Source organism: Halichoerus grypus, chromosome 13, assembly GCF_964656455.1.
Source record: "Halichoerus grypus chromosome 13, mHalGry1.hap1.1, whole genome shotgun sequence".
Taxonomy (NCBI): domain Eukaryota; kingdom Metazoa; phylum Chordata; class Mammalia; order Carnivora; family Phocidae; genus Halichoerus; species Halichoerus grypus.
The window spans coordinates 77,098,362-77,238,028 of NC_135724.1; the positions used below are offsets into that span (position 1 = coordinate 77,098,362).

Here is a 139,667-nt window from a genome sequence, read left to right on the forward strand (position 1 = left end):
GGCAACAGCAGGGAATTGGTTAAAATATTAAGTGGTAAGGGCCTAAGTTTCTGGAACTCCAAGTGCACATGTTTCCTAAAGTCACCTGGCAGGTTAATCCAGGGATGGTTGATGGGTGAGGTAAGGTGGGGCAAGAGAGCAGGCAGAATCGCCCACTTCCATCCCACTGAAATTCAGAACACCTGTAAACCTACCAGGTGAACATCAAGGTTGGCCTCATTCGGGGCAGGATGGAGGCGGTGCCGGAAGGGGTTGGGCCAGCAGGGTTGAAATTGAAATGAGGGTGGGTACTGGGCAGGCATCAGTCTTGCTGATTGCGGGAGCATCCTGCAAGGCAGCTAGGCTGGTCCTACATCCACTTGGTGACCACAGCAGGGTACAGAGCCAGTCTTGGAAAAGGCTAACGCTTTCGGAGAGAAAAGGCTTTAGCCCCTCTGACCCCACGGATGTCAGTACTCAGACGCTGTGGGGCTGGAGGAGAGGAACCCCAGGCCACAGGGACTGGGTACGTCACCCGCAGAGGAGCCTAATTCTTGAGGAGGAAGGTGAGTTGTGTCAGCGGAGTCCGGAAGACCCGTTCGGGTTGCAGTAGCTCCAGGGTGTGTGTGCCTGTGTGTGTGTGGTGGGGCGAGTGTCCAGGGGACACCTGGGCTCCTCACTGTGCCATGGGGATACATCGTAGGTGAGAATTCTGTGCACACCTGAATCCTACAAGCAAGCACCGTAACCCATGGTGTCCTGTCACTTTGTGTGGGGAAAAGAATCCTAGTCAACAGTTTTTCTTAAGTTTTTAAGAATATTTTACCAGGTTCCTGTCTTTTACTACAGGACGCTTCTCTGACAACTTCAGAGTTATCAGTCTTGTTGGTGTGAGCGGAAAACCTGCGTCATGAATACCTGACGCTTTCTTTAAAGCCCTAGTTTGTAGAAAGTTACCAGGCAACTAGTTTCACAAAGATGTCTAATAGAACCGTGCTCTTCCAGGGCTTGTCCCCTTCAGGGTCCTCACCTTCAGGACAGCAATGTCGGGCCGAGCCAGGACCCGAGCCCGAGGCAGAGCCCATGGATGGGCGCCCTCCCAGCCCGCCCCACCTGGAGCCGCCGCGCCACCGGTGAGCTCAGTCCTGTTCAGTCTCCTTTATGCAGGATGCTTTGTTTTCCTCTACTGCTTGCCTCTCATGTGTTTTCACATATGCAAATGGACTTCCTTTCAACCTGAGTGGATGCAAATGTTTCTGAATATCTTGGCCCTAGCCAGTGACTCCTCTTTGGGAGTGACTTCAAAACAAGCAGCTGACGGCCCACAGATATCTCCACATTCCTGATGTGCTCTCCCAGACATGTCCCACTCACTTCATTGGAAGAAGCCCCATTCTTCCAGTTGCTGGGGCCAAGTCTTTGGATCCATCTTGGACTCCTCTCAAACCTTTCACATAAACAACCAGGGAATGCTGTTGTCTCCCAATTAAAAAAAAAAAAAAATCTGGTATCTGACAATGTCTCACCACCTCTGTTACCACTCTTTGGTCCAAACCACGAGCATCCCTTGCTGGACACGGCAAATGGCCTCCTAACTGGTCTTCTTGCTTTTGTCTTGGTCTTTCCCTCATGTTTCCCAGCACAGAGCCCAATAAATCGGCCAGTGCATCTCCTCTGCCCAACACCCTCCCCTCTACGGGTTCCTGTTTTCTTAGTCAGAGGCACATTGTTCAAAATGGCTTCCCTCCCACAACCTCTCTGACTTCTCTTGCTTCTCTTCCCCTTGCTCCAGCCACAGTGGCCATCTTGTTCTTCCTTGGATATTTCTGCTTTAGAAATTTTGCTCTTTTTTTCCTCTACCTGTGGCTTGTGTAACCTTGTGACTCTCCTTCAAGTCTTCGATTCAGTCTCAACTTGCTGAGGCTCTGCTTCATCCTCCATTAACTTAACCAGCCCCCTTCACACCCCACCTTCCCAATTACACCCAATTTTCTATACTTCTATTTTTCTTCATTTCCCTGGCAATTAACATGTGAAAGCTAAATAAGTCATTTTTTTTTCTATTACTGGCATGTGAGCCTTTACAAGGGAATATGCTTCATGCCCTGATAGTGCCTAGCACATGGCAGGCAAGTAATTTTTGGGTGATGAATAAATACCATTAACACCACTCTTTATGACTATTCCCCAAAACATGCAGACCCAGCAAACTGGCCAAATTCCACCTAGCTTCCAGCCACTGCAAGGGAAAAGCCAAGTGGTTCAGCCTGCACAACGAAGAAGACCAAGAAGAGCACCTCAGCCTCCAGGTATAAAAAGAGAGGGATATGGTGAGGGGCAGGGGAGGTTTAATCCGTGAGGGTGCACCACAGTGATAACACTCAGGCAGAGAACCTCAGGATTCCCATAGGGTTCGGCAGGGTGGGAAGAGTATACAGCCCGCAACTATTTTTCTTTTCTGCAACAAACTACTCGGTCAGCATTTTATTCCCCCTGTATTTTAAGGCTTATGGAAAAGAAATGGAGGTTGATGACAGTCGGTCTAGACAATTGTTTGATATAATTGCTTTTCAGATTTAGACAGGGTGTTTGTATATAATAACTCCAAGTTAACTAGGAATTCTAGGAAAATGATTGGGTTTGTAAATCACTGCACTGGGAGGTTGAGCAGCTCCTTGAGCACCTCAGCATTCCCCTGCATTGTATTATCCTCATAGGTGGAAGGCTATCATTTTACAGGTGAGCACAAAGGCTCCTATATTAGCCAAGGATTTGGCTAATACAGTTAGACCTCAGATCTGATTCTCTGATTTGCTCCTATTTATATAATTTTTAAGAGCATAAATGAGTGGAGGGGGAGAAGGAGAGAGAGAATCTTAAGCAGGCTCCATGCTGAGCATGGAGACTGACGTGGGGCTCGATCTCACAACGAGGAGATCCTGACCTGAGCCAAAATCAAGAATCAAACACTCAACGGACTGAGCCACCCAGGTGCCCCATTAAGTTTTAAATTTTTATCAATTATGGTGAGAATAGAGAACATGAGATCTATCGTTTAACATAGTTCTAAGTGTACGATACAGTACTGTTAACTATAGGCACAATGTTGAATAGCAGATCTCTAGAACTTATCTTGCGTAATGGAGACTTTACACCTGTTGATTAGCAACTCCCCATCCCTCCTTCAGCCCACCCCTGAGCACCACCATTCTACTCTCTGCTTCTAGGAGTTCGACTATTTTAGATGTCTCCTATCAGCAGAATTATGCAGTATTTGTCCTTCTAGGATTGGCTTATTTCACTTAGCATGATGTCCTCAAGGTCCTGTTGTTGCATATTGCAGGATTTCCCTCTTTTTTTTTTTTTTAAGGCTGAATAATATTCTATTGTGTGGATATACCACATTAACTTGACCCATTCATTCATTGGTGGGCATTTAGGTTGTTTACAGGGCTTGGCTATTTTTAATACTGCTGCAGTGAACATGGGAGTGCTAATACCTCTTCAAGATTCTGATTTCAATTCTTCTGAAAGAATCCCCCGGAAGTGGGATTGCTGGATTATATGGTGGTTCTACTTTTAAGTGTTTTGAGGAATCTCCATACTGTTTTCCATAGCAGCTGTGCCATTTTTACATTCTCAAAGGTTTAAATTTCTCCACATCTTCATCAGCACTTGCTGTCTTTTTGCTTTGTTTTTGGATTTTTTTCTTTTCATATATATAACAACCATACTTACAGATGGGAAGTGATAACTCATTGTGATTTTGATTTGCAATTTCCTGATGAATTCCTGATGACTTTGAACATCGTTTCATATACCTGTTGGCCATTTAGGTCTTTGGAGAAATGTCCACTCGGATCCTTTCTCAATTTATTTTATATATTTTTCAATTTAATTTCATTATGTTATGTTAGTCACCATACAATACATCATTAAGTTTTGATGTAATGTTCCATGATTCATTGTTTTTGTATAGTGGGAGGGGGAGACAAACCATGAGAGACTATGGACTCTGAGAAACAAACTAAGGGTTTTAGAGGGGAGGAGGTACGGGGATGGGTTAGCCTGGTGATGGGTATTAAGGATGGCATGTATTGCATGGAGAACTGGGTGTTATCCTTTCTCAATTAAAAAAAAAAATGGGATATTAGGTTTTTTTCACTCTTGAGTTGCAGGAGTTCCTTTATGTATTTTGGAAATTAACCCCTTATGAGATAATATGGTTTGCAAATATCTTCTCCCGTTCCGTAAGTGCTTTCATTCTGTTGACTGATTCATTTGTTGTACAGAAACTTTTTAGTTTGAATTCCCACTTGTCCATTTTTGCTTCTGTTGTCTCTGCTTTTGGTGTCTTATGTTGTAGATATTTTTATAATAAACTGATACAAAATCCAGACTCCATGAAATGAATTTATAAATGTGAATACACAATAGTAAAATACCTATTTTTATCATCTATATCCTGTCTGAAGAGTTATGATTAATGCTTCACGTAAAGTACATTATATGTAGCAAGTACTAATGAATGATGCCAACTGTTTTCTTTCACTGAAATTTGAATGTGGTAAGTTTGATTGCTGGCTGTGTCTGGAATTAGTTGAATTTGATAAAAAGCATTTTAAAAATTTACATAAAATTAGTTTTTCTATCATAGAAATTCAGACTTTGGTATCTTCTAAGATCTTCATAAACTAGGAATGATAGCTTCCAGAAGTAACATTTTGCAGAGAACCAGTTTTTGCCACCCAGAGCATGGACTGTATTAGCCATTTTCAGGGGTATAGGGTTTATGGATAATATAGGTTTCTTTCACAGTATTTGAAAGACTGCTTTGCACTGTCCTCCAAATATCGACCTATCAAATATTTAAACCTGTATGCATATTACAATGTGATAAAAATAGAGCTTTTCTCAGTTGCTGTTAATAACAAGAATAGATCAGTTGTTTTGTATCAAGAGCATTTCATAGATTTTTTTTTTTTTTTTAACAGCCTGTTCAGTCAGTCAGCATTTTCTGATGCCTACGAGAGGGCAGTGTGGTGCCAGGTGATTGGCCGATAAAGCCGGTAGAGAAGGGACAAAGCTTCTGCTTTGAAGCTTGCACCCTGGACAAGTGCCTGATGAGGGCAAATGCCAGAGCACCGATGAATGTGGGGGCTCGGCCAGCCACTGATGGGGAGTGGGATCTTGTTGGGAGAGGCTTCCGGGTCACAGCCCCCCTTCCTGGTGACCCGTGACTGAAATACTGTTGTTTGGTTCCTTTGACAATCCTCTTTCGTACCTCCAGTGACCTTGACTTAGTTTTCCTTAATAGCTGGGATTTAATGTTGTCCTTTCTGTTTTACTTTTCCCCCTTTTTTATCCGATAAAACTCGTGGCTTTCACATTTGTTTCCATGTAGAGGAAGCTCACCTGGTAGCTACGCTGCAGGCAACGTCGGTGAAGGAGAGAAACCGTTTTGGGGGCATTTTTCGAGACCACGTGGTGGATACCCGACGGTACTTGGACCATGTGAGAGAGTCCACAGCAGGTATGCTGGCCATGAATGACCCAGTGTCAGGGAATTGTTCTCGTTAAATGTGTGCTGAGGTGCTGGTTTGTGTTTTTTTAATTTAATTTTATTTTTTTTATTATGTTATGTTAGTCACCATACAATATATCATTAGTTTTTGATGTGGTGATCCACGATCCATTGTGTTTGTGTAACATCCAGTGCTCCATGCAGTACGTGCCCTCCTTAATACCCATCACTGGGCTAACCAATCCCCCCTCCCCCTCCCCTCTAAAACCCTGTTTCTCAGAGTCCATAGTCTCTCATGGTTCATCTCTCCCTCTGATTCCCCCCTTCATTTTCCCCTTCCTTCTCCTAATGTCCTCCATGCTATTCCTTATATTCCACAAATAAGTGAAACCATATGATAATTGACTTTCTCTGCTTGACTTATTTCACTTAGCATAATCTCCTCCAGTCCCATCCATGTTGATGTAAAAGTTGGGTATTCATCCTTTCTGATGGCTGAATACTATTCCATTGTATATATGGACCACATCTTCTTTATCCATTCATCTCTTGAAGGGCATCTCAGCTCTTTCCACAGTTTGGCTATTGCGGACATTGCTGCTATGAACATTGGGGTGCATATGGCCCTTCTTTTCACTACATCTGTGTCTTTGGGGTAAATACCCAGGAGTGCAACTGCTGGGTCATAGGGTAGCTCTATTTTTCATTTTTTGAGGCATCTCCACACTGTTTTCCAAAGTGGCTGTACCAATTTGCATTCCCACCAACAGTGTAAGAGGGTTGCCCTTTCTCCACAACCTCTCCAACATTTGTTGTTTCTTTCCCTGTCCATTTTTGCCATTCTAACTGGTGTAAGGTGGTATCTCAATGTGGTTTTGATTTGAATTACCCTGATGGCTAATGATGAACATTTTTTCATGTATCTGTTAACCATTTGTATGTCTTCTTCAGAGAAGTGTCTTTTCATGTCTTCTGCCCATTTTTTGACTTGATTGTTTTTTGGGTGTTGAGTTTGAGAAGTTCTTTTTTTTTTTTTTTTTTTTTTAAAGATTCCATTTATTTATTTGACAGAGAGAGACACAGCGAGAGAGGGAACACAAGCAGGGGGAGTGGGAGAGGGAGAAGCAGGCCTCCCCATGGAGCGGGGAGCCCGATGCGGGGCTCGATCCCAGGACCCTGGGATCACGACCTGAGCCGAAGGCAGATGCCTAATGACTGAGCCACCCAGGCACCCCTGAGAAGCTCTTTATAGATCTTGGATACCAGCCCTTTATCTGTAGTGTCATTTGCAAATATCTTCTCCCATTCTGTGGGTTGCCTCTTTGTTTTGTTGACTATTTCCTTTGCTGTGCAGAAGCTTTTTATCTTGATGAAGTCCCACAAGTTCATTTTTGCTTTTGTTTCACTAGCTTTTGGAGATGTATCTTGAAAGAAGTTGCTGTGGCCGATGTCAATGAGGTTACTGCCTATGTTCTCTAGGATTTTGATGGATGCCTGTCTCACATTGAGGTCTTTCATCCATTTTGAGTTTATCTTTGTGTATGGTGTTAGAGAATGATTGAGTTTCATTCTTCTGCATGTGGCTGTTCAATTTTCCCAGCACCATTTATTGAAGAGACTGTCTTTTTTCCATTGCATATTTTTTCCTGCTTTGTCGAAGATTATTTGACCATAGAGTTGAGGGTCCATATCTGGGTTCTCTATTCTGTTCCATTGGTCTATATGTCTGTTTTTGTGCCAGTACCATGCTGTCTTGGTGATCACTGCTTTGTAATATAGCTTAAAATCGGGCAATGTGATGCCCCCAGCTTTGTTTTTCTTTTTCAACATTTCCTTGGCAATTCGGGGTCTTTTCTGATTCCATACAAATTTTAGGACTGTTAGTTCTAGCACTTTGAAAAATGTCATTGGAATTTTGATCAGGATGGCATTGAAGGTATAGATTGCTCTGGGTAGCATAGACATTTTAATGTTTATTCTTCCGACCCATGAGCATGGAATATTTTTCCATCTTTTTGTGTCTTCTTCAATTTCTTTCATGAGTGTTCTATAGTTCCTAGAGTATAGAGCCTTTACTTCTTTGGTTAGGTTTATTCTGAGGTAGCTTATGGTTTTTGGTGCTCTTGTAAGTGGAATCATTTCTCTAATTTCTCTTTCTACAGTTGCGTTGTTAGTGTATAAGAAAGCAACTGATTTCTGTGCATTACATTGATTTTTGTATCCTGCCACATTACAGAATTGCTGTTTGAGTTCTAGTAATTTGGGGGTGGAGTCTTTTGGGTTTTCCACATAAAGTATCATGTCGTCTGCGAAAAGAGAGAGTTTGACTTCTTCTTTGCCAATTTGAATACCTTTTATTTCTTTTTGTTGTCTGATTGCTGTTGCTAGGACTTCTAGTACTATGTTGAACAATAGTGGCGAGAGTGGGCATCCTTGACGTGTTCCTGATCTTAAGGGAAAGGCTCTCAGCTTTTCCCCATTGAGGATGATATTCGCTGTGGGTTTTTCATAGATGGATTTTATGAACTTGAGGAATATTCCCTCTATCCCTATACTTTGAAGAGTTTTAATTAGGAAGGGATGCTGTATTTTGTCAAATGCTTTTTCTGCATCAATTGAGAGGACAATATGGTTCTTCTCTCTCCTCTTTATTAATGTGTTCTACCACACTGATTTGCAAATGTTGAACCACCCTTGCATCCCAGGGATAAATCCCACTTGGTCATGGTTGATGATCCTTTTAATGTATTGTTGGATCCTATTAGCTAGGATTTTGTTGAGGATTTTGGAATCCATATTCATCAGGGATGTTGGTCTGAAATGCTCCTTTTTGATGGGGTCTTTGCCTGGTTTGGGGATTAAGGTAATGCTAGCCTCATAGAAGGAGTCTGGAAGCTTTCCTTCTGTTTCTATTTTTGAAGCAGCTTCAGTAGAATAGGTATTATTTCTTCTTTGAATGTTTGGTAGAATTCTCCAGGGAATCCATCAGGCCCTGGACTCTTGTTTTTTGGGAGGTTTTTGATCACTGCTTCAATCTTGTTACTGGTTATTGGCCTATTCAGGTTGTCAATTTCTTCCTGTTTCAGTCTTGGCAGCTTATAGGTTTCCAGGAAGGCCTCCATTTCATCCAGATTGCTCAGTTTATTGGCATATAGTTGTTGATAATTTCTAATAATTGTTTCTATTTCCTTGGTGTTAGTCATGATTTCTCCCCTTTCATTAATAATTTTATTAATTTGGGTCCTTTCTCTTTTCTTTTGGATAAGTCTGGCCAGTGGTTTATTGATCTTATTAATTCTTTCAAAGAACCAGCTTCTAGTTTCGTTGATCTGATCTACTGCGTTTCTGGTTTCTAATTCATTATCTCTGCTCTAATCTTAATTATTTCTCTTCTAATGTGTGGCTTAGGCATCGTTTGTTGCTTTTTCTCTAGTTCTTTAAGGTGTAGAGTTAGTTGGTGAATTTGGGATTTTTCTATTTTATTTGAGTGAGGCTTGGCTGGCTATGTATTTCCCCCCTTAGCCTTTGCAGTATCCCATAGGTTTTGGACCGATGTGTTTTCGTTCTCATTGGTTTCCATGAATTGTTTAAGTTCTTCTTTGATTTCCTGGTTGACTCAAACATTCTTGAGCAGAGTGGTCTTTAGCTTCCAAGTGTTTGAATTTCTGCCAATTTTTTTCTTGTGATTGAGTTCCAGTTTTAAAGCATTGTGATCTGAGAATATGCAGGGAATAATCTCAATCTTTTGGTATCGGTTGAGACCTGATTTGTGACCCAGTACATGGTCTATTCTGGAGAAAGTTCCATGTGTGCTCAAAGAATGAGTATTCTGTTTTAGGGTGGAATGTTCTGTATATATCTATGAGGTCCATCTGGTCCAGTGTGTCATTCAAAGCTCTTGTTTCTTTGTTGATTTTCTGCTTAGATGATCTGTCTGTTACTGAGAGTGGAGTATTGAGGTCTCCTACAATTAATGTATTGTTATCAATATGACTCTTTATTTTGGTTAACAGTTGGCTTATGTAGATGGCTGCTCCCTTGTTGGGGGCATAGGTATTTACAATTGTTAGATCTTCTTGTTGGATAGACCCTTTAAGAATGATATAGTGTCAGGGTGCCTGAGTGGCTCAGTTGTTTAAGCGTCTGCCTTCAGCTCAGGTCATGATCCCAGGGTCCTGGGATCAAGCTCTGCATCAGGCTCCCTGCTCAGCAGGGAGCCTGCTTCTCCCTCTCCCTCTGCCATTCCCCCTGCTTAATCTCCAGGCCTGTCTGTCAAATAAATAAATAAAATCTTAAAAAAAAAAAAAAGAATGATATAGTGTCCTTCTATGTCTCTAACTACAGTCTTTAGTTTAAAATCTAATTTGTCTGATATAAGAATTGCTACCCCAGCTTTTGAGGTCCGTTGGCATGGAAGATGGATATCCATCCCTTCACTTTCAGTCTGGATGTATCTTTAGGTTCAAAATGAGTCTCTTGTAGACAGCATATGGATGGGTCCTGTCTTTTTATCCAGTCTGCAACCCTGTGCCATTTTATGGGAGCGTTTAGGCCCTTCACGTTGAGAGTGATTATTGAAAGATATGAATTAATTGTCATGTTGCCTGTGAAGACCTTGTTTTTATAGATTGTCCCTGTAAATTTCTGTTGTATATCACTCTTGGGGTCTTTCTCTTTTTATAGAAACCCCCCCCCCCCCCCCCCCCCGCTTAATATTTCTTGCAAGGTCGGCTTAGTGGTCACATATTCTTTCAGTTTCTGCCAGTCTTGGAAGCTCTGCATCTCTCCATCCATTCTAAATGAAAGCCTTGCTGGATAAAGTATTCTTGGCTGCATGTTCTTCTCGTTTAGTACCCTGAATATGTCTGGCCAGGCCTTTCTGGTTTGCCAGGTCTCTGTGGATAGGTCTGACGTTATGCTGATGTTCCTCCCTTTGTACGTAAGGAATCTCTTCCCCCTAACTGCCCTTAAGATGGTTTCCTTGGTTCTAAGATTTGCGAGTTTTACTATTACATGCCGGGGCTTTGGCCTGTTTTCCTTGATCTTGGGAGGGGTCCTCTCTGCCTCTTGGACACGAATGTTTGTTTCATTCCCCAGATTAGGGAAGTTCTCAGCTACGATTTGCTCAAATATATCTTCTAGTCCTCTCTCTCTCTCCACTCCCTCCGGGATTCCAATTATTCTGACATTGGAACGCTTCATGGTGTCACTTATTTCTCTGATTCTGTTTTCATGGATTCTGAGTTGTTTTTCCCTGGCCTCCTCTTTTCCCTTTTTATCTATTAAATTGTCTTCCAGGTCACTAATTCATTCTTCTGCCTCACTTACCCTAGCTGTTAGATTATCTAGATTAGATTGGATCTCATTGATAGCATTTTTAAGTTCTGCCAATTCAGCTTTCATTTCTGCCCTTAGAGACTCTATGTTGCCATTAATTGATTTCTCCATTCTAGCCATTGTCTTCACAATTGCTAGCCTGAATTCCATCTCCGACATCTTGGTTATATCTGCATCCATTTGTAAATCTGCGGCATAAATCATAATCTCTGAGTCTTTCCTATTTTGGGGGTTCCTCTTCCTAGTCATTCTGTTGATGGGTGGTTGAAGGAATGTATAGAGTCCAAATTATTGACCACAACCCAAGGAAGATTTACCTGTTTTATAGGGATTTAAGGTTGTCAGCCTCTTGTTCTCCCAGACTGTCTTCTGGGGGAGGGGCCTGCCGTGCTGTTACTCAGGCAACCCTGTTTGGGCAGAGTTGCCCTGCCCCCCCCATGGCGGGTGATGGGCTCAGTGGGAACCGATTTTTGGGGGGCTTTTGTTCTCTGGCGGCTTTCCCTGACGGCCTTCCACGTCTCTTCTGGGAGAGCAGAAGAGACCATTTCCAACTGTCTGCCTCAGAGCAGAGAGATCTCAGTCTGTTCTTCAGTGAGCTCTCCAGGCCACACTATCTCCATTTCTGTCTGTGCTGCCATAAACTGCAGCGTCCTGGGTTGTGTGCCCCTCAGCAGCGCTCCCAGTCCTTCCTCCAGGTCAGGGCACATCCCTGCCCTTTGTGCTTCTAAAACCGCCAGCTGCTCCCAGTTTGCCTGTGTGACCCTGCTGCACCGGGTTTCCATCCCAGGGGCTGCCCTAAAGTCCTTGCCCTGCTGCTACCAATCTGCGAATCTGTGCCCCATCCCCAGCGTGGGAGGCTGTCGCTCACCGGTGGTGTAGGATCCCCTGCTGCTGTTCATCCTCTGATATCTGCCCACGGAATCATGGCTCCCTGCTTTGTACCTTGAAACCAATCGTCTGTGATATTCTCTGTGTAGAGATCTGGATCTTCTTACATCTCAGGCTGATTTCGTGGGTGTTCAGAGTGGTCTGGTAGATATCCAGCTCAATTCCGGGGACCAGTTGGAATAGGGTCTCCTACTCCTCCACCATCTTTTCCCCTCCTCGATCTGGTTTGTGTTTAAGAGTGGGTCTGAGGCTTCATCCTATTGCTGTGAGGGGAGGTACCCTCCTATCTGTTCTGGTTGTTGTGGTAGCACCCACTTCTGCAGAAACAAAGACCTATTTTAGAGTCCAGATGGACTCTTCATTTTTCTCTTTTCCTTTTAGAGCCACTAAGATAGAATGACCCAGGTCTTTGGACCCACTGAGATTTTTTTTTTTTTTTAAACTAAGCATTATTACAGTGTTTACATTATTACATTATGGCTCCCTGCTCACCCTCCCTCCCCCCCCCCCCCCAGAAGCCTTGTGTTAGAGATTTTGCTTTTGATCTCGTTATTGTTAAACATTTTAATCTTCTATTTTAACTCTCAATGTATGCTTACGTAGGACCCATCTAAATGGATGGTACGCAGTCTGGACACCAGGTGTATATAAATGTTTATGTTTGGTAGTTAATGTCCTGGTTTGGCCTAACTTTGGCTCTCAGTATCGGGATGTCCATGTTGTTTTGGGTGCGGTTGGTCAGCTTGTTTCATTATTAACACGTGACTCCATTTTTGCAGGCATGCAGGGTAGACCCGTAAAGCTATTCACAAACCATTTCCGAGTGACATCTCGCCCCCAGCAGGTCACATATAAGTACAACATTGACTACATGCCGGACATTGAGGATGGAAAAGTTCGTACAGAACTGCTTTTGCAGCATAAAGCATTAATTGGGAAGTGTCATATATTTGATGGAAGCTCTTTATTATTACCTCACAAACTACTATCACCAGTTAAGTACTGTTATTGGACATTTTCTTTTTCTTTTTTTTAAAGATTTTATTTATTTGAGGGGGGTGAGAGAGAGAGAGAGTGAGTGAGCAGGCGTGTGGAGTGGAGGGAGAGGGAGAAGCAGACTCCCCGCTGAGCAGTGAGCCCACTGTGGGGCTAGATCCCAGGACCCTGAGATCATGTCCTGAGCCAAAGGTGGACACTTAACCAACTGAGCCATCCAGGCACCCTGGATACTTTCTTGACATTTGTTCTTTCTCTCATATTTTCACTGTAGTAGAGCAAATATACCATTTTTGTACGATGTTTGAGGAGACCGCCTGAAGATCTTTTGCCCATAGGCCTTGTAACAAAACCCATATGCCATGTGTCGTTATCACTGATGTTCCTTCATGCCTCATTTCAGTGCTTACAATGAATTTGAGAGCAATATATACATGTAATTTTTTTTTACCTTTTCAATGGCAAATATGGCTCAAATGCTGAAGTACTGAATAATTTAGTCTTTATCTCTTGCTCTCTCTAAAACTTCAGCAAAAAAAAATTTTAGAAGAACTTAATATTTTCTTCAGTAAACTTCTATATTTACCAAATGAATAATTTGCAGGAGCTTGTTTAAGTAAAAAAAAAAAAAAAAAGTAGCTGTAAATGTTTAATTCTGACTCTTTACTTTGGTCTCATAAATCCTATCTTCTCCCTGCATGTGTCTCTGGGGCAAGATGGCTCCTGCCGTGCTCATGTGTTGGATACCCAAGTGACCTGTTGATTTGTGTCCAATGATGAGCTTACTATCCTTGGAAGGACTACTAGACCTTTTTGTTTGTTTTTCTTTATCTCAGAAAATGGAACTGGTCAGCCTGTTGAAAAAACAGGTTGTGAAGGTGACCATTGAATTCACCAGTGAACTCACGCCCACCTCGCCGGACTGTTTACGCTATTACAACATTCTCTTTAGAAGGTGTGTTTGTAAGATTTCATTTCCTTGAGATTTGCTTGTGTGTTGGTGTGTCATGGTATTGAACATAGACGTTTGCTCCTTCAATTTTGTGTTCTTCACACCTCCTCGTTCTGGGAAAGCAAAGGATCTTGGAGATGAAATGGCACTTGAACCTCACCTAGACATGTTTAAGTTCTGTGGCTTCTCCCCAGTGTTGTTCTCCCTGCCTACCTCCACATCCCATGCCTGGTTCCTGTCTAGAAGGAGGAACAGACATCAACTATGCACATCTGTGCATATTTCTCCCTGGAGCAAATTCACTTGTTTTCTACGTTCACAGCGATGGACAGATACTCAGAAGTAAAATTGGAGGCACATACTCTGCAAAAGCTGTTTTGGTTCATTTCTAGGAATGGAGGACATTCTAATGGCCTTTCCATGACAGTTTGTTGTATATTATGGAAAGTAGGGGAAAACAGAGGTTAAATGAACCTTAATATCTACCTCATAATGTAATTTACTTGTACCAGGCACTTCCTGTTAATTATTTGTAAGACAAAGTCGCTGGCATATAATTTTTGCCCCTAATGTATCTTCATGTGTGTTACTAAATGCTTAATAATATTTATGGTACTTTCAACAAAATCTATTTTTCCAATTTCTAGAATTTTGAAGATGATGGAACTGGAGCAAGTTGGTCGCAACTATTATAACAAGCGTGAGGCCACTGAGTTCAGCGATCATAAGTTGGTATAAAGTAGAAAGTTTCACATAATGTTTATAATTTATACACCTACATCCTATAGATTCTCACAGGTATACATACATACATATATATATGTATGTGTATAAATGTGTGTGATCCTGTGGGTGGTAATAAAAAAGGTTTAACAAAGATAATATAACTAGCACATCAGGTAAGTATCTATTGGAAAGGGTGTTCAAAAGAGCATTCTTACTCGACTTCTAAGCACCAATTTTAGACCCTGACTGCCAGCCCTGTGACACTTCTTTGTTCAGAGCTTGGAGTTTGATACTCACTTCTAATGTGTTCTATTTGCAGCCTGGTAATCTGGCCTGGATATGTTACTTCTATTCTTGAGTATGAAACCAGCATTACCCTCTGTGCTGATGTGAACCATAAACTGGTTCGAATGCAAACGGCTTATGATTTAATATCGGCTCTTCGGGATGGCTTCCCCGCAAAGCAAGATCTTCGGGAGCAAGTTTCTAAACAATTAGTTGGATCAATTGTTTCTACAATGTAAGTCTGCTTTAAAAAAAAAACAAACCTATCCCATCACTTTGATATCTTCTCCCCACCCCCCACCCCCCAATAAGAGGTGTTCCCATAGACTTCAAATCACTCAGTGTTAAAGTTCAGAAGCAGACCTAGCACAGCAATGGCCAGAACCAGTCCGTGCTTTTCTCATCTGGTTCTATAGCACGAGAGAGGGATACGGTTTGGTTGTAGACTTCACTGTTCTTGAATTCCTAATGCTGATCCAGTCATCTGCTCTGAACCCTCTCTTGCAGTAACAGAATATGTTCCTTCCAAATTTCTTTTGCTTTGTGTCTATTTTTAAAAAAATCAGGGCTTAATTATAATCCATGAGCAAATTTCCCCTTGAAAGAAGTTTTCTATTGTTACTCTCCCTTTAGACCAGATATTTTAAGTTGAGAAGAGTGTGGATTTAAAGTTGCTTAGCCAACATCATAAGAGTAAAGTTGAGGACTCCTGCTTCCCAATTTCAAAACTTGCTATAAAGCTCTAGTAATCAAGACAGTGGCATGAGGACAGACATAAAAATTGATGGAATAGAATTGAGAATCGCAGACTTAACCCTCACGTTTATAGTCAGTTGATTTTCAACAAGAGTGTCAAGACAGTTTAATTAGGGAGGGAATACTCTTTTCAGCAAATATTGCTGGGACCACTGGATATCCACCTGGGCCTTCCTGACACAATATACAAAATTAACTCCAATTTAACTCCAAAATTAACTAGAAATAGACCTAAAGGTGTAAGAGTTAAAAGTATAAAATTCTTAAAAGAAATTATAGGAGTAAATCTCGACTTTGGGTGAGGCAAAATCTTATAAGACACCAACAGAGAAGGGATGACAAAAATATAAATCAGATGTCATCAAATTAAAAATGTTCATTCTTCAAAGTCAGAAGTGAAAAACAATAGACAGAACGAGAGAAAACATTTGCAAATCACCTATCTCATAAACAACTTGCATCTATATATGTGGAGAACACGTACAAGTCAAAAGACAACCCAGCTTTTAAAAAATGGGCAAAGGATCTGAATAGACATTTCTCTGAAGAAAATATACAAATGACCAATAATCACATGAAACGATACTAACATTATTAGCTATCAGGGAAGTGCAAAGTAAAACCACAGTGAAATAACACTTCATACCCCCCTAGGATGGCTAAAATAAAAAAGGTGGATATTAAGTGTTGACAAGGATGTGGAAAAAAATCAGAACCAACCCTCAAACCCTGCTGGTATAAATGTGAAATGGTATGGTCTCTTTGGAAAACGGTATGGCACTTTCTCAACATGCTAAATATGATCCAGCAATTCTATTCCTGGTTATATACCTAAAAGAAATGAAAACCTATGTCTACCAAAATTGGTACATGAATATCCATAACATCCTTATTCATAATAGCTCAAAAGTGTAAACAACTTGAATGTTCATCAACTGATAGATGGATAAATAAATGTACTATATCTATAAAATGTATTATTTGGCAATAAAAATTAAGTGACAGAACATGCTACAGCAGGGATGAACCTTGGAAGACATTAGGCTAAGTGCAAGAGGGCAGTCAGGAAGGGCCATGTATTGTATGATTCAATTCATGTGAAATAGGATGGGTAGGCAAATGTGTAGGGATGGACACTAAACTGGTGGTTGCCTAAGGACTGGGGGAGTTTAGTGGAAATGAGAAGTGACTGCTCGTGGTTGTGGTATTACTCTGGGTTGTGTTGAAAGGTGAATATACTAAGAATAATAAATATAGGCTATACATATAATAAAGCAGATAGATCCTGTAATTACTTGTAGGATTTAAAGCCTCTTGTTTCTTGCATGATCCCATGCAATGAATACGTTAAGAATAATACCATATGTTGTGACTATTCCACAGATTTAACAACAAAACCTATAGGGTGGATGATATTAATTGGGAGGAGACTCCCAGAACTACATTTAAAACATCAGATGGTGCTGAAATCACCTTCGTAGAGTACTACAAGACAGTAAGAAATCTTTCAGTGTATCTAAATCTTTTTTTTTCTTATTCAAATATGTCTCGTAATAATATATGTATAACTTATATTCATGTGTTACAGAATGAGTCATAATCTTGTATATAATAAATACATATATTATAAAATTTCTCTTTGGGGTTATTATAACTTGACTTGTACCTATTTTCCATGTATTAGAGTGCCTTGTATAGAGGGTAATGTCATATAATTAGAATGGCTCCAATATGACCTCTCCAGTAAGTCTTAGAAGTGGCTATGGTAGTTTTATAATGCTGGATTATTGGCTAGAAAATAAAATGTCAAGACTTCAGATATGAACACTTTGCCTTACGTAGAAGTTTCAGCCCTATAGAACGTGGTTCAAAAAGAAGAAAAAGACCAATTACCATCTGAATTGATGTCACTTCTGTGCTAAATCTCCTAACTCCTGAATTCCTCAGTCTTGGTTCACAAAGAAATAAGTAAACTTAGCTTAGTGAACAAAGATACACAAATTGATGAGGTTGGTTTTCTAGCTTTGGCAGATAAGAGAAAGAATTCAAGGAATTACAGGTATTTGTAGCAAATGGAAAGAGCTTATAATTAAAAAGAACAGCTTGTATTTTTCTCTTAGGAATACAAAATCTAGTTACTTGGAAGCACTGAGGCTACAGAGTCCTGTGACATCCCTCCAAGGGGATGGTGCTAGTACGGCATCATCCCCACTTGTGCTCCATACTAGGTGCTTGTTCCTTCAATCCCAAGAGCATGTAATGAGGGCCCATGCCACATCTTGGGTATACATTAGTAAGACCACTGCGTTCTCTGTTCTTAAGGAACTTGCATCCTTGTGGCAGGAAGAGAGCTGGCAGACAAGAAGAAAACCTATATTGAGGGATATATGCAGATAATTAAGAGGTATTGTGGAGAATGTCTGGTGGCTCAGACTGCTGGTCCTAGAAGTCTCTGAGGAGCTGGTGTGTGAATGTCAGAAAGGAGCAAGCTGTGCGCAGACTGGGGAGGAGAGAAGAGACCCCACTTCCAGGATGGGGCTGCCGTGCCCAGATCCCAAATGAGGCTAGAGTGTTCTGTCAAGAAGTAAACATGGTTATGGACGGGACGTGTATGGGTTGTAGGATACGAAGTCAGAGGATGAGGTGGGGGCCACGTTGTATAAAGTCCTGTCTACCTGGACAAATCGGATTTTATTGTCAGATAGTATTATACAGATGGATGAAGCGATGTATCTTATTTTACAGATCTGTGTCTAATGTACAGGGAATGGGCTGTCTGTGGGTAAAAAGGGAGGCAGGGACACCAGTAGGGAGGTGGTTAAGTCCGTTTAGGTCCGTGATCATGGTAACCTGGATTAGAGTGGGAGAGGGTAGGTGCAAATGGGCAGGACGTACCGATAGCTCAGATGTAGTGAGAGACAGTAAGAGTAGACTCTGGCTTTATCTGAGGAAGTGAGTGGAGGCTGGCGTCATTTACTGCAATGGGAGAGTCTGTGTGAGGAGCTGGTTTGGGGATTGCTGGCTTGACATAGGCTCTGATGGAGTTGCAGACAGGGATATCAGGCTGATGTTTGTTCATTCTCCACATTTCACCTCAAAGGTCATTGACTGAGAAGAGCCATGTTGGGTATCCCAACATCATCTGCACCCCCCAGCCTCCTCACACCAGCCTTCAGCCTCAAGGCCTTTGTGGCCACCTCCCCCCCGTTCTGTTGTGCCCCTTGCATTTCAGAGCATCCACCCAAATTTGTAATTCTGTATCTGAGTGATTATGAATCTCTCCCGTTGCCAGTAGATGGAGTTCCACCGGGGCAGGACAATGTTGGTTTTGTTCCTTATAGTATCTCTTACATCTTACACCATGACTAGTACATAAAAGTTCATCTATATGTTGTATATTAGTTATATATAATATATATTTATATAATAATAGTTCGTATATTATATATGTAATATATAATAGTTCACACATGCTGGCATCACAGAGCAAGTAGATTTGGGAATAATTTGAAAGAGCATTTACATGAAAGCAAACTACCTTCTTGGCATGTGTTGATAGGAGGAGCCTTGGATGTAAAAGAAATATAAGGCCATGATTTCAGCAGGTTTACTTGAGCAAAACTGATGAGCTGAAATAATTGAAATGACTTGGGTAGTCTCGGGAGGCCCTGGTGAGAACCCAGTCTAATAATAGATGGCAACGTAGTTGTGTTGTCATGAGACCTAGAAGAGTCCCAGGATCCATAGATGAGCCCTTAGAAGGAAAGTACAATCCTGGCTTTCAAAGAAGTTTTCGTAATAATGCAAAGTGGGACAAGAGAACTCCTATTTAGATGCAGAAGTTAATGCTGCGGGAGAGCCTTCTAGGATGTCACAGGACAGCTGTGAGAAATAAGTAGTGTGCTTCCCGAAGTTCTCAACAGGAAGAATAGCTCGTACAAAGGCTTTGCTAGACTGGGTGGTAGGAGTGGTGGTTGCGGCCCTAAAATGACACTATGATTCTGCACACATGTATATACATCTACCCGTACAAGCTTCTGCCTTAAGACTCTAGAACCAGGATAATGGGGGTGAATCCCAGCTGCCTTTCAAATAACTACAGACCACTTTAAGGAAGAAAAATGTACATGGTCTGCAACAAGATCATGAGAATTAAAAAAAGTAGTAGTTCAGCTCAAGGGGAAAAGAGCCATGAACACTGGATTTGAAGTCTTCTTGTCTCAGGAACTCCTTTGACTTTCTTGAGGTGCTTAATAGACAGATCCTACCAGAATTCCCGTGGCTAACTGATTGCAGATGAGGACCTCACTGATCAGCATGAAAGGATCTATGACAAATCATCACTTTGTGTTGGAGAGTAAAGGCACTTTGTCGTACAGGAATTGGAGCCTAGGGATAGGACCTTCTGGATAGGATGTCTTGGCACATGCCTTTTCCTGCTGGAAGAGTTTAGGGGAAATGACAGAGGAGGCATGTTTGGCATAGCTGTGGTACTGCAGCTCCAAAAAGTGACCGGGTTTGTTGTCCCCCGTCAGTTTGGGAATCCCCCTGAAAGTTCTCAGTTATGAGTTAAGAATTTTTAAGACAGTACTGTAGTGAGAAATACGTATTCCAAGAGTTGGTCCCACATCTACCCATATGAAGTCAAAGAAGGCTAGTACAATGAGCCCAATATGTTTGTGGGCCCCGTTCTCCTCGGCCCCGTGTGTTATAGGAAAAAAAGAGGCCATCCCCGGGACATCTAAATTAAGAGAACATGAAGAATATCTTTAATGCGTTCTTAAACCTGGGGAAACAGTATCCCCGGCACATCCCCTGGGCCTCTGTTGGTGATCCAAAAATGCACTGTTGTACCTATTTATGTGACTTTACTAGGGCTTGGGTGATAGTCACGCCAGTGTTTCGTTCTTGCTTCTTTTGAGCAGCGATATGATCAAGCGGTCACTGAGCTGAATCAGCCACTCTTGATCAGCAAAGGCAAATGGAAAAAGAGCCAGCAGGACATGCCCCGTGAGCCTGTACTGCTGGTTCCTCAACTGTGCAACCTGACAGGTACAGCAGGTTCATGCATCCTTCATCGAAGACCACCCCCTTCATCCCCAGATGTTATGACGGAGAGGTACACGCTTTCCACGGTACTCCGTGTGACCCAGAGCCGCGTTCTCTCCATTGGCTCTTCCTCTTCCAGATAAAACCAAGGCCTCTCATGTATAAATCTATTCTTGCTTGTTGAGCAATATCTTTTTAATTTCTTTCAAAGGTCTAACAGATGATCTGCGCAAAAATTACAGGGTGATGAGAGACCTGGCTCTTCATATGAGGTTGGATCCAGAAAAAAGGCAGCATGAATTACAAAAATTTATGAATGCTATACAGTCGTAAGTGCTGTTGTGTGTGTGTGTGTGTGTGTGTGTGTGTGTGTGTGTGTGTGTGTGTGTCTCCTGAAGCTGAGACCTGTGCAGAACTCTTGGCATCTCAGATACTCCAACTAAAAAACGACAGGTTGGAAGAAAATGACCTCTTGGGGGAACAACTCTATTTGTTCTGTCGGTGCAAAGTTTGGGGAGGTCTGGAGGGGGAGAATGAACTAGAAAGATCCTAAGCGCAGATGTGAGAGCAAAGACGTGGTTTCAGAGTCCTAGGGACTTTCTCTGCAACATGTCAGCACAGAGGACCAACAACAAGGCATCTCAGGTTAGAGGGGAATTTTGCAAATGGATCATTACTTTTGCTTATTTCCTTGAAGGAGGTTTGATCCTGTGGAAATATTTTTCCTTTCAGAAATAAGGAGGTACAACAGGAACTTCAACTCTGGGATTTGAAATTTGATGCCAGCTTCTTGTCCTTCTCAGGAAGAATCTTGAAAGAAGTAAGAATTTTTCAAGGAAGACGAGAGGTAAGACGGTTTCAGAATGGTCCCATTTTAGTTATTCATTTAGTCATTTGGGGTCAAATGAATAACGTGGAGGAACTGACTCGGGTCAATACCTGTCACTGCTCTCTCTCTTCTGGGGCTACTTGTCCTTCATCTAGGAGAGAGCAAGCAGATGTTCCATTAAAATGCATAGAACATCCTTGGCATAGAGGATCCTTGGCATCTGTATTTTATCTCTGTTAGTGTTGTGGTCATCTCTCATGGCAAAACAATCTTCCAAATGTTTCCTTAAGAGTCAACTACCTAGAATCAAGACAATCCAGAATAACCCATGATAGAATTCCAGTATTACTCCCCTCTATCTTAAGGAAAAAATAAGTAATTCAGTCACGACTGAAGTTTAAAATGGTAACCTTTCAATAGGAAGTAGCACAGATTGGCAATGGGAAGGCTCCTCAATATATATATTGATCAGCAAAGGCATAATATATATATATGTATATATATAATACAAAGTTTTAAATGAAATCTTACCCTCTCTCTTCCAGTTTGACTCCCACCCACAATTTGCAGATTGGTCAAAAGAGACAAGAAGTGGACCCTTACTCAAGGTGAAGTCACTAGATCATTGGCTAATACTCTATCCCACAGGAAACTACAGGGCAGCCTCCTCTTTTCTGCAGAGTCTACGGAGAGTCACACCCACCATGGGCATCTCTATGAGAGAGGCAAAAATGTGAGTTGAGCCGCAATTACCTCCATTTAAAAACCGGTTGTTAGCTATCTGGAAGTGGAATCGGAAGATACTAAATTAGACGCATTGGTCGCTTTATCAAAACCCTGAAAGTTTGTAAACAAAGTTTAGTCTATCCAGTAACAGGTAGTAAAATAGGCTTTTGTGATGTATGGTGTGTGGCTATTGAGATACATGCTAAGGAAGCCAAAAATTGAACTTATTTTTGTTTAAAGAACAAACTTCTGGGGTGTCTGGGAGGCCGAGTCGGTTAAGCGTCCGATTCTTGGTTTCTGCTCAGGTCAGGCTCTAGCTCAGTGAGGAGTCTGCTTAAGATTCTCTCTCTCTCTGCTCCTGCCTCCATGTGCACATGGGCTCGCTCTCTCCCTCTCTTTAATGAATAAGTAAATCTTTAAAAAAAAGCCTTTCAGCTGAAGTAACTGTCTTAACATTGTATTTTGTTTTGTTTTATATCGTGAGTCATTGGCTGCATAAAATGTTTATTGTTCATTACCTTTTGAATATAGATGTTATATACTTACTTTCTAGACTTGAAGTAAGTGATACAGTCCAATCCTATACATCTGCCTTAGAAAATCACGTGTCCTCCAAAACACAGATGGTAAGTGTCTATTTGATAGTGACTTGATATGTCTTGATACATAGTGTTATAAATCACATCTGTTCAGTTTTGAGTGGTAGTCACTCAAAATCTATCTCAAGTACCCTGTCCTTGGCAGGGTCTTGTCTCCAATTCCTGTCCTTTTCTCTCTCGGAGGCTGTCAGTCTGTTCATGGTCTCCAACCTTTCAGACATGTTCAGTGGCGGGGTGGCCAGACCCTTTGGGAGAAAGTGGCCACAATTTCTGAGATCATTTCTCTGGTCCCTACTTCTCTCCTGTCTTAACCCTATAACTTTATGAACTTGTTAGACTGGCTGAGCCCCAAAGAGGCACAGTCTGGTATTTTCATCAGCTTGAACAGCTCTTCCTAGGAGGAGGCTGGCCCGTGCTATTCCAGAAACTGAATTTGTAGGAGACAACATTAGCTGACCGCTCTCAGAAAACTCAGAAATCATCACATAGAAATTTAGAATCTAGAAGATGTTGCACTTATATTTAAAAGCTTGACTTACTGACCTACTAAAATATATAAAAAGAGGGAGGGATGGGTGTATGTGTGTGTGTATGTGTATATAATCTGTGCCCAAAAGATGAGGTGCTTTAAAAAAAAAAAGCCTATCTCTAAGTTAGTTTAGCCCTCACCTTTAAAGGATCTCAACAGGCATGGAGAAATCCCAAACCAATAATGAAGGACTGGTATCCTACCTATCAAACACACACATTGACCACAGTCCGTTACAATTAGAAGTCATTAAACCACATACATTCAAAAACCAAAGAATTACTTGTAAGTAGCAACTGTATTAGAAAAATACCGATAGAAATTTTAAAAAGTAATTTAGACCTTATAAGTAGCATGGGTCAAACCCTGTATAAAACAGCAAACTAATAATGACGGGACTTCTGGCCCTTGATGAATGCATTAGGAATGAGGTCTGAATCTTAATGCACTAAGTGCAGAGTGAACCAAAATAGAGTAGAACAAAATAAATAACAAAAAGCAGAAACTAAGCAGAACAACAAATCTAAAGCCAAAAATATTAAAACTTGATGTTGTCAAGAGTACAGAAGAGAGTCCCCAGGAGGCTTGACAACATTAAGAACAAGGAGAGTTCATGATTAAGAGACATGCTGGAGAGTAAAGAAATATTAGGAGAACACCATGGGCCAGGGGTGCCAGTAAGTCTGAAAACTGGAAATCAAGTTTTTAGAAAAAGAAGGAATTAACTGGTTAGTGTGGTGAATTTTAGGAAAAATAATTGCAGATAAAATGTAAACAAAATGCATATAATGCATTTGATAGATTTCCACATTCCTTCATGTGAAAAGAAAAACTTCATCTAGAATGAGAAAGGAATGTCCCTAATCTGAGGATATCTGCCGCAGAAAGTCTTCCTAGAAGCATCATTGTTAAAAATGTATAAAATGTAAAAATATATAACGTATAATATATTATACATATAATAATACATACATGTTAAGAACAATACCTGGAGGATTTTCCCGTCCCAGTCCGAACCCCGCCACGCAGTAACTGCCCTTCCTCACGGCTCCGTGTCCTGCTGGAGGTCCGAGCGAGTGTTGGAAACTTTGCCTGCTGTCTGTACATCAGGCAGTTCCCAGAACTCCTGAGCTTGTTTGCTTGGGGGTAAAATGGGGACAGTATTGATCTCAGTAGCTTATTGAAGAATGAGCTGAGTCGGGTACAGCACTTGGCAAGTGCCCCTCGCATGGCGTCCAGCCTGTACGTGGTGACTGTCCTGGGAATGGTGCATTTCAGTCTGTGCTTTTTAACCCTCCCGTGTTAACTTCATGATAAACTCCCGGAAACAGAATAACCAGGACGTAAGGACTTTGCAAGTTCGAGGGATTCATGCATACTGCCTGTGCCTGGCTCCCAGACTTTCTTCTTCCACGTGGTCACCTTCACAATTATTTAATGGACTGGGATTCCAGACCCTTTGCCCTCATGGACCAGCTATGATTGAATGAATAGACTCTGCTTCATCAGTGCTCCACCTGCAGTTTCCTTGACGTGGCGTCCAGTTCTCCTAGCACTGTGGTGGCGTCCTGGACAGTCTCACTTTTGCTTTCTTTCAAGGTCGTTTGTGTGCTGTCCAGTGAAAAGAAAGATCTGTATGATAGCATAAAACAATACCTGTGTGTCAGTTGCCCGATCCCAAGCCAGTGTGTCATCGCACGGACCTTAGACAAACCCCAGACGCTGATGACCATTGCGACAAAGCTTGCCCAGCAGATGAACTGCAAGATGGGAGGTGCTCTCTGGAAGGTGGACACAGGAGTAGGTTGGATTTCGTTGCCTTCTCTTTATTTCAGTTGTGTTCAGTGGAATTCGTTAAGACTCTGTTTACCTATCTGGAAAACATAATTGCTTGATTTTGCTCCTATTGTGTTCTAACTCCATGTACTATCCTTTTTTTTTTTTTTACAAATTTCAGTTACAGAATGCGATGTTCATCGGTATCGACTGTTTCCACGATATTGTACATCGGCGGAAGTCGATTGCCGGCTTTGTGTCCAGCATCAATCAAGAATTGACACAGTGAGTGGACTTTGGCCGGCGTTGTATAGATCACAGCCAGATGTAGACCCACCAGGAGAGGTGGACCCAACTAGTGTTGGTTGACAAGGTCCACGGACAAGGTGTTCTCCTCTTCTGGCAAAGTTATGCTCCAAAAGCATTTGATGTGGAAGGCTCTGTATCATTTTTCTGTTGCTGCTTACCAGATGATGACAAATATGAAGGCTTAAGAGGACACTCAGGTGTCTGCACACAGGTCTGGTGGGCAGCCATCTGGCACCATGTGGCTCTCGGGTCGGGCACATGTTGGCCAAGCCACATTCTCCTCTGGAGGCGGGGGGTCCTCTTCTAAGTGCACATACTTGTGGCAGAATCCATTTTTTTGTTTGTTTGTTTGTTTTTGTAGCCAGAGGACAGAGATCCCCATTTCCTTGCTGGCTGCCAGCTACAGGCCCGTCTCAGCTCCTCGGGTTTCATCCACATTCCTTCTCGAATGCCCTGCTCCCCCAGGTCACACTGAGTTCTTGTTCTGCTTCAAATCTCTCTTCGTCTTCTGCCATCAAAGAAAACTGTCTGCTTTTCAAGGGGCTCATGAGATTAGATAAGGTCCATCTGGAAAACCTCCTTAGAAAGACAACCGTGCCATAGGACATAATCACAGGGCAATGTGATAGTCACAGGTTCCGAGCATTAGGACAGCTGGAATTCTGCCCACCAGAGGCTCTGATGATCAGTGAGTCTCTGCATGGGCACCATGAACACAGCGGGAAGAACTCAGGCCCCACATGAGGAAGACAGACCTAGGAATATAACCAGCAGCCTATAGGTACAGGATCTGGTCTTCATACATCTATATGTAATGGACCTGCCAAAGAAGACATGCTTTCATACCCCATGTTTCTCCTTTGCTTCAGGCACACTTTTGTTGTCTGTGCTTAGAGTAGAACCTGCCTTCAGATGAGTTTACACACTCTTCAGTTTATAGTTTCTTGAGCATTAGGACATGTATGACCGTCACAGATCACTGCTATGCTTACTGATGATCGTGGCCCACGAGGTATAATTCCAGAGTCTTCTTTAAGGAGGATCCATCTTTATTATCACAAATGGCATCATTTTTTTCCCAGTCATCTTCTATTTTGATATAGTAACATTGGTTTGCTTTTTGTTTGGGGGGGAGGTAGAAAAGAATGTTGCAACAACGGGAAGGAAATTAAGCTTTCATTCAGTTCATAGATATTTTTGATCCCTTGCTATATTCAAATGCTGAGAACAGAGCTGTGAAAATGTTGCACCAAAAAGCATGATCTCATCTCATGGAATGTACATTCTGGAAAAGAAGCAGGCAGACAAACACATTACATGTCAGGTCATCGTAATACTTTGAAGTAACTAAAATACAGGGGCTAGAAACTGGAGACAAATATTGCTCAGGTAGCTATTATTGTCCCAAAGCAGATGGCTCCCGCAAAGCAGATTATTATGGATGAGCCATTGTTTAAGACATGAGCCTGGAAGCAGGAATCCCCAGGAACACTGGCTGTTTATTCTGTGGTGTCCACCAGTGGGTGAGATGGCAGTAGTCCTGCACAGTGAAAGTGCGCATAATTTGGAGCAACGGTAACGAATGCTTCCATTCTGAATTCCCGTTTGTGTGCATTCACAATTTTAATAGATGCCTTGGGGTACAGGAAGAGACCAATGCTTCAATCTCTGCAGGCCATCAAAGAATGGATCCTTAATTGGATCCTCGGCTACCCAGAGTGATTTTTTTTTTCCCCCCCAGAGGTCCCAGATGAACTCAGAATCAAAATGATGATATTTTCAGTCTTGTTTCTGAAACCGATGGCTGAGTTTTCTCCCGACAGGTGGTTCTCTCAGTGCCTCTTCCAGGAATCGGGGCAGGAGCTTGTGAATGGGCTGAAAGCCTGCTTGGAAGGTCAGTGTCCCATCAAAGTTGGAGTGCCTGACTCTATACCAGTAGTTGTCCCCCAGGGGACATTTGGTAATGACTAAAGACACTCTCGGTTGTCACAGCTGGGCTGGAGGCGCTACTGGGGTCTAGTTAGCGGCTAGAGACGAGGCATGCTACAGAACACAGCAACGCCCCTACCACCACCACCACCACCATGGAGAATTAGCGGGCTCAAAATCTCAGTAGTGGTGCTGGTGGGAAATGCTGGGCTAGGCTGAAGACTTAAAAGCGGTGACAGTGTCCTGGAGGGCTACACGGTTGAAGTTGTTACAAATAGCAGTGGTCAGTTGGTTCTGAGTTATGGCTTATTTACCCAAGTTTCTGGTTTCCTTCCAGCCGCCCTGAAGCTCTGGTTGAAACATAACCTGTTTCTGCCACAGGCTATCATTGTGTACCGGGACGGAGTGGGGGACGGTCAGCTTCAAGCGTTGCTGGACCATGAAGTACCACAGATCGAGTCCTCCTTAAAATCTGTGTACCCTGAAGACTCTGGGTATATAAATTGTAAAGCGCAGATTTTGTAAACTCTACAGTTCAGTCTTTGAAACGGATCTGTAACAATTATGACATGTGAATTAAGAGAGAGCATGACACAGAGGGCGTCAGTCGCTGGGTGGGGAGAAGACGGGCGACCCTTCATTCTTGGACTTTGTGCTCCACACCCAAGTCAGAGGACAGAGCAGCACTGGAACATTCCAGATTGCATTCTCCCTGTGGAATCCCTAAGAACCTGTCCTTTTTTCTAGTAGGGGGTGCTTGTTAACCTCAGCTATTCATTAAAATCAACGAACACAGCCTGGCGGTGGTTTGTGTGTAGGCAGCTCATTTATTCTGGAGTTTTGTAGGTCCCAGGGCTGGGGATCCCTCTCAGCTGCCTCTTCTGGCCTCCTCTGTTTGTTGGTGGAGCCTGGTGCCCAGCATAGATATGAGCTGCCGTGACCTTGTGAGGAAGTTCCTCCCCCTAAGATGTGGGTGGCTGTGAATAGAAACGTCTTTTACTGCTTAAGTCGGGCACAGGGAGCTAGGCCATAAAGTTGGGGTGTGAGGGGAACTGCCTTCTGCAGATTCTTTTTTTTTTTTTCTTTTTAAGATTTTATTTATTTATTTGAGAGAGAGAATGAGTAGAGCGAGCATGAGAGGGGGGAGGGACAGAGGGAGAAGCAGACTCCCTGCTGAGCAGGGAGCCCGATGAGGGACTCGATCCCAGGACTCCAGGATCATGACCTGAGCTGAAGGCAGTCGCTTAACCAACTGAGCCACCCAGGCGCCCCCTTCTGCGGATTCTTAACGGATCCTGTGTTTGTGGTGTTTCAATACTCTGAATGCCCCTGGGACAAGAAAGTACAGCTGGTGACACCAGTCCTTATTTTCAAGGGTCAAACTAACTTTCATCGTGGTGAAGAAACGAATAAACACCAGATTTTTTGTGGAGTCTGAAGGAAGACTGCGAAACCCACTTCCAGGAACAGTTATTGATGTGGAGGTGACCAAGGGGCAATGGTAAGCCCCCCCTTTTATTTATTTAAATAAACATTCCCTTTTACTCAAATAGAAATAGAAGGTTTTTTAAAGGTTTGCATGGTTTGGAGTAGAATGGATTGACCTAAAGATGGTTAAAAATTACATGGACAGATACACATGGGGTTGTAGAGGTTTCTGTCTTCCTTTTTCTTCTAGAATTTAAAGTACATACCATAAACATACTGAGATTCTTGGGTTGTTAGGAAGAATCGTAGAACTTCCGGTTAGGCAGAGATTTGACGATTGGGCAAATGAGAGAATTATGTAGCACCCAGGATGGGAAATGAAACAGGACCTTCATACAAGCCGACAGGGAGAAATGAAGGAAAATAAAGGAAAGACAAACATCGATCAGTCTAGTAGAAGGCAGGAAAGGATTAAAGAAAAAAGCAAGTGGGAAAGGATGATCAATGTAAAGCATAACATAATAGGTATGAGAAGAAAACCTGTGCCTACAAGAAGCTGATGCACCTTGCCATGTCTATCGTTAGGGGGTTTGAATAGACTTCGGTGATTCTCGGGGAGAGGCCTAAAGCGTCCATCCCTGGAACTCTGAATTGCGTTTCCCTGTTGGACCGTACCCAGCGAGCCAATGTCAGGTTTCTGCCTGGAGGCATCAGGGCAGATGCTTCTGTAGAAATCCCGTGAGCGTTATGACTTGTGTCAGCGGCCACACAGCCCTTTATGGACTTGCTTTCCCAAATCATTGCCCTGCACTTCGGCGGGCTTCTGAATGTAAAGGAAACTCTGTACAATGGGTTCTGTCCGTTTGTGTCATGTCAGATACTAGGTTTGCTAAGTTCTTTTTTTTTTTATTTTTATTTTTATTTTATTTTTAATTTTTTTATTGTTATGTTAATCCCCATACATTACATCATTAGTTTTAGATATAGTGTTCCATGATTCATTGTTTGTGTCTTTTTTTTTTTTAAAGATTTTATTTATTTATTTGACAGAGACACAGCGAGAGCAGGAACGCAAGCAGGGGGAGTGGGAGAGAGAAGCAGGCTTCCCACGGAGCAGGGAGCCCGATGTGGGACTCGATCCCAGGACCCTGGGACCATGACCTGAGCTGAAGGCAGACGCTTAATGACTGAGCCACCCAGGTGCCCCGCTAAGTTCTTTTTCTTCTGAAAATAAGCTGTAGTCTAGAGTCATGTGTTCTGCAATTCCAGGTATGATTTCTTTATCGTGAGTCAGTCCGTGAAAGATGGTACTGTCACTCCCACTCATTATAATGTCATCCACGACACGGTTCGCTTCACTCCGGATAGGATCCAGTGTCTCACCTACAGATTATGCCACATGTATTATAATCTGCCAGTGAGTATTTTTTATATGCATTTTCCTTTAGATCTGTAAGATTGTTCAAAATTGAAGCTATACTTTTTGAACCTTCTGAAATGGTACCTCTGAAAGGTTAAATTTAGATAGAAAGTTTAGAAAAATTGTTGTTCTTCTTTCTGCTAAAGGGTGTCATTCGAGTTCCTGCTCCTTGTCACTATGCCCACAAACTGGCTTACCTTGTGGGCCAGAGTATTCACCAGGAACCACACCATTCCCTGGCAAACCGTCTCTTCTACCTGTGACTGACAGAAGACAGCCTGACGACGTGTTGAAAACCAGCATTTGTAAATTTATTTTTTTTCTTTTTAAGCTGCACTTCTGAAATACTCTTAGATGCATAGTTCGAATACACAGATATATATATTTGGGGGAGGAGAGAGAGAGAGAGAGAGAGAGAGAGAGAGAGAATGAGCTGGGAGGGGCAGAGAGAGTGAGAGGGAGAGAGAATCCCAAGCAGGCTCCACTCTCAGCACGGAGCCCGATATGGGCTCATGACCCCGTGATTCTGACCTGAGCCTAAATCAAATGTTGGACGCTCAACTGACTGAGCCACCCAGGTGCCCCAAGATGCATAGTTTTAAATTCTAATCATTCTGGACAGGACATGGAGGTTCCAAGTGGTGTGCCCTTTTGTCGGGACGACCACCGACTTAACATGCTGCTTCTGTTTTCCAGGCAGGAGAACAGACCATGAGGTTTGGGTCTTGCAACTCACCTTTGAAGTGGATTAGTGACTTTATGATTGGCCACGCCTGAACACTTGGCACTTCTGAGCAGGCGACGCTATGCATCGTCGAGATTGGGCATTAGTCTCATGAACAAGTAGACTCTGCTTGGAAAATGATATCTTTTTGAAACCTTTTATTTTTAAAGGACAGCAAAGCTCTCAAAATGTCAAAATTAAATGGAATTTCTTTGTGTTATTTAAAGTTTTATAGGAAAGAAATAACCTATGTATGTAGTATTGATGACTCTTCAGACGGGTGGAAATCACAACGTAACTTTGGAGCTGTAATAAGGAGAGCCTTGTGGTTTAGGAGTTGGCAGCTCTTGGAACATTGAAGTTGTTGTGTCCCTTTTTCCACAAAGAAGGAAAACATAGAGCTCGATGAGCGCTGCCTTTTCATGTGTTCTCTTGTGCGTGTTCCAAGGGGGAGGACACTGTTAGCGGGGCTGTAATCAGCAGAGTCTTGAGTAATTGGTTAAAATGAAACTATTATGTTTCTCCTGAAAACATTGTTTTCTCTCCCCTTGAAACTATCTTGAAATAGATTCAGGAAACAAGACGTAAAACTTTGTTTTCTTATACTCCTAAATAAAATAGTATTTTGGCGGGTGGTAGGGAGTAGATTAGCTTCAGGCATACCAAAAAGGGTATGGTTAAAACAATAGAATTGCTTTGGTTCTAAGTTAATCAGTTTAGGTTTACAACTTGAACCAGTCTTATAAGAAATAAAATTAAAACAAGTCACTTAAAAATGCCTTGTACTCCAGGTAACATCTTACCTAGCAGGACTGCCCATAATGATGAGTAGAATACAGAGGATGGTTCCATCATTAAAGGTAAATTAAGGCAACATGTTCTTTTCTGATGCTAATATTTGACTTATGATAATACATTTCTAGACATCTATTTAAAAAAAAAAAACAGGAAGGAACATATCCAAAGTAGTTATTAAAACTTTCTGAACATCTCCCATATATACAATCAAAATCATTTATAACACTATAGAAAAACTTCTAGACTTATAAATTTAAAATGATGTGATCCAATAAAGATATGCATATTAAAATCATTGAATCAGGTCTTGTTATTTTAGAAACATACTCTGGTCTTAAGTTTCTTAATCTACCGGCTAGAAAAAAATTGTTGGTTTTCTAAGATACATGGCAATGTTTTCGTGACTCAGGCACTATCTGAATTTATTAGCCTACCGGTGCTTCATAAATTCGGCGAAGGAGGCTGGTAGTCAACATTTCCAGGAGAAAGCCTTACCTTCCCAAAGGCTTGTAAACCACATTTCTACAAAGTATCACAGTGCCTAGTTTCACATTGCTGAGTAGGTGCTGAGGGACTAGTTAAAGGTCTTTCAGGAATGGATTTGGCCTAACTAGCAATGAAATATGTAAGAAAAATGAACTTCCCGACTCTGGGAATAGTGCGTATGTGTATCAACCTCCCCCCGAGCACAGCTCAGAGAGCAGGGCGGAAGGTCAGAAGAGGATACTGAGCAGCACTGAAGATGCGGCGAGGCCCAGAGGAACATAGCACGGTATGCCGCAGAAGGAAATCTAGAGAGATTGCTCTGTTAGGATCGGTACCAACTGCCGTTGGACATCATCTTGTCTTCCATCACTGTTAGGTTAACTGTAGATTCTTTGTAAGTGTCCTTCATTGTTGAAATGACGGTGATCCTTCTTCAGGCTGACGATGTGGGGGTTCCTGGATCCGTTCCCTATTGCTGCTGTAGCTGATTACCACAAACCTAGAGCCTTCAGGCCCCACAAATGCAGTATCGTCGTTTTGTAGGTTAGAGGTCTGGCGTGGGCTAAAACAGGTCAGCAGCGTGTTCCTTTCTGCGGGTGCTGCCAGAGAAGGCGTCTCCTTGCGTTTTCCGGCTTCCAGAGGTTGGCTATGCTCCTTGCCCCATGGCCCCTTTCTCCTTCAAAGCCAGCAATGGCTGATTAATTCCTGCTCCTATCCTTTCTAACGCTGGCCCTTCTTTGCCCGCTTCTACTAGTAATGACCCTTTTGATGATACTGGGACCACTTGGATAATCCAGGATCATCTCCCTATTTCGTTAGGGGATTGGCAAACTTAGTTCCCTCTGCAATTTTCTTTCATTTTTTTTCTTTTCCTCTTTTAGTCTTCCCTTTTTTAAATTTTTATTTTTTTTATTATGTTCAATTAGCCAACATATAAGACATCATTAGTTTTTGATGTAGTGTTCAACGATTCATTAATCTTCTCTTTCCTTCTCTATTCCTTTCTATTTTTATTTTTTTAAAGATTTTATTTATTTATTTGACAGAGACACAGCGAGAGAGGGAACACAAGTAGGGGGAGTGGGAGAGGGAGAAGCAGGCTTCCCGCTGAGCAGGGAGCCCGATGCGGGGCTCAATCCCAGGACCCCGGGATCATGACCTGAGCCGAAGGCAGACGCTTTCGACTGAGCCACCCGGGCGCCCCTCCTCTTCTCTTTTAATCTTCTCTTTTAGTCTTCTCTTCTCTTTCTGGAAAGGCAGACTGCCACATGAAGTGCCTCATTTGGCTGTGTCTGAAGCCTTGGAAGTTTGTCCTGTGTTCTCCTACAAATGGACCTTGAGATCTAGTTTGGAGATCCTAGCAGGGGAGCGCAGCTGCTCATGTACCCTTGACCTAAAAAAGCTCCTCCTCTATGGGGGAAGGTCATCCTCTTCCACCGAGCACGCAGGGTCAGGAGGGACCCACATGGAGCAGGGAGGGAGGAGGGGGACACCTGCCCAGCCCGCTAGATCAGTGGAATCAACCCTGCTGATCAGTGGGGTGATAGACGTCGCAGCCACATTGCTCACATCCCCATCTGCCCCTTTAATGACCCTTCCCCATATAAGGCAACATCTGGGCAGATGCCAAGGATTCGAACATGATCATCTTTGTGGGGGCTGAGGGAGGCATTATTCTGCCACAGAGACCTTGCCCAGGAGTGTCAGGGATCAAGGACAGATTTAAATGGAGAAATGCCTCCCTCCATAGGTCCTTAGGGAGAGAATAAGCACGACCCCGGAGAGCCCCTGCTGGAGTCTCAGAGGACAGAACTCAAGCACCTGCACTGTGTCCCGTGTGCCTCTCCCCATCGTCCTCCTCACTCTGTGCCCTGCTGACACCTGACCTGCCCGGGGTGGAAGATCCGTGGGGGACCCCTCAGCTCCCCTCAGCTCCCCTCCCTCACTCACCTGGCTCTCAGTGCTCCCTGTCCCGCCCCTGCCACGGTCTTTGGCCCCCGGCAGAGCTGCCTCAGCCTCCCCCGGTGTCCAAGAGCCTAGGACAGATGGCCACCATCGCCTGCCCTGAAAACAGCAGCCGTGTTGGCAACCAGGGAGCAGCTTGGCTGCAGCAAGCCCCGGGCCGTGTTCCCGAACTCCTGACCCACAGAACTACACAGACTCCTGGGGATCTCAGAGGGATTCCCGGGCTCCAGGTCAGGCAGCCTGGGCTGTCCCTCCCTGGGCTCTAGTCTGGAGATGAGGCTGATGGTGACCTGTCATCGTGGAACATCTGCTTGGTGCCTGTGTTGTGTGCAAAGCCCGCAGGGAAGTGGGAGAAAAGTCTGCGGACGGCCCGTGCCTACTCACTGCCCACAGCCTTTCTCATCCCTGTCGCTCGGTGGGCAAGCGGCTGCTGCTGAGTCCCGGGGAAGCGTCCTGGGGGTTCACGCACGGCCGTCCTTTCTCTCCTGGTCCTCTGGCGCTTGGTGTGTTGCTGCACCCCATTTTCTATGGTCCTGAGTATGGTCTGCTGACTCAGCTGTCCTCACCATCTGGGGCTCCCGCTCAGAAGATGACTCTGTCCAGCACTGGAAGCATCGGTGTGGATTATTATGTTAGTTCCTGGAACCACCTTCCCCCCGGGAAAAGCCTCAGGGCCCCCCCTCTGCCCAAAACTCTTGCTCACCCCCCAGTCTCCAGATTCTAGATGTGCACCCCCAAACTATAGGCTCGCTCAGCCCGTGGGTCCAACCTTAGGCTGAAGGTAACTGGCTTGTTCCAAGGAGGGCTCGGGTCCACCAGAGTGGAACACCCATGAGACGTGCTGAGTGCTCGCTCGCTGTCCCTGGGGACCTCCGTGTGCTATCTCCCCCCCCCCCCCCCCCCCCGTCCCAATCAGGGCTGACAGAGAGGGAGGAACCACAGGGTGAGGTGAAGGCCCACCCTCACCACTGCCACAGCGGGAAGCGGGTTGGTTTGGCGGGGCTGTCACTGGCCTTTGTCTTTCTGATGTTCTGAATCTGGAACAAGTGCTCTCTGAGCTCGGGTTGCCCCTGGGTCCCTCTACAGGGATCCACGTGGAGGAAGAAGCTGTCCCATGGAGACCACGTCCCTGGGTTCAGGGCTTCGCTGTGGAACAGAGGCTGCAGCCTGACGGGGAGGCTCGGGGGCAGTAACGAGCGCCCTGTCTGTGAGGAGGGAGCGTGGCGAGCAGTTGTCTCTCTCCAGGGTCCTCTTCCTGTAAGTGCCCCTGGTCCTCAGGCAGCAGGGGGCGCTGTGGGCCTGCCCTGCTGACACCCCTGGGGCGCAGCTGCGACTCATTCTCAGCCCTGGGCAGAGAGCACTGTCAGGGCTCAGGTGTGGGAAGAGATGGATCTGCAGGACTCCCCCGCTCTCCCACGGAGTGGAGCAAGTAGGAAGCAGAGCTCCGGGGGGCGTGTCCATCACAGCCTAGACCCCTCCCCTCCCCCTCGTCCCTCTCTGCCCCGGTGATCGGCTGCCGGCCATTTCCTTCTTATCTGAGGGGCATAACATGACAATGACTTCAGACTCACCATTCCTGTGTCTCTCCTTTTATTTCAGGGCCCTGGGCACAGTCAGCACTGTCTTGGGAATCTCAGTGTCGGGGTATCCTGGACAGAGAGTTACCTGCCTTGCACTGGGCAGGGCAGCATGTTTGGACACTGAGGTGCAGGCTGGTATCCACAGCTCCCTGGTGCTGCCCCCTAAACTGTGATGCCCGAAAGTTCTTGGCACTCACCTCATTCCGACACTATGGTTCTGCTTGCCACTTCCATCCGTTTTGGAGTGAACCATCTTATTTTCAGTGGAAAACTTTGAGCCTATTTAGAATGATCTGTTCGTTGAATAGGTGTAAGAAGTGACCTCCTAGGGTTCCTGTGTGAGTTCTATTCCTCGGGAAGTGGTCTTGATGACTCATCCCATGTCTTCAGTGACTAGAGGATTAGCCATGCTTTTCTGCCTGGCTTTGGACAAGCAACTTAACCTGTCTGCAAGCTCGCAGAGGAGACTAAGTTCCCTTTACAAGTTTGGACTAAGTGGGCAAAGGCCAGTTAAGTGCTTGGGACGTGTGGGGGAGCGTGGTGGGTGGGGGGTCTTTGGAAGGACCTGAGAGACTGTACAGTGAACAACGTGCCAGGAGGGAAGTGACATGGCAGCACCCCTGTGTCCTGCACATCCCCTAGATCCTGCTGGAGACATTGAGCCCCTAGACCTCTGTGATGTAAGAAATAATGGCAGGCACACAACATAGAACCGAGAAAGGAATGCCCACGACAGAGGTTGACTGGGGTTGGCTGTGACAATGGGGGCGGCAGCTGTGATGAGAGTGGCCACAGCAAGGACCTCAGAGCCGCACGGAGGCTCGTGCTTGCTGAGTGAGGAGGTTTGCACAGAGGACGTGACCCGGTGATGTGGGGCCAGGCCACCAGCAAGCCGCCACGCAATGATTAGTGACAGGTAAAATGACAAACACATTCCAAGGACCTTCTGTGAATAATACTTCTCTCTGGCCTCACAAAGTGCCCCTTGAGGATGGTACTGGAATTCCTGTCACTCCTGTTTCAGACACGAGGAAAGGGGCTCCTAGAGAGGTTCCTTGATCTGGCCTGGGTCACGTGGCGCAAAGGGCAGGATTGGGCACGGAGTAGACTGTGCAGATTCAGATCCCCAGTGTGGAGTGTTGTTCTTGTCCTGTCTCCAGAGAATCTCCGTCCTGCTCACCAGGTGCAACGGGGGGTGAGCAGTTCGCTCTGGTGAGTAAGAACCTCACATCCTCTGTCTCCATGGATCCTAATTATTCTGGGGAAGATACACATAAAATAACGACATAATAAATTCTCCCCTAATAGGAGATCCCTGAAACAGATCACCTGGGCACACTCTGGTCAGGAAGTTCTTGGAGGCTCAACTGTAGGATACTGCCGGTATTAGCCAGAGGCTCCGGGTCATATTATTCATTATACTGTTTTAAGAAAATTCCTTTGAGGGGCACCTGGGTGGCTCAGCTGGTTAAGCATTCTGCCCTCAGCTCAGGTCATGATCCCGGGGTCCTGAGATCCAGCCCTGCATCGGGCTCCCTGCAATGGAGAGCCTGCTTCCCCCCTCCCTCTGCCCCTCCCCTCTGCTCATGCTCTCTCTCTCTCTAATAAATATATAAAAAATCTTTATAAATAAATAAAATCTTTTTTTAAAAAAGAAAGTTCCTTCAAAAATGAGGCTAACTTCTGTGTTTAAGTTTATTTTTACGTATTTGACCTAACAGTACGCACATGACTGCAAGACAAGTTTTCACCTGAGATGCAGTTTACATTGAACTGTGTGTATTATAAATGCCCGAGGATAACCTGTCATGCACTGTGGCCTGAGGATATTCCAAAGTATATGATTTGGCGAATCACTGCAGTGGAGATGGCCGCTGACAGACCCCAAATTTCTCCCCTCCAAAAAAGCAATGAAAAACTATCGTAAATTGCCACCATCAACATTTTCAGAATTCTGGAGATGAACGGAAGCTTGCAGCAACAGAGGGAATGCGGATTCCAGAAAAACAGCAGCTGAATCTCGCTCAGAACCATGAGTTTTGTGCTGTTCTCACCTGCCTTGTCCCACGCCCTGCTCTGCGTTTCCACGGCAGTCCAGAAAGCTGAGAGCCCACATTCACGGTGAAAGTCGGCAGTGCGGCAGCCAGCCACCAGGGGGAGCAAGGGGGGGCGGGAGCCTCCTCACAGCTTCACTCTTAGGACAGAATCACTACTGGACCTACCTGGTGGGTCTCTGTCAGACCGCACTCGTTCAGCAGGCTGTCTTTGACCTGACTTGGAGCTTGTCCAGAACAAAGAGCCTTTTCCCTGGCATCACTGTCAAAATGAAACAAACAAACATATAGGCAATTGTTTAACTTGGGCTTGCTTAACGTGATGGATAATAGTTGGAGCCAAAAGTAGGCTAACAAAAAGCTTAAAAACTGAGAAAGAAAATTTCCATAGGGGCTTTGAAAAGCCCTGACTTAGTCCTAGAATGTGTGCAAGTGTAAAGTTGTATGCATGCTCAGGAAAGACTTGACAAGCCCCCACGTGGTCCCCTCGGGCTGACCTTGATGTTCTGCGCAAGCAGCAAGCGAAGGTCACAGCCGTTCTCAGTTGCCAGCTGAGTTTTGAAGACACGATTCAACAGGCCTGCAGGGCCCCTCGGCAAAGACGGAGTGACTTCTCAGTTCAGGCTGTTACTGAAATCTCTAGCCAGTCAATGGCTGGACCACCAAGTAGCCTAGCAGGGACTACAGTGGTCCCACATGACAAAGCGTACAGACTTTGGAGAATGAGTTCAGAAATGTCACTCACAAGAAAACAGCAATAACAACAACAATAAAAAGAGCAAAAATATGCAACCCTGGGGAGGGGCCAGATCTGATTCCCAGAGTTGCCATATTATTTTAAATGTCCAGTTGATGCCCCCCACCCTCAATAACAGTCATAATAAGAGACCTACAAGGAAATTAGAAAGTCGGGCTCTATGCAGAAAAGAGCTGGCCATAGCAGGGATGAGACTGCTTTCCTTAGAAAGGTCTGCTTCCTAGGTTGGCCGTTGGCTGAAGTCTGGGACAATGGAATCAGGAGTGTCCCCACCATCCTCTGCTAAGAGTGGCTTGCTGTGCCCAAACTGTGTGAACACTGGTTTATGCTGAGAATCTCTTCCCTGCTGGAACCCTGGCATTCAGGTTATGTGCTAAATGACTGGTCCCCACTAAAAAGCTCTGGGCACCCAACTCTCTAATGAGCTTCCCTGGAAGACCACATTTCACACATGTTGTCACAAGTTATTGCTGGAAGAATGAGATGCACCCGAGCGTCTCCACGGCAACGGGATTCTTGAAAGCCCGTGCTTGGTTTTCTCTGGACCTCCTCCCATGTGCCTTTCTCCTTTGCTTCTTTTGCTTAGTGTGCTTTCATGGTAATAAGTCATAGCCGTCAGCATGACTACATGCTGAGTTCAGTGAGTCTTCCCAGAGAGTCACAGATGGGGGGGTGCTCTTGGGCTGTCCCCCAACCCCCCAGTACACAAGAAGAAAAGCAACCAAAGAAGCTGGCCCTGAAAGAAGTCCGGACACTGGACAAATACTTTCTTTTTTAAGATTTTATTTATTTATTTATTTATTTATTTATTTATTTATTTGAGAGCAAAAGAGAGAGAGAGAAAGAACAAGCCGGGGGGGGGGGGGCAGGGGGAGCAGAGGGAGAGGGAGAAGCAGACTCTGGGCTGAGCTTGGAGCCCCACGTAAGGCTCCATCCCAGGATCCTGAAATCATGAACTGAGCCGAAATCAAGAGTCGGTCACTCAACTGACTGAGACACCCAGGCGCCCCCAGACAAATACTTTGTATCAGCTATTTTAAGTCCATTCAAAGACTTAACGGAGCTCCTAGTTTAAGAACTAAACCTTAGGACAAGAATTATGTCTCTCCAAGTATAGAATACCCATGAAAAAGATATAAAAGAGAACCAAATAGAACTTGCGCAGTTGAAAAGCCTAGTCACGGCTGAAAATGTCACTAGACGGGCTTGTATTGGTTTCCTGGGGCTGCTGTAAGAAATGACAACATGCTACATGGCTTCAGACAATGGAAGTTTCCTGTGATGTGCTTCCGTGGGAAAAGCTGGAAGTCTGAGTCAAGCTGTAGCCAAAGAAAGGGGCGGGGAAGGATGCCTCCTCGCCTCTTTCTCGCCTTTAGTATTCTTCTGGACACCCCCGGCCTTCCTTGGCTTGTAGCTGCAGGTACCCCCACCTCTGCCTCTGCCATCACATGGCCTTTGGCCCTGTGTCTGTGTGTCCAAGCCTCCTCCTCTTGTAAGGACAACAGCCTTTGCATTAGGGCCCGCCCTAATCCAGGGTAACCTTATTCTAACTTGATTATACCTGACAAGACCTTACTTCTGAAGAAGGACACTTTCACAGGTACTGGGGGTTAGAGCTTGAATATATATATGATTGAGCGGGAGAGGGACACAGTTAAACCCACGACAGGGCTGAACAGCAGATTGGAGTGGAAGGAAGACAGAACCAGCATATTTAAGGATAGAAAAATTGAGATCTGGTCTGACGGACAGTAAATTAAAAAATAAGGGTGGGAAGAAAAGATGAACAGAGCCCCAAAGACCACATCATACTATCAAGCATACAAATATATGCGCTGAGAGAGTCCAAGAGAGACCTAAAAGAGAAAGGGAACAGGGAGAATATATGAAGGACTAAGAGCCAAGCTCTCACCAAATTTGATGAAAAACAGTAACCAAAATATTCAATAACATCAAGCGGGATCAACTCACATCACATTCCAATAGTTGAAGGCCAAAGACAAAGGACTGTGAGAACAACAGAGAAGTGACTAATTGTGTACCAAGTCTCCTCAGTAAGTTTAACAGCAAATTTTCCTCAGAAACCATGGAGGCCAGAAGGCAGTGGGATGAAATACTTAAAGTGCTAGAAGATACAAACCTGCGACCCGAGAATTCTGTATCTAGCAGGGATGTCCTTCAGGAATATAGGAGACATGAAGACATTCCCAGATAAACAAAATCTGAGAGCATCCATTGCTATCACCAGCCTTGCGAGAAATAGTCCTCACCAGTCAGAATGGCTAAAATTAACAAGTCAGAAAAAGATAGATGTTGGCGAGGATGCGGAGAAAAGGGAACCCTCCTACACTGTTGGTGGGAATGCAAGCTGCTGCAGCCACTCTGGAAAACAGTACGGAGGTTCCTCAAAAAGTTGAAAATAGAGCTACCCTACACCCAGCAATTGCATTACTAGGTATTTACCCCAGAGATACAAATGTAGCGATCTGAAGGGGCACGTGCACCCCAGTGTTTATAGCAGCAATATCCACAATAGCCAAACTATGGAAAGAGCCAAGATGTCCATTCACAGATGAATGGATAAAGGAGATGTCGTATATAAACGCAATGGAATATTATGCAGCCATCAAAAACCCCCCAAAATCTTGCCCTTTGCAATGACGTGGATGGAACTAGAGGGTATTATGCTAAGCGAAGTAAGTCAATCAGAGAAAGACAAGTATCATATGATCTCACTGATATGAGGAATTTGAGAAACAAGACAGGATCATAGGGGAAGGGAGGGAAAAATGAAACAAGATGAAACCAGAGAGGGAGACAAACCGTAAGAGACTCTTAATCTCAGGAAACAAACTGAGGGTTGCTGGAGGGGAGGGGAGTGGAAGGGATGGGGTGGCTGGGTGGTGGACACTGGGGAGGGTATGTACAATGGTGAACGCTGTGAATTGTGTAAGACTGATGAATCACAGACCTGTACCCCTGAAACAAATAATACATTGTGTGTAAAAAAGAAAAAGAAGAAGACAGTAGGAAGGGAAAAATGAAAGGGGGCAATCGGAGAGGGAGATGAACCATGAGAAACTATGGACTCAGAGAAACAAACTGAAGGTTTTAGAGGGAAGGGGGGTGGGAGGATGGGTTAGCCTGGTGATGGCTATTAAGGAGGGCACATATTGCATGGAACACTGGGTGTTATACACAAACAATGAATCATGGAACACTACATCAAAAACTAATGATGTAATGTATGGTGACTAATATAACATAATAAAAAAAATTAAAAAAAAGAAATAGTGAGTCCTTCCAGGTGAAATGCACGGACAACAGAGGAACTTAATTCTACATGCAGAAGTAGTTACATAGGTAAATAGAAAAGAAAGTACAAATGTGTAAGTCCATAAACACAAATGGAGAAGTGCCTAAAATGTATATAACCTAAGCTTATAAACAATATATTTTCTTCTGATTTTGAAGATAAATGTATAGTAAATATTATAAACATATATAAATTATATATTATAAATAGAACATATATGTTAATGAGCACATGATGTATAAAGATGTGATTTGAGTAACAAAAATAGCAAAAAAGAGATGACATCGATCAGAGACATTAAAAGTCAAGTCTCTGTATGCCATTGGAATTAATCTGGTGTTCATTTGATTAGAACGTTAGAAATGAAGATGTTAGTTGTAATCTCCAGCGAAAGTACTAAGTATACCTGGAATATATAGTAAAAGAAACAACATGGGAATTTAGTTGGTACACTAGAAAACAACTAACACAAAAGAAAGCAGGAATGGAGGAATATTAGACCCAAAAGATATAACACATACAGAAAACAAACAGAAAAATGATACATCTCATGCTACCTGATAAGTAATTAAAGTAAATGTACATGAATTATACATCCAAGTAAGAGGCAGGTGTGAGCAGAATGGATACAAAACTACATTCTCTCTCTCTGCCATCTGCACGAGAGTCACGCTTTAAATCCAAGACAAGAAGAGATTGAAAGTAAAAGGACAGAAAAATATATACCAAGCAAATAGTCACCGAAAGAGAACTAGACTGGCTTTGTGACTATAAGGGAAATAAGCTTTTTGCGAATTTTTTCTAGAGACAAGTAAGAACATGCTATGGTGACAAAAGCATCCATCCTTCAAAGAGATCATGGTAAACATTTTGCACTTAACAAGAGAGCTCCAAAATACATGAAATTAAAAAGAGCAGCAGACTTGTCAACACTAAGAGTTGGAAACTTCAATACCGGACTGCTAAGAATAAAGAAGATCTGTTGCTTCTTGTGATGGTCACATCTGCACTGTGGGGTGGGCAGAGTAGGGGCTCTTTATTATTTTATGGTTCAGGGCACTGACGTTTAGAGAGATTAAGTGACTCACTCAGAGTGACAGCACTGATGAGCGGTGGTTCTGAGGCAGGGAATACAGGTGCCTCCCTGGGGATAGAGATCCCTGATCTCCAGGGCATGAGATCGTGCCCAAGCCCTTTCCCTCACTCCCTTGCCCACATCCTCCTGCCCCAAGGTTGCTGCGAGGAGACAGCTGGCCCCCTAAGGGGGTGTTGGCCCAAGAGAATGGCTCAAAACCCGACCCAACTCCTGGCTCTACGTTTCAATCCCTGACCCAAAATACAATGCCCCCAAGTGGTTCCCTGGGGACAGAGATCCCTGAATGCCTGGAGTCATCTAGATCATGTCCTGGACTCCAGATCAGGGGCTACCCTCCCTCCGTTCCATAAACTCTCCTCGTTCGGGACACGGGAGATGCCTGAGACAAAGAAGGGCACATGCCTGACTCAGCCTCCACCCATAGGTTTCAATCCCTGACCCAAAAGCTATGACATTTTCCTAAAAAGAAGTCCCTTGAAGGTCAGGGGGTATAATCTGTGTCCCTCCTCCCTCAGCATCTTCACACATCAGCTGCCCGATGTGAGCACCTGGGGGTCTGACCAGTGGTCTGCTTGGCTCCCACGTGGCTCAGATTCACTTGAGTCATTCACTGGATGTACTTGGTCCTCTCCCCAGATATGGGTTTTTCTGGCCTACTTTTGGAAGCTGAGAGCAGATCGACTAGACCTTTTTCTAATCTTCATCTTTATTTTCTTGATCACAGACCCTGGGAAATGCATTACAATAGAAAAGAGCGGTTGACATCTTGCTATCAGAAGACCACAGAAAAATGAGTGATAACTTTATCAGAGTTCAAACTTCTGATCCCATTGTTCATCATTTGCCTGGCAAAGCCACCTGAGTCAGAGTGGGCTTTAGGAAGGTCTTGGAGTTGGTATATCCTTAAAATACCCAACAGAGAATGTAAACTGATGCAGTTACTATGAAAAACAATATAGAACTTCCTCCAAAAATTTACAAAAGACCTACCACTGCTTCCAGAGATCCCACTTTTGGGGAATATATCCAAAAGAATTGAAATCTGGATTTCAGGGAGACATCTGCCCATGTTCTGCAGCACTATTCACAAAAGCCAAGCTATAGAAACAACTTCATGTCCACTGATGAACAAACGGATAGAGACAATGTGGTCTATCCATACAATGGGCTATGATTCTGCCTTAAAAGGAAGGAAATCTCAACATGACATCTCCCTGAAAGGAAGTCCCTTGAAGTGTCAGGGGGTCCAACCTGTGTCCCTCCTCCCTCAGCATCTTCACACATCTGCTGCCCGATGTGAGCTCCTGGGGAATCTGTGCACTGTTCTGCTTGGCCCCCAGGTGGCTCAGAGTCCAGGCATGTCCAAGCCAACTGCCCACATGACAGGTCTCTTGTGAATTAGCTTGGCCTTCACCCACCAAGCCTGGGTGAACTGTTGGTGCTGATTAATGAGGACAGTATCCTGCTGCGCTGGTGTTTGCTGGTTTGTTTCCTGTGAAAATTTATATTTTATAGGCCTGGTTTTTAACTGCTGCTCACTCCACATATTGTACAGGGCACGCATCTTAAGTGTACAGCTCTACGGTTTCTTATAAACCCGTCTGCGGCCAACCCCCAGGCCAGTATGCGGATCGGCTCCAGCCCCCTGACAGCCTCCGGTAGAAGGATGTCCATGTCATCACCAATTTTAGGATACAAGCATGAAATCAGCTACTCCATAAATATCCCAAGCACGACAATTATACATAATTGGCCCCAAAATATTTGTGGCACCGGCCTGGGATGGCAGTGGAGCCCCGGGAGAGCTGGGAGAAGGCAATTTCCACGACGGAAGCCTGGGGGCAGGGCAAGGAAGCTGGGAGAAGCTTCTCAGAAGCATTAGGGCTTTCACAGAGTCAACAGAGCGCGGTGCCCACACGAATTCAGCGACTGCTACCTTTGCTTGCAGTGCTGTTCTGTTTTTGTGTTTCATTTTACGTAAGAAGGTTTTAAAGATAAAACTCGCAGGAGATAAATTCTGCTTCATGTGAAAACCTCCCCCATTAACTGTAAAACGTCTCTCTGCACTGTTAGCTGGCTGGGACCGGAGGGGCCACAGCGGGGCAGACCTTGGTCCTTGGCCTCCTGTCCCATTAAACTTCCAGACACGTTGCAAGTCCAGATGCTCTGAGGCCCCAGCCCACACCTGCAGGGCGGTCCTTCCCACGTGTCTAACAAGCATCTGCGGCATAGACAGAGGTGAGCCGCCCTGCTGGCAGGAGACCTCTGTCCTCCTCACTTTTCCCAGCAGCCCGAACTGGGGGAAGTCAGGGCCCTGCTCCCATAGAAATATGGAGCAGGTATCAGTTTCCAGGAGAGATGATCCCAGGGCATCCTTCATTTACGTGCTCTGGTTCTTACCACCCTTCTGTTTCCCTTTGTGCGGTCACATGCAGAATGGCCATCAGGGGGCTCCCTTGGGTTTTGCGGCTTTCCTGGAAGTGCCAAAGACAAAGTTAGGGAAGCAACTTGTTGGCCTTCTGCTTTGCCTCCTATCCCCTCCACACTCCCATTTCCTCTTATTCTTCCCCTCTATCAGCTTTTACGTCCTTCACCCCCTCTCTTGAGCCCAGGACGAGAGAACTTGTGATAGCAGACTTCTGTGGGACCAGTCCTGACAGCTGGTGGGAAGAGAAGAATGGGGCATGTTCAGAACCCCCTCCCTCTACCCGGGGCAGAAGAGCACAAAGTTGGGGGGGGGCAGATCCAGGCTTCTGGAGACCCTCCAGCAGTGGGGGCCCAGCCCTTCTCACTGCACCCCCCTGGCTCCCTGCCCCGTACTCAGGGCTTCTCAGCACCATTTAGCAGGGCAGACCCACATCAGGAGCCAGGGTGATGCTAGGAGAGTGGGGGGGGAGTGACAGGATTTTATAGACATTGGAGATGCGAGGACCTCCTGCGCCTGGATGGGACCAGGTCCTTCAGGATGGCAATCATCCAATCAGGGAACAGGAAAGAGCCCCCGAGGGAGCTCATGGGTAGGGAAGCGAGAAAATGAAAAGGAATGACAGAGGAGATAAATTACATGCACAGTTTTGCTCCCTCTGTCCAATCTTCAAAATCTGCAAAGTAACCCTCTGCATGGACCTTGGCAGGAGTGGCCCAGGAGAAGGTGGCCTTGGGGAAGGACAGGGGACAGTCAGGGCAGAGGTGAGCACTCAGGCTCACTTCCCCCAGGGATTACATCTCTGACCCCAGAACTCAATTCTGTCCTCAGCTCTGCAGTTCTCCCTGCGGCCACGATGGCTTCCCCTCTGCCATGAAGGACTGTGTCTCTGATCACCGGACCTCTGTCCCACGGAGCCCAGTGCAGGGTTTATTCTGATCCCAGGTCCGGGGATTTGGGCGAGGAGAGGAGAGAAATGTGCTCCAGGGAGTGCCTCCCACCTCACTTCTGCAGCAGGACCCGGGAGCTCATGCAGGAGGCCAAGCCAGAACATTCTCTGTGCTGCCCACCCTGACAGCGCCCTGTCCCCCGGGGGCGGACCTGAGCGCGGCCCCTGCAGGTGCTGCTCTGTGACCCGAAGGTGCAGAGGGAGAGGGTCCCAGGCTCCCCCAGCACCCGGCTCCCAGGGAAGCACTGTCTGCAGTTCAAGTGTGCGGGACAGAGTGTGTCCCACCAGACCGCCTCTGTGTCGGGTCACACCAAACCGGACCCAGTAACCCCCCTGCTCAGTTCCCCACACACACGAATCAGACATAAGCAAGGCTTTGCTGCTTGGCAGGGGCAGAGCGGGAACGAGCAGGTCTGGGGGGAAGAATCGTAAATAGCAAAGCACAGCTGAAACCCATCCACATAATATCTCCTCCTATTATGTCTTTGATACGTGAAGAAAACAAGACAAGCTATCACACATATTTACTTCTCTCTGATTTCACAACCTCCTCCCCCACCTCAGTCTCCAAAGCAGCGAGTGAACCTGACTGCTCGTGGAGCCCTCCTCCATTGATTCCCACCTGAGTGGAGTTCCCTACCTGGAGAGTCTTCATCCTTGGTACTCCTCTCTATTAGGCTCCCGACAATCCACTCATTAGAGACACAAGCATGAGCAGCAGGTTATTAGAGAGAGGGGCTCCCCTGTTCCTGCTACTCGAGCTGAGGCCAGGCTGGCTCACCCAGTGTCACCTGCTCTTCCTCCAGGTTTTCAGACCTTCTCTGGCCTCTGTGAAGTCAGAGCCCTTCAACAAGACCTTGACACACTTATAAATCGTCAATGAGAGAAATGATCCCCCTTCAAATGGCACATCCCCACCCTACCAGATCCTGTTAGCTCTCACGTGCACAGGGATCAACCTGAGATCCCAACTGGGACGGACACACACCGGGGTAGATGGGGTCTGTGAGCAGCCCCTCTGCCAGGCCCACAGCAGCTGCCCAGGAGAGCTGTCTCTGAGGCTGGGAGTGTTCTGTGTTGTCAACATGCACTACTGGGCACCGGAAATGTGACAGGTGTGACGAGGGATGGGAATGTTCCACTTCATTTGCTTTAATTAACTAAACCGTGAGCAGGCATGTCTGACTAGCAGCTGCCCCCCTGGATAGTGCAGTTCTAGGATCCAAAGATGAGGAACATAGGACCTCCATGCCCTGGGGGTCCCCACAGAGGTGTTTGGTGGCCTGATCTGATCGCTCATTTGTAGGTTCTCCTTGGGCTCCAGGCAGTACATGAGGCCCTGGGGACACTCAATAGGAAGGTCAACACCCAGGTCCTAGAGGAATTCCAGCAGGGGCTCGCTTGTAAGCAGAGCTGAAGAGCATGACCTCGCACATCTGTGCTGGACGTAATCAGAGCAGCAGGGCAGAGGGGGGACACCTCACCATCCTCAGGAGCCCACACTTCTCTTCCTGATCCAGACAAGAGCCTGATCTAAACTCATCCCTCTCCTAGCATGAGGGAGAAGAGGTCTCGGGGTCTTCTGTCTCCAGCCAAACCCTGTGGTCTGTTCCTTCTAACCCATGTCAGGCCTGGTTCCTCTGCTCTGCCTCTCGTCGATTTCCAGGAAGGGAAGTGCCTGGGATGTCAGGGTAGATGGAATGACAACAGAACAGGAAGGAAGCTTCTCCCTGGAGATATTTGGGAAAATGTCCATGCCATTCTCAGTCTAGCGATCATGCCCGCATCGTGCTTCCTTCCCACTTAGAAGAAGCATAAATACAGTCCTGCCCTGTTTTACTGAGCTTCGGCTTCATCGCACTTCACAGATACTGCATTTATTACAAGTCGGAGATTTGTGACAACCCTGTGTGGAGCAAATCTATTGGCACCATTTTTTCCAACAGCATTTGCTCACTTTGTGTCTCTGTGCCACATTTTGGTAATTCTCACAATATTTCAAAACTTTTTACTCTTGTTATATTTATTGTACTGATCTGGGGTCAGGGAATGCAGCTTACTGAGAGCTCAGATAATGATGAGCATTTTGTAGCAACAGAGTGTTCTTTATTTAAAGTATGGAACTTGTCTTTTTTTTTTTTTAAGATAGAAAGCTATTGCGTACTTAGCAGACCACAGTATAGTATAAATGTGGCTCTTCTGTGCATGAGGAAACAAAAAAACTCATTGGGCCCACTTTATTGGGATTTTTGCTTTATGCCAGGGGTCTGGGGCTGAGCCGCACTCTCTCGGAGTTGGGCCTGTAGCATTGCCCAGACGGCCGTGGCTGGGCCCCAGCGAAGATGCTGTACTGACCCTAACACCTGGGAATTCGTCCCCTCTCTCTACCCTCATGTGGCCTGTGTGCTCTTTTTTTTTTTTCCCTTCTGCCCCCTCTGTGTCTTTTCCCTCTTAAAGTCCAGTCCACAGCTCTGGACCCCATGTTCTCCCAGGGAATCCACTGTTCAGCTCTTTCTGGATTCCTAGAGCCCTCGCTCTTGGTATCACTTATTTTTTTTTTTTTTTTTCCTTTTGCTGCATTCTTTTCTTTTTTTTTTTTTTAATTTTTTTTATTGTTATGTTAATCCCCATACATTACATCATTAGTTTTAGATATAGTGTTCCATGATTCATTGTTTGTGCATAACACCCAGTGCTCCATGCAGATTGGTATCACTTATTTTAACAATCACTTGCAGCCTGGGCCCCCTCAAGCACCCGGGGAAACTGTGTTGTAGAGATGAAGGATTCCTTGTGACAAGATGCTTGTTTATCGGGGAAATAAAAGTGTTGTTTTCCATCAAGCAGTCTTATTTTTTATTACATGCAGGAAATATTGACACCTGCAGGGCAATCGAGTTCAATTAAAGAGCATGTGTTTCCCACAGGAGTCATGATCCAAAGGCTCCAAGTCATAATTTGCCTCACTGTGTATTTGTGATTACTAAAACAACTACCTTGACTCATTTCCTTGCAGAGGTCTACAGAATAAGGCAAGAACCTGTTTCATCTGGTAGGTCCTGCAGGGACGTGAGCGGCAATCCTCCCATCACATACTGAGTTTCTCTGGGCCTTGCAACACACCACCTCCCCTTCGACCTCCTGGGTGGGAAGCCAAGTGCCCACCCTGAGGCTCAGTCCCTTAAGAAGACCTTGTGGCTCTCTCTTCGTCTGACAGTGTTTCTTGTCCCACCACCCAGAAACCATGGCTGGCACAAGTGATGGGAGACTGACTTTGCACATGGGAAGGCCATTTCCTACTTTTGGCAGCAGTTTCTAGGGCTAAATATTAGACCTTGGTGGGTGAAAGGTGAATGAATGGGGCCAACTCTGCCTGGAGGTTCCTTCTCCTCAGATTCCCTCTAGAACCGGGTGTGGCGTGGGGCTGAACCTGGAGCCAGCTACCCCAGCTCTCCAGCTAAGAGGGGGAGGATTCTTTCTCAGCCTCCTTTAATCAAAAGGGTATGGGAACGTGATGAGGGGCATGAGGGAATATCAGTGGAGGAAATATCCCTTTGGTCCTGAAGTATCTGATGGAGAAAAGACTCTGGGATGCCTGTAGTCTTGAGTCTGTCAAGTGCCCCACAGAAGGAGGATTGGGAACAAAGATTAAAATTATGACTGATGCCAAACCCAATGTAGAAAATTAGAGTCTCCCCCATCCCAGGAAGTAGAGACATGGGAGAAGGTGCATGGGATTTGGGGTTAAAGGACCTTGTCTCAATGCCTAGCTCCCCATCTGCTGGTCATGCAACTCTGCACGATTCACCCACGTTCTCAAGCCTGTCTTTTCTCATAAATCAAATAAATATAGCCCGAGAGACTTTTCTTGCTATATGATCAACCGAAATGCCACAAGGGGAACATAAAGGCCTACTCAGGGTTGAGATTTATTATGAAATGAAGTGGCTACTGACTCTGTAATAGAGCCAGCATCTGAATAAATTAAACCACACTTGAGATGGAATTGGTGGCCCAGAGGAGGGAGGTCTCCTTGCAGCCCTTTGCAGACCCCGCAGGAAGAGAAAGAAGCCCAGCAGCATGAAGGAAGATTTTCTCCTCCCCAGGCGACAGCCCAGCCAGTGAGACACAGTCACAACTGGGCCAATGAAAAGCTGCTACACTTGAAATCCCAGGTCACTGCGTTGGGCTTTTTTCTACAACAGCTTGCTTACCCCACCCACCCATTCCTCTATAGGGGAGCAAGTCCTCGTCTTTTTTCTCTGCAATTGCCCATGGTTGGCTGGAGCTTGCCTGTCCCTAGTTGCAATCCATCTGCTCTTCCCTGAATAAACCCATTTTGCTAGTAAAATAACCAGCTGTTCTATTTCCGAGGCTGATAAGGGATCGTGAGACACAGTTTTATCCACTCAGAACCCTGGGAACATTTTCCTGGGTGGTGATGGTATTTTCTTCCCTTGCTTATTGAAGTGTGCCTGGCATAGAGTATATTGCCCAAAATTAAGGTTTACAAATCGATAAAACGTGATGTACATGACTGTACTGTAATGGGGATTCTCTTCGGTCTCCATTTCTGGTCTCCATCTCTGGTTCCAGGCACAGAGCGTCAAAAGTCTGTGGAATTCCCTGAAGGGTAAGACTGCCTTTGTTAAACTAGTGAGGGGGCTCATCGTGGGCCCCTAGATAGCAAAAGACCAAGTGTCTGATCAGGTGGTTGTAACGCTGAGCCAAACTGACCTCCGGGGACCCTCTCAGGTCTCACCTAAGTGTGTACTTTATAATAAAACTGAAATTGGAAGTCTAGCACTTTCCTTAGTTCTATGGATTAGTTCCAGGGAATTAGTGAAACTGAGGGGCTATGGGAACCCCTGAATATATAGCCAGTCTGTCAGGAAAATGCAGGTGGCCTAGGGATCACCAAATTGCATCTGGTGCTTGATAGGAGGACAGTCTTCTGGGGGACGTTTCCCTTCTCTTGTGGGATCTCGTGCTAACTCAGTGATCAGCAAAAGAATCATATTGGAGTATGCCAAGTTGGGGGGCAACAGAATACTTGGTGTCAGAAATGGGGTATTCCCAAGAAGGACTGACTCACTGACACATGCGGTTTGGAAAGAGCAGGGATGAGAGTACGGGTATGAGCTTCCTTTGATTCCTGTGTGGTCAGAAGGTCACCCACAGTAGCGACCAACATCTGTGCCACAGTCATTTCCGTACATTAAAAGTTATAGAGAGGGGGCGGAGCAAGATGGCGGAGGAGTAGGAGACCTGGATTTCGTCTCCTCTCAGGAATTCAGCTGGATAGGGATCAGACCATTCTGAACACCTACAAACTCAACAGGAGATCGAAGAAAAGAATAGCAACAACTCTCTGAACAGAAAAGCGACCACTTTCTGGAAGGTAGGACGTGCGGAGAAGTGAATCCGAGGCGATATTCGGGAGGATAGACGGCGGGGGAGGGGCCTCCGACGGCCGCTTCTGGCAAGTGATAGAGCCACGGAGCACAAAATCGGAACTTTTAGAAGTCTGCTCCGCTGAGGGACGTCACTCTGGTGGCTAAGTGGGGGGTGGAACCCTCGCGGGACAGTGTGGTCTCAGGACCCTCGGGGTCACAGAAAGACCGGGGGTGCCTGAGTGCGGCAGAGCTCCCAGGTATCGGAGCAGGGAAGCCGGCTGCAGAGACGGAGCCCAGGCGCGGGCTCTCAGCTCGGGGTTGTCATAAACCGTGATCCGCGGCTCAGTCGGGCCACTGCTCCTCCAGCAGGGACCCAACAAGCGGCAGATCCGGGGAGACTCACCTTCTTCCCGGGGGAGGAGAGGTGCGGGAGCGCACCATGGGGATCTGCTGGGTTTGGAGACTCCACCCGGGTCGGGTGCCAGATAGAAAGGCGCGGTCACAGGCCGGGTGAGCACGGAGTGTGGCCGGAGACCGGGGAGACGGGAGTGACTGACGGCTTTTCTCTGGGGGCTCGCTGAGGAGCGGGACCCCGAGTTCTCGGCTCCGCCGGGGCGGAGACTGGGAGGCCGCCATTTTCACTCTCCGCCTCCAAAGCTGTACGGAAAGCTTGCAGGGAACAAAAGCTCCGGAGAGCAAACCCGAGCAGATTACTTAGCCCGGACCGGCAAGGGCGGGGCAATTCTGCCTCCGGCAAAGACATTTGGGAACCACGGCAACAGGCCCCTCCCCCAGAAGATCAGCGAGAACAGCCAGCCAAGACCAAGTTTACCGATCAATGAGAACGGCAAAACTCCAGCGCTAGGGGAACACTGCACATAGAATTCATGGCTTTTTTACGATTCTTTAGTCTTTCAAAGTTAATTATTTTTTTTAACTGTCTTTTTTTTCTTTTTTCCTTTTTTCTTTTTTTTTGAATTTTTCTTTTTCCCTTTTTCAACCAACATCTTATCAATCCCTTTTTTTAAAAAAAAACATTTTTATTTTTCATTTTTAAAGTCATATTCTATCCCTTCATAGTAGTTACCCATATTTTTGGCATATATATATAAGTTGTTCTCTCTTTAAAATCTTGAGATAGTTTCTTCTAACAGATCAAAATATACTCTAAATCTCTAGTGTATGGTTTTTTTCTACTCCCCTGCCTGATCACATTCTCTCCCTTTTTTCTTTCTTTCTTTCTTTTTTTTTAATCCTCTTCTTTCTTTTTTCAAACAACTTATCAAATCCTTTTTTAAAATTTTTTATAATTTCCATCTTTACAGTCATATTCCATCCCTTCATCATATCAACCCTTATTTTCGTACATATATAAGTTTTTCTTTCTTTAAAATTTTGGGAGGGACTTTCTTTTAACAGACCAAAATACACCCAAAATCTAGTGTGTGGCACTGATCTATAATCCAGCCTGATCATATTTGATCACATTCTGTTTTTGTTTTGTTTTGTTTTGTTCTGCTTTTGTTTGTTTTTATCTTTATCTTTATCTTTTTTCTTTTTTTCTTTCCTTTTCTTTTTTCTCTCTTTCCCTTTCTTTTCCCACTGCTTCAGGTCTTTTCTGATTTGTTTAGAGTATATTTTCTGGGGACGTTGTTACCCTGCTAGCATTTTGTTCTCTCATTCATCTATTCTCCTCTGCACAAAATGACAAGACGGAAAAAATCACCTCAACAAAAAGAACAAGAGGTAGTACCGACTGCCAGGGACCTACTCAATACGGACATTAGTACGATGTCAGATCTAGAGTTCAGAATCATCACTTTAAAGATACTAGCTGGGCTTGAAAAAAACATGGAAGTTATTAGAGAAACCCTTTCTGGAGAAGTAAAAGAACTAAAATCTAACCAAGTAGAAATCAAAAAGGCTATCAATGAGGTGCAATCAAATATGGGGGCGCTAACTGCTAGGATAAATGGGGCAGAAGAAAGAATCAGTGAGATAGAAGACCAAATGATGGAAAATAAAGAAGCTGAGAAAAAGAGAGATAAACAACTACTGGATCACGAGGGCAGAATTCGAGAGATAAACGATACCATAAGACGAAACAACATTAGAATAATTGGGATCCCGGAAGAAGAAGAAAGAGAGAGAGGGGCAGAAGGTATAATGGAGCAAATTATAGCAGAGAACTTCCCTAATTTGGGGAAGGAAACAGGCATCAAAATCCAGGAAGCACAGAGAACCCCTCTCAAAATCAATAAAAATAGGTCAACACCCCGACATCTAATAGTAAAACTTACGAGTCTCAGAGACAAAGAGAAAATCCTGAAAGCAGCTCGGGAGAAGAGATATGTAACTTACAATGGTAGAAACATTAGATTGGCAACAGACTTATCCACAGAGACCTGGCACGCCAGAAAGGACTGGCAGGACATATTCAGAGCACTAAATGAGAAAAATATGCAGCCAAGAATACTATATCCAGCTAGGCTGTCATTGAAAATTGAAGGAGAGATACAAAGCTTCCAGGACAAACAAAAACTAAAGGAATTTGCAAACACGAAACCAGCCCTACAACAAATATTGAAAGGGGTCCTCTAAGCAAAGAGAGAGCCTAAAAGCAACATAGACCAGAAAGGAACACAAACAATATACAGTAACAGTCACTTTACAGGCAGTACAATGGCACTGAATTCCTATCTTTCAATAGTTACCCTGAATGTAAATGGGCTAAATGCCCCAATCAAAAGACACAGGCTATCAGATTGGATTAAAAAACAAGACCCATCGATATGCTGTTTGCAAGAGACTCATTTTAGACCCAAAGACACCCCCAGATTGAAGGTGAGGGGGTGGAAAACCATTTACCATGCTAATGGACACCAAAAGAAAGCTGGGGTGGCAATCCTTATATCAGACAAATTAGATTTTAAACCAAAGACTGTAATAAGAGATGAGGAAGGACACTATATCCTACTTAAAGGGTCTATCCAACAAGAAGATCTAACAATTGTAAATATCTATGCCCCTAACATGGGAGCAGCCAATTATATAAGGCAATTAATAACAAAAGCAAAGAAACACATCGACAACAATACAATAATAGTGGGGGACTTTAACACCCCCCCTCACTGAAATGGACAGATCGTCTAAGCAAAAGATCAACAAGGAAATAAAGACTTTAAATGACACACTGGACCAAATGGACTTCACAGACATATTCAGAACATTCCATCCCAAAGCAACGGAATACACATTCTTTTCTAGTGCCCATGGAACATTCTCCAGAATAGATCACATCCTAGGTCATAAATCAGGTCTCAACCGGTACCAGAAGATTGGGATCATCCCCTGCCTATTTTCAGACCACAATGTTTTGAAACTAGAACTCAATCACAAGAGGAAAGTCGGAAAGAACTCAAATACATGGAGGCTAAAGAGCATCCTACTGAAGAATGAATGGGTCAACCAGGAAATTAAAGAAGAATTAAAAATATTCATGGAAACCAATGAAAATGAAAACACAACTATTCAAAATCTTTGGGATACAGCAAAGGCAGTCCTAAGAGGAAAGTATATAGCAATACAAGCCTTTCTCAAGAAACAAGAAAGGTCTCAAGTGCACAACCTAACCCTACACCCAAAGGAGCTGGAGAAAGAACAGCAAATAAAGCCTAAACCTAGCAGGAGAAGAGAAATAATAAAGATCAGAGCAGAAATCAATGAAATAGAAACTAAAAGAACAGTAGAACAGATCAGGAAGTCACTTCTAAAAAATAAAAGTGGACCTTCTGTTCTATAGCTCTTTATAAAAGTACAGGTGTATGTCTCGTCCAGAGAAAACTCTAAATGACTCTCCCAATGATAGTCTCAATCCCAAAACTGAACCTCTCTCTGTGACCGTCGACCACCATCAGGGCTATGGAGCGTGTCCGTCTGGACTTCTCGCTCACATCTGCTCCCGCCGGTGGCCATGGCCTGCCTGCCACATTGCCACATCCACCCTTCAAAATATGAGACCTAAAACAGATAAGATCTGCGGCTGCTTCACCTGCGTATATTGGTGTTGGAAAAGAACTCGTAAGGTTTCCAGAAGAACCTGAAGTTCTCTTCTGTTACATACTTTTTACTTCATTTAAATGTTTCGTTACAAATATGACTTCTTGCCTGACAGAGAAGTCGGAGTGAAATGGCTGGGAACCTGGGAATTAAGAGCTGTCATTAACTGATCTACAAGAAATAAAATTGGAACATCTATGAAAATTACTGTCAGTCAATTTGCCCTACAGAAGATTTTAGAGAAATACATCCATTTTGTAAAATACCAAGCTATCCCGACATTTGTCTCATCTTCTTCCTTAAAATAACAAGTTTAGACGAAGCAAGTTGAACCACATAAGGAAATGAGAAATAAATTATGGTAAATCTACTTACTAAAATTTTAGCCCTTTAAAGTGATGTTTTTAAAAAAACTAGTAATATGGACAGATATCAGCTCTAAGTGACAAAAGGAGGAGACAAAATTGTCTATATATTATCTTTACAGATGCTCGGGAGAAAAATCCCTATACACGGAGGAAAAAACTAGAAGGAAAATATCCAAAGCATTAACAGTAGTTGTGCTTAAGTGGGATTATAGGTGACTGTTTTTCCTTATTCTTTTCTATGCAATTCTTAGATTAAAAAAATATATATATATTCAGTTTTTATAAAGGAAAAATAAACTTATATTTAGGCTCAGTAAATTTGGAAACAAATAAATTACAAGCCCAGAGCCACTCACCCCAGCTGGTGAATTCCCATTTCATCTGCACATAGAAATCCGGAGCCTGAAGGACAAAGATTTAAAGTAAATGACCCTTAGCACTATTAACTGAACACAAACATGGTAAGGGTTAATGAGGTTTTAAAGGGGGAGGAGAAGGAAAGAACACAAAAAATAAGAAACATAAAATGCAAACCCATCAAAGTAAATGTTTATTTTATATGCAGGCTGTTATTTTATCTCGATATAAAATATGTCTAGACAGTTAATAAAGGTAACTGAGAGCAACAAGGTTAGAGAGGGATAAAATCAAATCTGATTTAGGACTCAGTCTGGTTCCTAACAGTAGCAGAAAGATTAGCCTGGAAGATGGGCCTAGGCACCACCATGCAATGTGGGTAATAGGCTATTCTGAACAAAAAGAAAGGAACATCAATTCCATCTATTCTATGGGGGAGCTCGACTGTAACAGGTTTTGTGTGCTGGAAGTGCTTCGTATTTACTGGACCTCGAAACCAGAAGAGGCTGCCAGACATCACCTCCCCAGGAAGTTGATGTTCCCTCCAGTTAACAGACTTTTGCCCTTATTTTCCTCTTCAACTTTTAGAATTTGACTTTATAAAAGTTTATACCACCAGAGCAGCCCTGTTTAGGACGACTTTCTGACCTGCCCCAAATTCTTACAGAAGGTTCTTGGAGAGCTACTTAAGAAATCCAACAGTTACCATCCAATAAGAGAAATACTAGGAATTCCAGGTGTTGTTCTGTTCCCTGCCTCCCCCACCCCCCGCCATGGCTTTCTCGTGGTTTTTACAGAAACACAGGAAAGGAAGACCAAGAATCTACCCAAGAATAAAACCAGGATTCCAGTGATGGACAAAAGGCTCTCCAAGGGGCAGCGGATAAGAAAGGGGGGCTTGTTTTTTTTTTTTAAAGATTTTATTTATTTATTTGACAGAGAGAGAGATAGCGAGAGCAGGAACACAAGCAGGGGGAGTGGGAGAGGGAGAAGCAGGCTTCCTGCCGAGCAGGGAGCCCGATGTGGGACTCGATCCCAGGACCCTGGGATCATGACCTGAGCCGAAGGAAGACGCTTAATGACTGAGCCACCCAGGCGCCCGGGGGGCTTGTTTTAAGGAGAAAATGTTGAAAGACAAAACGTCAGCAACAGCATCTGGTGCCACTGGGCACACAGGTCATTCATAGGCTGTGTCTTCAAGTGGACAACACAACCCAATGCAGTTTACTGCTATGGATCAATACAGGTAAAAAAAGGAAATCCTTTACATGGGATTTTTTAAAGAATGACCCCACGTTAATTCAGTTTCTGTTTTGCCAAGTGGGCAAATCTGTTTTCCTCCTCCAGTAAGTTAGATAAGAAAACAAGAAATCCACTTGATCTTTTGTACACATACAACACTGCTTAAAAGCAATGCATACAACTATTTCATATTTCATGGAAGGTTTCATGTAGTACATGAAAAATGAGTATCTCCAGGACTGATTTTGCTTGAGCGCCAGAGAAATACATTTTTTAAAAAGAGTGCTCAGATAATGAGCAGTGATTGTCTTACAGCAAAGTTGTTCCTTTTCTCAATAGAGCCGTTAATTTTTCTCAAGAAACATGTTGACTAAAGTGTAAAGCGGATTTATCTAGCAAGTATCTTTGGAGATATTTTGGGAAGCTCACTTATGTGCTTAAGAATAAATGACAAGAAAATTGAAGCATGGTACTTTCTTGTCTCCTGCAGCCCTGAGAACATTGCACGATTGGCTCATAAGATGGTTCTTGCAGGTAACAGAGACTTCTGGAGAATGGCAACCATCATGCAAAATAGTCCATGAGCCTACAAGTAAATTTTCTTTTTTTTCTTTTTCTTTTTTATAGATTTTATTTATTTTTTGACAGAGAGAGAGACAGCGAGAGAGGGAACACAAGCAGGTGGAGTGGGAGAGGGAGAAGCAGGCTTCCCGTGGAGCAGGGAGCCCGATGCGGGGCTCGATCCCAGAACCCCGGGATCATGACCTGAGCGGAAGGCAGATGCTTAACGACTGAGCCACCCAGGCGCCCCATAAGTAAATTTTCATAAAAATGACTCCAAGTGTCACAGAGTCCATACACTTTAATTCACAGATAGATAACTGTCTTCACTGGCCCAAAGCCAATGGCTGTAAATAAACTAAGCCAATGGATTAGAAGTCACGAAATGCTAACGGCTAGAGTCAACACAAGTGGCAAGGAGAAGGTGCATACACACTTCGGAGCCTCAGCAGGCCCTGGAAATCTCTGTACAGTAACCAATGCTCATCACAATTTCCTCAAGATGACCTATGCTCAGGGGCACCTGGGTGGCTCAGTCGGGTAAGTGTCTGACTCGTGATTTCGGCTCAGGTCATGATCTCCGGGTGAGATTGAGCCCTGTCTCAGGCTTCACACTGGGTGTGGAGCCTGCTGAAGATTCTCTCTCCCTCTGCCCCTCCGCCACCCCCCTGCCCTCACTTGCATGTGTGCACTGTCTCTCAAAAAAAAAGATGACCTACGGGGGCGCCTGGGTGGCTCAGTTGGTTAAGCGACTGCCTTCAGCTCGGGTCATGATCCCGGAGTTCCGGAATCAAGTCCCACATCGGGGTCCCTGCTCAGCGGGGAGTCTGCTTCTCCCTCTGACCCTCTCCCCTCTCATGCTCTCTCTCTCAAATAAATAAATAAAAATCTTTAACCAAAAAAAAGACCTATGTTCAGAAGGCCACTGTTAAGAAAACAGGCACCTAGACAAATCGTTTGATGTCCATTTGTCTTAAGTTATAATTTTTAAGCAGCACTTAAAAGGATAGGTCTAGTGACATAGAAACGTAATCGGTGAAAGACCTGATACGTCTAATAGATAAGGAATAATGCTCTTTGGTACTAAATGTATTGTATTTACAATTCATTAAACTCTTAGGAAGGTACAAGTGGATGTCTAACCATGTCTCCAGCTATGTTGTCAGCATTTAACTCAAATTATGGCATTGCCACATTTTTATGGATACCTCGAGAATCTTCTGGAGCAGCTCAGGAACTCCTTCAAGGGCCATGGATGTGTTGTGGTAGTCCCGATGTTGAAGAACGGTGTACACCATCTCGGGGTCACCGGTGCTCACAGCCTCATGTAAAACTGGAAACCAAGGAGGTGAAACTTCATCACCCAGTAGTCTCAGACTCTGACAAACTCCTAAGCTAGTTAAAAAAGAGTCTGTAGATCAAAGATCAACATTTTCTTCAAAGAGGGGGAGAGGCTACATCCCACCTTACTTTTATGACCATGACTGCTATCGCTAGCTCTTAACTGAGTGAAGAGAAAATACAGTGCTCGTAGCCTCTAGAGCAAACCAACTTCCATCCTCCCCCCACACCCCTTCTCTTACCACTGGTTCTGAAATCCTGACTGTCTTCAGAGAGCAGGCTTTACCTGTGTGATCACACAACCGTGGTTACATGTGGACCGGGCAGGTAGGGCTTGGGTATATCTTTGCTCAGCCAACAGAATTACTCTGACCAACAGTTCATTGCTTGCAAGCAAGTGAAATGCCCGGATTTCACCGGAAAAGGCTACTTGTAGCCATAATTTTGTTTTGATTTTGCCTATCCCGACAGATTCACTGGAGTTACCATCACACTCCTCAGGAGGAATCTGGCCTCCACACTCATATGTGGTGGAAGGGTTTGAACTGAGAGCTGCTTTCTGGATAGGAGTCGCCCTTCACTGAGGGCTTCTGGCCCAGGGCACAGTTCGCACCATTGTGCTGCAGGCCCGCGTCTCCTCGCCCCGGCCCCGACTCCCAGGACAGAAAGAGTCTTAAGATAAAGATAACTTGAGGACAACTATCATTGAGACTGACCTTTATTCAGAAAGAGATACCGAAACAAAAGGCCTTCAGATATTTTAAAAGCATACTTGCCTGTCCATCCCTCACGATTTTCTTTTGTAACATCTGCTTTATGTCGCAGCAAGACTCTAGCAGATTCCAAATGTCCCAAAGAAACAGCAAGGTGCAGTAAGGTTCGACCTCGTGGGTCCAGGGCCTCCACATTCTGTGAGGTAAACACTGGCGTTTGTAAGACTGTATATATTATATCAAAACATGGAAATGTGTGTGAGAGATCAAATTTAGTATAAAGTGGAAAATTACACATTAATTACAGCACTATATGGAAGAAAGAATGCTTGCATGTGGGAGTGGTTGAAATATTAATTTGAGGGCTATAATAAAGATGATCGCTACTGAGTTCCTTTTTCTATAAAGTGAAGTGCCCAATAAGTTAACGTGGACTGTAGGCCTCAGATCATCAGGCACGTCTTATGCCCGCAACAGCCCTCAGATGAAGTCTAAATAGGGCTAGGGGCTTTCATGAATGCAACCACCCTGTGACGCCGAACATGGGGGATTTCTCAAGCATATATCAGCACTCAGGTCTAGACCAGGAAGTGGAGGACTTTAAGCAAAACTGAAAGTACAGGGGCGCCTGGGTGGCTCAGTTGTTAAGCGTCTGCCTTCGGCTCAGGTCATGATCCCGGGGTCCTGGGATCGAGTCCCATATCGGGCTGCTCGGCGGGAAGCCTGCTTCTCCCTCTCTCTCTCCCATTCCCCCTGCTTATATTCCCTCTCTTGCTGTCTCTCTCTCTGTTGAAAAATAAAAAAAATCTTTAAAAAAAAAAAACAAAACTGAAAGTACAGAAGGTCATTTGGGTCAGAATAAAATCACATTCTCTAGCTGGGTTCCCCCCAGAATGCCACTCTCATTACTGTGTATGGAGTTCTGAGCACTGTGAAGTAGCAGCATCCACGGGTCCTGCAATGAGCGTGATCCACCAGACGTAGATGTGGACATGTTTCTAGGTAAATGTGAGAACAAACACATGCCACTGTGGTCTGTTTCCCCTCGAAGGTTTTCTTCCCCATGCTGGGCAGAGCCATTTGGCTTTTACTCTTCATTCGTATCCCGGCCCTCCTTCCGCCACCTGCACTGGGTGGAGAGCCAAGTGGCAGTCTCTCTGGTGGTATGAGCCCAGTCTGAATGACCGAATGCTGCCTTCCAAAGAGGATTCTGAACGTTCTTCCAAGGACGCAAGAAACTACCACGGGACTTCTGGGATGTAAAACGTTTTAAGTGCTCAAATACTTCTCAGGAAATGTGCTTTTATCTTGATTTGAGATGCTAGTTGTTGTGCAGGCTTTAACTGCAGCCTCCAAAGATACCCAGAATGTTCCACTTACTGGCCACAGGGGAGAAAGGTAAGCAGAGCTAAACAGCTACTGAACCTCCCTGTTTTGCAAAGTGCATCATGGCTGGCATGCAGTGAAGACAGGAACTGTTCTCGGGGAACGACAGCAGTGGCCGAAGACATTCTGCTAAGCGCGCACATGTCCTCCTGGACCAATCCCAGGCCTCAGCGTTCTCTCCAGCGCTGGAATATCAACACATCTCCTGGAATGGGGCCCACACCACCTCCCGGGATTCCCTGGCTTTCCCCAAGGGTATGGCTTTTGTCTGTCTCACCAGAGACACTGATGTTCTTCCAAAGGGCCGGATCCAAGTCTCACATTTCCTAGCTTCCACCACCCTGGTCTCTAATCTGCGGTAAACCATTGTTTTTAAAACAGTAATCCAACTAAAGATTGAAGTTTAGCAAGAGAGACATAATTAGCAAATTCATTGCCTCTTTACATATCTGTTATATAAACTGTTTCCTCACCTAACAAGTTCAGTTTACGGGAAAGGTGCTGGGTTTAGCACACTGCCTGATATAGAGGAGATGTTTAACAATACTTGTCACACAAAAAGGGGAAATTCTATTTAATGCAATTCACACCCCAAAACAAAACATCTCAGACCAAGGACTGACACTCAAGCTCCTGGGCAACCACTAGAAATGGTGTGTAAAATCAAAGCCAAATACATTAAGTAGTTGACTTTTTCCTAGTTTGGACCACAGGGGAAAAAAGTACGTATGAGCCAGACAGCAGCCCGTTTTGCAATGCTGACTGTAGCTCTTCAGAGCCTCCTGCACCTCTTTCTCATTTGAAAAGAGAGAAGGGAGGAAAAATACTATATTCTGGTGACTGGGATTAAAGACAGTGGATGATTAAAGTGGAAATTAGCAAAACAGAGAACAGCAAATCAATACAGAAAAATCAACAAAACCAAAAATTTGTTCTTGGTAAATATCAACAAAATTGATAAACTTTCAGCTAGATTGACCAGGCAAGAAAGAGAGAAGACTCCAGTTACCAAAAGCGGGAATGAAAGAAGGGATATCACTACCAACTCTACAGAAATACAGAGTGTTTAAGAGGAATCCTATGGGGCGCCTGGGTGGCTCAGTTGGTTAAGCGTCTGCCTTCGGGTCAGGTCATGATCCCAAGGTCCTGGGATCAAGTCCCGCATCAGGCTCCCTGCTCTGCAGGGAGTCTGCTTCTCCCTCTGACCCTCCTCCCACTGTTCTCTCAATCTCTCTCTTTCTCTCTCAAATAAATAAAATCTTAAAAAAAAAAAAAGGAATACTGTGAACTGTATGCCAACAGAGTAGAGACTTAAATGAAAGGCACATATTCCTAGACAGACATAAACTAGCAAAACTGACTTAAGAAAAAACAGAAAATCTGAATAAATTTGTAACAAGAGATTGAATCAGTAATTTTTAAACTTTAAAAAATGCTCAGGCCCAGATGGCTTCACTGGTGAATTCTGCCAAACATTCAAAGAATTAATATCAATTCTTCACAAACTCTTCCAAAAATAAAAAAAATAGAAGATAAAGGAAAACTTCCCAACTTGTTTTATGAGCCCAGTATTATCCTGATAACAAACACATTACCAAAGAAAGAAAACCACAGACCAATACCTCTAATGAATATAGATGCAAAATCCTCAACAATATTATAGCAAAACAAATTTAGCAACACATAAAAAGGGCTATTAAATTAAACACCAGGACCAAGTGAGATTTATCTCAAATGCAAAGGTGCTTTAACATCTGATAATTAATATAACACAGCATATTAATAGAATAAAATAAAATAAAATAACACATGATCATCTCAATAGATGTATGCTGTGATCTAACTGTAGTCTACATTCTTATGTTGAAATCCTAACTTTCAAAGATGATGGTATTAGAAGTGGGGCCTTTGCGGGGGGGCGGGGGGGTGCTTAGGTCATGAGTGTGGGGCCCTCATGAATGGAGTTAGTGTCTTAATAAAAGAGGCCCCAGAGAGCTTGCTAGACCCACTTTCACCATGTGAGGACACAGCTGGAAAGCTCCTGCTATGAACCAGGAAGAGAGCCCTCTCCAGCCACCACGCTAAATCTGCCAGCACCATTATCTTGGATTTAGAGCCTCCTGAACTGTAAGAAATAAATTTCTATTGTTTATAAACTACCCAGTCTATGGTATTTTGTTACAGAGGCCCAAACAAGGCTACGACAATGGAGAAAAAGCATTTGACAAAATCCAACACCCCTTCGTGATACAAAATAAAAATGAAAAAACAGGAAACACTCAACAAACTAGAAATAGAAGGGAATTTCCTCAAAGAGCACCCAATTATGAACACTCACAGCTAATATTATCTTAATGGTGAAAGACTGGATGCCTTCCCCCTAAGATAAAGAACAAGACAAGGATGTTTTCTTCTGTCTCTTCTATTCAGTACTGTACTAGACGTTCTAACCAGGGCAATACAGCAAGAAAAAGAAAGAAAAGGCATCCAGATTAGAAAGGAAGAAGTAAATCTCTATTCACAGATGACATGATCTTATATATAGAAAATCCTAAAGTATCCACTAAAGGGTTAGAACTAACAAAGGAGTTCAGCAAGATTGGAAGATACAAGATCAATACATAAAAATCGATTATATTTCTCAGAGAACAAACTGGTTGTTGCCAGAGGGGAGGTGAGTGGAGAGATGGGTAAAATAGATAAAGGGGACTAAGATATACAAAATTCCAGTTATAAAATAAGTAAGGCACAAAGATTTTGAAAAGTACAGCATATGGAATATAGTCAATAATATTGTAATAATGTTGTTTGGTGACAGATGGTGACTACACTTATTATGGTGAGCACTGAAAATGTATAGGACTGTTGAATCAATATGTTGTACACCTGAAATTAATACAAGATTGTATGTTAATTATACTTCAGCTTTAAAAAATGAAACAAAATCAATTGTCTCTCTATACACTAACAACTGAAAATGAAATTATGAAAACAATTCTATTTACAATAGCATCAAAAAGAATGAAACATTTAGGAATAAATAACAAAAGTACAAAACATAAACTCTGAAAACTGTAAAGCATTGTTGAAAGAAATTAAGACCTAAATAAATGGAAAAACATCACATGTTCATGGTTCAGAAGACTTAATACTTAAGATGTCAGTACTCTCCAAACTGAGGGCACCTGGGTGGCTCAGTTGGTTAGGCATCTGCTTTTGGCTTAGGTCATGATCCCAGGGTCCTGGGATCGAGTCCCACATCGGGCTCCCTGCTCAGCGGGGAGTTTGCATCTCCCTCTCCCTCTAACCCTCCCCTTTCTCTCAAATAAATAAAATCTTAAAACAAAATATTCCCCAAACTGAGCTACAGAGTCAATGCAATACCTATCAAAATTCCAGCTGGCTTTTTGTAGAGATTGACTAGCTGATCCTAAAATTCTTCAGGAAGTGCAAGGAGACCAGCATAGCCAAAACCATCTTGAAAAGAGCAAAGTTTGAAGATTCACAATTACCAATTTCAAAACTTAACTATGTATAAAGCTACAGCAATCAAGACAGTACGGTACTGCCATAAAGATAGAATCAATAGAATACAACTTAGGGGCGCCTGGGTGGTTCAGTAGTTGAGTGTCTGCCTTCAGCTCGGGTCATGATCCCGGGGTCTTGGGGCTGAGCCCCACATCGGGCTCCCTGCTCAGTGGGAAGCCTGCTTCTCCCTCTCCCACTCCTCCTGCTTGTGTTCCCTCTCACTGTCTCTCTGTCAAATAAATAAATAAAATCTTTAAAAAAAAATAAAAATAATCTTTTCAGCAAGTGGTGCTTGAACAACTGGATATCCACATGCAAAAGAATGAAGTTTTATATATGTGATACATGAAAATTAGCTCTAAATTGATCATAAACCCAAATGGAAGAACTAAAACAATAAAACTCTTAGAAGAAAACAGAGTTCATCTTTGTGACCCTGGGTTGGGCAAAACCTTCTTAGATACGACACCAAAAACATAAAAGAGACAAAAGAAAATACAGATAAATTGCACTTCATCAGAATTGAAAATTTTTGTACTTTGCATGATACCATAAAGTAAAAAGACATCCCACAGAAGGGGAAATAATATTTGCAAGTCATTTATCTGATAAGGGGCTAGTTAGTATCCAGAATATATGAAGAACTTGAACTTCTCAAGAATAAAAAGACAACCCAATTTTTAAACGGGCAAAGGATTTGGAATAGACATTTCTTCAAAGACGATATGCCAGTGCCAAGGAGGACATTAAGAGAGGCTCAATTTCACTCATCGCTAGGGAAATGTCAGTCAAAACCACAATGAGATACCACTTCACACCCACTAGGATGACTACAATCAAAAAGAATAACAAGTGTGGACAAGGATGTGGAGAAATGGAACCCTCACGCACGGCTGGTGGGAATGTAAAATGGTGCAGCCAATTTGAAAAACGGTTGGCAGGGCCTCGAAAAGTCAAACATAGAGTGACCGTATGACCCAGCAATTCCTCTCATGGGTATTTACCCAAGAGAAATAAAAACATACACCCATATGAAAACTTGTACACGAATATGCATACAGCATTACCCATATAACCAAAAAGTGCGGGGGGGGGGGGCGGAGACAAACATCCATCAACTGGTAAATGGATAAACAAAATGAGGTACACCCAGACAGGGGAATACTATTCGGCCATAAAAAGGAATGAAGGACTGATACGTGCCACAGCGTGGATGACCCTCACAAACATGGTAAGTAAAAGAAACCAGACACAAAAGGCCACATATCATAGGATTCCATTTATAGGAAATGTCCAGAATAGGCAAATCTAGAGAGACAGCAAGTAGATTAGCGGTCGCCTGGAGCTGAAGGGGTGGAGGGGAAATGGAGAGTGACTACGGGGTACGAGGTTTCTTTCTGGGGAGATGAAAATGTCTGGAATTTGATGGTGGTGATGGTTGCACAACTCAGTGAAGACGCTAAAAACCACTGAATGATATACTTTAATGGGTGAATTGTATAATTAGTGAATTATAGCTCAATAAAGATGTTTGAAAAAACCTATGTATGTATGTGCTTTATGTAATACATAAAACGAATCTATCATCTATATACTGTTTGATGAGTTGTTTAATTTCTCCAGAGCTTCAGTTTGCTCCCTTGTAAACTGGGAATAAAAAACACCGACCCTACAGAGTTCTTACAAGAGTAAAGGCATAATACTAACCCTGTTAAGAAGCACTAAGAAGAAATAGCTCTTATTATCATACACCCACATATAAGCGGTCAGTTTCTTCCTAAAAGGGATCTGTTCAGATTTCATTACAGTTTATAGTGGGGCTTAGGGTCTCTAACCAATGACATTAGTTCAGTGAGCAAGAGCGTTCAGAATTAAACTGGAATTCACATTGGAAGCTGATCATTTCAGTTTTTCCTTTATGTTTCTTCAGTCATGAACTATACCAAATTAAAAACACCCACCCCTTCAACTATGATAGTGCCCCCAAAGAAAAAAAGCAGTGAGATTTCTGCACGTCCCCATCCTAATTGCTAATTTAAGCCCACTGACTTTGCTTGCTCAAAGCCTTGTTTTCATCCTGCTGCCCTCCCGAGGCAGTAAAAGGCCAAGCTGTGAGTGCAGGCCGCAGAGCCAGACAAGAGGCCCACGTCCAGGCCCCTGACTAGCCTCAGGTGCATTAACCAACCCTTCTGTGCCTCCAAACCCAACACAATGTAAGTGCTTCATCAACCATCACTGTTACCTCTGGCGGGGGTGGGGTGGGGTGGGGGCTCCAGCAAGAGGCTGCTAACTGGCCTTCCATTCCCTCCAGAAGTCCACCCTCATTCCTGTGCATCTCAGGCTGCTCTGGTCCTCTGCAGCTGTGGCCCAAACTGACCACCCCCCCCCCCCCGCCCCTGCCAAGTCAGGCGGGAAATGGTATCCATAGGCATAGTTCCCTCAAGTGAGCCTGAGCCCCCGAGGGCCAAGAGGGAGCACGTGAGAGCAGGCTCTAGCTCTTCATCTTGGATGCTTGGCCCCTGGCTCCTGGAAGGCCTCCAGCCAATAGGCACCAACCTGAATGTGTGCCCAGTGCCCCACTTGGCCTGCTGCAGACTGGGGCGACAACCCCAGGGTAGCTCCCCGTCAAGCTCTGAGGACTGCTGCCGCCTAGAACATCCTCTTCCTCTTGCCCTGATGGTATACTTTCACCTGCTGGCTTCCTCACTGGGGCCCGGCCCTCGAGTCAGGCCTCATCTGCCACCCTCCACCCTACTCGGTCCTGGGTTTCCCCCCATCTAAGGTGCACTGACTGACCTTTGCATATGTCCCCTTAAGTGTTCACTCATTCTCCCAGCATCCATAAGAAGGCCAGGGATGTTTAACAGACCTCTCTAGCTAAATGACAAACAACATAACCGTGACACAAATCATTTCCACTGCACCGACTTCAAGGCCCCACTGAATATTAAAGACAGTAGAGCTAATGCGTTAAGAGGCACTTAATAAAGTGCCTCTGCTGAGCCAACATGGAAAGCTCGAAACAAATGCAGAGCTGGCAAACTCCACACTCCAGCTCTCAGCAAGACCTTGGGGTGGGGGCTGACTCACGCACACTCAGAAACGCGCCTACCCTCTTCCTCTGGATAAACTTGATTCCTTCTGTGCTGTTGTTCCTAGAACAAAATACAACCCTTACAGCTACCGATGTGGTGTGCCTGCTTCGAGTCTCACTCGTGGGATGGGAGGAAGGAAGGAACGGAGAGCAGAAGCTCACTGGCAAACAAAACACTAAGTGAAACAGCTGGTTGTATTGCTGGGGTGATAGGAATTTTTTGTTTTTAACTATGCAGCCAACACACGTTCCTTGCAGAAAAACTGGGGCATACATAAAAGAAACTGAATGCCCAGGAAGATTATCATAATCACAGCAGCAACGATGATAAATGGGATTACTCTCACTTACTATGTGCCGCGCTTCCACATCTGTTCTCTGCCTTATTTTCCACGATTCTGAACTGGAGGGACTCTTACGGAAAGAAGCAGAATGCAAGGGTTAAGAATACGACATTAGGACAGAGTCTGACGTTCTGGGTTCACACCCTGCTTCAGCCACAGGCTAAGCAGGCAACTGAGCCTCTCCACCTTATCTGGTTTCCTTATCTGTAAAATGGGAATCATGAAAGCATTCACTCCAGGGCAGTGTGAGAATTAAATCTAAAATTGCACAGAAAGCATTTCAGCACAATGCCTGACAAATGGGTAGGCTCTCAGTGCTACTCTCCCTATTTTTACAGATGATAAAACAATTCAGCAAGGGTAAATAACCTGCCCAAGCTCACAACGTTATCAGTATTAGTACTGGCCATTAACCCAACTGCCTCCAAGTCACAGAAGTCCGTAGTTGTTTCATAATCAAGAGAATCTTGACAAATATGAAAGCAACAAAATATTTCCTGCCACATATTTTAATGATATCAATGAATAACTTCTTAACCCTGAACCAGTTACATAATTTGCAGGGCGCGGTGAAAACTGAAAATGCAAGGCTCCTTGCTCGAAAAAAAATAATTAAGAATTTCAAGATGGTGGGGGCGCCTGGGTGGCTCAGTTGGTTAAGGCTCCAACTCTTGATTTCAGCTCAGGTCAGATCTCAGGGTTGTGAGATCGAGTCAGGCTCCATGCTCAGCAGGGAGTCTGCTCAAGATTCTCTCTCTCTCCCCCTCCGCCCCCCTCCCACGCTGTCTTGCTCTCATTCTCTTTCTCTCAAATAAATAATCTTAAAAAAAAAAAAAAGAATTTCAAGATGGTGACAGCAGAGCATTATACCAAGCATACCCCTTCTGAGCACAGGTAGCATGCCCTTGAAGCCAGCCCCACCTCTACCCCTTCAATGGCCAAGTTTCAGGATTGAGATTAGATTATGTGGTCATGACAGTCAAGCTTTCACGGTAAAGATGTTCTTTATGAATCGGCTTCAACTACCGAGTCCTCAGAGAGGACGGGTATACTATGAAATGATCTACGGGGATAAACAATAACAAAGTCAAAACCAAATAATTAGCAAGTATGAATATCCTTCCTTTGACCCCCTGCCTTGACAGTATAAAGTGTGAAGGATCTAATTTACTCTAGGAAAATCTGCTGCAGAATTATAATTCTCTGATCACGAATGTCCTTAACATTTTTCGAGGTAAGAGGCACAGAGAACTTTCAATGAATTACAGCCTACAGGAAAAGGAGAGAATTCAACTATGCCACATTTTAGATGGTAAACCCAAGACCGTGTTCTTATCAAACAAGTTTTTCTCCAAAGAAAAACTGCACTTCATTCAAGCTCTTTTCTTCACCTCCAATGAATAGAAAGCCTGCTGTTTTCAGAAATCAGTATTGAAAGAGTATGTGGCGGGGCGCCTGGGTGGCTCAGTCGTTAAACGTCTGCCTTCTGCTCAGGTCATGATCCCAGGGTCCTGGGATCGAGCCCCAGATCGGGCTCCCTGCACCGCGGGGAAGCCTGCTTCTCCCTCTCCTACTCCCCCTGCTTGTGTTCCCTCTCTCGCTATGTCTCTCTCTGTCAAATAAATAAATAAAATCTTTAAAAAAAAGAAAGAGTATGTGGCTTAATGATGGCGTTGAACTTCTCTATCAAAAGGGAGTTTAGTTCTGTGACTTTCTTTGTACTTTATCTTGGTATTTCACAAGAAGCTGGGGCAGCACCGATACTGAGGAAGTGCAGATGCACAACACAGCAGGATTGTCTGGTCGTTTTTCAAGTGTCCAAGGTGAGAACACTTAGAGCTGAGAGCAAAACGATGGAGGATTCCCTCTGCACCACATCTAGTAACAGAAAGGGAATGAAATCACCAGGTATACTGGGACACCTAATGGTGAATCATCATCTACTCTGGGGGCGTGATCTAATTAAGACCAATGACTCTCACAATAAAAGTTTATTCTGTCTGGACAGAGGATTTAAATGAAAAAAAGAGCAACTCTTGACTTCCAGCAAGTGCTCAACAGATTGAGCTCTGCGCTCAGCGGGGAGTCTGCTTGAGATTCTTTCCCTCTGACCCTCTGCCACGAACGCACATGTGCTCTCTCTCTCTCTCCAATCAATCAATCAATCTTTTAAAAAAGAGAGGGAGAAACCATATGTGATCAAATTTTTGTTTTAAGGAGGAGGCTTGAACAGAAACAGAAGGGAGGGTTCTAGAAGCAAAGCTGATATATTGTCCTGTGGACATTACAAAAAAAAGGTGCCTATCACCTGTAGGAAGAAAACACTTTGCACTCTTAAACAGATGAAGCAAGCAAATGAATCATTCTGTGGAGTTCTAGTTCTCCAAAGCCACAAAACCTCGCATCATTTTCTGTAAGTGATTGACTTACCAACAAAACCAGTTTTATTCTTGGCTTTGGCAAATACTGATGTCTGAAGATATATCACAAGCTCGGTTGATGTGATAATCGTGTAAGAAGAAATTGGCTCTTTTCCCCACCATAAACAGAGTAACTGTAAACTTATTAACCTTGGAAATTTTCTGATTTTGTTTTTTAAAGATTTATTTATTTATTTTAGAGAGAGAGACAGAGAGAGAGAGCGAGTGAGGGGGGAGGAGCAGAGGGAGAGTGAGAGAATCCTCTAGCAGACTCCCCACTGAGTGCGGGGCTCCACGCTGGGCTCGACCCCAGGACCCCGAGATCATGACCTGAGCCGAAATCAAGAGTTGGGCGTTTAACAGATTGAGCCACCCAGGTACCTCTCTTTTTTTTATATATATATATACATATATAAGAAAGCATCTTTTTCTCCCCCTTTCTAACTTTTGGGTTTGTTTCTGAGTCTTACATTCGTAAGTTTAGATGACTTCGTTCATGGGATATTTTGCACTGTACTTGGTACCATGCAAGCCATCACATGTGAAGTCTAAAAATTAGCTGTTACGGATATATTCACTCGGTAATGATCATGATAGGAACACAGCTATTTGTGGGCGAAACTGGTGTGGGTGCGATTAACGGAAACTTTGCCCTTGTCGGTCCTTAACCAGCCGACACTAACATCCGGAGAACTCAATGAAGTCGATGCTCACCAGTAGAGACCAAAACTGGGGTGTTACCAACACTTGTGTCCTGGGAAATATTGTCTATTCCTTACTTTTCTCCTTCCTTCTCTTTTCCTCTTCCTCCTCCTCCACCTTCTCCACTATCTCACTTTACAGTTTAAATGATTAGCATTTTCCGCCCCTCCCCCGCTACCATCTCCCCGCCTTGGTGCAGGTCCCTGGGACGGCAAATCAGGCCCAGCGCCCCCTCGTGCCCCCATCCTGGCAGCCCCCTCACCTGCAGGTACCAGTGCTTTACTAGGCGGAGGAGGCTCTTCAGCTTGGTTGGCCGATGTTTCACGAAATTTCTCTGCAGCTCGCTGAAGGATGGGGAGAAATTTCCAGGGTAACCGTGGGCCTCAATCACACTCACATAGACCTCAGGCTGTGGCTGAGAGTTGGAAACAGAAGGCTCTGGCGTGGGAGGGAGCAAAGGTAGAGAGTGGGGGATTTAGGAAGCTCCAGGTTGATAAGTGGGGGGGGGCGGGGCCTGCTAATTCACTGGACTGTCTCCCCACGGAAACCGGACACCTCACAGTTTAAGAGAATCAAGGTTTGCCTTACTTGGTTGTCCTTCTGGAGAACCGAAAGTGGGCTTGCCATTCCCCAGGCCACTCAAGGACTGTTGTCCTCTCTCAAGGTCCCCAACACCCCAGTTTCCCTTAATGTCTGTTTGGGATTTCTTTCTCAGTGAGTGATTCCAACCTCCTGACACCAGGAGCAGAGAAGCAGGTCTAGATAAGAGAGCTGGACCCCTCAAGTGCATTTGCTGAAGGGCGTGCCTCCAGGGCACGCATCACTAATGCATGCGGGCACTCTCTTTCTTACCCAAGTGGGATCCCAGTTCTGACACCTTCTCTACAAGGCCGATCCTGGCAGCCGCTCTAGGTACGAGAAGCTGGCACAAGATGAAACCTGATCCGTCTGGGGTTGTAGCTCATACTGTTTACTCCAAACACTGAGGGCTCTTTGCCTGAGGACGAACTCAGCCAAGGGTGATGGGAAATTGGGGAATAAACATCCCACTTGGGATTCGGTTGAGGGGTACTCTGCGCTGTCACCTAGAGTTCTCCAGGGGCACGAAGCCCAGCGACTCGTGATGGTGACCTTGTGACGCTTCCTCCCTTCCCTGTCCCTCTCCCCTACTTCCCTCTCAGCATTTCCTGAGACTGCTTATCCTCACACCCTTGTCTCAGGCTCTGCTTCTGGAAAAGCCCAAACAATGACAGGCCCCAGCACCCGTGATAAATGCCACAGAAGGGACCCCAGGTTCTGCTTCTAACACCTTCCCCTCTGCCGGTCTCATCTCCTCTTGCGATCATGTATTTATCCACGTGATTCTTTGATAAGTGTTTCCCAAATTGAGCGACACAATGGCCTGAGTTGGGCCAGTCTTGTGTCCTGTGGTCGCCAAGCCCCCAGCTCAGGACGTGGGTTGAACAGATGACTGCAGGAGTCTGCATGTGGCCGTGAACGAGAAGTGAGGGAGTTCAGGCCTGCCTGGGATGGCAAGTGTGTGAGTCCGATGGGCTTCCCCTCCCCTTACCCAGGGCCCTGTAGGCAGGCACAATGGTGACAGTGATGGGCTCCTCAGTCCCCCTGGTCTGGATGGTGAAGACGAGAGCATCGGGGACTCCCTGGACGATTTCCACATCCTCGAGCCCAAGGGCCAGCAGATCCTGGCAATACCACAGCTTTTTCCGCATCAGATTCAGAATGGCTCGGTGGTGCTTGGCCTCTTGCTGGAAGCTGTGGAAACAGCTCAGGAACACCACCAGGTCCACCTCCAAGCTATTCCTGAGCGCTGTGCCGTTCCCGAAGGAGCCTACCTGTGGAACACAGAGCCCCGTCACCTGCGCCTGCCTGTGCTAAGGAATCCCTGATGCTCTTTACGTGAATTATCCCATCCAGTGCTCCCCACAGCCCAGAAGGGTAGGTGGGTGGTACCAGCGTTCCCTCTTTACAGGCGAGAAAACTGAGGTTTCAAGAGAAGAAGTCACTCACCCAGGGTCACACACAGTGCGCAGCAGAGCCTGGGTTTGAACTCAGGCAGCCTGACTCCAAACCTAGGCAGCCTGACGCCAGAGCCCAAGCTCCTTATTTATGACATTGTATTGCTTCTGAGATGGGGTGTGCTCACCTGCAGGGTGATGCCTCCTCCGAGAGACTGCTGATGCCTACTCCACAGGGTATTCTGAGTATTCCGTGCATCTGAGTCATTTCATGACATTAAAACGTGGGGAGCAGGATTGCCTGGTGGATAAGGGCCATGGGGCAGCCTGACTTTGACCCTGATTCTTGCCCTTGTTTCTCAGCTGTGATCCTTAATTGTGAGCCCTAATTCCTCATCTGCGAGATGAGAGTAACCATGGAACACAAGTCATTAGGTTCTTGCGAGGGTTAGGTAAGAGAAGGTGTGCTGGGGGCTTGCCATGTGCCTGGCATGCAGGTAGTCAGCCATGTGTCTCTCGTCCTCTTCTTTGTCTCGTTGACTTAGATCATCCCTGCTCTGCCTGGGATTCAGTTTCCCCATCTGGATGGAGGGAGCCTGAGCTGGATTATTTGGAAGTGGTCTATTTGATGTTCTGAGAGTCTAGACCTGCTCTCCAGCCCCTCTTGCCTCTGGTATACAAAGCCCTACAGCTCTCTGGCCTCCTGTCTTTCTCACCTCAGGTTGGGAGATGGACTTGCTAGCGACGACCCAGACCTCAGGATGGCTACCTCTCCTGGCCGGTGGATTGATTATAATCCCACCATCACGGGTTGAACACTCACGGTGTCTGGCACTATTGAAGGCCCTTTATGCACACAATATCTTTTAACCCTAACACCCACTGACTGAGGTGGGGACTAGTGTAATTGTCCCCAGTGTACAGATGAGAAAGCGGAGGCAGTAGATTCATGGCCAGGAGTCATAGTCATAATCAGATAAAGGGTCGGAAGACAAGGTGTGGTTCTTCTACCTCTTTCTTTCCCAGGCCCCAAGTCCCTGAGCCAGGCCCTGGTTCTGAGGAGGAGAAGTCCGCCATCTTTTCTTTCCCCTTCCTTTTGCATTCTCTTTCTGCACCTTCATTGGGCCCCAGCATTTGGCAGGGCTGGGGATGGAACCCTGTGTGTGGACGAAGGGCACATCCCCCTGAAAGCTATGCCTAGACTTCCTGCCTTTTTCAATGAAGACCCAGGCGGAGAAGAAAGAACATTCTAGAATAAGTTTCATGACTTGCTCTAGCCCAAATCTATTTAAACCCAACTCATTCAAGGATAAGTACTCATACATGTGAACCAGCCCAGCTCACCGGGTTTTTGTGGGGGTGGGAAGAGGGTTTAGAACCTGAATAAAGCATTATTTCTCCTCTACCATTGCTTTGGGGGTATCTCTTTTATTTTATGGTTTTGGTGAAGGGGGGAGTGGCTATGGTCTGCAGGCAGAATTTGAGGGCTGGGTAAATACCACTTCCTGTCATCAAAACTGATTCTGTTGGTACCATCTTCCAGTCTCTGGACATCCCCCTTTTCATCCACTTCACCCTCAGGATTGTTACGGGTGGGATGGGCTGGGAGTATCTGCTGGACTCAGAGCAAGAATTTATAACAATGCTTTTGTTTGGCGCATTTACCATGTGCTAATCTTTTAGCCTACATTGACAAGGCTTTTGCTGGACAAGGAGGAAACGATGATGAGGAGGAGGAGGAGGATGAGACAGAAGGTTTGAGAGAGGAGTCTAAGATCACACAGCTGGGAAGGAAAGAAGTCAAGGTTCAAACCCTGGTCTAAATCCTATGGCCTCAGGCTCTAGGTGCTGGGGGTGGGTGTAAAGAAGGGCTGGGGACCTGAGATTTCTAAATCTTTCCCTGAGGTGGCTGGCCCTGCAAAGAGAACTAGAGCACTGGGCTGGGAGTCAGGCACCCTAATTCTAGTCCTGCCTTTGCCACTAGCTCACTGTGTGAACTTGGGACATCTCTCACCCCTTTTGTGCTTCAGTTTCCTTAACGTTTAAACGAAGGGATGGCTGAGACTGTCTGATTCTCTAGGGCCTTTCTAGCTTTGAACCCCTTGAATTTTGACTCTAGCTAGGACAAGCAGCAGCAGAAGGAAGGGTGTTGGGGAAAATCAGTGGGGGAAGCCTAGAGCACTGGCTGTGGAATAGATAGATCCTGGTTCAAATCCCAGCTCCACCACTAGCTGTGTGACCTTGGACAAGTCACCTTACCTCTCTGAGCTTCCATTAAAGAAACCTTCCTCTAATCAAAAACTTAAAACATAGAAAAATAGGAAAAGACTCCAATGAGCACTCATAAACCCAGCCAGTTAGATTCAACAAGTTTAAACTCCTTGCCACATTTGCTTCATCAAAACCACGTTACAGTAATTACAGATACCAAGGAACTTTGTCTCTGAATACTTTAGCATTTGTATCCAGCCAAAGAGAGCGTTTCCCCCGGCCATAACCACAAAATTATTACACCTAACAAAATCAACAATGACTGCCTTCTATCATCTAATATCCAGGCCATATTAAAATTTCCCTACTTGTCCCCAAACTGTATTTTGTGGATGGTCTATTCACACCAGGGTCGAATCAGAGACCTTGCACTGCATTTGGTCATTATGAATCTTAAGGCTCCGAACCTCCATTTTGCTCATCTGTAAAATGGGAAAAGGATGGTGCCTACCTCACAGGGTGCATGAATTAGAGCTAGTGTATGTTAAGGGGTTAGGCTAGTGCATCCCAGAAAAGTGAATTATTATCATGAGTTTCCTTACCAGTCTTGTTCTGCTTAAGGCAGCAGTAGGGTAGGGTGCAGGCAGCTAGGTGGGGTGCCCTGACATGTCAGCAGCATGGGCTAAGGATAATGAGGCAAGAGGTCCCCAGCATCCTCTGGGACGAGGACTCTCATGCTGCCTTTTGCCTGGCCCTGCTCTGGGGATGGAGGGGACCGATCTCACCTTGAGCACCTTGAGCACCCGCACCTTCTGGTCCAGTCCACAATCCCCCTCAAAGTGCTCTTCCCTCAGGAATTTTTGCACGGTCCACACAGCCTCCAGAAGCTCTTCTTTCTGCTCCCGGTGGGGCTGCAGCCACTGAGCCACGAAGGAGTCCAGCCTGGAGGCAGGGGTGCCATACAGCTCCATGGTCAGAGCCATCTCTGAGCCAGAGGACCACGGCAGCACAGATATATGGCCACACACCTACCCGGTTCCCTGCACGCCCACTTCTTTAAGGGCGCTCTTCCTCAGCTGACCGCCAGCACCCTGGGGGGCAAAGGGGCCACAGTGGAGAGGAAACCAGGAAGCGACTGGGCTGACCTGGGTTCCTCTTCTTGGAGACCCTTTGCTGCGGCAGGGGCACTGAGGGACACTGAGTCCAGCTGGGAGTTCTGGAGCCACCTTAACAAGCTTGGCTCCCAGCCTAATCTTTTTGGTATCAGTTTCCATTCTCAGCTTTAGTTTCCGTTTGATGACATCCGGAAACTGAAACTGGCTTGAGTTTGGCCCTAGAGGAGGCAACGCTCCCAGTAGGTCAGAGTGGGATGGTATTCATCAAACCAGTCACCCCACTTTGTCATATGAAACTGAGGCTCAGAAAGACGTGGACTTGCTCACGGTCTGGTAAGGTTGAGCAGGGGGAAGCCAAGAGTCCAGAGTCCCTTAGAACAGACTTTCAATTCCAGTCTGCCCTTTGCCACACTCTTAACTTCTCTGACCCTCCCATAATTTATCCATAAAAATGGGGTTAGTAATGATACCCTACCCCATAGGTTGTTGTCCAGATTAAGCATGAGAACACTGAGCACAGAAAGCACTCAGTAAATGCAAATACTATTATTCATTCATTAAATACCTATTGAGCACCTGCTAGGCACCAATGTGTTAAAAAGACAAAATAAGACGTGGTTCCTGTCCCAAGGGGCTCTCAGAACAGTAGAGGAGGTGGACAAGAGACTCTGAGAGCCCAGTGTGAGCCTTAAAAGACTGGGGATCTGGCCAGGAGGAAGAGGAGGGCAGACCACAGACAAAGTAGAAGTTTGAATGATCATGGTGGATGCCCAGGGATTCCGTTGTCAAATATGCATCGGCACAGAAGGTAAGGAGGAGAGAGGTGAGAGATGTGCCTGGACAGGTGGGCAGGGGTTGAATATTAGAGTGCCATCATTCATTCATGCAACAAGTATTTATTGAGTAGCTACTATGTGCCGGGCAGGTGCTGGGGATACAGCAGCAAATAGACAAAAATCCCTGCCTGCAGAGGGCTTACATTCTGATGGTGGAGACACACCATAAACAGGATAAGTCAAATTGTAGTAAATAAGATGGTGAGAAGTGCTAAGCAGAAAAAATAAAGCAGGGCAAGAGGTTAAGATATATGGTGTGTATGTGTGTGCGTGCGCGCACGTGTGTGTGTGTAGGATTGTTTAGATGTTCAGTCTCAAATAAGGTGGTTGGAAAGGCCTGAAAAGGAGATATTTGAGCAAAGACATGAAGGAGGCGAAGTGAGCCTTGTGTATGCCAGAGGGAAGACGATAATTCATGGCAGAAGGAGCAGCAAGTGCAAAGGTCCTGTGGCGTCAGTGTTGCCTGGTGGGTTTGAGGAATAACAGCATGGCTGGAATGGGATGACCAAAGGGAAAGAGTGTGAGGAGATGAGGTTTAAGTGGTAAAAGGTTGGGGGCCAAATAGTGTAGGATCTTGAAGACCATTAATTAAGACTGACTTTTACTCTGAATGAAATGGGGAGCCATTGGAGAGTTTCAAGCAGAGGAGTGAAATGGCCTGACTTTCATTTTAATGAGATCACACTGGCTGTGGGGTGGGGTGGGGGGGGGAGTTTAGATTAAAAGCAGAGGTTGGTGGTGGAGGTGAGAGGGGAGCAGGAGCTCAGTTAAGAAGCTACTGCAATAGTCCCAACAGGAGGGCGCCTGCGTGGCTCAGTTGGTTAAGCATCTGCCTTCAGCTCAGGTCATGATCTCGGAGTCCTGGGCTCGAGCCCCATGTCAGGCACCCTGTTTGGTGGGGACCCTGCTTCTCCCTCTCCCTCTGCCCCTCTCCCACCCCCTCCTCGTGCTCTCTCTCTCTCAAATAAATAAAATCTTAAAAAAAAAAAAAAAGTCCCAACAGGAGATCTGGCAGCTTGGATCAGGATGGTAGTGGTGCAGGTAGGGAGAAGTTGTATGATTTAATTTTTTTATTATGGAAAATTTCAAACATAAACAAAAGTGGAATAATAAAAGGAACCTCTGTGGACCATCACACAGCTTCCACAATTATCAAACTGAGTAAGGAAAGGGTTAAGGTCTAGGTAGGGAGAGACAGGGAGCCCCTGACTAGGCTCTGAGACTATTCCTAGCAGGCAGAAGCTCTAAGACAGGGTGAACCAGAGATAAGGGCACAGACCAGACCACCTGGCCCCGGATGTTAGTGAGTAAGTTTCTTTGGCCGCTACAGTGTAATCACAGAAAATGACCAGATCTCAAAGAAATAAGTCATGAAGGGTGTTATCAATAGTCCTTGCTCAACCCAAGACGGCCCAAGAATCTCAAGGCCACAAGCTTCCTGGTCAAGTTTTCAATAAAAGACCAGCCCTAAAAACCCTCAGTGGCAACCGGTGCGGGACCCCTCTCACTCCTGAGAACTTTTTCTTTCCGTTCCTGCTCTCACCTTCACTTAATAAACTTTCACTTCACTTCAACCTTTTGTGTCCATGAGATTCATCCTTCAACTCGGTGAGACAAGAACCCAGCAATCCTGCAACAAAACTGCAGACAATCTTTCAATTATACTCACATCCACATCTCCTCTCCCGTGTTATTTAAGCGGGAATCCTAGACGTCACATCATTTCGCTGCTTCTATTTTGAATATAAACAGGTCTTGCTAATGGATAGAATATGATGTGAGGACAAGACTGGACTCAAGGACCACTCCGAGGCTTTGGTCTTGACAACTGCAAGGATGGAATTGTCCTTAAGTGAGACAGGAAGGAAAGACTGGGAAGGGCGCAGCGTAGAATACCTCTAAGCCTCAGTATTCTCATCTGTAAAAAGGGAGAGAGGGCATCATTCCTACTCTTCCACCTAAGTTTCCGGGCAGCTGTGAGGATAGGAATCCAATGACATCGTGTCGATAGAGACTCTTGGTGTCAATGCCATGCAGATGCACGGAATTATTAATTTACTGAGGAATAGAAAAAAAAAATTTATTGAGTTGCAGAAGCAGATCTTAGTCAAGGCTTTTGGGGCAAAAAAAATACCCCACCTACTCACATTCACTCAATGAGTTGGTGTTCATTCAATTTAGGTTGATGAAATGATATAGGGGAATTTGATTTTTTAAAAAGCAGGCAGGTGTCACAGCACCCTGCAGTGTCTCTCTCTGGGGCTGTGTGAGCGCTTTTGATTCTCTCTTGCTTTGCGTGGCTCCATTCTCTGTGCGGGGGGAGGTATTTTTACTCATATGTAGACTTGAGCTTGGGCTGCTCTCTTCCCACCGCATTTCTGCTTAGACATTCACCCTCGTTTAACTATACCAGGAAGTGCTGTACTTGGTCCCACCCCCCAGGGCTCAAAATCTGAGAGGCTAAGTAAAACCAATAGATGGGAGTCTACGCTAGGTCAGCTGATCGCTCTTGGTCCAATTCGGTTTGGACAGATGAGTGAAGCTTTTGGGTCGGAGCATAGCCTGGTGTACCCACTACAGCATGGGGCGTATATGGGTGAGTGTGGGCAATCAAAGAATGAGACACAGCAGGGGTCATCCCAAACCATGTGGTCTCCAAAACAGGATTGGACTGAGACCCTCACAAAGATAATAGGGAAGAATTCAAAGTCATTCTTTGGTTCATTCGTTTCTTCAGCAAGCATGTGCTGAACATGTGCACCAGGCGGGTAGCATTCTAGACCACGGGGACAAAAGAATAAGGCACTTGTCAAGTCTCATTAGACCAGGGAGACCTATAATCCAACAAAGGAACACAGTGAGGGGCCCAAGTGCTTTCACGGAAGTTTGAATTGGGTGTAGGGGCAGGAAATGACGCGGTTGGCTGTATGGGGCTTCTAGCAATGGTTCTCAAACTTGAGCACGCACCAGAATTACTTGGATGGCTTGTTAAGACACAGATTGCTGAGCCCGACCACCAGAGAACCTGACTCAGGTAAATCTGGGATAGTTGTTGAGAATTTTCATTTCTAAGACATTCCCAGGTGATGTGCTGATTCTGCTGGTCTGGGGTCCATACTTGGAGAATAATGACTTAGAGCTTTGAGTGTTGACAGATGGAAACACGAGGGAAAGGGATAGTTGAGTAGGTCACAGTGTCACGATCCAGCCTTCAGTGCTCAGGAGCTGCAAGAGTTTGGGCACATCTGGTGTGTTTTGAGAGTGATGAGGAGAGATTGAGAAGTAAGCAAGGGCTCAATTGTCAAAGACCTTGAATGTCAAGCAAAAGAACTTGAACTTTATTCTACAGGTAATAGGAGCCATTGGAGGACTTCATGCAGGGATGGGTACATTCATATTTATGCTTCCGAAAATCACAGCGGTCTGGGTGGAAAGGGGTGGGTGGGGGAACAGAGCCATAGAAGTCTACATCATGTGCAGCCTGACCATGGGCACTCCTGGGGACCTGTGGCTTTGAAATGGGAGAGCTAGGTTCTTGTGTCACGGAGTTGAAGAATGAATCTCGCGGACAAAGGAGGGCGAGTAAAGTGATAGAGTTTTATTAAGCAAGCGTACAGAAAAAGCTCTCAGAGTGAGAGGGGTCCCGATGGGGTTGCCACTGAGGGCTTGTAGGCTGGTTTTTTTTTTTTTAAAGATTATATTTATTTATTTATTTATTTTTAATTTTAAAATTTTTATTGTTATGTTAATCACCATGTTAATCATCATTAGTTTTTGATGTAGTGTTCCATGATTCATTGTGGGCTGGTTTTTTATTGAGAACTGACTGGGAAACTTATGACCTTGAGTTTCTTGTGCCGTCTTGGTTTGAGCATGGACTATTGATAACACCCTTAATGACTCACTTCTTTGAGGTTTGGTCATTTTCTATGATACTGGAGCCGCCAAAGAAAAATACTGCCGACCATCCCAGGCCAGATGGTCTGTTCCCTTATCTCTTGTTCACTCTGTCTTAGTGCTTCTGCCTGCCAGGAATAGTCTCAGAGCCTAGCCAGGGACCCCCTATCTCTCCCTGCCTATACCTTAACCCTTTTCTTACTCAGTTTCTCTTCACGAGTATGATGGTGTCACAGTCTTTGATCTGCAGGTCTGAGAGGCTGCGGTGATTCCGTAGTATCCGATTCTGGAACTTTAGTACCTGATCCTCCACGTAAGGTCCTCCACCTTCCTCAATCTTTTCTTTCAAGTCACGGATGGAGTCCTCAGGGTGGATGGCATAAGGCTTGCTCTGACCACTAGAGTCCTTCACGAAGACCTGGATCTCAGGAGGGAAGGTCTCCAGCACCCGGACGCTCACCTTAGAGAAGATCCCATAATATGCTAATGTCTGCCGGCTGCTGAGCAGATGCCGCTCCCCTCCCGGCTCCTGGAAGGAGAGACGCTGTTGCCCACTGAAGCCCCACGTCCTCTTGATCTCGGCTTTCATCTTCCAGATGGGACTGTAGGGGTTCACTGAGAATATCCAGGCCTCCTCTCCTGCCTTTTTCACCATCACCTGGACATCCCTTGCTGGCTGGAAGGATAAGGATGTCTCATGGTCATGGCTGTTGTCTCCAAAGCCTCCCCTTTCTGCCTAGTGACGATATAATCTATTGCCTACCAAGATACTTAAGGTAGGAAAAGGTGCTATCGATAATTATCTCAGCCAACAGGCATAAACTGGAACTGTCCCAGGCAGAGCAGAACATTTGGTCATCTTAGGCTTACCATTGGGTCACCTGACTCACCTGACTTGCCTTCTGACTCACCCTGATTAGAGTAACAACCGGCAACAGTTCTTGAAATAACCACTCCTCCTATGTGAAACTATTTTAATGAGTCCCAATCTGTCACATGGGGATAACATTAGCACATATTCCATAGGTACATCATAGGGCTGTTCTAGGTTAAATCATTCAACAGATGGAGTCACAGGGACATATGGTCAAGGATATTCATGTAATAGCCAAAGTCTGGAAGCAGCCTAAAAATCTTTCAGTGGGGCAGGGATCCTAAAAGAGAAGGTGCTTTCCTCCATTGGATCATGATACAGCTGTTAATCCAGGGTGACTCGATATCTAGGGCAGTCCACATGTGTGTCCCTTGTCCTGGCATAATGAGCATCACCCCATTTCATGCTCAAAAATATCCTGGTTTGGACTTTATGTTATATGGTCACGCCCTTTTAGGTCTATAGGTGTGGATATGGAATTGTCTTTCTGATAATTTAATTGAGTAACACAAATAGCCTAATCATTTAAGTAAATAAAAGTAAAAAGGCAAAAGAGTCAGACAGGAATGTGCTAGTGTGTGGGTGGCATATCTATACACGGAAGGAGATGCAGGACATTGATAAGTGGATGTTGGGGAGAAGGTGGTACCGTGAGCCTGGGGATCAGGATTGGAGGGCAACCTACTTTAGTTGTGTGTTCTTTCCAACAGTTTGATTTTTTATTCTTTGCTGAACATGTGTGTTACTTTTTCACAAAACAATAATATTAAAAAAGGTGATGGGGAGGGTTCTTAGCAAGAGTTGGAAGACTGTTCAGTGAATCTTGCCTCGTGGGAGCCTCCCGATCCGCTGGACATGCCAGTCAAAGGGCCAGGGCTGGGTGGTGGGTCCTTCCCATGCATGAGTCATCCACCTTGCTGAAGCTGCTGCAGATCTGCCTTTGAGGCAAGCCTCAGGATTTCCCTGCGGGCTATGAAATGTGGGACTGGCAACAAGATTTCTCAGGGAGTAGCAGGTTAGGGAAATGAGATCCCTCTGTTGCTGATAGCAACATCCTGGTCTTTGAACCCTGGATTCCTACATAGTGTTCAGACCCAGAACTCCCGTGGTCGTGTCGGGGAAAGCCGTGCACAGTGGGGTCGCACAAGTGACGTTGCTGTCTGCAGTGGAATCCAGTGCTCCTTACTGATCATTTCTGGAGCATCTATTAAATCTCTCTCTCTCTCACTTTTTAAATAAACCTTACTTTTAAATTTTTTTAGTAATCTCTACACCCAACACAGGGCTCGAACCCACAACCCTGAGAGCAAGAGTCGCATGCTCTTTGACTGAGCCAGCTAGGTACCTCTTAAATCTCTTTTTTGGACAGCAAGAAGTTGAGCTTTCAACAACCCATAATAGGGAGAATGTTACCCCACAGGGTGTATGTATGTGATAAATTCTTTGATTACATCTCTCTAATGGTTACAGAGCAGGGCAGAAACTGACTGCCCATTTCACGGATGAAAGAACTGAGGCCCAGATTCTTAGAGCAGAAGGGGAAGACTTGCACGCCTGGTTGGCTGGGACATCTCCATGGAGGGGGATGTTAACCTGTCCTGGGGTCTTAGAGGTGCTGTGGCCAGAAGTTGAGGGGATTCACCGGTGTGTGTGTGTGTGTGTGTGTGTGTGTGTGTGTGTGTGTGAAGTAAGGTCAGCAGTGAGTTGACTGAGGGGTGGGGGTGATCGTACCTGTACATGCCAGCCCTGGCTGGGGTCTTCAGTCCAGCAGCAGGCCTGCCTCAGGCAGCGAACAGCCTCTCTGGCCACCAGGTCCCATCTCTTTTTACTTCCCAGGTTGTTGGTAGGATCAGCTGGGTCCAGGATAATGGCCTGGGAGAAAGAAAGGGAGTGGATCTCCAACACACTTAGGACTCTGGTCTCTGTCATTCAAGTCTATGGGACTGTGCATGCCTCTGTGTAGGGAGGCCTTCCTGCAACCAAACCTCTTGGTTCATGATTAGAGGTGTAACCCAAGTTGGCCCAATCAGAGTGAATCTCGGGGATTCTGCTTAGAAGGCTAGGGCAAAGGTGCTCTCCCTGTTGTAGTGGAAGGGATGAGTGCAGATGAGAAGACTGGAACTGATGTATTCATGTTAGCCTGAATTCAAAGGCAAAACCCAGGGAAGGGCAGGGCTGAGCGATTTCACAGAATGGGACCCTGATGAATTAGCGAACATCTGGATCACACCATACCTGAAGCTTCATTTATCCTTGGACTTCTCAGTTACAAAAGCCAGTAAATTCCCCTTGTTTAAAAAACTGTATGAGTTGGGTTTTCTGTTCCTTGCTGCTGAAAATAATGCCACCCAACACACTCACCTGCATTCCTTCAACTGCTGTTTGAGATAGATTCTGACAGTCTCATTTTGGAAATCATAGTACTTGGTCCAATATATGCAGATGTTTTCATAATCTATGAGGAGTTCCATCACAGCTCTAAACCCTTCACCCAGGTTGAAGTTGTCGCTTTTGTCTGTACCCATTTCCCAGGCATAGATGGTCAGTAGCTCCAGAGCATATTTTGGGGGCAATGCTGTGTTTCGATATTTAGGTTTCAAGTACTGCGGGGTTGGGGGGAAAGGGGGGAGAGAATAAATATGAGATGCTATCCTGGAAATTGAGAATTTCCAGGTTTCTCTGTTTCCAGATCCCAGTAATACTTTGTCAATTTAGGGAACGCCTGGCTGGCTCAATTGATAGAACATGGGACTCTTGACTTCAGGGTTGTGAGCTCAAGCCGCCTGTTAGGTGTAGCACTTGCTTAAAAATAAATAAATAAAAATCATAAAGAAAAGAACTACTTTGTCAACTTCATTTTACATCTGGATTATGCAGCATGTCCATGAAATTTGAAATGGGTCTAGCAGCTTGGTTTCTAGATGGATTACATCCTGCAGCCATCAAAATTTCAAATTGAAGCCTCTCATGGACCTTCTGGGCCTCATCAATCTATGTTTTTGAGTTGGAATGGGGGAGGCAATGCAATATAGTGAATATAGGATCTAATTAAAGAAAATAAAAACACACAGACACACTGAAAATATAACACAAAATCAGAATGAATGGAAAGATGGAGAAAGAGTAATGTGTGAAATTTTCAGTTCTCCAAAAATTAATTTAGAAATTTATTGCAATTACAGTTTGAATCCCACCAGTTTTTCAGTGGGAGAAAAATGATCTTAAGATTCAAATACAGTAATAAATGCTTAGGAAATCCAAGAAAATTGTGAGAAAGAAAAATAGAGAGGTTGGTATTTGTTTTCTCGGATATGTCTTATAAAGCAGTTGTCACAAAAACAGTATGTTTTTGGTGTCAGAATAAACAATAGCTAAGTGTAACAGAATGGCTAGCCCAGAACTAGTTCCCAGTAGATACAAAAACTTAACAAAGACTGACAAGGGTGATGCAAGATGGGAAAAAAATGCATAATCCAACAAATGATGCTGGCACAATTTGTCCACCATCTAGAAGAAAATAAGCGTGATCCTACTGTTGCACCAAATACCAAAATAGTTTACAAATGGAGTGAAAGGATATATGAAACATAGTAGAAAAAAATTAAAAGACCACCTACACACTGTGAGCAAGATAGAAAACCCACAACCTAGAAAAGTCAGACCTATTTGTGTGTGTGTGTTTTTAAGTAATCTCTACACCCAATGTGGGGTTTGAACACATGACCCCAAGATCAAGTCTCACATTCCTTCAACTGAGCCAGCCATCTGCCCCTCTTTGTGTATTTTATTTAAAGATTTATTTATTCATTTTAGACAGACACAGAGAGAAAGATCGAGTGAGCATGGGGAGGGGCAGAGGAAGAGGGAGAGAGAGAATCCTCCAGCAGACTCCCCGCTGAGCACGGAGCCTGACTGGGGGCTGGATCCCAGGACCCAAGACCTATGACCTGAGCTGAAGTCAGGAGGCTGCCCCTCAACTGACTAAGTTACCACCCCTTAGTGTATTTTAAACATTAGAAATAATTATATTGTCAGAGATACTATAATTAAGGTCCATAGAGGAGTGATCTATTGGTGAAAACATTTGCAACACATGAGAAATAATAGTAAATATCTACATAATTTACAAAAAGGCCTCAAAACTGGTAAGAAGACAAAAGACCCAATGGAAAAAGATGCAAAATACGTTAACAGGTTAACTCCCCAAAGTTCAACTCCAGAGGTCTCATTTTGGAAATCATAGTACTTGCATAGTACTTTACATTTTTGCAAAGGGGGGGCATGAGCGGTGTGAACAAAAAAAGAGGAATGAAGGCATAGTCTCCAAAAATGTTTTTGGTGTCATTTCAGGCGTTTCATGTGAATTTTACCTTCTTTTTTATACTTTTTTTTATTATTTGAATTTTTCACGAGCCCAATGTAATATTCAAATAACCAGAAAAAGTGATTATTATGAAAATTATTATTATTATGAAATAAATTATTATTCTAAAAACTAGCCTTGTTGATTAAGAGCACACAGCTGGGCACCTTTGTGTTCAAATCTCAGCCCAACTTTAGCCCTTGAGCCTCAGTTTTCTCATCCCCGAAAGGGGGCTAATGTATAATACCTACATTACAGAGCTGTTGGAAAGGGGGAGAAAAAATATGCAGAGCACTCAGTATAGATCACGGAAGACAATTAATGCTCAATAAACAGTAGCTTTCTTCTCATTGCTGTTATATGAAATGCCTGAGGTCTGAAGTCTGTGGAAAATCACACTGGTGGGTCGCCTGAGGTGGCTCAGTCCCTTACGCATCTGACTCGATCTTGGCTCAGGTCATGATCTCAGGGTTGTGAGATGGAGCCCTGCCTTGGACTCCTCACTCAGCTGGGTGTCTGCTTAAGATTCTCCCCGCCACCCACCCACCGCCCCAAGCAGGCACTTTCTTTCTCTATATATATAAAAAAGGAGGGGCGCCTGGGTGGCTCAGTTGGTTAAGCGTCTGCCTCCGGCTCAGGTCATGATCCCGGGGTCCTGGGATCCAGCCCCGCATCGGGCTCCCTGCTCAGCGGGGAGTCTGCTTCTCCCTTTGCCCCTCACACCGCTCAGGCTCTCTCTGTCCCTCTCTCTCTCTCAAATAAATAAATAAAATCTTAAAACAAAATGTTAGCAGGCGCCCGCCCTCTTTCTTGTCCCTGCACCTCCCAGCCCGGCACCTCCCAGCCCCGCAGCCCGCCGGCCCCGCAGCCTGCAGCCGGCCCCGCTCCCCCCAGCCCCGCTCCCCCCAGCCCGGCTCCCAGCCCCGCACCTGCAGATACCAGTGCTTCACCAGCCGCAGGAGGCCCTTTAGCTTAACAGGTCGACTTTTCACAAAGTGTCTCTGCAACTCTGTGAAGCTTGGCGAGAACTCTCCAGGCGTGCCACCACTGGTTATTAAGTCTTCATAGATTTCCGGTGAGGGTTTAGAGTCCGGGCAAAAATGTCCTGGGAGAGAAAAGGACCTGGTTCAAGAAAATCCACCCTCTGAGGAGAGGAAGTTGGGAAAAAACTGGTAGGTGTAGAGGGCTCATAAATTATCTCGGGCAGTCCTCACTACTGCATTCTTTTTCCCATTTTATATCAAAACAGGTGGAAGTTTATGGGGTTTGGTAGCCTCCTCAAAAGTCACAGAGATTTTAAATAACTGGCATTGGCCAAAGACGTACCATGTGTCAGGCACTGGGCGAAGCTCATGGAATCCTTAGAACAGCTCCATGAAGTAGGTAACATTACGTGGAACCATAAGGAGTGCCATTTTTGTGGATCAAACCTGGTCAAATATTGTCAATTTCCTATGGTTCAACCTGATATTATCCCATTTAACAGGTTGGTACATTGAGTCTTAGAGGTGTTAGATACCTTACCCAAGAACACAGTAAGTCTTTTTTTTTTTTTTTTTTTTTTAAGATTTTATTTATTTGACAGAGAGAGACAGCGAGAGAGGGAACACAAGCAGGGGCAGAGGGAGATGGAGAAGCAGGCTTCCCACTGAGCAGGGAGCCGGATGTGGGGCTCGATCCCAGAACCCTGGGATCATGACCTGAGGGGAAGGCAGACGCCTAACACCTGAGCCACCCAGGTGCCTCCATGGTAAGTCTTAAAGCCCAAATTAAAAGACATTAAGAGCCCTGTTTTTAAAATGACTCCAATCTAATGCTAACCCCAAAGATCTTGAAGTGCTTGCTTGCTCTGGTGTTTCCCAGAGGGTCAGAGAAGAGTCTCCTCCTTGGGCTGGGTGGGAATCCAGAAGTCCCCTATCTCCCCAACATGGGACATGGCAGCACATGAGTTTATGGAAGGACTTAACTTCAAGATACAGCTCTAGTTGCAGCCCTCCAGAGAAAAAAAGCAAACTACTCTTTCTCCCCTGGTTTCCACTTTCCTAAACCTCCCCCAAGGCCAGGTTGGTGAAGGGCCCCTGACTAGTTTCTCTGGTCCCAAACCCATCATTGTCTTTACTCAGAGCATCATAGGCCGGGAGCACATCCACTCCAATGGCTTCACTGTTCCTCCTGGGCTGGACCTGGAAGGACAGGGAGCGGGGGACCCTGCTCGTCTCTCTCCGCAGGACCATGGTGATGCTGTAGGCCAGGTTCCTGCTGTACTGAGTCAGTCTCTTCTCGATGAAGCTGATGATCAATCCGCGGTGCTCTGCCTGGTCTTGGAAGCTGGGGAAACAGCTCAAGAACAAGACCAAGTCCACATCGGAGCTGTAGTTCAACGTCGTTCCCTTCCCAGAGGAGCCACCCTGTGAAGGAAATTAATGTTGAAGCTTCACCTCCCTTGGAGCCTGAAGCTTTGAGGTCGGGGTGAAGCCAGAGGCACCCATATTAGGCTGTTTACGTAGGTGCCAAAAGGAGCCCTTGGTCTCCTCCATACGTGGTGGACTTTGCTGACCTCATCTTTTCATTGATTTAGACAAAATAAGTACATGATTAACTATTCAAAGGATATAAATGAAATGTAAAACTCCACTGCACCTGAGGCCTTAAGCTCCTTCTGCAGAGGCACCCATAGTTACCAGCTTGTTATAGATCATTCCAGAGACGTTTGATGCCTAAACCCATGGTGTCCAATATGGTAGCCAAGAGCTACATGTGGCTATTTACATTTGAATGAGATGAAATTTATAAATTCAGTTTCTCAGCCATACTAGCTTCAGTTCAAGTGCTCAACAGCCACCCACAGAGAGTGATGGGCAGCGCGTGTGTAGAACGTTTCCATCACTAGGAAATTCCTATTGGACAGCTCTGGCCTAGACAGACATACTTTTACATATATATTTTGTATATACATCTTGTGTGTGTATGCACAAATATATTTTTTGGACATTGTGTGTGTGTTCCTGTGTGTATATGCAAGGATGCTGGAAACATACTGCCTCGGTAGCATACGTGTTCATAGAATGAAGCCCAGCCGTAGCCTTGAAAGGTGCATCATAAATCTTTCCTCCTGGATAAGAAACAAGCAAGAAAAGGAATTTAGATGTCATGGATAAGCATCCAAATTCATGGACAAGGTGATGATGGAGTTCCCCCATTAGAGGGGGACTGAGGATGATGGAAAGTCCTGCCTGCCCTTAGTTCATTTGCAAATGATCTTCCTTTTGCCTGGTCCTTTCCCCTACTTAGTGCTGATGCCCTTGCAGAGAATCAACTAGAAAACTACATGTTCCTAATATTTGGTCAAAAGAAATCTCAACAAGAACAGCAGAAATTATTCCCTCTTTATCCAAAGTGTAGAAAGGCAGACACTGTCCTGGGGAATGCTAGTTTTAAAGACTCCCACATTTCAGTGGTTGTTGCTAATGCCTGCAAAGCACCTTCAACCTCTAAATCCCCGCAGTTCTGAGGGGCTGTCTCTGCTCCTTGTCTGGATAAGTAACACTGAAATGAACATGTCCTCTGAGGAAGGATACCTGGGGGTCTCCTTTAGGAGGCAGGGAAGGGGGCTGGCCCTTCTCCCCTCTCCCATATACAATAAGTTGTTTTTTATTTTGAAATAATTATAGATTTACAGGAAGATAGTTTAGAGAGGTCTGCTGGGCTCTTCATCCAGTTTCCTCCCAGGGGTCACATCTTATGCAAATATAGCCAGGAAATCAACACTGATACAATGTATGGAGTTCTAAGACATTTTATCATATGTGTAGATTCCTATAGTCACCACTGAAATCAATATATAGAACTATTCCATTCTATTTTCTCCTTCAACTCCTTTAGAGTCCCACCCACCTCCCTCCCCAGACCATCCCCAAACCCTAGAAACCACTAATCTGTTTTCCATTTCCATAATCCTGTCATTTCGAGATTGAAACAAATGCAATCATACTGTATGTGACTTATAATTTTTATTTATTTTTATTTAAATTCAATTAACATATAATGTATTATTGGTTTCAGAGGTAGAGGTTAGTGATTTATCAGTCTTATATAATACCCAGTGCTCATTACATCATGTGCCCTCCTTAATGTCCATCACCCAGTTACCCTATCCCCCTACCCCTCCCCTCCAGCAACCCTCAGTTTGTTTCCTGAGATTAAGAGTCTCTTATGGTTTGTCTCCCTCTCTGATTTCATCTTGTTTCATTTTTTCCTCTCTTCCCCTATGATCCTGTTTTGTTTCTTAAATTTCACATATCAGCGAGATCATATGATAATTATCTTTCTCTGATTGACTTATTTTGCTTAGCATAACACCCTCTAGTTTCATCCACGTTGTTGCAAATGGCAAGATTTCTTTCTCTCTTTTTTTTTTTTTTTTTGCTGGCTGAGTAGTATGCCATTGTATATATATACACCACAACTTCTTTATCCTTTCATCTGTTGATGGACATCTGGGCTCTTCCCATAGTTTGGCTAATGTGGACATTGCTGCTATAACCATTGGGGTGCAGGTGCCCCTTCGGATCACTACATTTGTATCTTTGGGGTAAATACCCAGTAGTGCAATTGCTGGGTTGTAGGGTAGCTCTATTTTCAACCTTTTGAGGAACCTCCATATTGTTTTCCAGAGTGGATGCACCAGCTTGCATTCCCACCAACAGTGTAGGAGGGTTCCCCTTTCTCTGAATCCTTGCCAACATCTGTCATTTCCTGAGTGGTTAATTTTAGCCATTCTGACTGGTGTGAGGTGATATCTAGCCTTGTATCTCCCTGATGCTGAGTGATGGTGAGCATTTTTTTCATGTGTCTGTTGGCCATTTGTATGTCTTCTTTGGAGAAATGTCTATTCATGACTTCTGGCCACTTCTTGATTGGATTATTGTTCTTTGGGTGTTGAGTTTGATAGGTTCTTTATAGATCTTGGATACTAGCCCTTTATCTGTTCAGGTTTTCTATTTCTTCCTGTTTCAGTTTTGGTAGTTTATACGTCTCTAGGAATGCATCCATTTCTTCCAGATTTCCTAATTTGTTGGCATATAGTTACTCATAGTATGTTCTTATAATTGTTTGTATTTCTTCAGTGTTGGTTGTGATCTCTTTTGTTCATGATTTTATTTATTTGGGTCCTTTCTCTTTTCTTTTTGATAAGTCTGTCCAGGGGTTTATCAATCTTATTAATCCTTTCAAAGAATCAGCTCCTAGTTTCGTTGATCTGTTCTACTGTTCTTTTGGTTCCTATTTCATTGATTTCTGCTCTGGTCTTTATTATTTCTCTTCTCCTGCTAGGTTTAGGCTTTATTTGCTGTTCTTTCTCCAGCTCCTTTAGGTGTAAGGTTAGGTTGTGTATTTGGGAACTTTCTTTTTTCTTGAGAAAGGCTTGTATTGCTATATACTTTCCTTAGGACCGCCTTTGCTGCATCCCAAAGGTTTTGAACAGTTGTGTTTTCATTTTCATTTGTTTCCATGAATTTTTTAAATTATTTAATTTCCTGGTTGACCCATTCATTCTTTAGTAGGATGCTCCTTAGCCTCCATGTATTTGAGTTCTTTCCAAATTTCTTCTTGTGATTGAGTTCCAGTTTCAAAGCATTGTGGTCAAAAATATGCAGGGAATGATCCCAATCGTTTGGTACCAGTTGAGACCTGATTTGTGACCCAGTATGTGATCTATTTTGGAGAATGTTCCATGTGCACTTGAGAAGAGCGTGTATTCTGTTGCTTTAGGATAGAATGTTCTGAATATATGTGTGAAGTTCATCTGGTCCAGTGTGTCATTCAAAGCCCTTGTTTCCTTGTTGATCTTCTGCTTAGATGATCATCCATTGCAGTGAGTGGGGTGTTAAAGTCCCCTACTATTATTGTATTATCAATGCATTTCTTTAATTTTGTTAATTGGTTTACACACTTGGCTTTTCCCAGGTTAAGGGCAGAAATATTTACAATTGTTAGATCTTCTTGTTGGATAGATCCTTTAATTATGTTATAGAGTCCTTCCTCATCTCTTATTACAGTCTTTGGTTTAAAATCTAACTTGTCTGATATAAGGATTGCCACCCCAGCTTTCTTTTGATGTCCATTAGTATGATAAATTGTTTTCCACCTCCTCACTTTAAATCTGGAGGTGTCTTTGGGTCTAAAATGAGTCTCTTGGGGCACCTGGGTGGCTCAGTCGGTTAAGCGTCTGCCTTCGGCTCAGGTCTTGATCCTAGGGTCCTGGGATCGAGCCCTATGTTGGGCTTCCTGCTCTGTGGGGAGCCTGCTTCTCCCTCTCCCTCTGCCTGCCACTCCCCCTGCTTGTGCTCTCTCTCTCTCTCTGTCAAATAAATAAATAAAACCTTAAAAAAAACCAAAATGAATCTCTTGCAGACAGACAGCATATCGATGGGTCTTACTTTTTTATCTAATCTGATACCCTGTGTTTTTGATTGGGACATTTAGCTCATTTACATTCAGGGTAACTACTGAAAGATATGAATTTAGTGCCATTGTATTACCTGTAAAGTCACTGTTTCTGTATATTGTCTGTTCCTTTCTGGTTTATGCTACTTTTGGGCTCTCTCTTCACTTAAAGAATCCCTTTTAAGATTTCTTGGAGGGCTGGTTTGGTGATCACAAATTCTTTTAGTTTCTGTTTGTCTGGGAAGCTTTTTATCTCTCCTTCCATTCTGAATGACATCCTAGCTGGAAAAAGTATTCTTGGCTGCATATTTTTCTCATTTAGCACCCTGAATATATCATGCCAGTCCTTTCTGGCCTGCCAGGTCTCTATGGATAGGTCTGCTGCCAGTCTAATGTTTTTACCCCTGTAGGTTACGGACCTCTTGTCCTGAGATGCTTTCAGGATTTTCTCTTTGTCTCTGAGATTTGCAAGTTTCACTATTATATGTTAGGGTGTTGACATATTTTTATTGATTTTAAGGGGGGTTCTCTGTGCCTCCTGGACATGGATGCCTATTTCCTTCCCCAGATTAGGGAAGTTCTCTGATATAATTTGCTCCAATACACCTTCTGCCCCTCTCTCTCTTTCTTCTTCTTCTGGGATCCCAATTATTCTAGTATTGTTTCGCTTTATGGTGTCTCTTATCTCTCGAATTCTCCCCTCATGATGCAGTAGTTGTTTATCTCTCTTTTTTTCAGCTTCTTTATTCTCCATTATTTGGTCTTCTGTATCACTAATTCTCTCTTCTGCCTCATTTATTCTAGCAGTTAGGGCCTCCACTTTTTTTTTTTTTTTAGATTTTTATTTATTTATTTGAGAGAGAGACAGACAGAGATAGTGAGAAGAGAGCATGAGCAGGGAGGAGAGAGAGAAGCAAGCTCCCACTGAGCGGGGAGCCCGATGTGGGACTTGATCCCAGGACCCTGGGATCATGACCTGAGCCGAGGCAGACGCTTAACCAACTGAGCCACCCAGGTGTCCCAGGGCCTCCACTTTTGATTGCACCTCATTAATAACCTTTTTTATTTTGACTTGATTAAATTTTAGTTCTCTTATTTTTCCAGAAAGGTATTCTGTAATGTCTTCTATGCTTTTTTCAAGCCCAACTAGTATCTTTATAATCATTATTCTGAATTCTAGTTCCAACATCTTTTGTCCATACTGATTCCATCCCTGGCAGTCAGTACTGCCTCTGGTTCTCTTTTTTGAGATGAGTTTTTCCATCTTGTCATTCTGACCAGAGAAGAAGAGATGAACAAGAGAACCAAATACTAAAATGGCAACAACAACCCCAGAGAAATATACACTAAACAAATTAGAAGAGTCCCGAAACCGGAAAAAAAAAAAAAGAGAGAGAGAGAGAGAGAGAGAAAAAATATTATCAGACAGGTGAATGGAATAGAGCAATACACTGGATAATGTGTGTATTTTGGTCTGTTTGTTAGAAAACTAGATCCCAAAATTGTAAAGAAAGAAAAATATATACGTACAAAAATAAAATTAAATACAATGAAAGAACAGAATGTAACTGTAAAAATGAAAATAAAAAGACACAGAGAAAAAAGAAAACAAACAAAAAAAGAAGGAATATAAACAGACAGGTGGACAGAACAGAACAATACACTATATCCTGAGTGTATTTTGGTCAGTTTGTTAGAAGAAACTACATCTCAAAATTGTAAAGAAATAAAAACTTGTGTGTGTGTGTGTGTGTGTGTGTATAGATAGATAGATAGATAATTAAATACATTGAAAGGATAGAATGTAACTGTAAAGATTAAAATTAAAAAAGACTTTTAACAAAAGAAAACAAAAACAAAAAAGAAGCAAAAAAAAAAGAGAGAGAGAGAATATGATCAGACAGGTTAAGAGAACAGAACCCTACCCTAGATTCTGGGTGTATTTTGGTCTGTTAGAAGAAACGGCATCCCTAAATTGTAAAGAAAGAAAAACTTGTATGTATATATACAAAAATAAAATTAAAAACAATGAAAAGATAGAATGTAACTATAAAAACGAAAATTAAAAAAGATTTTATTTTATTTTATTTTATTTTAAAGATTTTATTTATTTATTTGAGAGAGAGAGAGAGAATGAGAGAGAGCACATGAGAGGGGTTATGGTCAGAGGGAGAAGCAGACTCCCTGCCGAACAGGGAGCCCGATGCGGGACTCGATCCAGGGACTCCAGGATCATGACCTGAGCCGGAGGCAGTTGCTTAACCAACTGAGCCACCCAGGCGCCCTTAAAAAAGATTTTAAAAAGAGTTGGTAAAATAAGAAATTGGTTGAAAAAGGAAAGAGAAAAAAAATTAAAGTCGAAAGACTAAAGAATCACTGGGGAAAAGCCATGAATTCTATGGCTGTATTCCCCTAGTGCTGGAGTTTTGCAGTTCTCTTTGAACGGTAAACTTGGTAAACTTGGTCTTGGCCAGATGTTCTTGCTGATCTTCTGGGGGAGAATAAAGCTCCTGGAGAGGGAGTGTCCCCTAGAGGTTTGCCGTTTTGTTGTTCCAATCCAGGGTTTTTTTATAAACTCTTTTGCAGAACTATCTTGAGCATCCTGAGTGTGGGCCCCCTGTGGATTGGCTACTAAGCTGTGCCAATCAGGGCTTTGATCATGTACCTGTCTACCTATCAGGTTATTGTTACCATGTTGGAGACCAACTGTCTCAACTTGTGATAGTGACCAATGTTTTGTGGTTAATTGTTTTGTTTCAGGATATTTTGTTACAGAGGCTGCTAGACAGGATGCTATTGTGGTCTTGTCTAAGCTGTAAAACAGGATGCTAGCACGGTTTTGTCTTAGTTGTCCTGGCTCCCTGTTTTCTTGTTGGGGACCCTGGCCCTGACTACCTAAGTGTCCAATTAGCTCCTAACAATACCACCCCCAGGTAAGGCTTGATTTACTTAAGAAATTAGATATATGAAAATTAAGGGAAGCCTCACAAAAAGGAGTCTGAGGCCAGAGGGGGAGGCCATAGGGGGAGCGGTACCAACGCCAATTATAGGAATTGTCAATTACAGACCCCAACAGAATTGTAAACAGGAAAGAAACATCAATTACAGGCCCCAACAAGAGCCTTTAGAGCAAGAGCTAGAGAGCACGAGAGAGAGAGCACGATCGGAGGGAGGGGCAGAGAGGTAGGGAGAGGGAGGACTCCATGCTGAGAGTAGAGCCCCAGTGGGGCTCTATCTCCCCACCTCCTGACCCTGAGATCGTGACCTGAGCGGAAACCAAGAGTCCCATACTTAACCAACTGAGCCACCCAGGCACCCCTACAGGTTTTCTTAAACAAGAAACAAACACATAAATTTTATAAGAGACCTGTTATTCATATTCCACCTGTCACCCTGGCAATCAGCTGGATCCCCAATGATCATCATCATCCTGATCAGCATCATCCTTCAGATTTGTAGGATAATTTACAGTTTAAAAGCACTTTCCCCCAGTTTATCTCATCTATTCCTTACAACAGATCTGGATTAAAGAGGGGGAGTCCAGAGATGAAATGAACTCTCCCCCAAGGTCACATGGTCCCCAAGCAACAGGGCTAGGATTCAAACTCAATCTTAAGTCCCCAGGTGCTCACCTTCACCACCTTCAGCACCCTGACTTCCTGGTCTAGAACCAGCTCATCTTGGAAGCACTGTTCCCGGAAGAAACGCTCAATTCTCTGCCAGGCATCCTTCACTTCCTCCTTCCAGTTCCCCTCCAGCTGAAGGTTCTGGTCCAGGAAGGCAGACAACATATCTGCCGGGGTGTCATACAGGGTCTGAAAGAGTGACATCTCTATCAGCCCAGGCGGCCCCTCGGGATAAATTCTCCCGGCTTCCGCCTTGCCCTGTAAGGAGGGCTAGCCTTTCTGCAGAGGCTGAAGGGCTGGGGAGCACCTTCTATCCCTCCTCAGGCCCACAAGCCTGTTCCTTCCGATTCCTTCCTGCTCACGTCTTTTGGAAACCAAAAGTGAATTTGTTGAACTGTAGTTTTCTTTCCCTTTAAGGCTGTCGGGGAAAAAGGGCTGAGTGTGGAGCCAAGCGTCCTCTGCAGATCACTCACAGACTCTCAGTGTGAGCATTTCCTCCCGGGGCCTGGAGCTTGCCTCCCTACCCCCATGCCCCCTTTCCTGCTGCTTGGAGGGGAGACCCCCAACCCCTACAGGAGCTGGATTGTGTCCACCCCTGGGGATAAGGAGGTGCTGATGCCTGGGCGAGAAGGTGGGGGGCTTGGGCTGAGCTGGAGAAGTCCTGGAGCCAGGCCCAGAATGAACTGAGCTCTTTCTTTTCTAAGAGCAAGGGGAAACACACCCTTGATTTGCTGCTTTGTTCCTTAGATCCAGGTGAAGTTCCCCTTATCCCCAGGATGTCCAAAAAATAGCAGAGATCGGTGTTAGGAATTCAAAGCTGCCCTCATCCCAACTCCCTCAACAAAATGCCAGAAAGATTTTTCTTCTCTTTTTTTGTTAATGGCAAAAATAAGATTTTGCCACTCATTGAAATCATAGGTATGGAGCACGTTTGGGGAACCCATGACTATGGGGAGGAGATTGGGTTTTGGAAACACGGACATATAAGGTGTGCGGAGGGGGCAGGAGCAGCTAGCTGATGGCTGGCTGCACAGGCCAATCCAGGTTTTGTGGGAGGGATAAAATCAGAAGATGCACATAAAGTGCCAAGTCCAGAGTCCGCAACATAGGGGCTGATGTGCGGCGCCCGGGTGGCTCAGTCGGTTAAGCGCCTGCCTTCGGCTCAGGTCATGATCCCAAGTCCTGGGATTGAGTCCCGGGTCAGGCTCCCTGCTCAGCGGAGAGTGTGCTTCTCCTGATCCCTCTACCCCTACCCCCCCTGCTTGTGCTCTCTTTTGTGCTCTCTCTCTCAAATTAATAAAATCTTTACAACAGAAACAAAAACAAAACATAGGGTCTGATGTGTCAAGGATACTGTGGGTTTCTTTATGGTTTTGTTTGTTTGTTTGCTTTGCCATTCTTATTCCATCTCGTTCAAGGCAAGTATTTTTTCATTCGTACAAATTTTAATTAAAAAAAAAAGGCATCTCATCTGTATCAGGATCAATCATTTACTGCCTTTCCAGCCTCCTATTTTCCAGAAAGAAGCAATGTAATGCAGTGAAAATCAAGATTTATAAATGTGGGATTGATTTTACTATTCTCCGAATTTTGTCCTCTTCTATTACTCACTCTGCCTACTCAGATTATTGTAAGGGCTTCCAGTCCAGTCTTTATATTACTACTGGTTTTATTATTTAATACTTCCAAAGGACTAATTCACCGAGTTTCCAGGTTCCAGGGTGGTTGAGAGAATTTCAGGTGATGATGCATATCTAAAGCACTCAGCATAGTCCCTGGCATATATAAGCAATACATTAATGTTAGTAATCATTTGATTCGGAAGAGTAAGCCAACTTGGCACCCAGTTCAGTCTCAAAGCACTTTTATTTACCCTACTTTTCCCCCAAACCACTTAGAACCCACTGCTACCAATGCCCATGTTTAATTAATTAGAGATAAGAAACATAACAATAGCGAACAGTGTTAGCGCATCCCCCGATGCCTGGTACTGCGCTAAGCGCTTCAGCTTCTTTAATACTTTTAAATAAAGCTAGTGACAGTCTGCAGAAAAGGGTGCAGGGTTCCCGCTGGGGCACAGCGTACCTTCTGCAACATCGGGCGTACCTTCTGCAACACCTCCGGAAGGCCAGAGGGGGCGCTAGAGGAGCGGGTCAGCATCCCTCCTGGAGGCTGGCGGGCGCTGGTTGGACGCCTTGCGGAGGGTGCGCACATTTGGATACAGGTTTTCATTTCTCTCTGTCTCTCTCTTTTTTTCTTCCGTTTTCATTTCTCTTGAGCGTCTATTGGGAGTGGGATTGCTGGGTCACACGGTAACACTGTTTCACTATTTGACCACCTCCCGGCCGGACCATTTACTTGAGGATCGCGCTGCAGTGGATGAGGGCTCCGATGGCTCCCAGTCCTCGCCAAAGCTTGTCGTCATCATCGGTCTTTTCGATTATAAGTCACCCCCTAGTGGTTGTGAAGGGATATCTCCTTGTGGTTCTCATTTGTCTTTTCCTTAGGGCTAACCGCCTTGAACATCTTTTCATGAGCTTGATGTCTATTTCTGTATCTTCTTTGAGGAAACTGTTCAGTTCATTTGCCCATTTAGAAAAATTGGGTTTTGCAAACTGAGGGTTGCTGGAGGGGAAGGAGGGTGGGAGGAATGGGGTGGCTGGGTGATGGACATTGGGGAGGGTATGTGCTATGGTGAGCACTGTGAATTATGTTAAGACTGATGAATCACAGACCGACCTGTACCTCTGAAACAAATAATACATTATATGTTAAAAAAAAAAAAGAAGAAGAAGAAGATAGTAAGAAGGGAAAAATGAAGGGGGGCGGAAATCGGAGGGGGAGACGAACCATGAGAGACTATGGACTCTGAGAAACAAACAGGGTTTTAGAGGGGAGGGGGTGGGGGGATGGGTTAGCCCGGTGATGGGTATTAAGGAGGGCACGTACTGCATGGAGCACTGGGTGTTATGCACAAACAATGAATCATGGAACACTACATCAAAAACTAATGATGTAATGTATGGTGACTAACATAATAAAATAAAATTTTTAAAAATTGGGTTTTGTTTGTTTTACAACGATGATTTTTATACAGAGCTCCTCCCACTTCCTTTCTTTCTCTTCTTCAATCCTCTTACCCATTCTTGTACATTGCATGTTTTATCATTCTGGGTCTGAACTTGAAACGTCTTTCTTATTATAGGTCACTTTGTTATCATAATCCTTTACAAGCTTGGATTGTGATTTTTTTTTTAATCGAAGTCTTTTTATAATTGAGTGGTAGTAGTTCTTTATACATTCTAGGTACAGGTTTCTTATCAGATACATGATTTTCAAATTTTTCTCTATATTGTAGGTTGTCTTTTTCACTTTTCATTTTTTTAAAAAGATTTTATTTATTTGACAGAGAGAGACAGTGAGAGAGGGAACACAAGCAGGGGGAGTGGGAGAAGGAGAAGCAGGCTTCCCGCAGAGCAAGGAGCCCAATGCGGGGCTTGATCCCAGGACCCTGGGATCATGACCTGAGGGGAAAGCAGAAGATTAACAACTGAGCCACCCAGGCGCCCCTCTTTTTCACTTTTTAAATCACGTCCTTTGAATCACAAAAGTTTTTAATTTTGCTAATGTCTAATTTACGCACAATGGAGTCTTACTAGTTAAAAATTATTTAGACCTTAAGTCACGTTCTCATCAATATTTTGGTTCTATAAATTAAAAGCCAACTTTGAAAGGGTTAGGGAAAGATTTAAATTAGTTCTAGATCAGAAAAAGTATATCAGGGGGCACCTGGCTGGCTCAGTCGGTAGAGCATGAGACTCTTGATCTTAGGGTTGAGTTTGAGCCCCACGTTGGATGTAGAGATTACTTGGAAATGAAATCTTAAAAAAAAAAAAGTTCATTACAGACAAGTCATTCTCCTTTTGAAATCCTCTGGTGGTTTCCCACCTCCTGTCTGTGGTTAAACTACGGGCTTCTTCATGTGGTTGTGGATCAAGGTGTCTTTGATTTCAGCCTACCTCATCTCTCACTACTCTTCCTATGTTTTCATCTCTGTTGCCACTCCCCAAAATTTCCCAGCCTTCAGATCTTCTTGTGATGAGCTTACTACTCCATGCCTCACCCCCCCCAGTCCAATACTGTCTGCTACAGGGAGTTGGACCTGAACTTGAGCTTACTGTCCAAAAGGCGCCTTCCATAGAAGGCAGAATGTGAGAGAGAAGTTCCTATGGAAGGCAGACCAATATTCCCTTGCTCACAGCTTGGTCTCGAGTGCCTATTGGGTTATTTGCTGAATGAAAGATTATTGAAGTTAATTGGAAAGATCTTGAGGTCAGTGGGTTTCTCTGATGATTATTTACCTCTTTGTTGCCTGTGTTAAAGTAACATGAAGTACAGGGGTGATTCCCCATCTGTCTTTCTGGTACCCAAGTCCAGCTCTTGCCAAAAAATTGCTCAAATGTAAAATTGAGTGTTTGAAACATTTTCCCGAGGGCAGAACCTTCTCATCCAGGTTCTTTCCCCCTAATGAACAGTGATGACTGGTACAGAGCCTTCTCAGTAGGACAGATGGCCAGGGAACATTTTTAGTTTGGTATGATTTAGCCACACCAAAGGCAGCAGGCCAGTCCTGATGGTACTGAGTCGGTCAGTCCTGGAACCACCCCCGTGTACACCTGATGACCGGTGTAAACTGGGTTTTCAGGGCACACACCTTCTTGCCTTTCATCCTTTGGTTCATGCTCTCTTGTTTCTCTCAGAGCATCTGAATATTCCTTAGTTATTTTTTTCTTATGTTCATTTTTTTCTTGTTTTCATGGTACATCTTTTTCTCATCCCTGAATTTTTTTAAAGATTTATTTGAGAGAGAGCGAAAGAGCCCACAAGCAGGGGGGAGGGGCAGAGGGAGAGGGAGAAGCAGACTCCCCACTCCCCGCTGAGCAGGGAGTCTGATGATGGATGATGTTGATGTGGGGCTCAATCCCAGAACCCCTGAGATCATGACCTGAGCTGAAGGCAGCCACTTAACTGATTGAGCCACCTAGGCACCCCTCATCCTTGAATTTTTTTTTTAATAGACTATTTTTTTTAAAGATTTTTATTTATCTGACAGAGAAAGACACAGCGAGAGAGGGAACACAAGCAGGGGGAGTGGGAGAGGGAGAAGCAGGCTCCCTGCCGAGCAGGGAGCCCGATGTGGGTTTCGATCCCAGGACCCCGGGATCATGACCTGAGCTGAAGGCAGATGCCTAACGACTGAGCCACCCAGGCGCCCCTTAATAGACTATTTTTAAGAGCAGTTTAGGCTTGTAGAAAAATTGTTAAATAAACAGACTTCCCATTTACCTTATCTTCCTCATTCCCCAGACACAGTTACACCTATAATATCTTTCATTTGTGTGGCACATTTATTATAATTGATGAATTGATACTGATACATTATTATTACCTAAAGTCCATAGTTTACATTAGGGTTCACTCAATATGCTGTATGGTTTATGGGTTTTGAGGAATTCATGGTGACATGTATCCACATTATAGTGTCAGACTGGATGGTCTCTCTGCCTTAAAAATCCCCTGCGCTCCACCTGCTCATCCCTTCCTCCCTCCCCCTAAACCCCTGGCAACCACTGATCCTTTTACTGTCTCCATAAGTTTGCCTTTTCCAGGATGTCCCATAGGTGGAATCATACAGTATGTAGCCTATTCAGACTGGCTTCTCTCACTTAGCGATATGCATTTAAAGTTCCCCCATGTCTTTTCATGGCGTCATATCTTCCTGAATAATATTCCATTGTATGGGTGTAGCAGGGTTTGTCCATTCACCAATTAAAGGACATCTTCGTTGCTTCCAAGTTTGGGCAATTGTGACTAAAGCTGCTGTAAACATTCCTGCACAGGTTTGGTGTGGACATGAGTTTTCAGTTCACTTGGATAAATACAAAGGAGCACGACTGCGGAATCATACGGTAAGAGTATGTTTAAATTTTGTAACAAACTGCCATACTGTCTTCCAGAGTGTACCATTTTGTATTCCCAGCAGGATATGATGTTGAGCCTCTTTTCATATGCTTTTTTTTTTTTTAAGATTTTATTTATTTATTTGTCAGAGAGAGGGAGCGCGAGTACAAGCGGGGAGCGGCAGGCAGAGGGAGAGGGAGAAGCAGGCTCCCTGCTGAGCAAGGAGCCCGATGCGAGGCTCGATCCCAGGACCCTGGGATCATGACCTGAGCCGAAGGCAGACGCTTAACCGACTGAGCCACCCAGGCGTCCCATATGCTTATTTTTAAAAAAATATTTTATTTGAGATAGAAAGAGCACAAGCCAGGAGGAGGGTCAGAAGGAGAGGGAGAAGCAGACTCCCCACTGAGCAGGGAACCCGACGCGGGGCTTGATTCCAGGACCCTGAGATCATGACCCGAGCTGAAGGCAGATGCTTAACCATCTGAACCACCCAGACGCCCCTTCCTATGCTTATTTGCAATCTGTATATTTTCTTTGGGGGTTATCTTCTGGTCTATCTTCTTCTGGCTTTATTAAAATGTAATTGACGGGCGACTGGGTAGCTCAGTCGGTTAAGCGGCTGCCTTTGGCTCGGGTCATGATCCCAGGGTCCTGGGATCGAGCCCCTGCATCGGGCTCCCTGCTTGGCGGAGAGCCTGCTTCTCCCTCTCCCTCTGTTTGCCGCTCTGCCTACTTGTGCTCTCTATCTCTGTTAAATAAATAAATAAAAATCTTTAAAAAATAAAAAATATATATATATAATTGACATATAACAGTGCATAAGTTTAAGGTGTACAAAGCGATGATTTGATATACATATTTGCTGTGTGGTGATTACCATAGTAAGGTTAGTTAACAAATCCATAGTAAAGTTAGGTAACACATCCATAGTCAGGTTAGTTAACACATCCATCATCTCACAGTTACCTTTTCTTACATGTGGGGAGAACTTTTAAGATCTACTCTCTCAGCAGCTTTCAAGTGTACAATACAGTAGACCCTGAACAATGTGGGGGGTGGGGAACTGACACCTGCACATTTGAAAATCTGCGTATAACTTTTTTTTTTTTTTAAGATTTTATTTATTTGACAGAGACACAGCGAGAGAGGGAACACAAGCAGGGGGAGTGGGAGAGGGAGAAGCAGGCTTCCCGCCGAGCAGGGAGCCCGATGCGGGGCTCGATCCCAGGACCCTGGGATCATGACCTGAGCCAAAGTCAGATGCTTAACCAGCTGAGCCAACCAGGCGCCCCCAATATTCCTTTTTATATATCACATTTTCCTTACTTGTTCCTGGATCCTCACTCATTGTAGATTCCAGATGAGGGACCACATCTGTCTCACTGCTGGGTCCCCAGTCCCAACACCGTCACAGCCATAAACAGATGTTCTCAAGAAAGATTCTTGGACGCCTGGGTGGCTCAGTCGGTTAAGCACCTGCCTTCGGCTCAGGTCATGGTCCCGGGGTCCTGGGATCGAGCCCCGCCTCGGGCTCCCTGCTCCACAGGAAGCCTGCTTCTCCTTCCCCTCCCAGCTCCTGCTCTCTCTTGCTGTCTCTGTCTCTCTCAACTAAATAAATAAAATCTTAAAAAAAAAATTCTAAAAAGAAGAAAGATTCTTTATTTTTGTTTTCTTTCAAAGAAACTGTCTTCAAATAATTTTAAAATTGCAGAAAAGTTGCAGGGGTGGCACAGGGAGCTCCTATAGACCCCCTTCCTAGGTTCTCCTATTGTTACCACCTCACATGACCATGGGACACTTGTCACAACAAAGAAAACAATGTTGTTTTAGTTCCATGAGCTAAACTCCAGACTTGATTTTGACAATTTCCTCTTTATTGTCCTTTCCCAGTGCGAGACACACAACCTTAGGACACCACGCTGCATTTAGTTGTCACATTTACCCAATGTCTTCTGGTCTGAGACAGTTTCTCATTCTTTTTTTTTTTTTTTTTAAGATTTTATTTATTTATTTGAGAGAGAGAGAGAATGAGAGACAGAGAGCACGAGAGGGAAGAGGGTCAGAGGGAGAAGCAGACCCCCGCTGAGCAGGGAGTCCGATGTGGGACTCGATCCCGGGACTCCAGGATCTTGACCCGAGCCGAAGGCAGTTGCTTAAACAACTGAGCCACCCAGGCGCCCTCATTCTTTTTTTTTTTAAGATTTTATTTATTTATTTGACAGAGACACAGCGAGAGAGAGAACACAAGCAGGAGGAGTGGGAGAGGGAGAAGCAGGCCCCCTGCGGAGCAGGGAGCGCGATGCAGGACTCGATCCCAGGACCCCGGGATCATGACCTGAGCTGAAGGCAGACGCTTAACGACTGAGTCACCCAGGCGCCCTTTGTTTCTCCTTCTTGTTTTTCATGACCTTGACAGTTTTGAAGGGTACTTAACTGGCTAGCTGTTTTGTAGAATTAACCTCAGTTTGGGTTTCTCTGATGTTCTTCTCATGAGTAGGCTGGGGGTATGGAATTTTGGAAAGAATACCACAGAGGTGAAGTGCTTCTGTGCCTTCTCACCTCTTCATAGCTGGTGAGATTCACATGACGTTACTGCGGACTTCTGTCACTCAGTTTAAGGTTCTGGGTGTCAGTGTGCTGCACTAAGTCACCGTTTCCCTCTGTTAGTTGGAAGCATGTTCTAAATCCAGCCCACCCTTGAGGTAGGGGATGGGGAGGATTCAACTTCACCTCCTGAACTGGGGTGTCTATTATCTGGATTTCTTTTAAAGGAAAATTTGCTTCTTCTCCCCCATTTGTGTGTTTGTTCATTTATTTATATCAATATAAACTCATGTACATTTATTTCATACTTTGGTTATAATGCCATGTTATTAAGAAATCTTTTTGAGGGGCGCCTGGGTGGCTCAGTCGGTGAAGCATTTGCCTCTGGCTCAGGTCATGATCCCAGGGTCCTGGGATTGAGTCCCACATCGGGCTGGCTGTTCAGCGGGGAGCCTGCTTCTCTCTCTCCCTCTGCCTGCCGCTCCCCCTGCTTGTGCTCTCTCTTTCTCTCTGTCAAAGAAATCTTTAAAAAAATATTTTTGAATGACAAAAAATTTATGAAAATAAGCATCTCAGCAATACTTGAGGTTGGTACCATTATTAGGCCCACTTTACAGGTGAGGAAACTGAGTCCTAATATCAAGATGGCAGAGGCAAGATTTGAATCTGTCTGGGTCAAGCAAAAATTGCCTTAGCTCGCTTGCAGGAATTGCTCTCTGCTGGATAACAAACAAGCACTTTCCTCTCTCCAGACTTCAGAGGATCCAGAAGCATTCAGGCCTCCCCTTCCCAATGATCTTCTTTCCTAACCTTTACCCCAATTTTGCTCTATTAATTCATTTGTACTTTTATAAAGCCTCTCTCACCAGAATGCAGAACAAAAATCACATCTACCATTTTTGTGCACCAGTTATTTCTATCTTATAAGTTCCCTCCCTGTCTTAACCTCCTGGCATCCATTGTTTTATACTCTCTTAGTTCATGTGGGCACAGGACTTTACAGTTTATAAAGTGCTTTCCCACATCATCTGATCCTTGTGATGACCTTGTGAGGTAAGCATTACAACCAATGTGTTTCCCATTCTGTATGTGAGATGGATGAGGTCAATGAGCCTGAGAAGCTTGCCCAGGACCCATTGCTGCGAAGTGACAGACCCTGTAAGGCAGAAGGAAAAACATGTAGAGTGACTCAAAGGACACGAACAGCATGGACATTTGGGCCAGTGCCCACTGTTCATTATAGAGTATTAGTGTGTAACACGTTGGCGCCTATTCATATTTTCTATTCCTTTTGATTCATCCTTGGTAGGTTTTATGCTTCTAGAAATTTATCTATTTCTTCTAGGTTATCCAATTTGGTGACATATAATTGTTTATAGTAGTACTTTCTTTTTTTAAGATTTTATTTATTTGAGAGAGAATGAGAGAGAGAGAGAGCATGAGAGGGGGGAGGGTCTGAGGGAGAAGCAGACTCCCCACTGAGCAGGGAGTCTGATGCGGAACTTGATCCGGGGATCCTGGGATCATGACCTGAGCCGAAGGCAGACGCTTAACCGACTGAGCCACCCAGACGCCCTATAGGAGTAGTTTCTGACCGCGTGCATTTCTGTAGTGTCAGAAGCTAAACGTTTGCCAGTTTTGTCTTATCTTTTAAAAATATATATACATTTTAAAGATTTATTTGTTTTTAGAGAGAGAGAGTGAGCATAAGCGGGAGCGGCAGAGGGAGGAGGGAGGATCTCAAGCAGACTCTACGCTGAGCTTAGAGCCTGGCACAGAGCCTGACGCAGGGCTTGATCTCACCACCCTGAGATCACAACCTGAGCTGAAACCAAGAGTCGGATGCTTAACCAACTGCACCACCCAGATGCCTATACATACATTTTTTGTTTGTTTATTTGTTTATGTATGTAATCTCTACTCCCAACATGGGGCTCGAACTCATGACCCCAAGATCAATAGTCACATGCTCTATTGACTGAGCCAGCCAGGTGCCCCTGCTTTATCTTTTTGAAAAACCAGCTCTTAGTTTCATTGATCTTTTTTATTGTTCTTCTGGTCTCGATTTCTTTTATTTCCATTCTGATCTTTGTTCTTCCCTTTCTTCTGCTAACTTTGGGCTTGGTGCCCTTGAGATAATAGAGTTAGGTTGTTTGAAATCTATTTTCTTCTTTGTTTTAGGTTTTAATTTATTTATTCATTTTAAATAATCTCTACATCCAATGCAGGGCTCAAACTCATGACCCCGGGATCAAGAGCCTCATGCTCTTCCGACTGAGCCAGCCGGGTGCCCCTTGCTTTCTTCTTTGACCCATTGGTTTTTCAGGAGTGTGTTGTTTAAGTTCTACACATTTGCAGATTTCCTCTGCTTTCTTCTCGCTGGTTTCTAATTTTGTATCATTGTGGTCAGAAAGGATACCTGGTATGATTTTGGTCTTCTTAATTTTGTGAAGACTTATTTTGTATCTTATCCCATAGTCTACCCTGGATAATGTTCTGTGTCCACTTGGGACGAATGTGTATTCTGCTTTTGTTGGGATGGAATATTCTATAAATGGCTATTAGGTCCACATAGTCTGAAGTATGGTTCAAGTCCAATTTTTCCTTGTTGATTTTCTGTCTGGATGATCTATCCTTTGCTGAAAGTGGGGGTATTGAGGTCCCCTACTATTATTTTGTGTCTATTTCTCCCTTCAGATCTGTTAATATTTGCTTAATATATTTAGGTGCTCTGATGTTGGATGCGTGTATAGTTAGAGCTGTTATATCTTCTTGATAAATTGACCCTTATTCATTGTATAATGTCTGTCTTTGTCTCTTGTTAACATTTTTTGGCTTCAAGTTTATTTTGTTTATTGCTTCTCAGCCTTTTGGCCATGAGCAAGTGTAATATCTGTTCTCATCAGTTTAAGGTCCATTTTGTCTGGTAAATGTATAGCACTCCCCACTGTTTTTGGTTTCCACGTGCATGGGATATCTTTTTCCATCCCTTCATTTAAGACTGTGTCTGTCCTTAAAGCGGAGGTGAGTCTCTTGTCCAGCAGAGTATGGTTGCATCTTGTTTCTTAAATCTATCCATCCGCCCTGTGCCTTTGGATCAGTGAATTCAATCCAGGTTGAAAATGAAAGGATGGAAAAATATATTCTGTGCAAATAATAAGAGCAGGAGTGGCTATGCTAAAATCACACCAAATAGACTTTAAATCAAAAATAGATCACATAAGAGCTAAACTATATAAATCTCCAAAGAAAAACTTAAATCTTCATGTGGATAAAAATCTTCATGGTCTTGGATTTGGCTGTGAATTCTTGCATATGGTGCCCAAAGCCACAAGCCACAAAAGGAAAAATAATAGGACTTTATCAAAATTAAAATCTTTCATGCTTCAAAGAACACCATCAAGAAAAGTCTAATACAGGCTACAGAATGGAAGAAAATATTTGCAAATCATGTATCTGATAAGGCTTATTATCCAGAATATATAAAGAACACTGGCAACTCAACAATAAAATGTCAAATAACCAAATTTTTTAAACGAACGAAAGATTTGGATGTTGCTCCAAACAGGAGCAATTATCGATAAGCACTTATAAAAACATGTTCAAAATCATTAGTCATTAGGAAGATGAAAATTAAAACCACAGTGAGATACTATGCCATCCATACTAATATGGATATAATTAAAAACAAACAAACAAACAAACAGACAAGTTTTGGGAATGATGTGGAGAAGTCAAAACCTTTATACATTGCTGGTGCAAATATAAAAAGGAAAATAGTTTTTGGCAGTTTCTCAAAAAATTAAGCACAGAGTTACTATATGACCCAGAAGGTGTGCATGCCCAGGAGAAAAAAAAAAACTTGTACATGAGTGTTATGGCAACACTATTCATAATAGCCAAAAGGTGGAAATAACCCAACTGTCCATCAACTGATGAGTGGAAATACAGAAGTATTCTATCCATACAATGGATATTATTTAGCCATTTCAAGAGTGAAGTATGGATATGTGCTACAACTTGGATGAAACTGGAGTACATTTTGCTTACTGAAAAAAGACACAAAAGGCAATACATTGTTTGGCATTTATATAAAATGTCCAGAATAGGAAAATCCATAGCGACAGAATGAGCCAGTGCTGGGGGGTATGGGGCAGAGAGAATGATATTGACTGATAATAGGTATGGGGTTCCCTTTTGGGGTGATGGAAATGTACTGGGATTAGACACGATTGCAAAACCCGAAGATACTAAAAACCACCAAACTGTACACTTTAAAAAAGATCAATTTATGAGATGTGAATGATATCTGGATAAAAAAGAATATGACTTAGCATTTGTATGGTTATTTTTTTTAAACATTTGTATAGTTTGTCTCTCAACATAATGCATCAAATAAAGTACAGTTGACCCTTAAACAACACAGGTTTGAACTGTGAGGGTCCACTTATTTTTTTTTTTTTTTTTTTTTGAGAGACAGTGAATGAGCACAAGCAGGGGGAGGGGCAGAGGGAGAGGGAGAAGCAGGCTCCCCGCCGAGCAGGAAGCCTGATGCGGGACTCGATCCCAGGACCCTGGGATCATGACCTGAGCTGAAGGCAGATGCTGCACCGACTAAGCCACCCAGACACCCTGGATTTTTTTTTTTTTTTTTTGATAGAGTACTGTAAATATATTTTCTCCTCTTTATGATTTTTCTCAATAACTTTTTTCTCTAGCTTACTTTACTGTAAGAACACAGTATATAGGGGCGCCTGGGTGGCTCAGTCGTTAAGCATCTGCCTTCGGCTCAGGTCATGATCCCAGGGCCCTGGGATCGAGCCCCGCATCGGGCTCCCTGCTCAGCGGGAAGCCTGCTTTTCCCTCTCCCTCTCCCCCTGCTTGTGTTCCCTCTCTCGCTGTGTCTCTCTCTGTCAAGTAAATAAATAAAATCTTAAAAAAAAAAAAAAAAAAAGAACACAGTATATAATACAAATAACACACAAAATATGTGTTAGTTGACTATGTTAACGATAAGGCTTCTGGTCAACAGTAGGCTATTAGTAGTTAAGTTTTGGGGGAGTCAAAAGTTATACTTGGATTTTCAACTGCACGGGAGGTCAGCATCCCTAACCCTTATGTTGTTCAACGGCCAACTGTACAGTGATTTCTCTTGAGTCAACTTAATGTTGGAATTCCCACATCGAGGTCAATGGAGTAGCTCATAGGGGACCCTGTGTGGCCTGAGCCCATTTTGCCTACAGGGGCCAGCAGGTATATTTTCTTCACTGAAGATCACTCCCCACGTGTATCTTTTGTTTGAATTCATTCTTTCTTTTTGTGTTCCTGAAGCAAGGTACTGGGAAATGTATGCACAATAAGGATAGTTATTTACGTCTTCCTGGCAAAAGTATTAATAACATACTCCCAGATCAAACTTTGGCTCTCCGTATCACTAGCTGCCCGGGGAGCCACCTGAATCCAAGTAGGTCTCAGGAAGATGGATCTTGCAGTTTGGTGTGAACCTAAAATACCCCAAAGACTGATTATATATGGGAATAATAACTTTCTTTAGATGAGGCAAGTAGAAAGTCAGCACAACACAGTGACTGAGAGCATGGGTGCTGGCACCTGATGTCCTGAAGTCAAATCCCATTTGAAAGGCACATGTACCTGGGGAGGTTAATTAGCCTTTTTTTGTTTCTCAGTTTCCTGCTCTGGGATATGGAAATGTTAACAGGATCTATTTATTGGTATTACGTTACGAAGCTAAAAAATAAGTAAATACAAAACCTGGAGAAAAAGGATTGATGCTTTATAAGTTCTAGCTACATAAGTGTTCAAATAGGAGACGTCTGGAAAAATAAGCAAGAAAGGTAGTACTGGTCACCTCTAGAGAGGGCATGTGGAGGGCTGCAAGACGTAGATGGAAACTACATGGACATGTTTCAGAGCTCATGGAAAAAAATCTGTCACTTCCTGTGATGCTCACATCTGCACTGTGGGGTGGGCAGAGTAGGGGCTCTTTATTATTTTATGGTTCAGGGCACAGACATTTAAAGAGATTAAGTGACTCACTCAGAGTGACAGCACTAATGAGCGATGGTTCTGAGGCAGGGAATACAGATGCCTCTCTGGGGATAGAGATCCCTGATCACCAGGGTATGAGATCGTGCCCAAGCCCTTTCCCTCACTCCCTTGCGCACATCCTCCTGCCCCAAGGTTGCTGCGAGGAGACAGCTGGCCCCCTAAGGGGGTGTTGGCCCAAGAGAATGGCTCAAAACCCGACTCAAGTCCTGGCTCTACGTTTCAATCCCTGACCCAAAATACAATGCCTTTCCCCAGTGATGGACAGGGGTGGGGGTGGGGTGATCCAAACACATCTCCATCTCCCCCTCCCTTGCCCCCCAGCACTCGATGCTACTGCCTTGCTGGTGGTCAGGTGACCACCCGGAATGACTACTGGTCTTCTTGACTCCCAACTGTCTCAGAACCCAGGACATTCTAAACCAACTGCCACCTGACAGTTGCCCAGAGAATCAGCTTCATATTCAACTGACCAAACCTGGGTGATGAGCAGTTAACATTAGCTAGGAGAGGGGTCTGCCGGGCTGGTGCTCCGGTGGCTTAATGGATGAAGTCTACAAGCCTCCAGTATCTTGCTGACCAAGGATCTGACCCATCATCTGAGCAGCCAGAACTAAGGCGTGGCTGAGAGCTGGCAGGGGCTCCCTGGCTCTGAGTGTGCACCTTCCCTGCTCCTCCCTTCCTCCCCAACATCCAGTCTCTGCTGTACAAATTACGGTCACTCCCCTACAATCTGCTTACTGATTTTATACCCACAGTACCCTCAGTGGAGTAGTCAGTGGGGGTGATATTTGTGGTGCTACCCTGTTGTTTGGCCGGAAGTCCATTCTGATGCTGCTGAGGCACTGCTGGGGACGGCCACTAGGCTTTCTTGAGCACAGATGATTTACTTGTGAATCCTGTGTTTGAATCCCTTTGACCTTCTCTTTTTATAACCTGAACCATGATCCTGGAAAGTACACTACCATGGAGAGAAGGTTGATATGCAGCTGGGAGAAGACCCTAAGTGTGTTCATTCACTCCTAGGTCACAGTCCCATTCTCCTTGTTTACCCATGCCTGGGGAGCCCACTGAGTCTGAGCTGGGCTCAGAAGGGAGCTACTGCGATGTGGTGTGCCCTTACCACCCCCAGCAGACTGATGTGTGGGGATACAACTTCATTTCGTTGAGACAGTATAGAAAAGATAAAATAGGGCGCCTGGGTGGCTCAGTCGTTAAGCGTCTGCCTTTGGCTCAGGTCATGATCCCAGGGTCCTGGGATCGAGCCCCGCATCGGGCTCCCTGCTCGGCAAGAAGCCTGCTTCTCCCTCTCCCACTCCCCCTGCTTGTGTTCCTGCTCTCGCTATCTCTCTCTCTGTCAAATAAATAAATTAAAATCTTAAAAAAAAAAAAAAAGAAAAGATAAAATAGAGGACAGTGACCGGGAGCGCAGGAGCTGGTGACTGATGCCTGATATCCAATCGCACTAGGAGGCACACGCGCTTGGGAAAGTTACCCAACCCCTCTGTCCCCAGTTCCCTGTTCTGTGATATGGGGCCTACTTACTAGCATTATGCTATAAAGCTTACTATAAGAAAATCCAGATAGTGCCGAAGGAAAATGACTGTACCTTGTAAGTGATCCAGTATGACACATCTGGAAGAATAAGCAAGAAATGCAGGAGTGGCTGCCTCCAGAGAGGAAGCGTGGATGGCTACAGGACAGGGGCGGGTGGAAGGTGACCTTTCAGCCTAAACATAGGCATGATGCTTTACCACTTAGGGAGAATATCTGCTGCTATCTCCTGTGATCCCCATCAGCGCCCCGTGGGACGCACAGGGCAGGTGCCATCACCCATAGTTCCTGGCTCATGGCACTGAAGTTTAGAGATGTGACTTGTCCAGAGTCATAACACTGATGACAGGTGGATTTGGGACTGGCATGCAGGTGGTTCCCTGGGGAGAGAGATCCCCAAATCCCTCAAATCCTCTAGATTGTGTCCTGGACTCCAGACCAGGGGCTACCCTCCCTCCATTCCCTAAACTCTCCTCGTTCGGGACACGGGAGGTGCCTGCGACAAAGGGCACATGCCTGACTCAGCCTCCACCCATAGGTTTCAATCCCTGACCCAAAAGCTATGAAGTTTTCCTGCAAGAAAGCCCCTTGAAGGGTCAGGGGGTCCAATCTCTGTCCCTCCTCCCTCAGCATCTTCACACATAGCTGCCCAAAGTGAGCTCTTGGGGGTCTGACCAGTGGTCTGCTTGGCCCCCAGACGACTCAGAGTCCAGGCATTTCCAAGCCAACTGCCCACATGACAGGTCTCTAGTGAATTAGCTTGGCCTTCACCCACCAACCCTGGATGAAGAGTTAGTGCTGATTAACGAGGACAGTGACCTGTTGCGCTGGTGTCTGGTGGTTTAATGGATGAAGGTGGCATATCCCCTGCTCTCTACTGACTACTGATCTGAGCAACTGTGTGAGCCTGGCCTAAGGCCTGGCTGAGGGTGGACGGGGGCTGCACTGTCTCTGAGTAGGCACCTTTCCTACCCCCCAATATGACAAAGTCTCTACAGACTTCTCATCCTTCTCTTAGACCCTGCAATGGCAGGGGAGAGAGTCCCATGTTGTCTCAGAGGGTCCCCTCCCTAGCCATAGCCTGTGACGCCCACCCAGGACTCTCCCTGAGAGTCCCCCAGACCCTCCTTCCCTCAGTCACCGAATGTTCATTTCACCAATCCAATGGTACTGTCCCTTCTCACGACTCCTCCAGGCAACACCCAAATGGTCAGTGACCCTGTCCACATCCACCACCACCACCACCCCCGGCGGAAATCCCACCGTGAGATCCCAGTGTCGCTTCTAAATCTCCCAAGTTTACACGGCTCCTGTTTGGTTTTGGATTTTGCCATCTACAACCAGAAGAGTTGACCCGTGATCTCCTCTCTCTTGCCATGTCCATGCTGGGGTGGCATCGAGAGTCTCCTGATAATGATGGGCGTGTGCCCTCTGTGTCTCTTCTCTGGGAGAGCGTGGAGGAGACTTGGCATTATTTCCATCTTCTATATTTGGTTGAAATCAGAAGAAGCCACGTGGGCTTCAAGTTTGCTTCCTGTGAAAATTTATATTTTATAGGCCTGGTTTTTAACTGCTGCTCACTCCACATATTGTACAGGGCACGCATCTTAAGTGTACAGCTCTACGGTTTCTTATAAACCCGTCTGCGGCCAACCCCCAGGCCAGTATGCGGATCGGCTCCAGCCCCCTGACAGCCTCCGGTAGAAGGACGTCCATGTCATCACCAATTTTAGGATACAAGCATGAAATCAGCTACTCCATGAATATCCCAAGCACGACAATTATACATAATTGGCCCAAAAATATTTGTGGCACCGGCCTGGGATGGCAGTGGAGCCCCGGGAGAGCTGGGAGAAGGCAATTTCCACGACGGAAGCCTGGGGGCAGGGCAAGGAAGCTGGGAGAAGCTTCTCAGAAGCATTTGGGCTTTCACAGAGTCAACAGAGCGCGGTGCCCACACGAATTCAGCGACTGCTACCTTTGCTTGCAGTGCTATTCTGTTTTTGTGTTTCATTTTACATAAGAAGGTTTTAAAGATAAAACTCGCAGGAGATAAATTCTGCTTCATGTGAAAGCATTAACTGTAATGCTCCCCCATTAACTGTAAAACGTCTCCCTGCACTGTTAGCTGGCTGGGACCAGAGGGGCCACAGCGGGGCAGACCTTGGTCCTTGGCCTCCTGTCCCGTTAAACTTCCAGACACGTTGCAAGTCCAGATGCTCTGAGGCCCCAGCCCACACCTGCAGGGCGGTCCTTCCCACGTGTCTAACAAGCATCTGCGGCACAGAGGTGCTGGGCTCCCCGGGGAAGCACAGAGGCCGAGGGAGGAGGGCAGCCTGGGGTGGGTGTGCAGGACCCAGATGGCTCCTCAGGGCTTGGAAGGTGACCTTAGGTCCCCAGGTCCCCAGCGGTCAGATCCACAGAGCACCGGGCCTGTTTGCGGCTCTGAGGCTGAGGGTGATGTCTGTCTGCTGAGAGTGTCTGTAAGTGTCCTCCAGGAGAGGTGCGACCCGGGCCTGTGGCTGGGCAGCCCTCAAGCCACTGGTCCCCTGGACAGTGACCTGGAGCAGCAGAAAAGGGAGGCCCTAGACTCCAGGATGAAGAGCCTGAGTCCCACCCCTGGGCCTGTGAGGAGCAGGAGGTCTGATGACACAGGGTGGGAGAGCTGACGCTGTCCCCCACCCCACTTGTGGAAGGGCCCAGTGTGACACCTGCACCACCAAGGGGGACAGTTACCTGGAGGGCTTACCCCCTTTTCTCTTCATTATCCGTTTTTTGGTTACACCCCTACCAAACTTGCCTGTGCTTGTTAAATTTTTTTTTCATTATACTATCATAGTAAAAATAGAAATTTTATAGTGATACTGTATTCCAACATGAAAAATTTACAGAACACACTGTTTTTCGAGTGTAATGAAACCAGATATATTTATGCTATTTAATTATAATACTGGAATAATAATAAGACCATTGCAATCCTGCCTCTTTAACCCATTCTAAATTAGCATTGCATTGAATTTCCTTCAATTTTTGTTTTGTGTTCAATTTTTACACGAACATGAAAAATCCATAGAACCTCAGCCTGGGAAACGGTGCCGTGAGGTGACCCAGGCCCTCTGCGGGTCTCCGCAGAGGCTGCGGGGCCCCCAGGGCGCAGGCATCTCCCAGCCGGGGTTGGATGCTGCAGTGTCCCCTACTTGAGCCCGGGCTGCCATGTGCCCTCGGGGCTGAGCCGCCCTGCTGGCATGAGAGGGAGCCCCGGGGCCCCTGTCCTTCTCACTTTTCCCGGGAGCCTGAACTGTGGAAGGTCAGGCCTCCTCACCCTCCCCCCGGGGTTCCCCCCAACACCTAGTGATTAGCTGTGGCTACTCCCTATTGACCTTGGGGAATTGGGAGGGCGCGGTGGGTCCTGCAGAGCAAGATGTTGAACACCTCCAGAGGTGCTCTTCACAAAGAACACAATGTGACCCACACCTTCTGGGGCCCGAGCACACGGTGGCCCTGTGGGGACCGATGGAACTCCCCTCCCAATAAGGAGCCATGGGAGGCTGCCGCCTGGCCACTTCAGGGCCTCTATGGAAGCGGGGTGGGGGGTACCGTTCCCTGGGAAGATGTGCTCAGGGCATCCTTCAGTTCCCTGCATGGATTTTTACCACCGTCTCTTTTCCACTTTTGTGTCACGTGCCATAGAGGTTACCCCAGCGCTCTGCCCTGGGCTGTTCTGATCCCGAAGTGCCAAAGACAAAGTTAGGGAAGCAACTTGTTGGCCTTCTGCTTTGCCTCCTATCCCCTCCACACTCCCATTTCCTCTTATTCTTCCACTCTATCAGCTTTTACGTCCTTCACCCCCTCTCTTGAGCCCAGGATGAGAGAACTTGTGATAGCAGACTTCTGTGGGATCAGTCCTGACAGCTGGTGGGAAGAGAAGAATGGGGCATGTTCAGAGTCCCCTCCCCTTACCCGGGGCAGAAGAGCACAAAGTGGGGGGAGGGGCGCCCGGGGCAGTGGGGGCCCAGCCCTTCTCATCTCACCCCCCCCCCGGCTCCCTGCCCCCCAAGCAGGGCTGCTCAGCACCATTCAACGGTGCAGACCCAGGTCAGGAGCCAGGGTGATGCTAGGAGAGTGGAGAGGGGGGTATTGGCAGAGATTTTATAGACATTGGAGATGCAAGGACCTCCTGTGCCTGGATGGGACCAGGTCCTTCAGGATGGCAATCATCCAATCAGACAACAGGAAAGAGCCCCCGAGGGAGCTCATGGGTAGGGAAGCGAGAAAATGAAAAGGAGATGACAGAGGAGATAAATTATATGCACAGTTTTGCTTCCTCTGTCCAGTCTTCAAAATCTGCAAAGTAACCCTCTGCATGGACCTTAGCAGGCATGGCCCAGGACAGGGTTGCCTTGGGAAAGGACAGGGGACAGTCAGGGTAGAGGTGAGCACTCAGGCTCACTGCTCTGGGGATTACATCCCTGACCCCGGAACTCAATGTGCCCTCAGCTCTGCAGTCCTCCTGGGACCATAATCACTTCATCTTTGTGATGAGAAGCGGGTCTAGGGTCTCTGGGCCCTTCCCAGCCCTCACATTTCATACCCGGGACCAGAAAGCAGCACCTGTCATCCCATTCCTGCAAGATGCAGTCACTGTCCCCATGACTCTCTGGGCATGACATTGCCCCTCCTCCCTCTTTCCCTGGAGTCTGTGCCCCTCTCACCTCCTGTGCAACTAGAATGTTCTACAGCTGCCCTGGCCACATGGTGTGAGATCGCCTCAGTTTAAATGTGTGTGCAGGCCAGACAACCCTTGGGCAGGCACTTAGATTAGTGTGGGGACGTTTAACGACTGAGCCACCCTGGCGCCCCTGTTTTGTTCTGTTCATATACTAGTAGGTTCTTTTGAAATAATATGAAGAAGTCTTCTGCCTCTGGGCTTTGAGGGTGCTCTGTTTGCAATCATCTTTTCTTATTTGATATTGAAGATGATCTTCCCAGGAGACCAGTTCTGGCTGCCTGTGGCACTGCCAAGCATCGAAGCCTCTGGTTAGGTTTGCTTGGCATCTCTTGGGAATAGAGCAGGAGAGATTTGGTTTGGGTTTTTGGCATCGACCTAGGATGGAGGCAATCTCTTGAGACACAGCTCTCTCCTGCACGTTTGAACCGGCAGACAGAGTGCTTCCGTGTGAGCCAGGTGCAGGGAGAGTGGGTGACCCTCTCCGTCTGCAGCTTTGGTTCATGGAGCAGCACCTGCAGGGGCCGCCCTTGGGCCTGCCCCTGGCTGAAAGGGTGCTCCCGGCGTGGGCAGTCCAGAGAATGTTCCCACTCAGCCTCCTCCACATGCTCCGGGGTCCTGCTGCAGAAGTGAGGTGGGAGACATGCCCTGGAGCACATTTCTCTCCTCGCCCAAATCCATGATCCTGGGACCAGAATAAACCCTGCACTGGGCTCCATGGGAGAGAGGCCCATGTGCGGCCGCCCAAAGACCCTCCCTGGCCAGGAATTCTAGAGGCCTGTGTGAAGGCTGCTGGGCTCGCCGCACACACTGGCTCTCACGGTCCTGCCGAGCTGGGCTCCTGGGAGCAACCAGGCCCAGGACAGAGGCTCCGAGCACCAGAGCCGGAGTCCCTGCTCCTGACTGATCCCGCTGCTCCAGCCACACAGCGATGGGCCTGCCCCCCTGTCAGGGTCACGGACCCCTCTGGGACCTCTCCTCAGGCCTGCCCGGGGCCTCCCCCAGTCCTTCCAGGTCGGGTCTCAGGGCAAACTGGCACTGGTGTGTATGTGGGCGCACCTGCTGTGGATTTCCTCTCGCCTCACCTATAGACTGGGGGACTTTGGAACAGTTAGATTACCTCTAAGTTTGTGTTCTTCTTTAGAAAGCTTATGGGGTTGTTATGAAATTCAAATGTCTCCCTAGAACCTGGGGTTACCCCAGACATAGGACAGTCACTCAATATTTGGAGTTGGTTGTCACTCTCGCTAGGGGCCCAGCACACCGTTGGGCCCATGGCCGGTCCCTCCTGAGTAGGATCGTGCGGTTAGCTGGAGGCTGGCATACACCTTTGTCTGTCTTGCTCTCTGTCTCTCCCTTTCTCCCACACAAACACACACACTCACAATCATACTACATAGAGCCACAGAAGACACCCCAACCCGAAGCCTCATGCACACACAACCACACCACCCACAGGGAATACATTGGCTTCCTGGTACTGTAGACACATGACATACTTTTTCACCCAGGAAATCTGCCTGTCCCCCGCACCCACAAGGGTCCTACCAGGAAACTGGAATCAGGGCGGCTCTCCAGACTGACGATTGCAAGGATGCCCCACCTGCCTTACCATCTAGAGTTTTTTCACAGGAAGAGACTGATTCCAGAATACGTATTGTTCTTGCTCACTCCTAAAGTTCCTGTAAGCTACAGTTACAGAAAAGAGGACACCATGAGGCTCAGGTCATGCTGTGCACTGTCTGTCTGCACTAACCCAGACACTGTCTGTCTGGATCAGGCTGGGAACCTCCTTGTGTCTGGCCTGGTCCCGGTTGCATCCCCACTGATGTGTCCTGGGTGGGAAAACAGGAGACCTGACTCCATTCTCTGCCTCCCCCCAGTTTCCATGAAGGAAAGTGCCTGGTCTGTCCCACAAGTAGCTGGAGAAGAGGCTGGAACAGGAAGCAGGCCCCTGTCTCCAGGCTTTTAGGAAGATGTCCATCCAGGGCTCAAACCAGCCATGACGGCATGACCAGCCTCATCCCTGCTCAGAAGGAGCCCAAATGGCAGTGTGGGCAAGTCTGGGCCCAGGTGGTGATGCTGTACTGATTCACCTAATCTTGCAACCTTGGCATCCCCGCCCACTCTCCCATGGCCTGGGTGTCCTTTATGCCTTCCCTCTGACCTCCCCCCCTGCCCCCGCCCCGCAGAACTTCACTCTGAAAATCTAGTCCAAGATTCTGGATCATGCCCTCACCCTTTAATGCTGAAGTACCTGACGGAGCCAAGACTCTTAGAGCCTAGCCGCTGGTTTCACTTGTGCCTTGTTTACACCCAGCAGGTATTCCCTTCCACAGGACCCCGGGACTATGATCTAGAGATAAAGGGTTTCTAGAACCTGGAGGCTTCCTACTTCTCAGATTCTCTCCAGAACTGGGCATGGCCTGCATCTGCCCTTCGGGTCACTTGCCCCAACTCTCCTGTTAAGACGGGGAGGATTCTTCCTCAGGCTTCTTTCATCAAAAGGGTTTGGGAACAGAGGAGGGGCAGGTGAGAGGTACCAGTCAGGGAAATATCCCTTTAATGCTGAAGTCTCTGACGGAGCAAGGACTCTGGGATTGGGGATGGCGAGCGCCCCACAGAGGGAAATCAGGAACAAGCCAGAAAAGTATTACTGATGCCAAACTTAGTGTCGAAATTTAGGGTGTTCCTCCAGAAGTAGAGAGGTGGGAAAAGGTGCATGGGACTTGGGGTGAAAGGGCCTCATCTCAGCGCCGGGCTCCCCAACCACAGGCCGTACGACCCCTCTGTCATTCAGCACCCTCTCCAGCCTCCCTTTTCTCCGAGGCCCACTGAATACCACATGGCTCCTTTTCTTTAGTCCTGCTTGGTCCCACTGCCTGCTCAGAGGTGAGACCCATCATTAACCAGTGTCATTCATGACAGACTCACGGGGATTCTGAAAACGTATTTTCCGTTCAGAAGCCTGGGAACATTTTCCTGTGTTAATGGGATTTTTTTCAGATGAAACGAGGTACGTTTGGCATACAATACACTACACATATTTAAATCCTACAATTCCGTAAGTGCTGACGTACATACACACCCATGAGGCGAGCTGAGGAGACTTTCTTCTCTTTTTTTTTTTTTCTAAATGGCAGAGTTCACACTGGTAACTGTGCCATTTTGGGAGACATAAATCCTGGGAAACACACACACACACCACAAAACCACACGCCCACTCAGAATCCCACCTCGACACTTCACACGCAGACACACCCCACCACCACAAACACGAACATGCTACCCAAATGCGACACAGCTGCTTAGAAAAACATAACCATGGTTCTCCATGTGCAAAACCCTCTTTTTCACCACACCTCTGATCCTCATTCCAATGGGAGCCCAGAATCTCAATGGCAGTCCTGACCAAAGACAGCAAGAGACTGATTCCAAAATACGTACCGCTGTCACTCCTTACGGACACCACCTGCAGTTACAGAAAAGAGGACACCATGAGGCTCAGGTCATGCTGTGCACTGTCTGTCTGCGTGAGCTTTAGTTCCCTCAGTGACTTTAGGAAACTAGGTGGACCCCTGTGTTTGAGTCCAAGGCCCCCAAAGTAAGTGACCTGGATGCCTGTAGGAAGTTGTTTTTCCTGGGGGATGTGTCTGTCCAGTCCATTCAGGATGGCGACTACAAAATTCTTCATCCAAGCAGGAGAAACTGTGGCTGAGGGCAAGGATCCTACCACAGCGATTATAACCAGGTTTGGTGTGGCCAGGGGTAAATGTCCTCTCGAATCAGCTAATGGTTGGCAAGAGACAACCACTCAGCACTCTCCCCAGCAGGGAAATTATGTATATATCTCAAATGGATATATATATATGTTTTCCATAAAATTAGTATAAAAGTAATTTTATTTCCATATACAAGCAGTTTACAGTAGGAAAATGAATTTTGTTATTATTATGTTCAATTGGCCAACATATAGTATATTGTCTGATTTTCATCTGCATTTGATTGGAAAGAAACCAAGAAAGCAACATTTGTTCCTCGGGTAAAGACAGGCAAGCTCACCTTGGCAATCCACAGGTCCTCCTCATCTGGGATATGCTTCCGCAGCCATGCCCAAATTGCACAGTTGTCAGGAACATCTAGAAGGACACAGAGTATCTGTCAGCACATTGGGGGTGCTGCTCAAGAATAACTTGGGGAGGGGCGCCTGATTGGCTCAGTCGGTTAAGCATCTGCCTTCAGCTCAGTTCATGATCTCAGGTTCCTGGGATTGACTCCCGTGTGGGGCTCCCTGCTCAGCGAGAGTCTGCTTTCCTCTCTCCATCTGCCCCTCCCAACTGTTTGTGCTCTTTCTCTCTCTCTCAAATCAATAAATAAAATCTAAAAAAAAAGGAATGAGTAACTCGGGGAGTATTGCTAGATATCAATGGGGGTCAGAGCATATGGCAGCATTTGGTTACCAGGCATGGGCTGAACTGCCACCATTGGGCCTCTGGCGGTAATAGGGCTATAACGTTTGCCCTGTGATGAGATTTTTTTTTTTTTTTTGAGAATGTTGACATTGGCCATTGTGCAGTGGCCGTAGGATATATCGCCTGGAGAAATATGCAATCTCTCTCTCACTCTCCCTGTCTGTCTCTCTGTGTCTCTCTGTGTCTTTCTTTGTCTGTCTTGCTCTCTGTCTCTCCCTTTCTCCCACACAAACACACACACTCACAATCATACTACATAGAGCCACAGAAGACACCCCAACCCGAAGCCTCATGCACACACAACCACACCACCCACAGGGAATACATTGGCTTCCTGGTACTGTAGACACATGACATACTTTTTCACCCGGGAAATCTGCCTGTCCCCCACACCCACAAGGGTCCTACCAGGAAACTGGAATCAGGGCGGCTCTCCAGACTGACGATTGCAAGGATGCCCCACCTGCCTTACCATCTAGAGTTTTTTCACAGGAAGAGACTGATTCCAGAATACGTACTGTTCTTGCTCACTCCTAAAGTTCCTGTAAGCTGCAATTACAGAAAAGAGGACACCATGAGGCTCAGGTCATGCTGTACACTGTCTGTCTGCACTAACCCTGAGTTCTCTTATGACTTTAGGAAACCAGGTGGACACCAGTGTTTGAGTCCAAGGCCCCCAAAGTATGGGAACTGGATGCCTATAGGAAGTTGTTTTTCCTGGGGTACGTGTCTGCCCAGTCCATTCAAGATGGCGACTACAAAATTTTTTATCCAAGCAAGAGAAACTGTTGCTGAGGGAATGGATCCTACCCTCCTGCCCCTACTTGTCTGTGGGAGACAGTGGATGCACTGGACGAGGTGCCTGAGCCAACACACAAGCCCAGATCCTCACTAGGCTTCCAAACTCTAGGTTTCAGTCCATGACCCAACACACAATGCAGTTACCCCCAAGGGAAGCCCCTCTAAAGGGCCAGGGGAAGCCCAACTGTGGCCATCCTCCCCCAGCATTCACATTACCAGCTGTCTCCCATGGAGCCTTCCCGGTGAACCGTTGACCACCCTTAGTGACCAGGAAGTGGTCTGCTCAGCTGCCAAGCTGACTCAGAACCCAGGACATTCCAAACCAGCTGTCACATGATGGCTCTGCCAAGAATTAGATTCCTTTTACTGACCAACCCTGGCTGAGCAGTTAGTGTGAACTAACTGGGAAAGTGGCCACCTGGGCTGGGGCTTTGGTGGTTTAATAAATGGAACCTGTGACCTTCCATGTCTCACTGGTTGTTGATCTGAGCGAGTGTCCCAACAGCCTGGCTAAGGTCTGGCTGACAGCGGCTGTCGGCTACACTGGCTCTGAGTGGGCACCTTCAATGCCCCTCCCTTCTGATGAGTCACTCAGTATCCAGTCTTCACACTTTTCTCCTTTGCCAGATCCTTAAAGGGCAGGGGACAGTGTCCCAACTCCTCTTAGAGAGCACCCACCATACACCCACAGCCTGCAGACCCCCACCCCAGGACACCCCCCGAGGACCACCAGACATATTTTCCTATTTTCTATTTCTTCATGAAAAATCTATGCTGATCATTTCCAATCTTTCTGACCTAGCATGGCCCCACTTCAAATCTAAATTTTTCATCTCTAAGCCCACACCATACCCCAGACCTCAAGATTCTTGTGCGGCAATTCCACAGGGTTGTCTCATCACTCAGACTTAATATTTCCAAAGCTGAACACAAAGACAAGAGAACTTCTGGAACCAGACACTTGCTGGAGCAGTTTAGAGAGTTGAAAGGAAGAGGGAAATTGTGCAAATCCAGAGCCACCCAAATCAGGAAAACACCAGTGTGGGGAGTACCTGGGCCAGAACCAGACTTCACAGGGTTCCCTTCTAGCAGGTGGGTGTAGCACACCTGACTCAGCCCACCTCCCAGCCTGGACCATTCAGGGTTTCTTGACACCATTCAGTGGTGCTGAGGATATAAATGAAGACCAACCAGATGATACCAAGTAAAGCTGATTTATTCAGAACTTGCTAGAGCAAGGAGGGCAAGGGAGTCAGCCATTATTACTTGTATTTCGGCAGAGATTCAAAGGAGCAGAGGAGGGAAATTTTATAGGCCCAGAATGGAAGGCTTCAGGCATGCTCTGACTAGAGCCCCTTGGCATAAGGAAGCTGCAGTCAAGGCCTAGAAGCAGGGCATCCCATGTCATTGTTAGGGCTGTTGTAGCTGCTGGTCCTCAGGTGCAAATACGGAAAAAAATCAGGGACATTCTCAGTTACAAATCATGTCCTGGTCGTTCGGGGCCAATTGCTACAGAGGTTATTGGTTAGGCTTCTGGGCTGGATGCTTCAGATGGTGGTCTGACATCTTACAAGTTGAAAGGGAAATCTGTAGATAATGGGTTGGTTTCCTGGGCTGCTGACTTCAGGCCAGAGTCCTATTTTTATCTATGGTCAGGCTACTGCCCATTTGTCTCTTCCATTCTCAGTCCCCCATTTGGGTCCTTATCTCACTTGGGAGAGGTTGGCCCACTCCGAGAAGACTAGAGATCACACACTTCACTGCTGGACACGGTCTAGTCATCTTCGGAGTCAACTGCATTGGAAGATCTTCTTGACCACGCTTGTGATGCGAGCACATCTGTATGGCTGCATTTAAGACTCTGGATCGAGTGCAAAGGGCCAGCACTGTGACCACTATGAAAACAAACAAACAAACAAGAACAGGTTAAGAGTCCCTATAAGGTGCTTCCAAACCAGGAACCCCAACTGCCCAACCCAGGCCAAGAGAACAAATCCCAAAAGGCATGAAGATCCACCTTAAAGCCCAACAGTTTCTTCCTTAAGGCCCTTCCTAACCTGTTCTACCTACCCTACTTTATGGTCCAAGCACAAAAAGTGTCAACAATAACACAGATGCCACCACATCCTGCCAACAAGAAATCTACGGCAATGGTACTGTCCATCACTATGCCGCCAATAGGTTGAGACAGATCCGTATTCCATCTGGGACATTATCAGGAACTTTTGCCAACATTAGAGATAGTTTTCCTACAGGTTTTTTAATTTATGCAATTTCCACCAAAGGGAACATTGTTCTAATTTGGGGCATCAATAGTAATTCTTCCAAGTCGTGTGCCTGAATAATCAAAAGCGGCCTCAATTTGGAGCTCACATATGAGTTGGAATTTCCAGCCTTGGTGATTCATTTCATTTGATGAAATCTGAATTTCCCAGAGGGATGTCCCTTGTGGTCTGGGAAGGGATGGCACACCCAGCAGTCAGACACACCGAGAGGAGTGCCATCGGATATGTTCTGACCTTACAAGGATAATCATTAGTAGAACAATTACAACAAGAAAAAGGGACTAAAGGGGTCGTTCTGGGTGAATGGCAACAAGGGGTTTATGGAAAATGAGAATTATTTTTACTAAGCAGATACAAAATGAAAAAAGAATTCGATGGGAGTCTTGACCCAATATCTTGTGTGGAAATTGCCCACTATCCATCACAATTTGCCTGTTCTGGAAGTCTTGGGTCAACTACCTGCTTCTGAAGACTGGCTATTTCCAGAGGATCTCTGAGAATCCTCAGTTTGAGGAGCCTTCTAATTTTGTGGAATTCTGACTTAAAATTTTTTTGTTTTATTTTATTATTTTATTTTTTTCTTTTCTTTTCTTATTTTATTTTATTTCAGTGGTGAAGTAGGAAGCCAAGGGTGAACTCCCAGGAGCTACACTGCTTTGTTTCTAAACAGTACCTGAGAGGGTCCCTTCCGATGATGCGTAAGGGCAGTTTTTCTCTGATGTGTCTTCGGGTAGAAAAATCTTCCCACAGTTGAAGATCGTGAAGAGGCTTCTAGGAAGATTTCAGGAACGGTGGCCTCAAGCTGTTGGTGAAAAACTTGGGTAATATTCCAAGAGTTCTTTGCAATATGTGGCCACGTCTGCATGTAGTAGGGTAGTGTAATCTAGTCTGGGTAGTGAAATTCCTAGATATATGGGTCTTCCAGCTACCAGTTTAGAGTGGGACAACCAGTGTGTTCCTAAGGGAATCGACTGGACAGCCATCATTGCTAGTGTGCATTTGCAATAAGGGAGCTCACAGGTTTCTGAAAGTTTTGCTAATTTTAACGGAAGGATGAAAATGTTTGGCCCACTTTAAAGAGGTTATGTCTTAAATCATGAACTGTGTCTAGCAGAATTGTAATTTGTTTTGAAACTCTATATTTCTCTCTTGCTAAGGTTGAGAGCAAGTCAATGGAATCCTTTTTAGAGGCTGTTTTATTCTCTGAACAAAGTGGGAGATCATTCACATATTGTATAAGAACTAAGTTACAAGGGAAACTTTTATTTTTTATTTAAGTCTTGATTGAGGACATGGGAAAAGTAGAGAGGCCTTCAGTGAACTCCTGGGCTGTGATTGTCCAGCTATGCCATTGTTCTGTCCAGGAGGGAACAAAAAGGATAACCTTCTGGTCTCTTAGTGAAACAACTTTTGATTCAGAATTTCTTTTGGAGGCCTCAACATACCATCCAACAGGAGCCACCTACTGGGCCTCCTCCTTTCCTAAGACACTTCTCAAATGAACGATTTTGCTCAAATTGGGTTGTCCAGAGTTGGCCATGGAGACCCAAATCATCGTTGGTGAAGTTGTGGGGAACAAGAATTAAGATTGTGATAAAAGTACACAGGAGAAGCAGACGATTTTTTCTGGAAGAAGAGAGGGCTCAGGTTTAGAGGATTCCCAAGAGAGCTGGTATTGGCTGACAGAAATGGAACATTTGTATATCTCGTGCCTTGAGCCCCCAAAATGACAGTTGGCCACCTCTGAACACAGACCCATCAATCTGGACTCTCCAGCCAGTGGAAAACCAGAGAGCATACTCTCAGGACACAATATTGAGATAGTGGGAGAACCTCAACTGCTCTGATTGGTGACCTTCAGCAAAGTTCATCCGGGTGGCTCAGACAAGATTCACAAGGGCCTATTCGTGGTTCTATGCTCTGATTCTTCTTCTTATGACACACAAAAGTTTTACACAGCTCCACACAGAATTGTAACCCAAAGGACAGCAGAAGGGGACAAAAAGGAATGGTCTGAGTCCACCAAGGAGGCCTAGCAAATGGGAACCAAAAACAAGGCCCAGGTGCCAGACTGAGTATAAACAGCCTAGGCACTCACTCCAAGAGGGCAGATTTCAGATGCAATGCTCACTCACCGTGTCCTCATGGACTCCAGAAGCTGCAAAGCAGCAAGGCCCAAGGGGCCTCTGTGGGCACCACCCGGGATGGAAAGCTTTGCTTTTCAAGGACCAGGCAGCTCAGACGGGGTCTTGGTGGGACTTCTTGGATGACCTGTCCAATAAACAAAGGCCAGCCAAATGAGAACAAGCAAAGAATATTTATTCAGAGAGGCTCTAGTGAGCTGTCTAGAAGGGAGGCACCTTATGTGGTTGTTAGGGGTGCATACTTGGTTGTTCTCTGGTGGCCGGTCCTAGGTTGGAAATGGGGATAAGAGTTAGTTAGGGAAGCTCTTAGATATAATTATGACCATTTGGGGCCAATTGCTACAAGGGTTACAGTGCAGATTCCTGAGCAAGTTGCTACATACAGCAGCCAGCCTTCTGACAAGTCTGACATATGTAGTCGGCCTGCTTGCTCGGCGGACGCCAAGGTAATGGGTTGCTTCCTGGAATGGTTGTGGGTCAGAAAACTATCTTTACGTATGGTCTGGCTATGGTCCATTCCTACATGCAGTTTTTCATGCAGACTGGGGACCAGAAACCAGGAAAATGCTGAGGAAGTGCTTGAGCAGGGCTGAAGAGAGCGATTATAGATTTGAAGATCCAAGGACGTCAAGTGCCTGGATGAGCCCAGGTCCTGCACGATGGGAATCATAAAAAGGAAGAAAGAGGAAATTAGCCAAAGCTCCAAAAAGGAGCTTATCAGTATGAGAGAGGATAGGGGTGCGGTGGCTCAGCTGGTTAAGCGTGTGACTCGTGATTTTGGCTCAGGTCATGATCTCAGGGGCCTGGGATCCAGTCCCATGTCAGGCTCTGCACCCAGAGGGGATTCTGCTTGGGATTCTCTCTCCGTCTCCCTCCACCCCTCCTCCACTGTCACAGTCTCATTCTCTCTCGCATTAAAATAAATAAATCCTTATTAAAAAAGAGAAAGATTATAAAAAAGATGAAAGAGGAAATAAATTACATACGGATTGTGGACCTCTCGGTCAGAGTCCTCGCAGTCTGCAAAATAGTCCTCTTTGTGGACTGTGACGCGGACAGTCTCGAACTTGTCTTGGGAAAAGAAAGGGGTCAGTCAGGGTGACGTGAGGACTCAGGCCACTGCTTCTGGGATTATGTCCCTGACCCCCAAACTCAATTCTGTCCTCAGCTCTGCAGGCCCCCCACCTCACCAACCCCGGGACTGTGATCCCTTTACTTCACTGTTAAGGAAGGCGTCCAGGGTCTCTGGGCCGTTCCCAGCCCTCAGATTTCGTAACTGAGTCCAGGAAGCAATGCCTGTCATCCCACTCTTTCAAGAGGCAGCCACGGTGGTGCCCGTGACTTTCTGTCCCCATGATTTCCTACCTCCCTCTGCTCCCTCCTGCTACCCTTCCTCATCTCTCCTTTAATCATGAATTTCTTATTTCCCTTCTCCTGTCACCTCCAACAACCAGATTGTTCTCTGAAATGGGAACAGGAGAGGAATGATCATGGGTTTACTGCCACCCTTCCTAGTCAATCAGCTGATCAATGAGCCAATGCAGCGAACATGGAGGTGGCTGCCACGGGCCTGGGGTTGCGCCGGGCCGTGAGAGTGACAGCCAGCTGGGCACTCAAGTGACTGCCCTGTACTTGGGCTAATCTTAGGCGCCTGAGACACACTTAGTACTTATTACAGCCCAGAAGTGTCCTCACCCAGAGAGGAGATGAATGTGACGGTAGAGGTACAGTTACTTGTCCCCCAAATTCCCCCAGCCTGTCAGTGGGGGCAGGGGTTCTACAGCACGTGCGCCCACATACACACCCGTGCCTGCCAGCGTTCACCCCGAGCCCCCGAGCCCCTCAAGGACTGGGGGAGGCCCTGAGCAGCTTGATGGAAAGTCCGAGGGTGGTCTGGGACCATGACGTGGGGAACAGGCCCATCGCTGTGTGGCTGGAGCAGCGGGATCAGACAGGAGCAGAGACCCTGGCCCCGCTTCCCGGAGCCTCTGTCCTGGGCCTGGTCGCTCCCAGGAGCCCAGCTCGGCAGGACCGTGAGAGCCAGTGTGTGCAGCGAGCCCAGCAGCCTTCACACAGGCCTCTAGAATTCCTGGCCAGGGAGGGTCTTTGGGCGGCCGCACATGGGCCTCTCTCCCATGGAGCCCAGTGCAGGGTTTATTCTGGTCCCAGGATCATGGATTTGGGCGAGGAGAGAAATGTGCTCCAGGGCATGTCTCCCACCTCACTTCTGCAGCAGGACCCCGGAGCATGTGGCGGAGGCTGAGTGGGAACATTCTCTGGCCTGCCCACGCCGGGAGCACCCTTTCAGCCAGGGGCAGGCCCAAGGGCGGCCCCTGCAGCTGCTGCTCCATGAACCAAAGCTGCAGACAGAGAGGGTCACCCACTCTCCCTGCACCTGGCTCACACGGAAGCACTCTGTCTGCCGGTTCAAACGTGCAGGAGAGAGCTGTGTCTCAAGAGATTGCCTCCATCCTAGGTCGATGCCAAAAACCCAAACCAAATCTCTCCTGCTCTATTCCCAAGAGATGCCAAGCAAACCTAACCAGAGGCTTCGATGCTTGGCAGTGCCACAGGCAGCCAGAACTGGTCTCCTGGGAAGATCATCTTCAATATCAAATAAGAAAAGATGATTGCAAACAGAGCACCCTCAAAGCCCAGAGGCAGAAGACTTCTTCATATTATTTCAAAAGAACCTACTAGTATATGAACAGAACAAAACAGGGGCGCCAGGGTGGCTCAGTCGTTAAACGTCTGCCTTCAGCTGGGTTCCTGCTCCCTGGGATCAAGCCTGCATTAGGCTCCCTACTCCGTGTGGAGTCACCTTCTCCCTCTCCCTCTGCCCCTCCCCACCAATCATTCTCTCTCCTAATAAATAAAATCATTTAAAGACCGAAAAATGAGAAAGGAACACTTCTATTCTTATACTTCCTTTGTCTTTCTGATTTCCTACCTCCCACTCTCGATCTACAAAGCAGCAGGTACAACCTGACTGCGCCCAAGAACCCTCTCCCATTGATTCCTGAGTGGAGTTCCCTACCTGAAGAGGTTTCGTCATCGGTATAGATCTCGAGGCTCTCAACCACCAAATCTTTAGAGACACAAGCATGAGCAGCAGGTTATTAGAGAGAGGGGCTCCCCTGTTCCTGCTACTCGAGCTGAGGCCAGGCTGGCTCGCCCAGCGTCATCAGCTCTTCCTCCAGGTCCTCAAACCTTCCTTGGGCTCCTTGGAGGCAGAGCCCTTCAACAAGACCTTGACACAGTTGCAAACCTTCAATGAGAGAAAGGATCCCCCTTCACATGGCACTTCCCTATCTCCACGGGATCATGAGAGCTCTCACGTGCACAGGGATCAACCTGAGATCCCAACTGGGACGGTCACACACCGGGGTAGTTGGGGTCTGTGAGCAGCCCCTCTGCCAGGCCCACAGCAGCTGCCCAGGAGAGCTGTCTCTGAGGCTGGGAGTGTTCTGTGTTGTCAACATGCACTACTGGGCACCGGAAATGTGGCAGGTGTGACGAGGGATGGGAATGTTCCACTTTACTTACTTTAATTAACTGAAACGTGAGCAGGCATGTCTACCTAGAGGCCCGGACACTTCACTGTCCTCAGGAGCCTACCCTCCTCTTTCTGATCCCGACTAGGGCCTGGGCAGGCACTTAGATTAGTGTGGGGCCCAATAGGCCCAGACAAGCTGAAGCGGGGCGTTTCTACCCAGGAACTAGATCCTAGCCCAGGGGTGTAACAAGAGGGGCTGCTCAGCGCTGAGCATTTGGGGGACAAGGAATGAGGGAGATGCTCTTGGTGCCCTTGCACAGACTACCCGGGGCCAGGGTTCCTGTCCCCATGAGCGGGAGGACACAAATAGAGTTTGGGTTTGAGAATTCTCAGACCGTTTCAGAGATACTCTCAAACTGATGTCCTCTGGGCCATAAAAGGGAGCAGCAAGGAGCACCTTGACCTTTGGATCACCTCCCATCACTTTGCTGAGCTCACCGTGCACTGGAGTCTGTGCCCCTCTCACCTCCTGTGCAACTAGAATGTTCTACAGCTGCCCTGGCCACATGGTGTGAGATCGCCTCAGTTTAAATGTGTGTGCAGGCCAGACAACCCTTGGCCCACGGCGTGTAGACAAGGACTGGTTGTCAGGGACTCCCAGAAGCAGGTGAAAAGTAAAAACAGGTCCCTTCGGGCCCCAGGTGGATCAGGCTGGGAACCTCCTTGTGTCTGGCCTGGTCCCGGTTGCATCCCCACTGATGTGTCCTGGGTGGGAAAACAGGAGACCTGACTCCATTCTCTGCCTCCCCCCAGTTTCCATGAAGGAAAGTGCCTGGTCTGTCCCACAGGTAGCTGGAGAAGAGGCTGGAACAGGAAGCAGGCCCCTCTCTCCAGGCTTTTAGGAAGATGTCCATCCAGGGCTCAAACCAGCCATGACGGCATGACCAGCCTCATCCCTGCTCAGAAGGAGCCCAAATGGCAGTGTGGGCAAGTCTGGGCCCAGGTGGTGATGCTGTACTGATTCACCTAATCTTGCAACCTTGGCATCCCCGCCCACTCTCCCATGGCCTGGGTGTCCTTTATGCCTTCCCTCTGACACCCCCCCCCGCCCCCGCCCCCGCCCCGCAGAACTTCACTCTGAAAATCTAGTCCAAGATTCTGGATCATGCCCTCACCCTTTAATGCTGAAGTACCTGACGGAGCCAAGACTCTTAGAGCCTAGCCGCTGGTTTCACTTGTGCCTTGTTTACACCCAGCAGGTATTCCCTTCCACAGGACCCCGGGACTATGATCTAGAGATAAAGGGTTTCTAGAACCTGGAGGCTTCCTACTTCTCAGATTCTCTCCAGAACTGGGCATGGCCTGCATCTGCCCTTTGGGCCACTTGCCCCAACTCTCCTGTTAAGACGGGGAGGATTCTTTCTCAGGCTTCTTTCTTCAAAAGGGTTTGGGAACAGAGGAGGGGCAGGTGAGAGGTACCAGTCAGGGAAATATCCCTTTAATGCTGAAGTCTCTGACGGAGCAAGGACTCTGGGATTGGGGATGGCGAGCACCCCACACAGGGAAATCAGGAACAAGCCAGAAAAGTATTACTGATGCCAAACTTAGTGTCGAAATTTAGGGTGTTCCTCCAGAAGTAGAGAGGTGGGAAAAGGTGCATGGGACTTGGGGTGAAAGGGCCTCATCTCAGCGCCGGGCTCCCCAACCACAGGCCGTACGACCCCTCTGTCATTCAGCACCCTCTCCAGCCTCCCTTTTCTCCGAGGCCCACTGAATACCACATGGCTCCTTTTCTTTAGTCCTGATTGGTCCCACTGCCTGCTCAGAGGTGAGACCCATCATTAACCAGTGTCATTCATGACGGACTCACGGGGATTCTGAAAACGTATTTTCCGTTCAGAAGCCTGGGAACATTTTCCTGTGTGAATGGGATTTTTTTCAGATGAAACGAGGTACATTTGGCATACAATACACTACACATATTTAAATCCTACAATTCCGTAAGTGCTGACGTACATACACACCCATGAGGCGAGCTGAGGAGACTTTCTTGTTTTTTTTTTTTTTTCTAAATGGCAGAGTTCACACCGGTAACTGCCATTTTGGGAGACATAAATCCTGGGAAACACACACACACACCACAAAACCACACGCCCACTCAGAATCCCACCTCGACACTTCACACGCAGACACACCCCACCACCACAAACACGAACATGCTACCCGAATGCGACACAGCCGCTTAGAAAAACATAACCATGGTTCTCCATGTGCAAAACCCTCTTTTTCAGCACACCTCTGATCCTCATTCCAATGGGAACCCAGAATCTCAATGGCACTCCTGACCAAAGACAGCAAGAGACTGATTCCAAAATACGTACCGCTGTCACTCCTTACGGACACCACCTGCAGTTACAGAAAAGAGGACACCATGAGGCTCAGGTCATGCTGTGCACTGTCTGTCTGCGTGAGCTTTAGTTCCCTCAGTGACTTTAGGAAACTAGGTGGACCCCTGTGTTTGAGTCCAAGGCCCCCAAAGTAAGTGACCTGGATGCCTGTAGGAAGTTGTTTTTCCTGGGGGATGTGTCTGTCCAGTCCATTCAGGATGGCGACTACAAAATTCTTCATCCAAGCAGGAGAAACTGTGGCTGAGGGCAAGGATCCTACCACAGCGATTATAACCAGGTTTGGTGTGGCCAGGGGTAAATGTCCTCTCGAATCAGCTAATGGTTGGCAAGAGACAACCACTCAGCACTCTCCCCAGCAGGGAAATTATGTATATATCTCAAATGGATATATATATATGTTTTCCATAAAGTTAGTATAAAAGTAATTTTATTTCCATATACAAGCAGTTTACAGTAGGAAAATGAATTTTGTTATTATTATGTTCAATTGGCCAACATATAGTATATTGTCTAATTTTCATCTGCATTTGATTGGAAAGAAACCAGGAAAGCAACATTTGTTCCTCGGGTAAAGACAGGCAAGCTCACCTTGGTAATCCACAGGTCCTCCTCTTCCGGGATACTCGTCCGCAGCCATGCCCAAACTGCACAGTTGTCCGGAACATCTAGAACGACACAGAGTATCTGTCAGCACATTGGTGGTGCTGCTCAAGAATAACTTAGGGAGGGGCGCCTGATTGGCTCAGTCAGTTAAGCATCTGCCTTCAGCTCAGTTCATGATCTCAGGTTCCTGGGATTGACTCCCATGTGGGGCTCCCTGCTCAGCGAGGGTCTGCTTTCCTCTCTCCATCTGCCCCTCCCACCTGTTTGTGCTCTTTCTCTCTCTCTCAAATCAATAAATAAAATCTAAAAAAAAAAGGAATGAGTAACTCGGGGTGTATTGCTAGATATCAATGGGGGTGAGAGCATATGGCAGCATTTGGTTACCAGGCATGGGCTGAACTGCCACCATTGGGCCTCTGGCAGTAATAGGGCTATAACGTTTGCCCTGTGATGAGATTTTTTCTTTTTTTTTGAGAATGTTGACATTGGCCATTGTGCAGTGGCCGTAGGATATATCACCTGGAGAAATATGCAATCTCTCTCTCACTCTTTCCATCTCTCCCTCTCCCTGTCTGTCTCTCTCTGTCTCTCTGTGTCTTTCTTTGTCTGTCTTGCTCTCTGCCTCTCCCTTTCTCCCACACAAACACACACACTCACAATCATACTACATAGAGCCACAGAAGACACCCCAACCCGAAGCCTCATGCACACACAACCACACCACCCACAGGGAATACATTGGCTTCCTGGTACTGTAGACACATGACATACTTTTTCACCCGGGAAATCTGCCTGTCCCCCACACCCACAAAGGTCCTACCAGGAAACTGGAATCAGGGCGGCTCTCCAGACTGACGATTGCAAGGATGCCCCACCTGCCTTACCATCTAGAGTTTTGTCACAGGAAGAGACTGATTCCAGATTACGTACTGTTCTCGCTCACTCCAGAAGTTTCTGTAAGCTGCAGTTACAGAAAAGAGGACACCATGAGGCTCAGGTCATGCTGTGCACTGTCTGTCTGCACTGATCCTGAGTTCTCTTAACGACTTTAGGAAACCAGGTGGACGCCAGTGTTTGAGTCCAAGGCCCCCAAAGTATGGGAACTGGATGCCTATAGGAAGTTGTTTTTCCTGGGGTACGTGTCTGCCCAGTCCATTCAAGATGGCGACTACAAAATTTTTTATCCAAGCAAGAGAAACTGTTGCTGAGGGAATGGATCCTACCACGGCATTTTTAACCAGGTTTGGTGTTGCCAATGGTAAATGTCCTCTCAAATCAGCTAATGGTTGGCAAGAGACAACCACTCAGCACTCTCACTAAAAGGGAAATTATATATAAATATATATGTATATTTATATCATCTCAAATGTACAGTGTCCAATTTTCATCTGCATTTGATTGGAAAGAAACAAAGAAAGCAACATTTGTTCCTCGGGCAAAGAACGTCAGGCTCACTGTGGCCAGAGATGCGTCTCCAACAACGCTGACTCCAGGTGTCTCAGGCGTTTCTTCCGTGAGATCTAGGACACAAAGTAACTGTCAGCACATTGGTGGGTATTGCTCAAGAATAAGTCGGGGAGTGTTGCTTGATATGGACATGAGGCTAGAGTGCATGGGGCCAGTTGGTTACCAAGCATGGACTGAAGTGCCGATGTTGGGCCACCCACAGAAATAAGACTGTGAAGTGTGCGGTGTGATAAAATTGTTTTGAGAAAGTTGACATCATGCAGTATATATGTGACATCTCTCCTGGAGAAACCCATTTCTCTCTCTCTCTGTCTTTCTTGGTCTCTCTCTTTCTGTCTCTGTCTCTCTCTGTCTCACACACACACACACACACAGGCTCACAATCACCCAACATAGAGCCACACAGGACACCTAAACCCCAAGCCTCTTGCACACACACCCACACCACCCACAGGGAATAAATGGGCTTTCTAGTACTGTAGAAACATGGACTATGTTTCTCACCTGGGAAATCTGCCTTTCCCCCACACCCCTAAGCCTCGGTCCTACCAGGAATGTGGAATCAGGGTGGCTCTCCAGACTGAGGACAGCAAGGATGCCCCACCTGCCTTACCATGTAGAGTTTTTCCTCAGCAAGAGACTGATTCCACAATACGTACCACTAGTGCTTGTTCCTGGGGCCACCTGCATTTACAGAAAAGAAAACACCATGAGGGTCAGACCCTATGTGGACTGTGTCATCGGTCCTCCTGGTGACTATTGAAAACCCAATGAGAAATAGTAGTAAAGACAAAGGCCCCCAAAGCAAAGCACAGAGTGCACCCATGGAAAAGGCATGAGCTTTTCCTGGGGGGATAGATCTCTCAAGTTCACTGAAGCAGCAACGACAAATCTCTTAATTCATGGAGGAAAAACTGCTTCTGAGGAAAACGTCCCCTACCACACAGTTTACAACCGCCCCTTCCAACACCCCAAGAAAAGGGTACCTAACATGTAAGAAACACATGTTGTCCTATCTAAAGTCACTTCAAAAAGAGGAAAACCAAGAAAGAAACATTTCTCTCTCAGGCAAAGACAGGCAAGCTTACCCAAGAAATCAATTTTTCCTTGCCAAGCTTCTTGACCACGATGCTGTCAGGATCTAAGAGGACACAGAGTACCTGTCAGTCCATTGGTGTTGCTGCCCAGGGATTACTGTGCGATCACTGTTGAGATGGATATGGGGCAAGCGTGTACGGGAGGGACTGATTCATAAGCATGGACTGAGCTGCTGTTGGGCCATCCTCCTTGGTGGATGAGGAAAAGCAAACAAGAGGAAGAGGAAATGAAGGAGAAACAGAGCCTTTGACTTTCTAGCTTAAGGCAACCTAGTCGATGTGAGTCAGTTAGTCTACAAATAGGTAGCCTGACTGCAAAGTGTGGTGTAGTGAGGCAGCCCACCCCTCCCTCGGCCCGTTGTGAGGTCTCTTCATTTGTCCTGCCAGGTGGAAGCTCCTCCAACTGGCCATCCAAATGGGAGACAGACTAGGAGACACAGACTCACTTCCAGCCCTTGGTCGTCTATCTCATGAATTACTCAGAGAGCTCTGCTTGACTTGAAGGAGAGACCAGTGTCGATGGATGTGGTTGGTTCAAAAGCACGCAGTTGTCAATGGCAAGATTTGATTCCTTCTGATGGTTGAGTATATCTATATAAGAAACTGAGGGCTGCTGAAGGGGGGTTGGTTATGGATGTGGTTGGTTAAAAAGCACGCAGTTGCCAGTGGCAAGATTTGATTCCTTCAATGGTTAAGTAATGTTCCAGTGTATCTATAGAACAAACGGAGGGCTGGTGAAGGGGGTCATGGGGTAATTGGGTGATGGGCCTTAAGGAGGGCACTTGATGGAATGAGCACTGGGTGTTATATGCAACAGATGAGTCACTAAATTCTACCCCTGAAACTAATACTACACTATAAGTTACCTAATTTGAATTTAAATTGTTAAAAAAAAGCATGCTGTTGGCTATCGGTGAGCCACCCTTCTTCATGGAAGGAGATGCGAAGAGGAGCAGAAAAGAAGGGACAACAGTCTTGGCTTTGCCATTGAAGACAAAGGTACACCTCCAACTAATGGAACATTGTGTGTTAACTCGACTTCAATTAATAAATAATAATGAGGAGGAGGAGCAAGATGGTGGAGGAGTAAGAGACCTAAATTTTGTCTGGTCCCAGGAATTCAGCAGATAGGTATCAAACCATTCTGAACACATACAAACTCAACAGATCGAAGAAAAGAAGAGCAGCAACTCTCTGAACAGAAAAGCAACCACTTTCTGGAAGGTAGGACGTGCGGAAAAATGAATCCGAGGCGATATTTGGGAAGATAGACCACGGGGGAGGGGGCCGGCTACCGGCAAATGATAGAGCGGCAGAGCACAAAATTGGAAATTTTAGAAGATGACTCCACTGAGGGACGTCGTTCCAGTCCAGTGGCTAAGCGGGGTGTGGAACCCTCACTGGGACAGTGTGGTCTAAGGACCGTTGGGATCACAGAAGGACCGGGGGGCTGAGTGCAGCAGAGCTCCCAGATATCAGAGCGGGGAAGCCGGCTGCAGAGACGGAGCCGAGGTGTGGGCTCTCAGCTCAGGCTTGCCATAAACCACGATCCATGGCACAGTCGGGCCACTACTCTTCCAGCAGGGACCCAACATGCAGCAGATCCGGGGAGACTCCCCTTCCTCCCCTGGGAGGAGCGGCGCGGGAGCACACTGCAGGGATCTGCTGGGTTTGGAGACTCCACACGGGGCCGGGTGCCAGAAATAGAAATGCTCGGTCACAGGCCGGGTGAGCACGGAGTGCAGCCGGAGATCAGGGAGACGGGAGCGACTGACTGCTTTTCTCTGGGGGCGTACTGAGGAGTGGAGCCCTGAGCTCCTGGCTCCTCTGGGCAGAGATTGGGAGGCCGCCATTTTCACTCTTGTCCTCCAAAGCTGTACGGAAAGCTTGCAGGGAACAAAAGCTACCTAGAGCAAAGCTGAGCAGATGACTTAGCCTGACCCCGGCAAGGGCGGGGCAATTCTGCTTCCCGCAAAGATATTTCAGAATCACTGGCCCCTCACCAAAAGATCAGCAAGAACAGCCAGCCAAGACCAAGTTTACTGATCAATGAGAATAGCAGAACTCCAGCACTAGGGGAATACAGCACATAGAATTCATGGCTGTTTTTCCCATGATTATTTAGTCTTTCAAAGTTAATCTTTAAAATTTTCTTTATTTTTTCTTTTTCTATTTTTTTTTTGAATTTTTCTTTTTCCCTTTTTCAACCAACATCTTATCAATCCTTTTTAAAAAAATCTCTTTTACTTTTCATTTTTAGAGTCATATTCTATCACTTCATTGTAGTTAACCTTATTTTTTGTATATATATAAGTTGTTCTCTCTTTATAATTTGGGGATACAGGTTCTTCTAACAGACCAAAATATACCCTAAATCTCTAGTGTATGGCTTTGTTCTCGTCTCCTGCCTGATCACATTTTCTCCCCCCCCCCCGCCTTTTTTTTGTTGTTTTTTGTCTTTTTTGTTGTTGTTCTTTTTTAATTCCTCCTCTTTCTTTTATCAACCAACTTCTTACCTTATCAATTCCTTTTATAAAATCTTTTATAATTTTCACCTTTACAGTCATATTCCATCCCTTCATCATATTTATCCTTATTTTTCTACATATATAAATTGTTCTTTCTTTAAAAATTTGGGAGGCAGTTTCTTCTAACAGACCAAAATACACCCAAAAATCTAGTGTGTGGCACTCATCTATTCACCAGCCTGATCATATTTGATTATATTCTTTTTTATTTTCTTCCTTTCCCTTTATTTTTCCCCCTGGTTTCAGATCTCTTCTGATTTGTTTAGTGTATATTTTTCTGGAGTCGTTGTTACCCTGTTAGCATTTTGTTCTCTCATTCATCTATTCTCCTCTGGACAAAATGACAAGATGGAAAAACACCTCAAAAAAAAAGAACAAGAGGCAGTACCGACTGCCAGGGACCTAATCAATAGGGACATTAGTAAGATGTCAGAACTAGAGTTCAGAATGACGATTATAAAGATACTAGCGG

General features: G+C 45.5%; 3 protein-coding genes, 3 long non-coding RNA genes and 1 pseudogene across 17 annotated transcripts in view; 2 read left to right on the top strand and 5 right to left on the bottom strand.

Moving 5' to 3' along the window:
* Nucleotides 1-427: 427 nt before the first annotated feature.
* On the top strand, nucleotides 428-30,869 carry PIWIL3 (piwi like RNA-mediated gene silencing 3). The gene is made up of 21 exons (XM_078060115.1): nucleotides 428-545; nucleotides 985-1,112; nucleotides 2,180-2,288; nucleotides 5,384-5,512; nucleotides 12,508-12,722; nucleotides 13,561-13,679; nucleotides 14,324-14,404; nucleotides 14,722-14,922; nucleotides 16,827-16,938; nucleotides 20,369-20,495; nucleotides 20,704-20,821; nucleotides 21,225-21,339; nucleotides 21,892-21,929; nucleotides 24,699-24,975; nucleotides 25,133-25,236; nucleotides 27,084-27,154; nucleotides 27,527-27,683; nucleotides 28,565-28,690; nucleotides 29,887-30,034; nucleotides 30,184-30,342; nucleotides 30,734-30,869. The coding sequence occupies exons 2-20, from the start codon at nucleotides 1,023-1,025 to the stop codon at nucleotides 30,298-30,300; spliced, it is 2,454 nt and encodes an 817-aa protein (XP_077916241.1). The 5' UTR covers nucleotides 428-545; nucleotides 985-1,022; the 3' UTR covers nucleotides 30,301-30,342; nucleotides 30,734-30,869.
* Nucleotides 30,870-30,904: 35 nt separating this feature from the next.
* Nucleotides 30,905-77,056, bottom strand: LOC118543832 (2'-5'-oligoadenylate synthase-like protein). 10 transcript variants are annotated; one of them, XR_013443487.1, is made up of 11 exons: nucleotides 76,671-77,051; nucleotides 73,269-73,551; nucleotides 71,961-72,136; nucleotides 68,584-68,646; nucleotides 60,288-60,420; nucleotides 59,379-59,503; nucleotides 56,367-56,412; nucleotides 37,813-37,906; nucleotides 35,788-36,848; nucleotides 34,977-35,685; nucleotides 30,905-34,615 (listed from the first exon to the last, which is right to left on the bottom strand). XR_013443487.1 is itself a non-coding variant. In XM_078060849.1 (9 exons), the coding sequence occupies exons 1-9, from the start codon at nucleotides 76,866-76,868 to the stop codon at nucleotides 37,904-37,906; spliced, it is 1,101 nt and encodes a 366-aa protein (XP_077916975.1). In that variant the 5' UTR covers nucleotides 76,869-77,053; the 3' UTR covers nucleotides 37,889-37,903. The 10 variants fall into 10 exon arrangements, 3 of the variants coding, with proteins under 3 accessions (XP_077916975.1, XP_077916973.1, XP_077916974.1); XR_013443486.1 differs by having other exon boundaries at nucleotides 34,977-35,710; XR_013443484.1 differs by having other exon boundaries at nucleotides 34,977-35,356; nucleotides 35,582-36,848.
* A 4,357-nt stretch (nucleotides 77,057-81,413) lies between these two features.
* On the bottom strand, nucleotides 81,414-97,446 carry LOC144379931 (2'-5'-oligoadenylate synthase-like protein 2). Its single transcript, XM_078060846.1, is given in 6 exon segments — nucleotides 81,414-82,409; nucleotides 84,339-84,479; nucleotides 84,965-85,210; nucleotides 87,900-88,075; nucleotides 89,090-89,378; nucleotides 97,047-97,446. Coding segments are annotated over 6 exon segments (1,524 nt in total). The 5' UTR covers nucleotides 97,245-97,446; the 3' UTR covers nucleotides 81,414-81,935.
* Nucleotides 97,447-108,402: 10,956 nt separating this feature from the next.
* On the top strand, nucleotides 108,403-108,582 carry LOC144379969 (U2 spliceosomal RNA; annotated as a pseudogene).
* A 12,674-nt stretch (nucleotides 108,583-121,256) lies between these two features.
* Nucleotides 121,257-122,915, bottom strand: LOC144379801 (uncharacterized). Its single transcript, XR_013443186.1, has 3 exons — nucleotides 122,885-122,915; nucleotides 121,957-122,033; nucleotides 121,257-121,366 (listed from the first exon to the last, which is right to left on the bottom strand). It is a non-coding gene; the product is annotated as an uncharacterized LOC144379801 (long non-coding RNA).
* Nucleotides 122,916-124,365: 1,450 nt separating this feature from the next.
* LOC144379802 (uncharacterized) lies at nucleotides 124,366-133,490 on the bottom strand. 3 transcript variants are annotated; one of them, XR_013443188.1, is made up of 6 exons: nucleotides 133,474-133,490; nucleotides 130,634-130,684; nucleotides 128,583-128,667; nucleotides 127,588-127,723; nucleotides 126,126-126,254; nucleotides 124,366-125,062 (listed from the first exon to the last, which is right to left on the bottom strand). It is a non-coding gene; the product is annotated as an uncharacterized LOC144379802 (long non-coding RNA). The 3 variants fall into 3 exon arrangements; XR_013443189.1 differs by lacking the exon at nucleotides 130,634-130,684 and having other exon boundaries at nucleotides 133,389-133,485; XR_013443187.1 differs by lacking the exon at nucleotides 133,474-133,490 and having other exon boundaries at nucleotides 130,634-130,754.
* A 1,941-nt stretch (nucleotides 133,491-135,431) lies between these two features.
* The window catches only part of LOC144379803 (uncharacterized), a 12,059-nt gene continuing 7,823 nt past the window's right edge, over nucleotides 135,432-139,667 (bottom strand). The window contains exons 2-4 of the long non-coding RNA XR_013443190.1: nucleotides 136,659-136,711; nucleotides 136,230-136,254; nucleotides 135,432-135,623 (exon numbers count right to left, since the gene is read on the bottom strand). This is a non-coding gene — a long non-coding RNA (uncharacterized LOC144379803). The remainder of the gene's footprint in view (nucleotides 135,624-136,229; nucleotides 136,255-136,658; nucleotides 136,712-139,667) is intronic.

Bases quoted from the DNA above. Each gene is read 5' to 3' on its own strand.
- PIWIL3 (XM_078060115.1), top strand. From the start codon at position 1,023: ATGTCGGGCCGAGCCAGGACCCGAGCCCGAGGCAGAGCCCATGGATGG. The intron at 24,976-25,132 runs GTAGGTTGGATT...TACAAATTTCAG, and splicing joins TCTGGAAGGTGGACACAGGA to TTACAGAATGCGATGTTCAT. The intron at 25,237-27,083 runs GTGAGTGGACTT...TTCTCCCGACAG, and splicing joins ATCAATCAAGAATTGACACA to GTGGTTCTCTCAGTGCCTCT.
- LOC118543832 (XM_078060847.1), bottom strand. From the start codon at position 76,868: ATGGCTCTGACCATGGAGCTGTATGGCACCCCTGCCTCCAGGCTGGAC. The intron at 73,552-76,670 runs GTGAGATCGGTC...TGTGTTCCACAG, and splicing joins GGGTGCTCAAGGTGCTCAAG to GTAGGCTCCTTCGGGAACGG. The intron at 60,421-68,583 runs GTAAGTGAGAGT...TTTACCTCACAG, and splicing joins ATGTGGAAGCGCGGCACATA to AATGTGGAGGCCCTGGACCC.